General features: G+C 43.5%; 3 protein-coding genes and 1 pseudogene across 7 annotated transcripts; 3 read left to right on the forward strand and 1 right to left on the reverse strand.

The window, feature by feature from the left end:
* The first annotated feature begins 28,906 nt into the window (after nucleotides 1–28,906).
* Nucleotides 28,907–46,611, forward strand: GSG1 (germ cell associated 1). Of its 5 annotated transcripts, none has more exons than XM_066361139.1 (6): nucleotides 28,907–28,996; nucleotides 40,909–41,227; nucleotides 42,467–42,514; nucleotides 43,355–43,507; nucleotides 44,162–44,273; nucleotides 46,207–46,611. In XM_066361139.1, exons 1-6 carry the CDS (start codon nucleotides 28,949–28,951, stop codon nucleotides 46,538–46,540), a joined length of 1,014 nt encoding a protein of 337 aa, XP_066217236.1. In that variant the 5' UTR covers nucleotides 28,907–28,948; the 3' UTR covers nucleotides 46,541–46,611. The 5 variants fall into 5 exon arrangements, with proteins under 5 accessions (XP_066217236.1, XP_066217238.1, XP_066217240.1 ...); XM_066361141.1 differs by having other exon boundaries at nucleotides 43,433–43,507; XM_066361140.1 differs by lacking the exon at nucleotides 28,907–28,996 and adding an exon at nucleotides 38,311–38,334.
* Nucleotides 46,612–46,969: 358 nt separating this feature from the next.
* FAM234B (family with sequence similarity 234 member B) lies at nucleotides 46,970–81,577 on the reverse strand. The gene is made up of 13 exons (XM_066355424.1): nucleotides 81,534–81,577; nucleotides 72,047–72,445; nucleotides 68,645–68,743; nucleotides 65,169–65,357; nucleotides 63,848–63,978; nucleotides 59,274–59,421; nucleotides 58,775–58,916; nucleotides 57,257–57,400; nucleotides 57,003–57,084; nucleotides 54,419–54,571; nucleotides 51,864–51,981; nucleotides 49,985–50,205; nucleotides 46,970–49,450 (listed from the first exon to the last, which is right to left on the reverse strand). Exons 1-13 carry the CDS (start codon nucleotides 81,568–81,570, stop codon nucleotides 49,445–49,447), a joined length of 1,869 nt encoding a protein of 622 aa, XP_066211521.1. The 5' UTR covers nucleotides 81,571–81,577; the 3' UTR covers nucleotides 46,970–49,444.
* A 2,297-nt stretch (nucleotides 81,578–83,874) lies between these two features.
* On the forward strand, nucleotides 83,875–85,913 carry LOC136388348 (ATP synthase subunit alpha, mitochondrial-like; annotated as a pseudogene).
* Nucleotides 85,914–117,792: 31,879 nt separating this feature from the next.
* Nucleotides 117,793–143,015, forward strand: HEBP1 (heme binding protein 1). The gene is made up of 4 exons (XM_066361144.1): nucleotides 117,793–117,978; nucleotides 126,612–126,750; nucleotides 128,494–128,674; nucleotides 142,434–143,015. The coding sequence occupies exons 1-4, from the start codon at nucleotides 117,901–117,903 to the stop codon at nucleotides 142,603–142,605; spliced, it is 570 nt and encodes a 189-aa protein (XP_066217241.1). The 5' UTR covers nucleotides 117,793–117,900; the 3' UTR covers nucleotides 142,606–143,015.
* The last annotated feature ends 1,164 nt before the right edge of the window (nucleotides 143,016–144,179 follow it).

Raw genomic sequence — 144,179 nt, forward strand, 5'->3', positions numbered from 1 at the left:
CTCCAACACTGACCTTTTTTTAAAATTTTTATTTATTGACTTTAGAGAGAGGAGAGAGAAAGGGAGTGAGAGGAGGAGCGGGAAGTATCAACTCGTAGTGGCTGTTTCTCATATGTGTCTTGACCAGGCAAGCCCAGGGTTTTGAACTGGTGACCTCAGCATTCCAGGTCAACGCTCTATCCACTGTGCCATCACAGGTCAGGCCAACGTTGAATTTTGATATCAGATTATGTTTTTATTTTTTTGCATTCTTATTTCTGTTCTTATAATTCTTCAGTCTCCTCCATTACCACAAAGCTGCTAGCTTCTTGTCTCTGTTAGTAAAAGTTCCTCCCTGCCCCATTAGCATACCGGTTCTAATCTGCTGTAAATTACAATTAAGCTTCCGAAATAAAAGTAAATAGTCTTTAAGAGGAATAGCTCTATGAATTTTTGGTGCCCACATTGGTCACCCAAAGGCCTTTTTCACTTCCTTTGGGTTTCTCAGCTGTGTTTCAGATGGCTGTACCTGCTCTGTGAGTAATTCCCAGATAAGTCAAGGATTATCATGACAGTCACGATAGAAACTCATAATGAATGAGTCTTACATGCATAGAGTCTCTCACCATATGTCATCCAGGAAAAGATCACTTCTGATCATAGAATCTGACATCTAAATTAACTGGTTCCTCCACACTTGTGAGCCAAAGCCAACAGTGTTCACACCCTAGATGGGGGTGGGGGGCTAAATATGCTATAGTATTCCTCAAAATTTAGGAGGACCCCTCTCCCAGGATATGCCAAATCTTCCATTTGCTGGTGCTCTTGAGTTTAACAGGCTTCCCCGCCTTGGGTCCTGGAAACTCCAAATTTATTACATAAGCAATCCAGCAGGATTGAGAGTTTCCCAGAGTTTCCACAAATCGAGAGAATCTCTACTTTATGTTAAATAGCTCTCTGCAACACCGATGAAAAGCAAATGGGAGAAAATCTTGATTTTTGAGTTTACCAAGAAATTATTTAGCCTTCAATAGTATATTCTGTCATTCACAAAGACTGCAATAAAGATAGCGATGCACTGGTTCAAAATAGTGAGGATATGAGATTAGCATCGAACCCACTGGATCCCAGCCTTTGTGTACCTCTAATATCATCTTCCTTCCAGAGTAAGCTGGATAAGACATGAGTTTTCTTCCCTCGACAAAGTCTGGTTTAGGGCCAGAGAGTTCTATGCTGGCTGGAATAAGTAAGGAAAGGTCAGGAGGCAGAACTCCAGCCTTACCCCTGAGTCTGCAGCTGCCTCACCCGGTGACTCCAGGTCTGAGCTCTTTTGGATTCTGACTCTCAATTTTCCTGTCTGTAAAAGGAAAGATGATTGCATCCCTCTGCTCTCAGCATGGTCTGAGACTCTGTTAATAGGTGTTTGGAAAAGCTTGTATCTTCAGATGAAAGCATTTACAAGTGTTGAGCTTTGTTCTTAGCTGAGTCTTTGTACAGTTAAATTTTCTTGACTGTGGCAATGGGGTTTCTATAATTCCCTTTGGAGAATGAATTCTATAACCCTAAGAGTGTCGTGGTAGCCTTTATAAATCTCTTAAGTTTCTCTCTGACTCATCTTTCATCTCACAGATGATCAACATGGACTTGTACTCTAGGAAAAAGTCTTTGAAATTTTTTAATTCTAAAAATAGGTGGTATAAACTGGATTTTTCTAAGTCAAATTGTGTGTTGATGACAGAGTAAGTCTTGCTTGCTTAAAATTTAATTTTTAATTGTTTAGAAATTATTGTTTTTCAAAATAAATAGGTTCCTTCTGATATTTTTTAACAGTTGTATTGAGGTATAATTGACACAATAAAATGTACTTTTTAAATTGTACCACTTGAAAAGTTTTGACACACCTATACATTCATGGAATATCACCACAGTCAAGACAATGAACACACCCATCACTTTCATTTTGTAATCCCTTGCTATTTCCCTTCCCCCTGTAGTTTGCATTTTGTATAATTTTATATAAATAGAATCAAAATGCATGTGCTCTTTCTTAGATTCTTTCACTCAGTAAAATTATTTTGAGATTTAATCTATGTTATTGGTTATATCAGTCCATTGTTTTACATTGCTGGACGGTATTTTATTGTGTGGATATACCAATTTGTTTATCTCTTCACTTATTGATGGATATTTGGGTTGTTTCCTACTTGGGGCTCTTGCAAATAAAACTGCTAAGGACATTCATGTGTAAGTCTTTGAATGCATATATTCTGTCGTTTCTTTAGGGTAGATATCTAAGAATGGAATGGCTCTGTTGTCCAGTACAGTATTACCTTCTTAGTAGATCCTGAATAGATAGATATTGTGTTTGGAGAAAAGCATGACACATGTGAACCCCTAGCATAGTTCCCTTGGCTCCTGCAAGTGTTTATTATGGAACAAAACAAAACTTATAGTTTCTTCTCCTTTCCTTATAATGATTATAGAAAGAATTTGCTTTTAAGTTACACAATGCAATTTACAAAATGTTTTGCATAGACTACCTTAACATATCCTTACAAGTAACTTCTTCTTCTCTTTCTTTGATTGATGCCAATTAATTGTCTCCCTGCACAACAGGGGCCAAATGAAGTATTTTAGATGTGTTCTCTAAAGAACTACATATCTAACTTGCTTTTGTTCCTTGTTTCTCAAGTGGCAACAACTTAACCTAGGTAAGGCTGCATTGTCCCGCCATTCCCGATCAGGGCGCACAGAGAGGCAACCATCTGCTTCTCTCCTCTTCCCTCTCCTCCTTCTCTCTTTCTCCCCCTTCTCTCCCTCTTCCCCTCCCGCAGCCAGTGGTTCTATTGGTTGGGCATCAGCCCTGGGTACTGAGGATAGCTCAGTTGGTCTGAGCAGATCAGCCTCAGGTGCTAAAGATAACTCAGTTAATTCGAGTGTAGCCCCAAACAGGGATTGCTGGATGGATCCCAGTCAGAGCACATGTGGGAGTCTGTCTCACTATCTTCCCTCCCCTCACTTTAAAACCAAAAAATAAAAATAAATTAATTAAAAATTAAAATTTGGATCAGTAAGGTGTAGACTGGAGCCTTCATCTGCCTGCTTTTGGCTGCTATCTTCTTCCTCTATCTCTCTCTCATTTCACATGTCCACAAACTCATCAATCACTAATGCTGTAGTTTGTATCTTAAAAACTTTATATCTTGACTTCAATCTTTCACAGATGTCTCCACTAAAATTATGCAGAAACTGTTCTTTATGTAATTCCAAACCTCTGAATCATCTTTCTGGGTTAAGTTAGGAAAGAATATTATTTGTGAGATACTGTTAAAAACCAAACTTGCATTGTTTTATGCCAGAAATAACTTCATTTAATTGTTGCAGGAAATTTTTAGTGAGACCTTTGCAATTATTATTCGGAAAAACTCCCTGTCTCTCTCTTTCCCTCTGCACTGCCTTCTGTTTTCTTGCTGCCTTTCCTGTCTTTACTCTTCCAATTTCTTCTACGGTTGAGGGAAAACTGTCAGTCAAAGACTACAGAAGATAATTCTAAAAAGAATGTTTGGCTTTGAAATAACTGGTTTCCACATTGCTAAACTTAGGCTATATCCCATCGTACATAAAAATATAATTTAAAATGGATTTTAAAAATTAAATATAGAACTACTAAAACGTTAAAAATATGAAATTTTAAAAATAATATTAGAATGAGAGGTCTTCTTAAGACACAAAACCTAGAAATTATAAAGAAAAGTATTGATAGATTGACTATGTAAATTTTCCATTTCTATGTAAAAGATATCATAACAAAGTTAAAAAATAAGAGGCAGCTTGGGAAAAAAATACTTGAGATATATTTATACCTAACTACTTTTTAATTTATATATTAAAAGTTTCCTATATTAAATTGCCCCCTTAAGATTTGTGTATCTTTCTGTATATAAATTTTAGCTCAAAAAAGTAAAAGGCACTGCAAGTAAATATTAAATCTGTTATTGACAAGCATCTGAAGTATTTAGTGTATTGATATCTGCAACCTATTTTGAAATGCACAAAAATAAGGTGCATTGATATATGAATAAAAGAAGGGACAGATGGAAAGATATGTGATAAAGTAAATATAGCAAAATATTCATTATCAGTTCTAGATAGTGAAGATGCTCACTACACAATTATTTCAATTTTTCTGTATGCTTGAAGACTTTCATAATAAAATATTGGGGGAAAGCCACATAAAATGAATTTTAAAATACACCTACCTCTTAAGAACAGTAAACAAAGAAAATTAACAAGCAATTTGAAATTTAAAAAAAAAACAAGTGGACCAAAAAAGGGGGGCAGGATTTTTAATCTCACTTAGAATCAGCAAATTTTATAAAACTTGATAACATCCAAAAGAAATACATACAGGAAAAAATATACATGTTTTTCTAAAGGATTTTGTCTTTTTTTGTTTAAAATAGAAAAAAGAAAATGAAGGGGGGAAAAAATGAAGAAAAGAACCCAAACACCCCTCCCCAAGGAAATGGTTAAATAAGCGATGCATGTTATGGGGGTTCACACCGAGTCTCCCCAATGTGTGCCACCATGGCATGTAGATTACCTCGCACTGAGAACAACCAAGCCTCAGAAGGCTCCAGAAGAAACTTTGGTCTTCCCCTTTACTTCCTAAAGAATTTAAGATAAGGAGATATCATCATAAATAACTGTAGTTTAATCAGAACTAAACAGGGTAGACAGGGAGTAACTTAGCAAGGCCCATTTGATCAAAGTCCCCTCGCTTTCCACTGTTTCAAGATGGCCCAGCAAAATTTTGTTCAATAAAAATCAACTCTTTATATTCTTTTGTAAATTTGCCTTACTTCCTTCTGAAGTGCTACACACCTGCTTCCCTCTCCTTGGTCCAAAATGATATATATTCCTTATCTTATATTACTGTCTGGAATGTTGTTCATGCACATGTGAATTCCCCGTATGCATGTAGTATAACTTGATTTTCTCCTGTTATTCTGCCTTATGTCATTTTAATGATTCTACCAGCCAGAAGAACTAAGAAGGAAAAGGAGAATTTTCCCTATCCCCAATAGTGTTCATGAACAGAACTCCATGCCACAGTGAAGAAGAGCAAGGTAGTTCTGTGAATACTGACACAACAGATCTCCAGACATTGAAAAAAGTGAACAACACAAAATGAATTGTATAAAATGACCATTTGTGTAAAAAATAATACTAGAACTATAAGTGTATGCAAATACACATACAAATGTCCCAAAGCACACATTTCATTTGTGCTTTATCTTAGGAAAGAGGAAAATTGGAGGAAGCGAGCAAAGACACTAAAAGGATCTTTAAGCTTCTACTCCATAGATATCTGTATTATTTGGACTTTTTACAACAAGCATGCAATACTGTGGTAAAATTTTAAATTACTAAATTGTTCTAGAATGTTAATATTGACTATTATCTAAATATGCCTAACACCCTGTGAAAATTACAAAATGCAGTCCAGAACCCACACATTTTTCCTGCCTAACATCAAAAGCCTGAAGTCTTGGAGACAAAACATCTGGTGATCTCTTATGGGATTTCTGTACTTGTCATCTGAACGTCTTACCATTCATGTCTATTAAGCCAAATGGTCACAAGTCTATAAAATGATGTGGAAGGTCTTTCTTCTCCCAACTGCATCCCCCTAGGGCTTAGCCCAAGTCTGGATGCTGAGCCTGGTTCCAATAGAAGCCCCATTGAGAGAAAAGTGTTCTTAAACATAATGGAATGTATTCTGAGCTAAATGCCAAAGATTAGATGGGTCAGGGAGGAGAGAATTTGACAAAAACCCTGCAAGTCTAAGAAAAAAAAGGCAAAGTAAGAACTGAGAAAAAGCAGAAAGGAGATTGAGGTGGAGGAAGAAGAGAGTAAGGAAAGGGTTTTGATTTAAATGTTGGCAACATTCTCACCCGTGAAAGAATTCAGAAGGAATTTCACCACCTAGGTTCGCACATGTACATGCGTGCACAGCTCTGCTGGGGAAACCAGAAGGGACTTTCTGGAGGTAGACAGAATCTAGCTATGCAGATGTGCAGGCATGGAAAGAGGAGTGGGAAGAGTTGGGTTGGGATTCATCCTCTGAACGATTACAGGCCAGTGATGAACAAGGTCTCCCTGCCCACAGATAGCCTCAGAGCATTTCACAAACATCCTTGTCCTGACCAGGAAAGGCATTCAGCTTCTTGCCCACCTGTGGTTTCTCTGGTGGAGATTGCAGTTGGGATCTGGCAAGAATACCTGTGTTCAGGTGAAGATGTAATGTAACCAAGACCAGATTGCCATTGGCAGGCATGTTTCTCACTGCCTCTGCTGAAGGAAAGGCTGCCCTGCGCTCCTGAGAGCCAGGGATGCCCTGTTCACGTACGTCCTCATTTCACATCTCAGTTCACCCAACACACTGTGCTGCGTCCGTGATTACTGCGGGACTCTGTGCTTGCTCTGAAAATGCAAAAATGAGGCGCATGACACTCTCCCCGAGAATCTCACAGTCTGGTGGATATACAGTATATTTACAATACCATGGATGCTTGTGAACGGTACAGTGACAGCGCAAAGTCAACAGAGACCAAACGCTGGGGAAGGGAAGAGACTCACAGAAGGTGACCTCTGAGCTGCACTTTGAAACTAAGTATGAGCTCAGAAGATTGAAGAGATAAGCCAAAGCCTGGGAGAAAATGTTTGCAAGAGACATATCTGATAAAAGACTCTTACCCAAAATATACAAAACCCCCTTAAAACTCAACAATAGGCCCTGGCTGGTTGGCTCAGCAGTAGAGCATCGGCCTGGTGTGCGGGGAACCCGGGTTCGATTCCCGGCCAGGGCACATAGGAGAAGCGCCCATTTGCTTCTCCACCCCCCCCCCTTCCTCTCTGTCTTTCTCTTCCCCTCCTGCAGCCGAGGCTCCATTGGAGCAAAGATGGCCCGGGCACTGGGGATGGCTCCTTGGCCTCTGCCCCAGGCGCTAGAGTGGCTCTGGTCGCGGCAGAGCGACGCCCCAGAGGGGCAGAACATCGCCCCCTGGTGGGCAGAACATCGGCCCTGGTGGGCGTGCCGGGTGGATCCTGGTCGGGCGCATGCGGGAGTCTGTCTGACTGTCTCTCCCCGTTTCCAGCTTCAGAAAAATACCAAAAAAAAAAAAAAAAAAACCTCAACAATAAGAAAATGAACAACCTGACTTAAAAATGGGCAAAAGCCTTGATCAGATACTTTACTAAAAGTAGCTACAGCAGGTCCTCAAATAATGTCATTTTATTCAATGTCTTTTTATTATAACGTTGATGAGAATAATAAATTGCTTTCCTGCTGTGGCCACCCTCTGTGTGGAGTTTACGCCTTCTCCCCTGGCTGCGTGGGGTTTCTCCAAGACTTGAATTTCATCCCGCATTCCAAAGATGTGCCTACGAGTGTGGGGCTGGGTTTGAGTGCGTCCTGCGATGGGCTGGCGTCCTGTCCAGGGTCTGTTCCCACTTGGTACCCTGAGCTACTGGGATGGGCTCTGGCCACCCATAATCAGATTGGAAAATTATCATCTACTTTTTATTTATCTTTCTTAAATATATCTATAGCTCACATTTATTTTAATGTTTAATATTAGAAGTGCTTTGTGTCTTCATTTAAAAGTTTGGTAAGGTTTTGTGATTAAAAAAACATGCTGTAGGAATTCCATTCTTGTTTATATTAATTAGTATTAATTAGCCTATGGTAAAATTGGTTTTGTTATACATAGTTTTGTGTAAAGTCACAGTTTTCAAGAACCTATTAATGACCTTAGCTGAGGACTTACTATAAACAGATGGCAAATAAACTCAACATTGTATATTATTTAGAAATTGCAAATTAGCCTGACTGATGGTGATGCAGTGGGTAAAGCATCAACTTGGAATGCTGAGGTCCCAAGGTCACTGGCTTGAGCACAGGTTCGCTGTCTTGAGAGTGGGATCATCAACATGATCCTAAGACCACTGGCTTAAAGCCCAAAGTCATTGGCCTGAGCGAAGAGTCACCTGCTCAGATGGAGCTCCCCCCCCCTCCAGTCAAGGTATATATGAGAAGCAACAAATGAACAACTAAAGTTTTACAAGTTAATGCTTCTCATCTCTCTCCTTCCTGCCTGTCTGTCTCCCTTTCTCTCTCAAATAAGTAAATAAATAAAAATAATGAAAGTTGCAAATTAAAACAACAACAAATTATCACAATGTACCAGTTAGAATGGCCCCAATTCAGAACAGTAATAGCACCATATGGTATCAAAGATGTGGAGCAACAAGGACTCTCATTCATTGTTAGTAAGAATGCAGAAGTTCCTTGCATACTCTTACCAAATGATTGAGTAATTATGCTCCTTATTATCTACCCAGAGGAGGTAAAATTTATGTGTACACAAAAAGCTTCACACAGATGTTTATAGCAGCCTTATTCATAATTGCCAAAACTTGGAAACATCCAAAATGTCCTTCATCAAGTGAATGGATAAACAAACTCTGGTACATCCAGGCAATAAAATATAATTCACTGCTAGAGAGAAAATCAGCAGTCAAACCATGAAAAGGCATTGAGGAAACTTAAATGCATATTACTAAGTGCAAGAAGCCAATCTGAAAATGTTATATACTGTATGGTTCCAATTATATGGAAAAGGTAAAGCTATAGAACAGTAAGAAGATCAATGGTTGCCAAGAGGTGGTGGGAGAGAAGGCTGATTAGGCAGAGCCCAGAAGATTTTGAGAGAGTGAAACTACACTGCGTCATTCTACAAAGGTAGACACATGTCCCTACATATTTGTCAAAACTCATTGAATGTACAACACCAAGTATGAACCCTAATGCAGACGATGACCTCTGGGTAATAACGATGTGTCACTGTGGGTCCACCAATTGTAATAAATGTACCACTCTGGTGTGGGAGGTTGATAGTGGAAGAGGCTATAAAAGGGAGGTAGGAAGTAGGCAGGAACTCTCTGTGCTTTACGTTCAAGTTTGCTATGAACCTAAAACGGCTTTAAAAAATTAAATCTGTTTAAAAGAAGAAAACAATGAATAGCAGTTGCAGCACTGGTAACCACACATGCCAGCGTGGTGGGCTCCCCTGTGGATAAGAGACACAGACAAAGTCAAGGCCTCCAGATTACAAGTGAAACACTCATTTGAATAAATACTAAGGTATATTTTAAAAGATTGTAATTATATTTCATGAATCCACCAGGTGATCAAAGCTGGGGAAAGACAGATTATGAAGGTAAAGCACTGAGCACCAAGAATGGTGGATTGTACATTCCCAACACATGATGGCTCTTATTCTTATTATCATCCTCCTCCTCTTCATCATCATCATCATTATTGATAGCATTTCGAGAAGGGGAACAATATGTCTAACACGCCACAACTGAAATGCCATAAAGCTGTTGAAAGTTCACAGAGTGCTGTGTCTCTGGAACACAGGAATGGAAGCAGGAGCAGTGAGGAGACAAGCCAGATCTTGCAGAGCCATAATTAACTGCCAAAGAACTTCAAACTTTATTCTGTATATAAACAAAGATAGTCTTAAGCAAGAGAGTGCATGAGATCAGATTTGCTTTCCTGAAAGATTGGGGATAGGAGCCAGCCTGGAGTTTGCGGCCATAATTCCAGGGAAGAAGTATACTGTCCTGGACCACATAGCCGGGGCAGAGAGAAGGAGGTGGCGACCCAGCCAGCAGAAGAGACTTTAGTGACCACTGAGATGTTAGAGGAGATGGAGAAGAGGATGGTATTTGGGGTTTCTGGTTATAGTAAACGAGAATGGTGGAGTCATTAAGGGGAGGCAGAGGTTGGGAGAGGGCAGTGAGGTAAGGAGAAGAGAGCAAAGAGCATATGAATCATCTGTCCAAGAGGACTTCTTGGATGGCCATAGGGGTCACGGCACCACCAATGATCAACATAAGCAGCATTTATGAAGCACTAAATATGGCCCTGTCACCCTGCTGAGCTACATCATCTCAGTTAATCCTCCCCACAATCATATGAAATAAATATTGCTGTTAACCCTATTTTACAGATGAGGACACTGAGGCTTATGAGTTTACTCAAAGTCACACAATAAGTGGTGGAGCAAAAATCTAAACCCATGTCCCTCTAACTGTAAAGCCCACATCCTCTAAAACACTATGGACTCACTGACTTGCCACTATCTCCAGCCCTTCCTCCTTTGTGTGACCTGGAAACAGGTAGCCTTGAGCTCCTAGGAGAGCTAGCCCCCACTGAATGCATTGGTTGGCAAGAGAGCTGGGCACCCTTGGCAGGGCGCAGCCTGCACAGCTGTACATGGTGTCCCCTTTCCCCATTTCCTAAGCCCAGGCCCCTTGTTCCCACCCTGAGGCAGAACTGGGCCCATCTGAAGACCTGATTATTCATAAAAAGATTTTTGCTGCTATAGGAGGTCATATCCCACTCTGGTTCAATGACATTTCCCAGAGCAACGATCCTTACCTGCATGTGCTGCTACCTCCCTCATCTGGAGAGTGTGTGCAGCCCTGGGAACTAAGGAAGTCACTGTGATAAGGTGGCATTTTGATTAAAAAAAAAAAAAAAACAAAGAAAGAAAGAAAGAAAAAGAGAGATGAAGAAGAAGTAGAAGTAGGGTTACAAATTGGACCAAGAGGAAATAAAAGGCACATGTATATTTGGTACATTTGTCATGAAAACCTTTGGGACTCTGAAATTTGCTTTTCTCAGCAATGTGAAGAATTGGTACCACTGATTAATGGTTATGACTTTAAGCATAGCAGTTTCCAAATGCCAGCCCTCAGGCCGAGCGAGCCCGTGACAAACGGGCACCGCGTGACAAGATGAGGAAAATGAGAGCAAGGCCACATGCTCATGCGTATGTAAGTCGAGTACAACTCATATGTTGTACATATCAGTATAACTTTTCTGATTGCCTTTCTTGGGAAGAACTTTTTTTATTCTGAGTCTATTATCTTTGCATTCTTTAGAGTATTTTTGACATTCCAAGCTGCAACTCCAAAGTTCTGAACCAACGCTTGCCATTAGAAAACCTTGTTTAGTCATTTCAGCAGCACTCAGTCAGCACCTGCTCCAGAAAGCACCAGGTTCCAGGGAGGTCCCAGAGAACCAGGCTGACCAGCTGCTGCTCTCAGAGATTACCGGTGGGAAAGATGGTGTCGACGACGACACAGGGCACAAGGAAGACTATGAAAAGAGGCACAGGGCATTACAGGAGCATACAACCAGCAACCTCACCTGGCAGGGACATCTGGGGAGTCTTCCCTGAGAAAATGACACTCAGCAGAGTAGATGAGGAGTAGAAATGAGCTGAATGAAGTGGCCCTAAGTGGCCGCAAAGAGAGAGGCAGGTTTGAGGAATGGGAGAGAGGTGGCGAGGCACCAGGGCTGGGAGGCTGGTTCCACTGAACTGGCCGACATCTAGATGGTCAATGGCTGAAAAAGAGATTCCCCTGGCACAGGGTAAGCCTGAATTAAACCCATCGTCTGTCTCCAGAGGATGCTCCTGGCTGTTTGCAGCAAAGTCTCCTACTAATAAACGGCTGACCGTGCACTATCACATTGTTTAATAAATAACGTGTCCTGTGAGTAGGATTCTGTCACTAGCTGGCGAGGTTGGGCAAACAGATCACTTTGCTGACCACTCTGTGCCTCATGTTTTCTCATGTCCAAAATAAGAGGGTCAGATTAAATAAACCCTAAGGTCAGAAACTCCGTATGCCCAAACATTCCAGAATGATAAATGTATAGCAACTATCACTGAGAGGGCGTTTAAAATTTGAAGTCATTGCACTAGATATGGTATAGGTTCCCCCACTACCTGAAAGTAGAAGCCTTTTTTATTATTATTCATTTTAGAGAGGAGAGGGAGAGACACAGAGAGAGAGAGAGAGAGAGAGGAGAGACAGAGAGAGAGAAGGGGGGGGAGGAGCTGGAAGCATTAACTCCCATATGTGCCTTGACCAGGCAAGCCCAGGGTTTCGAACCGGCGACCTCAGCATTTCCAGGTCGACGCTTTATCCACTGCGCCACCACAGGTCAGGCCAGTAGAAGCCTTTTTAAGCCAAAATGTTATAAAGTGACAAAGCAGTTACCATAGCTTTATATGGGGAAACTTTTGAGTGTTCCCAGACCCAATAAATAACCTATCAAATTATACCAAATATCCTTAATTACACCCAGGTTTTGGCTAAGCTTAACACCCTTGTGAGCTTTTCTAGGCTTTTCTGATACCGTAGGACACATCTTGCTAACGATGCACAGAACAAATGGAGATAAAGCCCCGATGCTCCCAGACACAGGCAAAGCTCTGCAGGCTGAGAGACTGCTTGCGGCTCCTGTGGAGTCTGACAGGGCCACTCTTGCTGCTCAGGGTGCCCACTGCCTCTATGGGCTGCAGAAAAACAAATGCTACACACTATTCTCACTTTTCACCTTTTTTTTTTCTTAAAAACAAACGATCCTCTTTGGACTTCTTTCAACTACTGAAAACAGGTACTGGGGTCCTCGGGTCACAACACAGTTTTGTTCCTACAACAGTGACATAACCCAAATTTTGTAAGTCAAAACATACCCTAGTCTATCCTAACACAGTTGTAAAAATCATAATCTAGATCATAAAAACACAACTAACCCACAGAAAGAGGAAAAGGACATAAATATACAGTACTGTACATTGTACTGTATTAACAGAAAAAATGAATGTAAAAAAAATCCCTTACCTTTATTCCTGTGGTTGGCTGGCACACTGGAAGGGGCATTGCAAGGCGGGAGAGTGACCTATTGGGAGGAGGAAGCTGGAGAGGCAGGAGAACCTGCAGAAGGTGGTGGAGATACTGGGTCAGGTGAATCAGGATTGCTTAGGGAACATGCAGGAGATGCTGTGGATGATTCTACCTGTACTACAGGGGTTTCGTCTTAAGAAACACTGATGTAAAGGGTACAAGATCTGTCGCAGACGTCTCAACCTTTTTTTTTTTTTTTTTTTTTTTTTTTTTTTGACAGAGACAGAGAGAGTCAGAGAGAAGAATAGATAGGGACAGACAGACAGGAATGAAGAGAGATGAGAAGCATCAATTTTTCGTTGTGGCACTTTAGTTGTTCATTGATTGCTTTCTCATATGTGCCTTGACCGGGGGCTACAGCAGATCGAGTAACCTCTTGCTTGAGCCAGCGACCTTGGGTCCAAGCTGGTGAGCTTTGCTCAAACCAGATGAGCCTGCGCTCAAGCTGGCGACCTCAGGGTCTCAAACCTGGGTCCTCTGCATCCCAGTTTAACGCTCTATCCACTGCGCCTCCGCCTGGTCAGGCTCAACCTTCTTAAAAAATTATTCCAGGATAGTCAGGAAGGTTGATGACTTCTTTTCCAAAATCTGCCTATAGCATTGTAAGGCATCCATAACAGCTCTGTAGACCTTACTGAACCTGTCATCGCTGGGGTCCTCAGCTTGAAATTTTTCCAACCCATCCTCTACCAAAGAAAAACCTTCTGCTAAACCCTTGGCAGTAAATCTCTTGGGTTCTGGGGTTTCTATCTCTTCCTCTTTAGTCAGCTGCCTCTCCAGCTGAATGAGGTCCCCAGCAGACAGCTCCTCTCCAGGTGATGCCAGTAGCTCTGTGACATCCATCGTGATGGCTTTCCTCTTCTTCGAAGCACTACCATCTGAAGACTCTGACTTTCCCTTAGGAGCCATGATAAGAGCCAAAAATTCACCAAACAAAGCAACACAAACAAAATACCTGCACTTTGAACAATCCAAAATGGCACAGGTAAGCCTACTGGGGACGCCAACTCCCTCACTCATATGCTGCATTACTGCGTATTCTTCCGCCGCACAGAACCAAATCAGGTCGCCCACGTAGTCTATAAGTGCGATACTAATGGGATAAGCCAAAGCACTCATGTCTCAATTTTTTTAAATTTTTATGGGCATGAGCGTCATAAACTCAAAACGTCATATGTCAAGACTGTGGTAACATGATACCCCCTGTACTAATGTAGTAGGCTTTTATAAAAGCAAAGTAGCAAAACGCAAACTTTTGAAAAGTAGGGGATACATGTATCTGTATTTCAGCAAGCCTCATCACAGCCCCATGAGGTATGTATAATCACCATTCTTTTATAGGTAACAAACTGAGGCATAAGACAAAAGTTCCCCATCACGCTCTAGTATGTAACAGATCCAGGATTCAAACCCAGTTCTGTCTGGTTCCAAAATCCATGCACTCTTTGTCAGCCTGTGCCCACTACAGTGAAGTCTTATGATGTCTTGTGATTCAGACATTGTGCCCTGTTGGTATTCTTCAGCCCGGCATTCAGAGTCTCTCTATGCCACCCGTCCCATTGGCTCTAATCAGACTGGCCTCCTGGCGGCTCTGCTACCCTCTCCCGCTGCAGTGCTCTGCTAATGTTGCTCATCCTTCATCTCTCACCACCGCCTCCCTCTCCCACTGGAGTGATATCAAACAAGCAACCAGACAATGACCCAGAAACAAAATACACTGAACAGGGTCAGACAAGCACACAGCAGTGTATTTTTGAAGTCCAGATGGGTTTACGGAGCAGCCTTAAAACAGTAGAAAGAGTGAGAGGATAAAGGTGTTGGTGAACAGGTCAGCATCCAGGAGTCCTTGCAAGTATGACGAGACCAACTGTAGTGGCACAAAAATCCAGGCACGATGCTGGTCAAGAATGGCCCAGGATACAGCAGCAGAATTGCTAGGACTATGGACCATGGCAGAGGACACTGCAGCCCTGAGGAACAAGGCAAGACACACAAGAATAAAGCCCAAGATTAGAGCTTGGCCCCAAAGAACAAGGAAGGTGTTCAATCATTGATGAGGAGTGCCTCATAGAAGCCAGACCAGAAACAAAACTCCCCAAGTATTATAGAATGAGATGTGGTTCCAGATTTGGGAATAGATTTGAGCCTGATTTCTTGGACAGGGAATCAGTGAGATCATTGCCTTTATCTCAACTACTTTGGTCTCAATCCTAACCCTAACCCTAGGTTACCTAGCTGGGTAACTTTGAGCAAGTTGTTGGGAGACAGTTCTCCACAGGTCTCTCACAAGTATATACATCTTCTGAGAGAGGCATGGACTAATCTTTGTTCCACATTTTTCTTTTCACAGACATTTGTATAATAAACTGCCTTGGAAGACAAGAGTCTCCCTTGGGAACAAAAATCAAGAAGGCTTATTTCCCATTATAAAAATTTGGGTTCCCTAAATTCAAGATCCCTCTTCTGTAATGAAACCCACTCTGTGTGCAGGTATCATCTGGTTACTTTACATATTTGCTCAACAAATCCTATTCTTCCTTCCACCACCGTCTCACAGAGATGGTATAGGAGTCATAACAGGAGATTCTTCTAAACGTTAACATGCTCCACCGTAAGTGATTATCATGACAAACTCTGCACCTTCAAGACCCAGTTCATTTGTCTTCACGATGACCTTTTCAAATACTCCAGGGCAAAGGTTATTCCCATAATTTGTATGTATTATCAAGAAGTCTTATGCTCACTTCTTCAGTGTCATTTTTAGCTCCCTGACTTGGTTGTTAGTGTTTGAAGACAGAGATCATATCATCCACCTCTTCTGGGTCAGGCAGCTACACTCAGCTTCATGGTAAAGATGCCCAAGAAGCACTTGTAAAGTGATTGAGTCTCATATATTACCATTCTTCCTACCTACTACCAGGAGAAGCTTAAGAAAAGTCAACAAGAAAGGGGGCTAATTGTTTTCAGTCAGTTTTACTGTCTCTATGATACAGGTTGAATTGCCTGGGGAGGGCAGGCTGATAAAAGCAGTCTGTGGGATGCAATCCCATTGAATTTATCTGATTTAGCAATTAATGTGTTCATAGGATATTTATATCAAGGGTATTATTAAGTACATATTTAAGTATTTATACATGCAAAGTAAACAGCAATAATTCATATGAGCTCTTTTCAGCAACACATCATGTGGAAAAGACATCTGCCCACCCACACTAAACAGGGTCAAACCTCCAAAGCCACATCTTCACCTTATTGCTGAAATCTTTGAGCCACAAAGTATGTCATTCATTCCAAAAAGATGTTAATGGAATTAAGTTCTGAGCTATTATGGTCAGCAAGCAATAACCTTTATGAGCAAAAGCAGACCTAATGCAATAAGAACCAGAATTAAGCTACAAATAACATTATAATAATACACCTAACTCAACAAATAGTTATTATGCTATTGCCATCATCACACATGTTTATTCATGGTGTTCAGGCAGTTAATTTCCTCTGACTTACTTATCCTGCAAGGTGGGTAGCAGTGCCTTAGTCATGGTCTCTAGTCCACACAGCTTTACATCTCAGACACATGGTTAACTAAGAGTTGAGAATACTCTCTCCATGAGTTGAGCTAAGATACTAACTTGTTTCTACAGAGTCACCAGCACAAATTCAAAATGCTACTGTTACTGAGTATGATAGTCCACAAAGTAATAAAAATCTGTCAACCCACAAACCTGCAAATGAGGACTTGTACTCCCAAAAAGTCCCCAAATGCGGAAATCTCTCAGTGTTAGACTCAGATAACACTTCAGTATTTCCGTCTCCTGTTGGTAGACAGACTGGAGAGGAAATACTACAGGCAGAAGCTTCCTGTCTCCTTAGCGCCTATGTTCTGGTCTAAAGTACGTATCACCCACCATGTTTCTTAACTTGGATTTTCCAAAAACCAGGGGTTTCAGATTAACATTACAACCTGTGAAATCATGTATATAATGCCTCTGATTCATTAGCAGCATTCACTGAATGTTAACCAACCACTCCTCTCTTTCCTTCTCCTTAAAAAAAACCCAGAAATTAGAAATAAAAATGCGCCACCAAACCCTTAAGGGCAGTGACAGTGAGATACTATGGCCAGTTCATCAAAGGCTGCCTCCAGTCTCAGCAGTCATGTGTGGGGCAGAGGCCAAGAGGAAAACCTGGGCACCTGTTGCCGCGGGAGAGGGAATAAGTCTTCAAAAGACTGTGTCGTGAAGAAATTAAATTAATGGCCCTGGCCGGTTGGCCGGTTGGCTCAGCGGTAGAGTGTCGGCCTGGCGTGCGGGGTACCCGGGTTCGATTCCCGGCCAGGGCACATAGGAGAAGCGCCCATTTGCTTCTCCACCCCCCCCCCCTTCCTCTCTGTCTCTCTCTTCCCCTCCCACAGCCAAGGCTCTATTGGAGCAAAGATGGCCCGGGTGCTGGGGATGGCTCCTTGGCCTCTGTCCCAGGCGCTAGAGTGGCTCTGGTCGCGGCAGAGCGACACCCTGGAGGGGCAGAGCATCGCCCCCTGGTGGGCAGAGCGTCGCCCCTGGTGGGCGTGCCAGGTGGATCTCGGTCGGGCGCTTGCGGGAGTCTGTCTGACTGTCTCTCCCCGTTTCCAGCTTCAAAAAAGAAAAAAATAAAAAAAATAAAAGAAATTAAATTAATATGTCCTGATCTTACAGGTTCGGGTTTTCTCCAGGCAAATGAACACCCCATTGAGAGTACTCACATGACCTACCAGGAGAGAGAATTTTGTCATCTCTTTCACTAGGGCATGAGGAATTTGCAATGTGATTGAATGCGAGAGGACTAAACTCAGAACCAGCCTTCACCATTCACGTTGTGCCCATGACATCCTCCAAATCACCCACTATGGGGTCCCTGTGGTGCTGACAGCCAGAACGCCACCCAGAACTGAAACAAGAGCAGCCTTCAGTCACATCCTTGATAGATGAACATCGCAGAGTTAATTAAAAATCAGAAGTAATGGTATTATTGTTGTTGGTGTTTACACTTGAGGTGAAATTCTAACCTTGGGCAAGTCAAAATACTCTCTCTATAAATTAAGCACAATTATGCCCGACAGCAGATATCAGCTATGTCAAGTATAAATAGCTTTGAGATCTCAAGATGAAAGGCCCAGTTGTCTTTGCTGCTTGGGAGGTTATTGTGCAGGAATCTTTCTCTAACCATAAATCCCCACCCCACTCCATCCCCTACCTCCAACTCTCTCATCCCCCTCATCCTTGTGCGTGAGCTGGAGGGGGTGATCAGAGCCCTCGTCTCTAGTTGGCCAGAGAGGAAGGAAAGAAAGGATGGAAAGAAGACTCAGGGCTAAACTCTGAATTTAAGTCACTGAAATTTAAAGATTACTTGGAATAAACTAACCTCTTAAAAGCAAAACTTGAGATAACCAGCAATTTTATGAGGTGTTATATGCAAACAACTTGTTGTACCTGCCTTACAAATGTTAATGTTTTAATGAGTGTTTTTGCTTCTTTTATTCAAGGACCTTGGAATCCTCCAGGATGAAAGGCCCCAGGAGCCTGACAGGGATTAATGACAGGCCCCAGTGTGATTATCCGCCCACAGAGACACCCACAATCAGAAGGGCAGGAGGTGAGTTTCAGCCTGAAGCAAACAGGTGGCATGCAGTTTTTGCTGCTTCAGAAAACCTCCCCAGGAGTGACCAAGAAAAAGAAGGGCAGAGAGAGAAGTAACACTGATAAGAGGAATAGCGTGGGTGAGACTGATCATGTCGCCAGATGCCATCCTCACAACCTTTCATTTTATCCTGACTTCAGTATGATTTTACATTTTACAGATTAGGAATCTGAGGCACAGGAAGATTAACTTGTTCAAATGTAAACATCTTACGGCTGAAATTTATATAAGAACAAATGTGATTTGTCATTGAAAAATGAAATGTTAAAAGAAACTGAGCATGTTATAAGTACAAAACAGTTTTGAATCCAAGTATAGTAGTTTGATTCTGAAAACGAAATTCTTTTTTTTTTTTTTAGCAAGAGAGAGACAGACAGAAAGGCAGACAGATAAGAAGCATCAACTTTTTGTTGTGTCACCTTAGTTGTTCATTGATTATGTTCTCATATGAGCCTTGATGGGGGGGGGGGGGGACTCCAGCTGAGCCAGTGACCCCTTGCTCAAGCCAGTGACCTTGGATTCATGTTGATGATCCCACACTCAAGCCGATGACCCCACGCTCAAACTGGTGAGCCTACTACACTCAGGCCAGATGAGCCCATGCTCAAGCCGGCCACTTCGGGATTTCGAACCTAGGGCCTCAGTGTCCCAGGTCGATGCTCTATGCACTGCACCACCACCTGGTCAGGCTGGAAACTAAATTCTTGACAGAGAGACAAAGCTGTTTAATCCTGTTCATTTCATTAAAAATGTGGCCAACGCAGGTGGGACTAGAACATCATCTTTCTGCCCTTGCTCCTCCCTCTGAACCTTTGGTCTCGTCATTGATGAATGCTAATCTATCCCCTGTGCCCAAGGAAGCGTGTGGAAGAAAGCTCAAGAAAATAAGGGGGTACCTGCTGAGCATCTGCTCCTCGAGTCTAAGAAGCTACTGTGTCAGGCCAGGTGGAGACACTGAACAGCTGGAGGCTGAGGAAAGACTGCCCTTAGCTCTGGGTTTACACGGGGTCAGGTGCAAAGTGGAGCTCATTCAGAAGAGCAGCCATGATGATGAAAGGCAGGGGACTACACCAAGTCAGGAAATGCTGAAAGACCTAGAGATACTTAGGCTGGAGAAGAGAAGACTCGGACACTAGCCTTAAAATATCGGATAGGTTAGTTCTCACGGGAAGACCGCTCAGGCTCTGCCAGATGAGCCCAAGGGAGAGAGTTCACCCAAAGGCAAAGAAGCTAATTTTGTCTAATGCTCAGAGCTGTCCAAAGGCAAATGGACTGTCTCGTCTTAGTAAAGGTATTTAAGTTCAAACTCAAAGACCCCTGGTTTCCTTGTTAGTAACACATCCTTTCTCTCTCAAAAGAGTCCAGATTTGGATCATAAATTACTGGTCACCGGAAAGAGGGAACGCAGCCCCTGACCTCCTGGATAACTTGCGGAGGTTTCAAAACATTCCCAAGCATGTCATTTTTAAATTTGCATATACAATATTTGTTAAAATAATAGTCCTATTAATTGTCTTGTCACTACAAGGATTATACTTTCTATCTGCTTTTGCATCATTTCCACTGTGGTCTTGAGCCTGCCCTTCCCGGGCTTGCTCCGTGTTCCTGCCTCCGTGAGCTCTGCGCCAGCGGAGGAAACCAGCCAGGAACGAGGTGCCGATGGCAAAGGCAGAGAAGCGCGGTTTGACTTGGAATTCCAGGGCCTGTGGCCGGCAGGGCGGAGACGCGGCGGAGTTCTCTGAACGGGGTGTTCTTTGGGGCCTGGTGAACTTGGTGAAAGCATCTGAGTTCAAAACAAATGGCAAGGAAGGGCAGAAGGGACAAGAGGGACCAGGCCCGTGTCTGGCTGTCCATATAGCAGCACTGCCTGGTTTGTCTTCATGCTTTTTGTTTTTAAAGAAAATACTTCACAAAATAGTCATTTTTTAATTTTATTTTTCTTTTTGTTGCTCTAATTGGGTGTTTTCAGAGACCTTGCTCTCCAAATTGCTGATTCGATCTTCTGCTTTACCTAGATGTTGTTAAGGTGACCAATCATCCTCCTTTAGGGAGGTCAGTCCTTCTTTTGTAAGTTCCGTTCTCCCTTGAAAAGTGTCCTCCTATATGTCCTCCTTTTTGATATTGGAAGACTAATCTGTAAATGTCCATATTCGATCAATACAGAGTCGATCCATTTCATGTGATGTGACGTATTTGTATCTAAATGAGTACCTTTTTCGTACAATAATTATTAAAAATTAGTAGTCATGTAAGCAGAATTACAATATAAAATATTACAAATGTTTTTATTATGCATTTATCATATTATAGTGTATTATTATTGCAATGAATAAAATGTTTATTTACGATATTGTTTTCTTCAATTTATTTTTGTCCTCCTTTTCATTGTAAAAAAGTTGGTCACCTTAATGTTGATTGCATCTAGTATGTTCTTCATTTCGGATCCTGTGTTCTTTTTTTTTTTTTTTTTATGGTTTCTGTGTCCTTTTTGTTTGTTTGTTTATTATCTCTTTAAGTTCTCGCTGAGTTCATCATCCTTCCCCTGAGTCTCTTGAGCATTCTCATCACCATTGTTTTGAACTCTGCTCTCCTCCGTTTCATTTAGTTCTTTTTCTGGGGATTTGTCCTGTTTTTTTATTTGGGGCATGTTTCTTTGTTCCCCCATTTTGACTGCCTCCTTGTTTTTGTTTCTGTGTATTAGGTAGCTCTGCTATGCCTCCTAATCTTGGTTTGGTGGCCTTCTGTAGTAAGGTGTCTTGTGGAACTCAGTGGCAGAGTCTCCCTGGTCACCTGAGCTAGGTACTGCAGGAATGTCCCTCGTGTAGGTCATGTGAGCCGTCCAATTGTAGTTGAGTCTTGTTTGTAAAATAATAATTTTTAATTACAGTTTATGGTGAGAAGAAGAAAGTAATATAGGAAGATGAAGTGAATAGGTCCTCGGACCGTCCAGCTGACAGGTCGATGCTGCCCCAGTCAGAGGACTAGAGCAGATGCTCTCTCAAGTTTCCTTCGAGTTTGCGATAATTATTGTAAAGAAGAATTTCAGCGTTGTGTACTGTGAGAGAACAGGGAGCGCTTGGCTAGGAGTCACCTCGTCCCCTGCTTGTCTTCTGGGACCTTAAATCACCTCATCAATTTGAGCCCTAGTGTCCACATGTGTCCCCATGAAACATTTAGGAGAGATGTTTCCGAGCCACCTCCCAACTCTGAACTTCACTGACTCTGTGATTAATATCTAAAGGAGCTTATAATTGCCCTGGAACATCTTCCTCCAGGTCACCTAATGAATGAGAGCAGCAGGAAGAGAATTTGCCCATGGTGTCTTCCAGTGTTTGCAAGAAGGAATCAAGCCAATGAGACACGCAAGCAGGGGAGCTCTAGACTTTCCCAGGGGATCCAGTTCCTCTGTCCTACTCCATGTCTTCTGATTGCAATGCAAGAAGCAAAAGCAACTTCAAATGACCCCATCGCTTCTGAAAAATCTCTAAAAATGGGTGGTAATGGTGACAGTGCCCCTTCTCCTGAGGGACTTGAGGAAGCACAGATAGGAGACCTACGTGGCATAAGTAACTGATTTTGTTACTAACCAGGTTAGACCTCAAGCTTCATGGACCAGGTATACAAGTGAGTCACCCAGCACCATGAGTTAAAGCAAAGAAAAAAATGGTAAAATGTGGAATAAGAAGGTGTCAGGGTAAAAGACCCTTAACTACCAGGAAGTCAAACCAGTTGAGAACTGGTTACCTTCATACAGGAAAATTATGTTCTGGGCTCCCCAACAGTAACCCCAAATGCAGCCAGTGGCCACCTAAATGCTTGACAGTGGCCACAGGGGCTCTGGACTAAGCAGTGACTTGTTAGTGCAAATGCATCAGAGTCAGAACGGGGAGAATATGTTCAAGCTCATCCCCTTTTGCTTCTGGAGAGCCAGGTTTGGGTCTTTTGGAGCAACTAACAGCATAGTCTGTGAGCCAGAGAATGGGGGTTGCTGAGGGGCATGTCCCCTAGAGAACCCTTATGGCAATGCCTCCTGGAAGCCACTGAAATGTATGAAGCTTTGAATGTAGCTGATTGTCATCTCTGGGCCAAAAGCCACCAAAGAGACCCAGGCCCTTAGTTGGGTGACATCATAATAGTACCTGTGCAGACCAATATCTGTGTACCAGGCTTTACAGTGCACATAGCTTTTATGTATGCTGTCTCACCAGATGCTTGGGACAGCCCCACAAAGTAAATAAAACTGATATTATCGACCCCATTTTAAAAATAAAAAAACTGAGCCTCAAAGTGACCTAATGATATAGTCAAACTCCCACAGCTGGAGAGTCTCAGACCATAGACTCTTGTGTTTAAATTAATGACAAGCAGTACTTCGAAAAAAGAAAGAAAGGAGGCATAACCAACGTCTTTGCTTTGCTACAGAATCTTTCATTCATAGCACTGCGGGTGTCAGCCCCAAGAAGAGACCTGTGTGTGCTCCCCTCTGTAAGAGGCTCCAAGTCCCCAAGTCCTGGCAAATCATGAGCCTCTGTCCTGCTCGCTCCCCACTCCACACAGCTCCCCAGAATCACGCTGGGTGGGAAAATTAATAATTCCTGCTGCACTCCCGCACCAATTAGTACTTACTGTATTGATCACCCACCAGTCTTCACCAAGCTCTGCAGGGCTTTATGTCCACAAAGAAAATGCTATCTTTATTCTCAAGGAATTTACAGTCTGAAGAGGAAGTAGAAAAAGATATATATCAAGTTACTAACGAGATAAAATGTTTCACAAAACACCAGGATCAACAGGAGTACATGGAAACTCATTACATAGGTGGACAATATCTCAAGTGGCAAAAAAAATCATTAGAGTTTGGTCATACTTTTATGTCTAAAGATAATTCCTTGAACAAGAACATTTGCCATGCTCACTGTCCTTAGTAAAGAAAAACAGATTTGCATAGTTTCAAAGGCATGCTTAGATTTCGCAAGCCTTGAATTTACTATAACGACAACTAATATGCTACACAATTTAACCTTTTAATTCCTTTTTATGTCAATTATGACTTAATAATAATAGCTCCCATTAATGATCTGCTTCCTCTGTGCCCACACTATTAAATGTTTTATATTTGTTACCTCATTTAATTCCCTCTAAGACCCTATGAAGTAGTATCTTCACTGTTCACCCATGGAAAATGAGGACTTGAAAGATTTTTTTCACTTGTTTGTTTTCAATTACAGTTGACATTCAATATTATATTAGTTTCAGGTGTATAGCATAGTGGTTAGACATTTGTATAACTTACAAAGTGATCCCCCCAATAAGCCTGGTACACACCTGACACCACACATAGTTATTACAATATTATTGACTATATTCCTTATGCTGTACTTTACGAATTAATGTATATGTGGAATCTAAAGAGTAAAACAAATGAACAAACAAAACAGAAACAAGCTCACAGATACAGAGAACAAGCGGATAATTACCAGCTAGAGAGGGAGTTGGGGAACTAACTGGGAAAAAAAGGGATTAAGAAGTACAAATTGGCAGTTACAAAATAGTCATGAGGACCAGAGAGATTTTCAATAAACTTGCTCAAAGTCATACAAAACTTGTAAGTGGAAAAAGTAGATTTGACCCAAGATTTGCCTAAATCCAAAGCTCTTCAAAAAGTTTGTATTTCCTCATTTTAGCTTTATGGCATCCTCGTGAGGCACATAGGAAATGTTTTATTAACCCCATTTTAAAGATGAGGAAACGGATTTATCCAAAGTTTCAGCAACTTGCCTGAAAGTTTGGGCACTAACCATGCAACTTCAGTCTGCTTACAACCCATCCCTTCATCTTTGTACAGAACCAGAACCCACTCCTGTCCAGACAGAAAGCCAGAATGCTGTCATTCACTCGAGAATGAAGTATAAGCAGGGTGCAATCCAGGCACTTCTAAATTGCTCTTTGCTGCATCACATCCTAATATTAAAAATCAACCCTTTGCCCGAAAGAGAATGCAGATGGTTTGGAATCTTCAAAGCCAAGCTGGAAATGACCTACATTTAAGAGACTTCCTGTCCTGGACTCCCTCAAAGCCACTTCATGCCAGAGGTGGTCGGGAACCTTGAGCAAGCTCCCTTGAGCACTTCTCCACTTAAAACTAGCAATTATGTTGGAATCGCTGATGACTCTACAGACACCAAACTCCACTGAATCCCTCTCTGCAATCCCTGTCCACTCTCAAATCATCTCCTTATAGACTCACCTTCTCTGAACTTCTGCCATATTTGTCAATCACCCTAATAAATTGGGCAAAATGTGTGTCCAGGCCCTGGTACTCCTGCTTGTAGAAAACTCCGAGAAATAAGTTCTGCTCTATATTGTCAGAAAGCACATCACAAATCTGTAGAATCGCATCTTCAGGTTTCTGATGGATAAGTAATACTAATAAGCTTATTTGACGGCATGATGGGAAGTAAATACATATATGCTTGTATATATATTTATGTATACCTATGTATGCATATAGGGATGTGTGTAGAGACATACATAAAATAATGAGTTTACACTGATGCCTTAATTCTAGCCCACCCTCCCCTATAGGGTTGCTTCTTGCCCTCCCCCATTCATATGTTGATGACCCTTTCCGGTGTGAGAATTCTAGCTCCCAACAGCATGAACACATTTCCTCATTTTCCCAATGCCACGATACATCTAAAAATAGTTTCAAAATCGTCAAACACATCCACGACCAGATGAATAACCTACATATACTAAAAGGAGTTCAGGGATTGGTTTCAATTCTCCCCACTCAAACTCACCCAAGACAGAAGGGAAATACTCAAACCCTGTGTCCGTAACTTTGTTCCTTCTTTTGTTTTTTCCTCTTCAATGTGGTTGTAGTATTTATTTGAAATACAACTGGGTTCGTTTGTTTCCATTTGTTCCCAGTTTTGTTTTTCTTTCCCTTCCCATCTTGCTTTAATTTTATTTTGAAAATGTAGAACATTAGCATGTTTCCAAAAGTCAAAACGATACCAAAAAAATATTGTTTTCAAGGAAGAGTCACTCCCTCCTGAATCATTTTCATTCCCTTCCTCCAATAAGTAATTAACTTCATTATTTTCTAGTTTATCTTCCCTGTGTTTCTTTTGGTAGCCAGATAAATGTATGTTTCATTTCCCCAGCTTCCTTACATAGAAGGAATATATGGCATATCATATATTCTCTCCTGCTCTTTCCATTTTTTTAGTTAATATTTCCTGGAAATCATTCCCTATCGGTTAGAGAAATCTCCCTCATTTTTTAAAGGATTCGTTTTATTCTGGCGCACAGAACTCCATTGTATGTAAGTACCATATTTTATTCAACCAATCACCTGTGCTTGGAGATTTAGGTATTTCCCAATATTTTACAACTACAAGTAATGCTATAATGCAAAGTGTGTGCACATTTATTTTCATATTGTTGGAGGTGCATCCTCAGGGTAATTTTCCAGGAGTAGGATTTCTGTGGTCAAGAGATAAGTGCACATGTAGTTTAGTTTTGTTCAGTGATGAAATTCAAATAATTTAACAACCGGCTCTCTGCCCTAATGACCATTTTAAGTATAAAAAATTATATACCGAAGCTAGTTTATTATTTCATGCATTTAGTGTTTAAAGAACAACAAAAGAAGTACACAAAACTAGATTATGAGTTTCAAATATTAATGAAAAAATATTAAATAAAACCTGACCAAAAAATAACAACAAAACTGTTATTTAAGATATTTCCACCCTGGCCGGTTGGCTCAGTGGTAGAGCATCGGCCTGGCGTGCGGGGGACCCGGGTTTGATTCCTGGCCAGGGCACATAGGAGAAGCGCCCATTTGCTTCTCCACCCCCACCCCCTCCTTCCTCTCTATCTCTCTCTTCCCCTCCCGCAGCCAAGGCTCCATTGGAACAAAGATGGCCCGGGCTCTGGGGATGGCTCCTTGGCCTCTGCCCCAGGCACTAGAGTGGCTCTGGTCGCGGCAGAGCGGCGCCCCGAAGGGGCAGAGCATCGCCCCCTGGTGGGCAGAGCTTTGCCCCTGGTGGGCATGCCAGGTGGATCCCGGTCGGGCGCATGCGGGAGTCTGTCTGACTGTCTTTCCCCGTTTCCAGCTTCAGAAAAATACAAAAAAAAAAAAAAAGATATTTCCATATTACTTCTTGATTGTCATCCTCACTTCTAATTTTTTTCACCTATGGACAGAATGAACATTACTAAGGGTGCTTAGAATATGCTGTTGTGCAGATGAACATTAAAAAAGAGTAAGGAATGTAAACTTCTGATTTCCACATTGGGCAGCTGCCCAGGCTCCCACCTTAGAGAGAACCCTGATTACAAGTGCCATTTTAACAACCGGTTCACCGAACTCAACAAAAAATTAGGCATCCGTTCTGCTGAACTAGTGTGAACCGGCTGAATCCCACCACTGGTTTTGTTAAATATTGTCAAATTCTCCTCCAGAGAGAGTATACCATTTTGGATTCCCATCAGCAATGAATGAAAGTGCCCATTTCCACACAGCCTCATCAACAGAATACATTGTCAAGCTTTTTAATGTTGCCAATCTGACAATGACATGTGATTAGTTTAATTTGCATTAATCTTACTATCAATGATGTTGAACGTCTTTCATATATTTAAGGCCATTTATATGTCTCCTTTTTAATGACTTGCCTGTTCCTTAATTTTATAGTACACCTTAATATATATACATTAGAGCTAGCTCCCACTCAGAGCTTTCTTTTCAGTATTTTCCCAGCTGATCTTGTGCATTTGTTTTTCCAAACAAACTTTAACATAAACTTGTCTTGCTCTGTCCTCAAGCAGCTTAGAATTTCAAGGGAGAAACAGACTAACACACCTAAAGCAATGCAACCAGTTCAAGGCCCCATGTAAAGAAGCTGTCCACTGCATAGTGAGACCATACACGCTAAGCAAACTCAGAGGAAAGGGAGAGAAATGAGGGCTAGAATAACAAGGGAATTTGGCTGGATTGAGATTGGCATCACGTGCCCCAAGGTTGTGTAGGATTGGGTGGGGTGACAACAAAAAGAAAAGAATCCCAGTGACGCGCCCCTAGGTAAAAGCTCATATGTGGACTGAGCATGATGTGGCTTACAGAAGACCCCATCCATCTGAGCTGCAATAGGGGGGAAGCCACCACCCCTCTCTTCAAACCTCAGAGTTATGGCTCAGTGTCAATAGCCCCCAAATCCTCATTATGGACTTACTAAAATTAGTAAACATCTACTAGGTTTCCAGACACTAACTACTCTTTTAGAATGTCAATTCCTGTACATCATTACCTTTTGAAAGGAATAGTCTAGAGTTGTGCTATATAATAGAGTAGGTACTAGCCACATGTGGCTCTGGAGCCCTTATAATGTGGTTAGTGTCACTGAGAAACTTAATTTATTTCATTTAATTAAAAATCTTTAATGAAATTTTAAATAAAAACAGTGTAAAATTTTTCTATTGAACCCAACTTCATTGTTTTCGGGAGGACTACATTTTACTTTATGGCACTGTGTAAGATATCACTGTTGTACTGCAATGTGTATGTACATTTTACTTTTATTAATGTGGCTACTAGAAAATTTTAAATTGTATATCTAGATATCATATATAGAAGGTGGGGACGGAGAGAGAGAGAGCTCTCACATTGCATTTCTATCTGACAGCCCTGCTATAGAGCCTCATAGCTCAGTGTGGTCTGACCAGCATCATATGGGAGCTATCCTGGACCTTCAGAATCTGCTAGTTTACAAAGACACCCCTAGTGATTCTTATGCAGTCATAGAACCACTGAGCTAGATGACTCAGAAGACATCTAGACCTCAGGTAGGTACCCTAGAGCAGTGGTCCCCAATCTTTTTGGGCCACGGACCAGTTTAATGTCAGAAATATTTTCACGGACCGGCCTTTAGGGTGGGACAGATAACTGTATCATGTGACTGAGACAAGTGTCAAGAGTGAGTCTTAGACGGATGTAACAGAGGGAATCTGGTCATTTTAAAAAAATAAAACATCATTCAGACTTAAATATAAATAAAACGGAAATAATGTAAGTTATTTATTCTTTCTCTGCGGACCGGTACCAAATGGCCCACGGACCGGTACCAGTCCGCAGCCCAGGGGTTGGGGACCACTGCCCTAGAGTGGCCCCTGTCCTTCTGCGGGTTGGGGGACAGGGAGGTAGGGGAGCAGCAAGATACCTGCCTGCCACTGTGATGTCACAGAGTAAACCTTACATGTCAGCTGGCCCCGCCCTGACTGGTGTCCTAGCTGCAAGTCATCCTTTCCATCCTCTGCAGCCCACCTCACACCACCTTACCCCTCTGCAGGCAAGAGGGAGCCTGATTCATCTTCACACTACTCATTCCACGCAACCGGTTAAAACAGAGCAAAGAGAAACTGAAACACCTTCGACTCAGAACTTCAACAGTGAATGAGCAATCCCTCCCAACTGACTCAAAATGTTTGTGTCACCCAGAAGGTAGGTACTTTTATTTTTGAAATCTCATGTGTCATACCTTTAAGGCTGGCTTTCTAATACAGGTTATACAAATTCTTCAGCTGTTTCACATGCTTACGGTGAAGGAGGTTGAGAACACACTGTAGGCTTACACAAAATCGGATAAAAATATATTACTCAAGCCGTTTTTATTGATAAACCTGGCGATGTCAAACCATGGTTTCTTGCTTTTTCATCTTCTCCCATTAAAACTTCCATTTTTCTTTCTTTGCCTCTTCATCTTACTTTTCCTTTCTGCTCCTGGGGCTTCTTAAAAGCCCATAGCTTTTCTTTTTTCTCCCCTCCATCTATAATGATTCGTGGGCACTTTAACAGAAAAATAAAGCTAACAGCCAGAGAAATACACACACATAGGCACAGAGCAATGTGACATGCTGCTTACTGGCTGCAAGTTAGGGATCTCAGAAGAAAGGATAAGACAGGACTTAAGAAAGGGACACTTTTGGGGTGCAGAGCAGAGCTACTGATTCTGAAGGGGCCTCAGAGGCTGGGCTCAGACAGCTCCTGGGCCCAGAAGCAGCAGCAAGTGCAGATCACCAATAGCAGAAGCCTCCAAAGTGGATAGGAAACCGCATAGAAAAAGCCAGAGTAAATTTTTATTTACAATTAGTTGATGAGGAAAGACACAGAGGGGATCTGGGAGCATCTGCTTATCAGTCTTTAAGTGAAATATAAAGTACACTTAATCCATTGCCTCATTCCGTGTGAGCTTTCATAATCTGGCCAGCTAAATGGACAATTTTATAAGGAGACAGTGACTTCCCCCTTTCTGAGGGGCAGCTGGCAATTTTAACATCGACTGCACTGTTTACCAGCATTGTGGCCTTGGCCAAGTCAAATGCTCCCAACCCGATTCCTCACGTCTAGAATGGGAGGGGCCACCTCTCTTTCCACCCGGTTTGAGGATTAAATGAGATGCTTGGGAACGGTCCAGCAAGGTGCCCAGTACACAGTGTAATTCCCTTCCCCATATCGTTCTCCTAATTTAGCTGAGGAAACCGTCCCCTAGTGAGAAAGGAGCAACTAGAACTCAGATCCGCTTCAGGGATTTGTGGGGCAGCTGTGTTAGGATTACTCACAGGGTTACCAGCTGCAAGCACCCTGCTTGATCAGTGCTGAGCACCTGGCAGAGGCTCGTGTGCATGGCCGGCGTAAGGCTGGGGTCCTTGTGCTCAGAGGAGCTTGCTGATGGTGATTGCCTGCCCACCACTATGAGGGGCCATTTTGTTGCTTGTTTGCCTGGAGGTGGTGCCCCCGTCTGTGTACTGCCTGCCATTGTGAGACTTTATTAAACGAAATGGCCCAACACTTTTCCGCTCCGCACCCGAATCCAATGTGGACCTGCCTGGGCTCGGCCACCGGCATTAAAGGATTCGTGGTACCACAGTTTCACCTGGGAGACTGGAAGCTGAAACAAAGGCAGCCTTGTTTATAAAAAGAGAGCTAGGGGCCTGTACTTAGGGGACCGGCAGGAGCGGGGAAACGCCCGACGCTGGGCTCCAGGGCACCAGGCACCTCCAACTCGGGACCTACAGGCCCCGGCACGGGGACCGCCCCGCCTCAGGCGCCCCTCGCAGTCCGGCCCCAGCTCGGCGCCCACGTGGCGGCGCGTCAGCCACGCCCGTCCCACCCCACGGGGTCGCCCGGCCTCCCTCCAGCGGGCTCTGGCAGGTTCTTTCTCTGGAAGGGGCCTGGGGACGCGATTCTCAGCAGCCTCAGGAAGGCCGAGAGGAAGAAAGAACCCCAGCTCCCGCCCAACTCGCGGGGGAAGTCAGGCCGACGGCGGCTAGGGCGGAGCCTAGCCAAACAATTCAAAACACTCTCCCCGCGCGTCGCCGTGGCAACGCGCGCCTGTTGCCAAGCGACCGGGGCGCCATAGTAAACCTCTCGCGGGGTGTTACTCATCCAGGGAACGAGGAAAGGGGGACCGACAGAAGCCCGCTCCGCTGGGCTCCCGCTCCCCTGCTGCCAGGGAAGGAGGGGAGGACAAGCAAAGAAGGGAAGAGGGCGGTCTACAAGGAATGGAAATGGGGCGGCCCAGCCATGCCCCTGAGCACCCCTCGAGAGGCCACTTGTGTTTGGCGCCCCAGTCCTGCCCCGCCCCGTGTTCCCCAAGAGCCAGGAGCCCCAGCAGGCCCCGAGGGCTCCGTCACTGCGCGTGAGCCATCGCCCCACAGGATGTGTACATGTGGCTGACCCTCTGATTCACTCCAGCTGCTTGGGGCATTGAAGAAAGGCGGCTTCCTTTCCTGGAAATAACTGCTAAAGCTAAAGCCCTCAAACAATTGCATTAAAAAGCGGAAAGAGAGAGGCGACAGGGAGGCCCCCAAATTCTTTCTTTGGTCCTTCCCACTGAACATAAGTAGAAGTGTTTCCAGAACTTGGGACCCACGTTAGGAAGACAGGAGATGTTCTTATGCTGAGAGCATCTGAACCATATGGATACTGAACATGGTTACAGTTGAGATTAACGTGAAACTGGGAAATCCCAGAGCTAAGTGTCCAACGGTGATGTTAATATTTTGGACAAACAGCACGGGCATTTTTGTGGCATTACTCTTCCCTTCCAGTGTCAAAATGTCCAGTGTGGAAACCTCCTGTTATCTGTATCAAGGAATGAGTCAAATATGAGGCATAGCAATAAAAAAAAAAAACATATAATTAGAGCTGCAAAATCTAATGGTTCAAGATACATCATTCATAAGGGCTCTAATCCATAGGGAATCACCGAGCTTGGGAAAAGACAAAACATTTCCAATCTGTCACTGCCTTTTGAGCAATGTGTTTGTACCCTGGTCTCTGTGAACAAAAGATAATACTTTTTCATGAGATCATTGCTGTTTTCTGTGCTCTGGTCATCAAAAAGCAGGAATGTTTCCACAGGTGGGAGGAAATGTATTGGCTTAGGCTCTGTTTGATGACACTGGGTGCATCTGTGTAGAGAGGCAGACAGTGTGTCTGTGGACCTGTGGACCCTCTTAGCTCCTCACTGCTGTTATGTATGCGAATCGGGGAGATTTCAAGTCTCCTTTAACAATAAGCAGCTGTTGGGACAACTTTCTTTATACACATCTTATCTTCACCTAATAGACTCCCTAGTTGTATTCTTGACCCTTGTTTCCATTACAAACTTCATTCATTCATGAGTGTTAGGGCTAGGCGCTGAGGATCAATAGTGAATAAAAAAAAACATAGCTGCTACTATATCTAGCTACTTAAAGTCAAGTGAGCATAACAGACAAGTAAACCACATGATGAGTTACATGAGAGAGGCACACAGTAGAACATGCAGGGACAAAGGACAGGGGCGTGTAGATCAGAGCCGGTGAGAGCCCATACATTTACACTCCACTCCAGCCTTTTATCTACTGAGAAACAAAGAGGTAGTTAATGGGGCATGGGTCAGAAGTCTGGCTCCTGGGAGACAGACAGAGAACTACTGCCCAGGAGGGCAAGTGAACCTTTTCTGGAAGAGCCAATATGGATACGTGAACTCTCCCCCTCCCCTCTCCCTTAGCTCCAGGCTTTGACATGAGGGAAGTGGTGTGTTATACAATCTTCTCTGGCTCAGATTCTTACCCATAGCTTTAATCACCTCTTACCTACAGTGTATTCACAAAACAATAAATTGAATTCCTGTTTACAAAGTATGTGCGAGTGTCCCAAGACCATTGCTTCTCTTAATATATATATATGCCTATGAAATATGGTTTTGTACAGTGCGGGGAACAGTAACTGAGAACCTTAGCATACATAGGTTGGTGCCAACCCTTGACTTTGTGTGATGTTATCAATGTTGAGTTTCATATCTATCCCTGTGGGGGGATCATCCTGAGATGCTAACAGCCCAGCATACAGAAACTAAATACTGTTTTGAGATGTGGAATCTTCGTGTCTGTGCTGAGTCATGAGCTTCTGAGCTGAACCTAATTATATTTATGTTGCATTGACTAGCAATTACTTCTTCTGTTCTCAGAGAGGAAAGAGAAGAAAAAATATTAACATGCTTAAATTACAATGGAAGGAAGTGAGTGGGATGCTAGGCTCTGATTTTTGAGGCTAGGCATAAAAACTCATGTTTTGTCAAAAAGAGGAAATTAGACATTGTAATTAGACATTGTGGCTCAGGATCCTTGGGGTGGAGGATAGGAGGTGGGGGCCTACCCAGTAAACCAGCCAAGCATGCACATAAAGTGCACAGCCTCCTGAGGGGGTAAATTCAGCCTTTGGGGAGGCCTAAAATAATATAATTTTGGAAGTCCTCTTTAAGGAAAAGAATACAAAATGACAAGTACAAATTAGGTAACAGGATCTTTGAAGGGGCCCACTTAGGTCGGGGAGGAGGAAGCCGAAGCTTCATTAGTTTAATTCTAAAACCACCTCTAGGCCTCCTCATGTAAAACTGCTGCTCCCCTCTCCTTTTCCCTAGAAAAGGCACATTTCAGTCTATTAAGGCAAAGGGGTGCAGTTTATGAGCAGAGGCAATAAAAATCGAAGACACAAGACTCTACCAAACAGTGACTCAAGTGGGATATGAGAAGTGTCTGCAAGTATTTGAAGGGTGTCAGCAGAGAGAGGGGAAAAGAATCATTTCCTGTTCCGAGACAGACAGAGAATGAGGATGCGATTAAGTATATACGAATGTGCACAGGATTCACCAGGAAACATAGGCTAACTAGGTTCTGATAACTATGGTGTTGCATTTCCAACGGGAAGTACTTGAGGATTAATTGAGTCACTGAAAACTGAAAATTGGCCACAAAAATGTTCTTGCAGGAAACAATCCTACAAGGCAATCTCGAGGGAGTGGCCGGATGCCCCCTGAGTTCATTCTGAGCCCTGAATTCCAGAAGGCTGACACATGTGTTCTATAGATTCGTGTGTGGGGAGCAGGCCAAGCGAAGAAAATGGGAAAGATCTAGCAGGGAGGAGCCACCGCCTCCACCCACATTTGCTGACTGACAGAGGAACACGTGACTAAAGAGTAAACTCTGAGGAGATGGTGCCACCCAGTGTTGCGATGAATACTGTAGCCAGGAAACCAGCAGCCAACCCACCGTGAACTGTAACCACAGAATTCCTGCTCCCTCATCCCAATGGAAAGCTTGTCCTGTCACAGTAAATAAAAGGGTCATTTGGGTGATTCGGGAATTGTGTCCGGGCACAAGTATATCTGTGTCACATATGCTGTTAACATCAGCCTGAGAAGAGTAGGAATTATATTAGGGGACAGAGGTGAGATCCAGAGAAGCTCATTTGGCTAAAATGTGAACTAATTCAAACACTCTGAGGAGAGACTGCCTTTGATTCCCTAAACCAGGGGTCGAGAACCTTTTTGGCTGAGAGAGCCATGAACGCCACATAGTTTAAAATGTAATTCTGTGAGAGCCATACAATATGTTTAACACTAAATACAAGTAAATGTGTGCATTTTATGTAAGACCAACACTTTTAAAATACAATAAGTCTCTGAATTCTTTTTAATAATGTTGTTATGCTGTTGCTAACCAATGATAAATAAAGTACTTCTTACCATTAATGCGACTTCTGCTGCTGCATGGTTTTGCTGATGGCTTTGTAGTCTGGTTGATACGTGGTGAGGTTAAGCTTCATGCAGGCATTGAGACTTCCATCTGTTAAACATAATTGTAGGTTGGTCTTAATGTTCCTTAGATGTGAGAAAGACTGCTCACATGCATACATAGAGCCTAACATTGTCAGTACAGCAATACTCATACGCTGCAGTGTGTGGTATGTGAGGGGAAGCGTGTTCCAAGTTTTGACAATCAGCTGGTTTGCGGGTTGAAGTTTTTTCATTTCTCCCCACTTGTGTTTGCTCGCCAACTCTGCTTGCTGTCGTGAAAGTCTTTCCAAATCTTCATTCAGTGCCTTGAACTTATTCACCCACATATCTGAGGCCTACAGGTCAGAAGCTCAAAATTTCTGATGGAGACACCGGGGATGTAACTCAGGTAGGCGCTGTCTACTGCACACCTGTGTGGATGGGTGATGAACTTAAAAAGACCAGTGCACTCACGAAATTCTCCAAAGCACGCTTTGAATGACTGCAGGAGATTAGATGTGAAGCCCACTAGCTGCTGGAGATCAAGATGTTGAGCAGGGTCACTTGCTGTGCATGCATCTTTAAACTCCCAGTTTTTCAAAGTGTAGTAAATGACCTGTTTCAATGTCGGTGATGAAGAGTTCCAGCTTGTTTTCAAATGCAAACACTGCTTGCTGAAGGGATAAGACTGTATTTCCAATGCCTTGCATTTTCACATTTAGCTGGTTCAGATGTTTAGTCATGTCCATGAAATAAAACTTCAGGAGCCACTCAGTGTTAGCTAACTCAGGATGCTCGACATTTTTCATTTCAAGAAAAGTCCGATTTTGCTCAGACAAGCCGCGAAATGGCTGAGCACCTTCCCTCTTGACAATCAATGCACATTGCTGTGCAGAAGCAGACCAGGATAATTATTCCCAACTTCATCCAGCAGTGTTTTAAACTGGCGATCATTTAAAGCTTGGGCAACAATAAAGTTGACCACCTGAATTACCAGCGACATCACCTCACCAAGCTGCTTGCCACACATCTGAGCACAAAGCGCCTCCTGATGTAGGATGCAGTGAAAACTTAGGATGGGTCTCTTTTCATGTTCATGAAGAAGCGCTACGAATCCTCTGTTTTTCTCCACCATGCACGGAGCACTATCAGTACACACCGAAATAAGTTTACCCATTTTTTCTTTAGTGAACTCGGTGAAAGACTTGAATAAATCCTCCCCTCTTGTTGTCTCTTTCATAGGCAAAACAGCAAGACTTTCCTCACATAGTGTGTCACCGACAGCATACTTTGCAATCACGCTGAACTGGGATAAATGGTTTACGTCTGTTGACTCATCCAAAGCGAGAGAAAAGAATGGTGCCTCATTTATGTCCTTCACTTGTGTTGCCTCAATTTGATTTGCCGTGATCGTGAACAGTTCTTGCCGACAGAGGCATGTCTTTTATTCGTTTATCTTGTCTTTATCCGAAAAGACATCAAAAACTTCATTGGCAACATCAAGCATGAATGTTTTGGCATACTACCCATCTGTGAATGACTTTCTGTTTCTCACAATTGCTAAAGCACCAACAAAGCTAGCTGAATTCCAGTCACTTTGTTGGGTCCAAACACGGAGTTGCTGCTGACTAGCTTGCACTCAGCAGAGTAGCTCTTGACATGCTTTCTTCCTGCTGTCCCTTGCTGGATATTTTGATGCAAATGTAGTATGGCGTATGTTGAAGTGCTGCTTTATATTTGACCATTTCATCAATGCAATTGTATCATTGCATATTAGACACACTGCAGAACCTGCTCTCTCCACAAAGGCAAATTCCTCTGTCCATTCCTGCTGAAAAGTACGATATTCCTCATCTTTTTTTCTTTTAGCCATCTTCTTCGTCAAAAGGGTTTCTGCAATTAGCTAGCTGATTACTTGATTAAAAGGAGGGAAGTTTACTTCCTGACCTCACAACGACCCGTATACATTAGGCATTATCCAATAAAAATTTGGTGTTGTCCCGGAGGACAGCTGTGATTGGCTCTAGCCACCCGCAACCATGAACATGAATAGTAAAAAATGAATGGATAGTAATACATGAGAATGTTTTATATTTTTAATGTTATTATTTTTTTATTAAAGATTTGTCTGCAAGCCAGATGCAGCCATCAAAAGAGCCACATCTGGCCTGCGAGCCATAGGTTCCAACCCCTGCCCTAAACTAACTGCAAAAATATAGAATGGAAAAATCATGATTTGGTTGGTGGCAATCCTGGAAGAGTTGGGAGAAGGGTAGGGCAGGGAATAGAGGGTGTCATCAAGTGTAAGCCAAAATATGTAAACCCACACATTAATTCCCTGGCTAGATATTTTTTCAGTCTGTTCAGCTTTTTACTGGTTGTTAGGTCAGAGTGACAACTTGCAAGTTCCTTACGTGTGGACCCAGAAACAAGAAGTCCATCCCTGAATATATACTGAGTGTCCTAAAATGAAGGATTCCTGGGCCTCACCCAGAACTACTATGGAATCTGAGGTGTGGGGACCAGGAATCTATATCTTTTCCAAAGTTTCAATGATTGTTCCAATGCTTAGTCAGAGGGAGAACTACTACTCTTGAATAAAAGAGAGGTCTTTAAGGACTTTACAATCAAGAATATGATTATAATGGAATATAGGAAGTATTGTGAGAGGGGCTCCGTGTGACAAGGGCAGAGAGGAGAGAACTGCTTTTTTTTTTTTTTTTTTTTTTGTATTTTTCTGAAGCTGGAAACGGGGAGAGACAGTCAGACAGACTCCCACATGCGCCCACCAGGGGCGATGCTCTGCCCCTCCAGGGCGTCGCTCTGCCACGACCAGAGCCACTCTAGCGCCTGGGGCAGAGGCCAAGGAGCCATCCCCAGCGCCCCGGCCATCTTTGCTCCAATGGAGCCTTGGCTGCGGGAGGGGAAGAGAGAGACAGAGAGGAAGGGGGGGGGGGGGGTGGAGAAGCAAATGGGCGCTTCTCCTATGTGCCCTGGCCAGGAATCGAACCCGGGTCCCCCGCACGCCAGGCCGACGCTCTACCGCTGAGCCAACCGGCCAGGGCCGAGAGAACTGCTTTTAAGGAGAAAAACAAACATTTTTGAACATTGAGTTAAGCAATGGGATGATCTTAATAATCCTTAATGATCATAACCGGAGGGTGGAGACCACTCAAGACACAAGAAAGCTATTTCCTATCCACGGGTTCCATGAAGGCCCTGGCATTGCAGAAAATAGAGCCTATTAAAGGAACGGAAAACCCTACACAGGGGGATGGGAACCTTTGTATTAATGGGGACCCTATCGTATTTGTGTGTCGGCCATAAAATCAAGACCAATCCATTCATATCAGTCACCTAGGGAATGTCAGTGAAGTAAAAACTAAATCATTGTTTACTTTTTAAAGAAACGTCCGTCTGTGAATGCAGGTCCTTGCTGTTCTGTGATTAATCCCAGATCCCCATTGGCAAGCTCTCCTGTGTAATCTCCCGGAACAGCTGGGCCATGATTGTATTGTCAATTATTAAATGCCCAAGTTCTCTGCAAGGCAGTATTTAATCATGAGGCACTCCAAAAATAAAAGAGAGAGAAAGAGAGATCGAAGGGGAGGGATAGTAAGGGGTGGGGTGGGGGAGGAGGGTGGAAAGGCTAGTTTTCAATCTCTCAACATTAAACCAAAGAGATTTGGAGCCCAGACGGCTTCCTACAAGCTGCAAGACTCAGACCATGGCCAAGGTAACCAGCCTCCCTCTGTTATTGCTCAGAACATACACTGCATAGTTATTTTGTATGATTTTTTAAAGAGTTGTGCCTGTCTCATCAATTTGTTGTCTATGTAAAGCTAATGTTAAGTATGAGTTTCTCTGTTAACCCATGTTGATGGAACAATTAGTGACATTTTGGCACCTAGGCACTTCCTAATGATCTGAAACCCAAGTGTCAGGGAAGTCACTCTTTGTTCCTTTTCTAAAGAGTAGAATCACCTTGGCATAGGGCTTGTCAGTACATGTAAAGATATACTTTTTGTTATGTCTGCTAATTCTTCAGAATCACCTTAAGGAAACCACTGTAAAGTTAGATTTGTTCCTCCAATTCAGGAGGTATGTGAATCCTGGAGAGAAAAAAAACGGCATGTTTGGGGGGAGAAAAAAATATGTGATGAAGAGCACAGTACGATAGGCATTGAAGATAATTCTTGAAAAGGCTCTTGAATGGATTGCCTTTTCAAGAATGAGACTCCTTGTGTTTATCCTTGGGGGACACTCCTTCAGGAAGCAGCCTCTTTGGGCTTCTTTCCAAGTTCTTTTCATCTTTTTTTTTCTCAAATCACTTATTCCTTAAATTAGTTGTCATCTTGGTGCCACAGAGCGATTGTGCATGGTGTGGGGTTCATTTTTCTTAATATTGAATAGCCTGCAGAATTTACAAATGTGTGCAACTTGAAATGAATTGAAGGGAGAGTTAAAATCTGATGTGATGTGATAATAAATTTCCAAGCCATATAAGATTGAAAATAAAATTGTTGAAAATGCAGAATTGCTTAAATCCTCAGTTCAATCTTTAGACAAAATGATTACTGAAAATTTTTACCTAGAAGTTTATTTCCTATTCAAGCAATGGATATGAATATATTAGAAAGGATAACTGATAGAAACAGAATGGTAACTAAAACCAATTAGGATTTTTATAACTAAAACCAAAATGAAAACATTATTTTTTTTCTTTGGATGGGCCAACATACAACTCTAATAACTGGCAGAATAAGATCGTCCTTCCAGGTGAGGTAGTTATTCAGTCTTCACTAAGGTCATCCAGAATCCTTCACAGCCTGACAATTCTTGGTGGATTTAACTTATTTTGAGTGCTTAGAAAAAAGACTGAATTAGCAGACTCCATTTCAGAAACTGATTTATCATATCTTTTGTATATTCATATACAAATATGAATCTCATATATTTCTTATTGCCAGAAAATAATCTGCACTTTGTCTGTAGCCTGCACTGTTTTAGTTGACTCTGTAAATTCTAAAGTGTTATGTTTCTAAGATAAAGTTCTCAGTTAAATGTAGAAAATGTTAAGCTGGAGATGATGAGAGAGGCAGATTAATGGGCCGATCCCATTTAGCTATGGTTTTATTTACATCTCTTAAGCTAAGCAGATTTGGGTCTGATTAATTCTGCTATCAGAGAGCCCCTGGAAAGCTCAACATGGTTTGTTTTAAGAAGCATCTGTCAGCAACTAAGCGTAGGCTTCTTTTCCATTCAGTTAACACAATAGTATAAACCACACCATAACACAAAGTGCAAGACCTGTCAGGTTTATTCTTCTAATGTAAATCAAATCTGGCTCCAAGCCACCATTCCCCAACGTTGAAACATCTAATATTGGTCATTTTTCAACTAGCCCTTCTCTTCTATTAGACTCAAAATGACCTGGTCAGGGGCTCCAGCCAGGGGCACTCGGCCACAGATCTCTCTGCTTCCACACACCGTGTCCCCACTGTGAGTCAGGCACTGCTGCTGCGTCCAGCTGTGGCAATGCCCCTCCAGGGTCCTCTACCGGCCAAGGCTACCCTTTCCATGGCTCTGTGGCCACAACACCAGGTGTCCAGCCTCTATGGGCACATGCCACCACCTCCCATGGGATTTGGGCATCTCGGTGGCAGTGGATGAGATCTGGGCCCCATAACCACCATGCTCAGAACCCATAGCTCCCTCTGCTCTCCCGGGGTTTCAAGAGCCCCACATTCCAGTCGGCCCATCATTTTGTCCTATCCTCAAGGCCCCAAACCCCTCTATCTACGCCCCCACCCATCCCTGTGATCCAGTTTAACACTGGTTGATAGGACATACCCCCTTCACTCCTCTCAGACAAATCTATAAATGCAGGGAAGAGGACAGTGAAAACTCATGGTGTCACCATAAAAACTACCCTGGCAGCTCACCGCTGCATCTTTCCATGCAGACAAAACCAAACACAATTGCCAGCGAGAGAACCGAGAGTGCTCCCAGTTCTTTTTCTCGGCCATGGCTGTGTACCCGCCTCGGTGGCTGAATCGCATTCTGACAGCATCCCCCGTAAGCGTTTTAGTATAATAGGGTCCGGCCTGAACAAACACCATCGCTAGGGTGCCTGCTCCAGGCCACCCTGCCGAGCTGCTGAGCGCAGGGCCCCTGGAGGAAATGCCCGGGGGCTGGCCACACTCTCGGGTTGAGGAAAGTGGCCAGACCTTCGGGGGTGCAGGGCAGGGTGTCCAGACCTCCAAGCAGGCTCTGGAAGCAGGCTCTCCCCTGGCTTTGTCTGTTATAGATGGAGCTCCCGAAGGGCTTCTCTGGCCAACGGACATTCCTATCTGCCGTCCTCAACCTGCTATCACTCAGCCTCTCCACAGCATCCCTGCTCAGCAACTACTGGTTTGTGGGCACACAGAAGGTGCCCAAACCCCTATGCGGAAAAGGTCTGGCAGCCCAGTGCTTTGACATGCCAGTGCCCCTGGATGGGGACGGCAGCAACGCATCATCCCAGGAGGTGGTGCAGTACAGCTGGGCGACTGGGGATGACCGCTTCTCCCTCCGTACCGTCTGGAGCGGCATGTGGCTATCCTGTGAGGAAACTGTGGAAGAACCAGGTAGCCTCCTGTCCCCCCTCCACCCACTGCCTGCCCCCCCCCCCCCGCCCCCATCTCATGCAGACAAAGAGTATATAGCAGTGGGGAGTATACAGCACTGCTCCACACCCCACCGGACTCACCCCCAACTCAGCACCTCCCGTCTCTGTATGGACGGTGTCCCCTCTCCTTAGGACCCCCTTTTAATAAGGTCAAAAGTCCATCTGACTTTTCACTTCCTGCCTGTCTAGTAAGTAGACTCACTGGTTTAAAGCAGCACTACCCTGAAAGGGTCCCATTTAGACTTTCAACATTATAAGAATTTCCATTCCAGCAAACTAGAATTGCTGTTTTGAAACAAAACAAGGAGCAATGACTGTTGACAGAAAAAGCAAAAAGCCCTGCTCTGCCCAGCGTGACCTGACAGGAATAACTTCATTTCTGCATGCCTTGATTTTCTCATTAGTGAGATGGATCAGAGTAGATCACCTTTAACTCCCTTTCCTCCCCGTTTCCCCCTCAAAAAGGTTTTCTCATTCTAAGTGTTATTGTTATCATTTTAAAAGTTGGGAAACTGAAGCTCAGAGAGGGTAGCGAGGTCCTGTAAGGGTGCCTGCAAGGAGCTGAAAACAGACCCAGGGCTCCTGTGTCAGCACACATCAGTTACCCGGGGTCCTCAGGACAGGAGCCACTGAACCGAGGTCACCCTCCCTGCTTCCTGCTCAAAGCAGTCAAACATCACCTGGTAGTGAAATTTTTCTAAAGCCCCAAATCATAGACAATTTGTGATCTGGTACTTCTCCTGGTTTGGGCAAAAGGCATAAAGGAGACAGAGGAGGAATATAAATGTGTGTGTATTCACATTTTATATTGAAGTTATTACTGTGCCACTTCACACAGCTCCAACCCCAGTCCCTAAACAATTTAGAGCCATTCAGACCGGTGGTACCACAGCAGCAAATGGGATTGGTTAACACTAGGGTCATTTCCTCTTCCTGATGCGGGAACAGACCATTTCCCACTCAGGGAAATGTTGTCCTCTTTCCTATCAGGAATTGAGGAGAGAAATTAATCATGGGTGACTCCTGTCTATGCCACGCATTCATTCATGAATTTTTAACTGCTTTCCAACTGCCTGCCGACTATATGCTGGGCGGGCGCTGTGTCAGAACAAACGGAGGGGCCTGGTATGGGACTGGGGAAGGGTTCCCTCGGGGTCCAAGGAAACACCCCCAAGAAGCCGACTCTTGTTTATTTCAGGGGAGAAATGCCGAAGTTTCATTGAACTTACACCACCAACCGAGAGAGGTGAGATGGGACTGCTGGAATCTGCCACGTGGCTAGGCCCACGGCGCCCCACTCTCGATATGGAGGGAAGCGGTGAATGGAGGCTTCCCTCCTCCACTCACTTGGGGCCTGGGGCAAGTATGTGGGTTTGATAACAAACTTAGTTGCCAGGGAGTTTGGGGGCTTCTCTGGATCTAGGTTGTACTGTGACCTCCAGCTTTTCTCTGAGCCCCAGAAGGTGATACAAATTCCTTCTAGAACTGACTTTCATTCATATGCAGGAATGCAAAAAATAGGACCCACAGGGGCAAATAAAGTTCACAAACAGAAAACCACCACAGCGCTAACCTACTCTTTCTGCCAAGTAAACATGATGGAAAGCTTAGGTTTTTCCTTTTTTTCACCAATTTTTTTGATACTTTTTTTGTGGGGGTTTTTGTTTGTTTTGGGGTTTTTTTTGTAAAATAGAAGGAAAGCAGGGAGGGAGAGAAGGACAGAGGAAGAGAGAAAAGGAACAAAATTGATTATCCAAAATTAAGAAAACAGAGAAACGAAAATGTAAGTAGCAAAGCCATATCCCTGCAAGATGTGAATGGCTTCTCATATCTCTCTAGCAGCACTACAGTAAAGCACGTTTACTTGGTTATCTGTCAGGTCCTGAGCAGGGTGAGCTGCGGAGTGACAGCAGAGAGCCCCGAGTTAAGGAATGTTCCCAGAGGGTCTCGGCTGGGTCTCAGGCTCCCCTCCTCTGATGCTGCAAGGCTCTGCTCTTCTAACAGGCACCAATGTCTCCCCTACTTGTTCACCGGTCAGTTATTGAGCTGGCAGGGTGAGGGAGCTTCTTCCTCTGCTTTCCAACAGAGATCCTGTGGTTATCACTGGGAGCCCAGTTCGCCTATATTGGACTTGAACTCACCAGTTTCCTCCTGCTACTGACAGACTTGCTGCTCACTGGGAACCCCGGCTGCGGGCTCAAGCTGAGCGCGTTTGCAGCTCTCTCCTCCGTCCTGTCAGGTGAGCACCCCAAAGCTGGATGGGGGTGGGGGGTAGGGGGGCGGGGGTGTCCTCTGCTGCCTCTGAAGCACCCGCAAGCAGGCTGGCGCCTCTGTCCCATCCCTAGGGGAGGAAGGAGGAGCCCAAAGGCAGCATGAGGAAGGGAGGTATGAGCCACATTACAGGCCTCTTTCATTTGAAATGGAGATAACAGGTGAAATGTTAGACTAGACCACTATGTACTTTGTGAAAGTGATTTATCTCTCTGTGCTTTTGCAAATTTTCCCACTATGTAAATGAGTGGGGGTTACTTTTCAATTGTGACATAAGGAGACTTGGCTAAAGTAAGAGATGCATACATAAGATCAAGACTAAAGTTAGCTCACAATAAGGAATGAGACGTAAAAGGGAACAGCAGTCCTGAGCGCAGCACTGACTCCAGCTTGCTCCACAGCCCTAAGCCTCAAGTCTGGGGCAGCCGATTACCAAGACACACCTTCAGGAAGTCCCCTTGCAGATCAGCCATCCTGGAAATGTGGCAGCAGACGGGTAACAGAGTGCCTGGACACGGGCTGCACCCGGTGCAAAAGGAGGAGCTTCCTCTGAAAGCGTGTTCCCCGTGGAGGGCAATGTCAGCTTTTCTCTAAGGGTGCTGCCTTCCTGTTCCCTCTGTAGGGCTTCTGGGCATGGTGGCCCATATGATGTATTCACAAGTCTTCCAGGCAACTGCCAACTTGGGTCCAGAAGACTGGAGGCCAGATGCTTGGAATTATGGCTGGGCCTTCTAGTAAGTGCCTACCATCTCCTGAACCTATGGCCCCAGCCCCAGCCTCCCTTCATTAGGTTTGCTCCCTCAGGAACATGAAACACTTGTTTCATGTTCTTCTGCCTTTTCTTCACCCCTCATCCCAGAAGCCTGTCAGTCAAACAGAGGGCTGGACCATCAGGCCACACCCACTCTCCCCCCACCTGGAGACGGTACAGAGAGGGGTCTTCTAGCTTGTTTTGTGAGGCTGTTGTGTATCCAGTTTTTCTGCCAGTACAACTGTAGCAACCGCTTCTTTAGCTGATAAGTATGCTGCCCTTGAGAAATGAGACTGATTTTATATGGCTCTATATTTTATATATTTTATGATTCAAGGTATTGGAGGACAGAGAAGTAGAGAATTAACCTTGAGGTCTGGATGGGATTCTCTTCCCTGTGAACAGCTTACTCTTCCCCTGTAATGAAGTGTAACTTCTTCCTACCACCATTCTTATCCCACCAAACTGTGCTAGAAATAAAACTTCCCCTACAGTCATTCTCTAAGCCTCAAAAAACTAAGGAGTCAGTGATTTTACATTTCTCTTTAAAAAAGAGAAGCAGCAATCATGACAAAACAATTGTAGTCAAGGTAAACATCCCCTTTGTTTCAAAGTTCCTCACTTTCTCCCTCAAAGAACACACTCTAGTCAATGCACAGGTGCAACCTGAACTTACTTACATTAACCGTCTGGAATAGTGCTGAGTACTTCAACAGTGCTGAGAAGACACAACTCTGGGCTCGTTTCTAGGCTAACATGGGCAACATGGAAAGCTCTTCATGTCTGTTACAAAACGATCCCTTTTCTCATGGGATAATACATGCTATTGGACTCGGGTATTTGGTCTTCTCCTCCAGCTGCCATAAGTTGACTCATTTCCCAGAACCATCGTTTCTCACCTTTGCCTGTGTTCAAGCCATTCTTGGCATTGCAGCTATAGAGCTCAGACTACAAAACTCACATCAGAAGCCTCCCCAGCCTGAGTATATTTAGCCTGTCAGAGGACCACATGTGGCCTGGCCTCATGAAATCCCTCATGAACTCACACAACTTCCTGTTTCCTCGGCTACCCAGAATGACTGGGAGATTTAGGGGTCTGACTTTCCAAGTTTTCAGGACTGTGTTTGATAAAGTTCCCTGATGTCTTTTCTTCTTTGTTAAATTCATCCAGCTTCTCTTAATCTCTGAGCTTCTCTTCCATCTATTATAAACTCACATAAGATGAGAACCACATTGTTTTCATAACAGGCAAAGTCCACTAGGGCAACCTATAATACCTCCAGGTTTGTGGCCAGTGCTTCCTTGAATGGCTCTGAGACTCAATTTTGCAGGCCCTTAAAACTGCTAAGCTCAAAACAAGGGAAGATGAAGGAGGGATGACCACTGCGGTGTCTGAGGGAAGGAAAATCTCTGGCAGGGTATGTGGGGGCGGCAGGAAGAGGAGAAGGAGGCGTTACATTGGGCTGTGCCCACTGTATACAGCCAAACTACAGGGCTATGGAATGTTGGAGATTCCACAAGGGTAACTGCAGCTTGAGAAACAACAGTACAAGTTATGTGTGTGGATTTTTAGGTACGTATAGAAAATGGGCACTCCGAGTATAGAAGAGCACAGAGCTAACAAGCAATCAAATTAGTGAAAACAAAGCCATTAAATTCCTCGCCTGACTTTAGTACAACATGGGTCATTCTCTTTTAATACAAAACATCCAGAATGCAGCCTCCTCAGACAGACCCACTTTGGTCCTCTTGCCCACAGCTCTTTCTTTGCAACATCATGAAAGAGAGTAGGGCCGGGCCTCTAAATCCCTAAGAGGCATCAGCCTAGTGTACTAGTAGGAAGGGATCATGGCATTTTTCTTTCAAATCGATGAGAAGGAGTCTTAGTATAATTTTTTCTCTACGTTTGTCCCTAGCACAGCCTGGGTTTCCTTCACCTGCTGCATGGCATCAGCTGTCACCACCTTCAACACATACACCAAGCTGGTGCTGGAGTTCAAGTGCAAGCGGAATAAGAGCTTCAAAGGAAACCTGGGGTGCCTGCCACATCACCACCAGTGTTTCCTCCAGCAGCTGGCAGGGGCAGCCCAGCCAGGGGGCCCTTGGACCGGCCACCATCAGCCCATCCGCTCTGTCTCTGAAGGAGTTGACTTCTACGCACAGCTACACAACAAGGGGTTCCCACAAGACACCAGCCAGGGGCTAAAAGAAGAGCTGGCTGGGTCGTCTGTAGAGGAAGAACAGTGTTAGGAGTAAGTGGGTTTGGAGAGCAGGCTGAGCCCCAACTTCCATGTTTGTGATCAATACATGCTTAAGCCGAAGTCTGTTTCTTAAGCGTGGTTTTTAGAGGTTAAGAACAAGGGTGTGTTCAAGTACAAGTCCAAATGGGGTGGGGAAGGCCTGGTGCCGCTGCTCCCTTTCCCTTCACAGCCCCCTCTCCTTTTGCCGTCTCCCACCTCACGCATGCAGAATTCCCTGCGCTCCTGTACTGACTGCTTGTTATGTGCCGAGTGCTGGGCTGTTCAGATAGGGCTATGGTTGCCCAGGGAGAGCCACACAGGAGGCTTCCCCAGTGACCAGGGCTGTGACACATACTCCTTTCTGGATCCCTACCTCCTCACCCATCCACAGGGGAGAACAAGCCACCTTCGATGGCTAAGAATGAGAATGGCACACAAGTATGTTCCCATACATGGTATTTATTCTATAACAATTCACATTTTAAATAGTGCTTCCTGACAATATACCAGCTGGCCCTTCTTTAACATGGGTAATAAGGACAGCAGTTCACATTCAAGGGGTTGGTATCGTCATACCACACTAGAGGGGAGAGGAAAGGCCATCTAGGGGATGGGAAGGATGTGGTCTAGGGTAGAGAAGAGGATTCGTAAGGGAAGGAGAGAGAAGAGATTAGGAGGAGGAAGAGCCTGCATTTGCAGAGGTCATTACTATTTCTAGACAGCTGTCACATTGGCTTTGCTGGCAACCCCATGTTAGGAATGAAGAAAGAAATCTGGGTGGGTGGCTGCCTGCAAGGGAAAGGAAGTGTGGAGACACGCTGTAAAAACCAGCACCCACACAGGTCAGGCGAAGCGTCCTCGATCTGCCGCCATTTACACCCTCGGTACTGTCTGCCCGAGGGCGAGAACCCTTGAGCTTGTCCTGTGTGCAGCAGCAAGGTTCAGACTTATCACAGTCAAAACAACCTATGCTGAGTTAGTTTGCAAACACACCATGAAGAATTTAGGGACATTAAGCTTTTTTAGCTTCCTCTTACATGTTTCCGAAACTCACCCACCATAAATACAGTCTTCTGCCTAGAACAATCCCCCCAAACCAGGTCTTCAGAATATAACTTCAAATTTCATCCTGCTTACAGCAGCCACCTTCCTAGAAAGCCTCAACATGGAAGAGAACCAGGTGTAGGCCTGGATGGGCCCGCCCAGGCCGCTGTAAATTACTCTTCAGAATTCTCTACTAGACAAAACTAGATCCTAGGCTCTTCTACCCAGGCAGATAGTCAAACCCTAGAAGTACATCTGGAATTATTCCCATGCTCTTGGGTACCCTGTAAATGGTCCCCTAAGTTTACAGTAAGCTTAACCCTCACATGCCCTTACACATGTCTTCCAAAGTGTTAAAACCAAATTTTCTTTCACAGGCTTAAGGCAGTGGGGTGCCCAGAAACCTGGCCACGCCAATCTGCAGGCCAGACGACATGCGTGAGGGGGGCTATTGCTCCCAACCTTCTGTGATGTCATAATGCCTCACAGTGGGACAATTAATATATATCCCTTGGATTTAGGATTCCTCATTTTCTGTAACCTCTATATTTTCTGGAATTTCTTAACATAAGCTAAAAAGATACAGGCCCAAGGAAAGAGAGAACTCGAGTTGCACTCAGAGATGACCTATCAGAATTATTCAAGAAGGAAAGCAGTTCTCCAGCAAACATGGGATCTCCTGCTAAATAAACAATGACCTAGAAGTTTAGGACAGAACTTAATAGAAGTAATATATTTATTTAGAAGAAGGGGGACTCACTGGAGAAAATTCTAAAGAACTTAATTATAAAATTTATAGTATTTATAGAGGAATTTTTCTCAAAATACAACGCTTTAAAGGCTTGACAAGAATGGAGACGGGCGGGGCAAAATGGCTGTGGACAGGATTCAAGAGCAAGAATAAGGGTCCAGAAACGGCTCTGCTCTCATGCAAGCAAAGCAAAAATATCCCTGAATAACAGAGAGCAAAAGGGAAGCAGCAGGAGGATGCGCAGAAGATGCTAAGAAAGCAGGGTAGAGATGAAGCAGAGAAAGGGAGACCTGCCTCAGTTGTTCCTGACTTGTTTGCCTCTACGTTGAGGACAGCACAGACATAAGCACTTCTGAAGATACTGCAGTAAAAGGATCAGGACCGGCAAAAGCAATCAGAACCACATGGTCACATCTGGACCTCACCGTGGCTCCGCTTTGGATAGGAATATATTATTCTGTGGTCACTATAGAGGCATGGAAGGTGTGAAGAGGCACGGTACGTAACACAAGGAGGAGGTGGAAGTGCTGGGATGGCCAACGCTGTCCCCACTACCAGCCTTTCTCACTGCTGCTCCGGCTGGGAAGAAGCCAAGGAACAGGCAGGGAGGAAATAAGGAGAGAAATGAGAGTAGTCCTAAAAAACAGAGGTAGGCCATCTAGAAGGCTCAAAATGACCAAACCAGATGCATTTCAGGACAAGAAACTGGGTCCCTGAAGCTTAGGACACAGCTAGAGAATATTTCATTGCAACACTGGAGAATGAGCACATGTGCGGCACAATGCAAAACAAAATGCTCCAGTGAAGAACACTGTAATTTCTCAGAAAGAGTCTATAAATTAGACATACAAAAAATAAAACACTTATAAGATTCACATTTCCAAATTATCCACACAGAGTGCCTTATAGGAGGGAATTAATGCACAGATTGAAAAAGTAGGTAAAATACCCCAACCAAATGGTTCGTGCCGTTATCAAAGAACTCTGATATGCCTTCCAAAGTGCTTTGCATAACCATGCAGAGGTGATGAGATGAGGCTAACAATGTCTTCCTTCTCTCCAAAGAACTGAACAGTATGCGTTCTGTTTACTTCTTCATAACCTCAAGATTCCATCAGACTAGATCTAGAGGAAAGAAAAGATGCAAATAATCAGTGACTTGACTAGTAGAGAAATGGAGAAAACCTAAAGGTCAAACTATTCCTCAATTTCCCTGTCTGTGTAGTCCCAACAGCTCGTAAGTGTCCCTCGGAAAGGCCCAGAGACTTCGTTTTCCATGATAAGCTCTTGAATATTGAACTAGACCACAGTATTTGGGCAGGGGTCCTGTGCCACTAGCCCAGCACTAGTCCCTACCCAGAAAATGTTAGCAGTATCCACCCGCCTTAGTCACTAGGACAATAAAAACCATGACTCCACATCTCCAATGTCCCCTCAGGGAGAGGGTACCATTTCCAGCTGAAAACAACTGAGTTCCAGTCCTTAATAGTGATGAAGCACCCTCAGACAACAGTGCTGGTCCAGAACAACTGATCCCTCACACTCAGCTACTCAAGAAGGCTCCCACTCTCTCCCTCGTCTGAAGAGCAACGTTGAAGTTGGTAGAATTTGTCCTAAACCCTCACCAGTAACCAAGTATTTGTGTCAGAAGGTATTCACCTGCAGCGGAGAATCAACAAACTTGATCCTAGAGAGGAATCTTCGCAGCTCCCCACGGCCGATTTTGGGGGTGGTCTCCTTTAGCTGGACCATTTGGCCCTCCATCAGTGCCCACCGCAGACTAAGCTTGCTGACCACCAGGGGTGCTGGATGGCCTTCAGAGCTTGGCCCCGTTGTCCTGGTAACATAAAAGGCATCTTTCCAGAGGTCGTTAATTCCAACTGAGGAAGGACAAAAACGAGAGCAGTTAGCAAGGACCAAAGACTTCCACTACCAGTAGGGTGGTTTGGTTCAATAACTAGATTCATTCATTCATTTACACCTTCCTTCATTCAGACAACAGGTTTACTGAGCACCTAAGATGCAAGGCACTGAGCCGAGCAGTGAACATGTGGTGGTGAGGGACCACAAGCCAGCGATGCAGCACACTCTTCTGAGTCTTTGTACCATTTTTTCCCTGAAGCTGTTTCTAAGAAAACCCCAGATCAGGAAACTAGAAACTGTGCCAACTATGGTAACAATCTGGTAGAAAAGTGAGCACAACAAACTAGAAATTCTGAGAATTCCTAGATTGTCAGTAATGGTCACATGAACTATTACCTAGCCAGTGTTTATTCTGCCTCATCTTTAAAATAGGGGTTTATGCTATAGAAATGTTTACCTGAAACTTACGTACTCTTATGGATCAATGTCACCCTATTAAATTTAATTTTCTAAATAATGAATAAATAAATAAATAAATAAGATAGGAGTTTATTTAAAAATGGTCTTGATTCTTAATTACCATTACTAAATTGTTCACTGAATGATAGTGTTTTATGCTAATACTAAAAACAGCTCATTCAGATCCAATCACGGGATTCTGCACGCGGACCTCTCCCCACTCTGCCCCCCCACACAGAGCCAGTGGAGAGGTGTACTGCAGGGCCCCAGTGTATCCCAACAAACTAGAGAGCATTAGCTTCCACTCTCAGGCAAATAAGTAAGGAGAGAGCAAGTGTTTAAATGGAAAGAGAATATGGTAAGTTGGAAAGGAAGCGTGGCTGGTCTGGTCCTCCCCAACCTCCCCCAGAAGGAACGGCAGATTCCCCTGGGCCACTGGTCCAGCCTACGGTGATAAATCTCTGAGCTGGGAACCATCAGACACTTCCAGACTAGCAGGTAGCAGTGGCCGACTTTCCAGGACTTCAGTTTCCTGAATTACAGGTCCCTGATACAAGATCCCAATTTTGTGATATGATATAATTTAGATATACATATAAAGTAGAAGCATACTTCCAAAACATTACCAGTAGTGATGAGTGGTCAGAGTATGGACAATTTTTCTTTTTCCCTTTGATTTTTCTCCTGGCTTCATTTCTATACAATGGGCATATTTCCATTCACTAGTCAAAGGACAGTCTCCACTGATCCTAATACAATGCCCTGAGAACACTTCTATCTCCAGCATAGTATCTCTCACTGTTACTTCTAAGTCCTGAGCTTCTAAAGTCTCAAGAACTACTCTTGTTTGCATTCACAGCCCCTGGTGCAGTACCGTGCATACAGGTGATGCTCAGTAAATGTCACTGAGTGAGTGCATGCATGAGTCATTGCCACTTACAGCCCTGTGGAAACAGGACTGCACTTGCCCCTCAGCTTGCCGCAGAGTCAGAGGGTATGGGGTCCTCACCCAGTAAGCACGGTGCTCTTCCCAAAGGGAACATTCCAGCAATGGCCCCGGGACTCCAGGGACACTGCAGAAAACCAGAGTGGCTCAGCACAGCCCCGGCTGTCATCTGAAAGCATACATCCTTCCCTTGTAGCACAAGGGTATTCTCCCACACAGACAGCACAATCTCTCCCCTGCCTGCACATGCACACTCCCACTGGCACTGACCCTCTGAAGCCGTAACTGTGCCCGTAGCATTGGCCAGATCCAGAAGAATTGAGGGGAATGCTGGATGCAGGAGATAAAGGTGGTGAAGGCTGGGAGGCTCAGTTCCTAGGATAACATCCTGACAATGAGAAGGAAAAAGGAAAAGCAAGAATAATTCTGCATTCCCACGCTCAGATGAAAAGGGCAGAGGAGACAGTGGTAGTTACTCGTGTCTTTCAGATGCTAAGCCCTGATCCCAACTATAGGGGAGAGAAACCCCCATACACGAGACATATTCCAAAGTCCTCAAAACACTGACTCATCACTCACTTCTTCAAACCACTATGGTCAGAAAATGCTTTCTCCCTTACAAGGAAAAAAAAAGGAAGGAAGGAAATGTTCGTGTCCCGGGACAGAAATGCGAAGCAGAGACCTCGCCGTCTCCCGCCTATGGGAGCATTAGTGTGCTGGTTCATCCCCGGCAGCAGCTGGTATGGAGACAGTGTCTGCATGTGAAACATGGTGTGCAGAGATACTTCCTTTCATTGGACATTAAAGCCAATTCCAAGTGTCAGGCTAAAACAAAATCATAAAATTCTTAACATTTACATTAATAAACAGAAGGCTGACCACACATTAGCAGTCATTAATTATAAAACAAAAATTGCAAGGCCTGAGTGTCAGTCTCCAAACTTCCTATAGCAGAAGAAAGGCACGTTGGAACTTCCCTTCATGGTACAACCTCTGGGCAGGGACACAGTGTGCAGCCACGCAGCTCTTCGAGCACAGAAATACAGAGCACAGGTTAGGAAACAGCTGCTTTACTGGCTCCCCCCAAGCACCTCCCCTTTCCCGGGGCCATCTGAGGCCTCCCCTCCAGGAAGAAATGAAGCAAAAAATTACTATCTCCCCTGCCCCACGTTTCTATATTGTCAGGACGGGAGGAAGTACCCTAAATGAGGGGAAGTGTGGGTGGGAAGCTGCAGCCACCACACTCCCATCATCGCTCACAAAGCAAAAGCAGAAGAGGGCTTTTCCCACAAACCCTTAGATCCCAAGCAGTACGGGAGGGCTGTCTAGCTTAGCTAACACAAGAAAATTACCAACCTTCTTCCTCACTGCCTACAGTGTAAGCCCAAATTCCTTAGATCTTACACTATTTAACCCAAGTCTTTTGCAGCCTTCTCCTACAATTATTTACCTGCCCACCCCATGCTTCAAGAACGCCTGATGATTACCTAGACATGGGCTTCACACTGCTTTATCTACCCTTTGCCAGCCTTACTCCCCGTCAGACTAACTACACCATCCAGCTCGTTTCCTCACGTCAGCACACTTCTCATCCTTAGGTCTCCGACCTGAATACCAGCTCTTTCAGGAGAAGCTCTCTAATCTCCCCAGACAAAATTACTATCTCCTTCCTTGTGTGCTCCCATCTACCATTCTCATTTGTACTTTATATTACAACACTGGTAACATGCCTTTGTTTTGTAGTTATTTGAAGAGTCATCTGGTCCAATCCCCTCACATTTTATTAACTGAGAAAACCAGGAAGTTAAAATGTTAGGTAAACTGCCCACAAGCACATGTTAGGGAATAGCAAAATGAAGACTATTATCTACCAGGGGTCTCAAACTCGCGGCCCGCCGAACAATTTTGTGCGGCCTGCAGACTAATCCACGAAGTTCAAAATATTTTGGATAAAATTAAGTAAACCCGTGGATTAGTCTGCGGGCCGCACAAAATTGTTCGGCGGGCCGCGAGTTTGAGACCCCTGACTAGACATTAAGTCAATCTGATCCTCAATATGAGGGAATATTAGCAACTTCACTCACAGATAAAGCGCACCTGCCTTCAGGGACCATCTGCCTTCTCTAGAAGGCCAACATTGTTTCCGTCTATCCTAAGGTCCCTATAGAGAACATGGTACCAGGCACATAGTAGATATTGATAGATGTGTTGAATAAAATCAAGGTGGGTCTTCCTAAAAACTCACAAGCACCTCTTATAGTGCCTGACTCATCAACCCCATCAAAATACTGCAGCACAGCATTTAAGACTTTTTCAATTCTGCGTGCCATGTATCGGACCTTCTCTTCCATAATCTCCCCAAGTGACCCTTTAGCCTGGGCAGCGTCCCTCCCCTCTGCTTTGCTGTCCTTGCCCCCACACCTGCTTTTCACAGTCTCTTTACCCAACTCAAGCCCAGCCTCACCCTCCACAAAACCTTCCCTGCCCATTCCAGACCAGTCAATCCTTCTCTATCCCCCCAACAACTGTAGCAGCTATAAATCACCTGTAAACGTGGACCTAGGGTCTCAGAAGGACTTTCTACCCTTTATCTAGCCTCCCGCTGCTACTGTCAGCTTCCACAGTGCTCAGCTGAAAGGCAAGGGCGGGAAGCAGAGCTCAGGAGGAAGCAGGCTCCTACTTTGCCCACTCAAAGGCTGCTTGGTTCTACCCACAACCACTTGGAAGTGTGGCTGGTCTAAAAACACCTCCAGACCTAGTTGGCCGCATAGAGAAGCTGCCATCTGACAAAGTGACAAAGGGGTCCTCCTCTCAGGCTCACTCACAGAACTGGGAGATGCAGCTGACAGTCCCTCCGCCCAAAAGAGGAAGACAGACTTCTGTTCTGCAGTAACTGCTGAGGTGGTTGGTGTTTTCATGTGACATGGAACACTGTAACTCCAAGCAACAGAGCCAGAGTCCCCATCCACCACCACCATCTGCAAAAGAAAAAGCAGTGAGTCGAGCCCATCTCAGAAGGGCAGCAGGCCAAATACACACACACACACACACACACATTCAAATAACATACAGGAGCAGGTTGGGCTTATCAGATGTGAACAAATTGGGTGTTCCACTTTTCTGTGGTCCTTATTCCCACTCCAAAGAGTTTAAAGGACCACAGAATTCTCAGGTGGGAAGGGGACAGGATAAATCATCTTGTCCACCTCTCATTTTACAGAGGAGAGAAGGAAGGCTGAGACAGGAAGTGACCTAGATTGTCCGGTGCTTCCCACAGAGCAGCCTTCTGTAGTGGTGGTGCTGAAACCAGGTGCACCAGCAGCGCCTCATTCCTGCCCTCCCGCCCCCACCGCAGCCAAGCTCCTGCTTCAGGAACAATGGCTAAGGGAACGCTCTGTCCCTGGGCTGTGCTCAGAGTTTTCTGTGTTTGACTCTACTGGTGCCATGGCACATGGAGCTCAGCCCTGAGGTAGTATCAAATTTAAAAGAGCACAGTCTAAACAGGCAAAAAATAAACCAAGAGAAAATTCACTCTTTCTTTGCAACTGTCAAAGGATAATTAAAGAAATTGACTTCATAATCCCTAGTAGCATTTATATTTCCTTTTACCACAAATGCCTCACAATTCTAGAGCCTGTCAAAACCCCCAGGAACTCCCGTCTTCCTCCAGCCCAGGGTCTTCGCCCTTTCTCCTAGATGTCTCTGCTCTTCAGAGTAGTGGAAAGACCACACTCCTACAGTCACTTTCCTGTTCTCTCGGCTCTCGGCGCCTGCCCATCCTCCCATGCCCAGACTGCTCACAAAGGTCTTAGAGCCAAACTCCCCTGAGCAAGCAGAGAAAACAGGCTAGCAGTTCAAGATTCCCCTTGAGAGTCCTGGGAAGGAAAGAGGTCTAGAGACACCGCACTGAACAGTTTTATCCAGTCACATACATTACTTCCTTTAACTATTGCAATAACCCTATCAAGGTAGTAGGCAGTGTTGTTACCCGTTTTAAAGATGCAGAAACTGCAGCTCGGTGAAATTAGGCAATTTTCCAAGGTCAGCAATAAGTAGTGGAGTCAGGATTAAAACCCAGATCTTAACCCTCAGTCAGCGTCTCAGCCCTTAACCAACCTACCATATATACCCTTCTCCCTCAGAGCCACTAGAAATGCCAGTGAGCATTCCAACCTCTACCTGAAACTCCTCTGAAAGACAGCACGACACGCTTCCGTCCCGCACAGCCCTGCGGGAAGGCTCTCCCGGCAGTGACACGTGTATCATCGGCTCTGTCCTCTGCTCGTGACCGAATCCCCTCCTGCATCCACACCTCACCCAAATCCCGCAGCCTTGCTCTCGCGGCCCTCCGCCGGCTGCCCTCACTCCGACCTCTCTGGCAGGCACACCCTCAGTCCATCTCCATCTGCCCCTCGGGCAAACCTCTTCCCTGCTCCCAAGATTCCACGTCCCCAACCCCTGACCAACACACAGCGTCTCCCGACTCTGCACTCGATCTGCTCTCCACATCCCGTGGCTGTGAACCCCCATGCCCGCAATGTGGCAGAGTGGTGTGTGGACAGGCATCCTAACGGCCACGAGTTACAGACAGTGGCCTTGTCTTCATTCGTGCTGTGTCTCCGCAGACGCCATCTGTGTCCAGCACAGAACTCGGCACACGTTAGAGGTGATGATTAAGCGTGTGTGTTCATTCGCTCTCAGGGAACAGCGTGCAATATATAGATACATATTTTACAGAGAAGATAAACCAAGAAGCTAGATCAGGTATCCCAAAAAATTTTTAAAAACTCTAATTCCACTTGTAATGCTAAAGAAATACAAAATTGTCTATCCAATCATTATATCCTCACCATATGTAATCTCACATAAAAGCAGAGAGAACTCTTCAGTGTCCTTGGGACATGCCACACCATTCTATCCCTGGGTCTCTGTCTTCAGTGTTCCTCACCGGGCCTGCTTCCCTACCTCCCTCTCCTCACAGAAACACAGTCAACGTTCAACACCCTGCTCATCTTTCCCTCTGTTATAAACTCCTCCATAACAACCCACAGCACAGATAGCCTACCTTCTCGGCAATCTTTGGTGTGTAGTGTACATACTGAAGGATGACACTGCCTTATGCCTGCCTTTCCCCACCAAGACATGTCAGAAGGCTCCCGTTGCCAAACTATAAATTAGGAATCCATAGGAAGGTATGCCTGTGCAGGAAGGTTAGCTAGGAAAGCTTCCAGTGACAGATTTTAGCACTGAATTGTGAGCCTTCATTATATCCATTCAGCTAGACTTTAAGTTCTTTGAAGGAAGGGGCCATATTTTAGGTTCTTTTTCTCTCGCCCAGTGCCTGGTGCAGGGCTGCACACAAAGTATACATTTTATATGTTTTGATTGACTTGAGTCCCAAGTTTTTACCTTTTTCATCCCAACTCCATCCTGAATCTGCAGAAGGAAGTCTAGTATCTGATCGTCAGTAAAATACCCAGGGGTAGGCTGGCTAAAGAGAACAAAGGAAGCGGAGGACAGTGAATAAGAAAGAGAGGAAAACAAGGAACTCTTCCCCTCCCTTCTACTGCATCCGCCCAGAGAGCAAACAATTGCTCTGGGGAGTTTATAAACACAGGAAAGTGGATAAAAATAGCAAATATGGGAAGGAGCGCACTGCAAACCTGTGTAGGCCCTGAAGGCTTAATGTCCAGTAAGGTGTAAGATTCTGCCCCCGAAGCAGGACAAGGACCTGTCTGGTTGTAACCAGGAGGTTGCTGCAGTTGGAATCCGGCGCCTTCACCATCTGGAGCAGCTCAACACCATCACTGAATTACCAAGACACAACAATCAATCCCTGCTAGGCCGAGAGGCCTGACCCACTGATTCTGACCTGAACTCGGGTACACGTGTGCATGTACTCTTGCGTTCATCTCCCACCAGTAGGGGAAGTCTGCTGTTCCAGCTCAATCTTATCTTCCTGACCTTCAGAAATCAAGGATCCCTAGAAAATTCATGCAAGTTCATCTGGTAAAGAAAACAGAGCCGGCCCTGGCCAGTTGGCTCAGCGGTAGAGCGTCGGCCTGGCGTGCGGGGGACCCGGGTTCGATTCCCGGCCAGGGCACATAGGAGAAGCGCCCATTTGCTTCTCCACCCCCACCCCCTCCTTCCTCTCTGTCTCTCTCTTCCCCTCCCGCAGCCGAGGCTCCACTGGAGCAAAGATGGCCCGGGCGCTGGGGATGGCTCCTTGGCCTCTGCCCCAGGCACTAGAGTGGCTCTGGTCGTGGCAAAGCGACCCCCCCCCCCGAGGGGCAGAGCATCGCCCCCTGGTGGGCAGAGCGTCGCCCCTGGTGGGTGTGCCGGGTGGATCCTGGTCGGGCGCATGCGGGAGTCTGTCTGACTGTCTCTCCCGTTTCCAGCTTCAGAAAAATACAAACAAAACAAAACAAAAAAAAACAGAGCCAAAAAGAACGGCAGGGAAGCGAGATGGGGATCTGGACAGAAGTCCTGGAACTGTCGTTAAGCTTGGACAGCAACTCCTGGCATACACTTCATCAACTTATTTCTTTCTCTGTACTACAGGGACCATTTTGTTTAACATCTGTCAACTCCACTGAAACAACATGATACTGCCTCAGAAAAACGCTAAAAAAATGATTTGGAACTTCTAGTATTAAAGAATAAAGACCATTATTACCCAGGCCTGTGGTGAAATGTATAGAACACATGGCATATGAAAAACTACAGGCTCTCAGGTAAGAAATAAACAAAAATAGAAAATAAGATTTCCTGGGTGCTGTCCTGCTTCTGCCAAAATGATTATCAACTAAGAGAAAAATGCAGGAAGAGCAGGGTGGATACTTCAGTTCAGTTTTATAAATGGTTATTTTAAATAAATCTACCTTTCTACTTGAAGGTTCCCCAGCCTCACCCTGTCTCACTCTGACTCAGAACCTAAACAAATATCCTTCTTTGCAATTTATGTGCAAGGGGATCACACATCATGGTCACTAACAATACACAGATATCAACACATTATGTTATCAAGAAAATGCCTCACTCCTGGTACCCTATCAGAAGATGATATACTAAGGCTATCACCCTTTCCACCCAAACCTCTACCCACATATTCACCAGCCCACCCAAACTTGGTCTCCATGGCACATGACAGCTTAGGACCTCAATGGCAAGGTCCATTATACCTGTAAATGTCAATGAGTTCAGACAGGTTGACGGATCTTCGCTTCTCCCATTCTGGCTCTTCTATCTGCAGAGAAGGTGGTGAGCTATCTCGATTTTGAGCCTGAACAAAAATGTCCCGCAGGGCGACCGCTTGGATATTTCCTAGCACCACAGGAAGAGCCAACACTGAGAAGCTGAATTTAATAGCACTCTCCCAGGATGAGCATCTGAGAGAGACACAGAGCGTAAGGACATGGGCCAGCCCATCCAGCCTGGTCCAACACGGGGTGAACCGGGAAGGGATTATGCAGATGCTGGACAGAGAGTCTTCTCTTTGGAGAAGGCAGCAAGGGAAAGCAGTTCATAACCTGCAACAGGTGGGGGCCGTGAGCAGCCCCTACTACAGGAGGTGATAAAAGGCTGGTGGCAGCACTTTCCAAGCTCTCACCTTGTCTCACAAGAGGCCTGATCACATCCATCAGTGGGGAACAGTAGCAAAAAAACAGTCTTCTTTCTTACCAAAGCCAAACAGGATGTAGACAGCCCCAGTGGCGGTGATATAAACCTGAGGACCAATCAGATTCCCCACTCCCACGACGTTGTACTTCACAGGTCGGCCCACTGGACTCCCTGTCCGGCCAGACACCAGCAGAAAGCACAGGTCTGCCTGAAGAATTGAAAAAAGAGGGTTGAGTCTGTAGAAGCCCTATCGTTTGCTAATCAAAGAGTTTCTCACACAGTCACTGCTTCATTGTTAGCTAAGGGTTCAGAAATTTTCCAAAGCTGGAAAGCACCAAGCCAAACCCAACTGACTTTATTCCCTAGCAGTAAGAAAGAGAGGCATATGTCCCATTGCCTCATCAGATACACGCAAAGGGCAACGTACAGTAGCTCAGGCTTCTCTGAAGCACAGTTGCTACTGATGAACAGTCTCCTGCGACCAGAATACTAGCCTAGAGCCACATACAGGACAGCTGGCCTTTGGGTCTCTACTCTCATACCCAGAAATCCCCAGTGATATTTGGTCTCAATAAGAATCAATGCAGACATGGACCTCCCATCATAACATTATATATCTGGCGTGGCCACTCTCAACCTAACACTGAAGCAATTACGGGCAAACTTTTTTCTGTGAAAGCCCAGATGGTAAATATTTAGGTTTTGTGAGCCAAATGGTTTCTGTAGTAACTACTCTACCACTACAGTGTGAAAGCAGCCATAGGTAATACATAAAAGAATAGGTGTGGCTGTGTTCCAATAGAACTTTATTTACAAAAACAAACAATGGGCCAAATCTAGTCTATAGGCTCTTGTTTGCCAACTGCTGCTCTAGAGGATTTTCTTTTGGGAAAACAGTCACTGATTGAGATATAAGAGGACTATAACAATACCCTGGCTTCAGTAAAGCTTTTCACAAAGTTTATCATCCTAAGTTCTCACAGACAAGATAAAGACAGTGATTTTCAGTGTACCCAGAGAGGAGTCAATGACAATCAGAGGGAGGTTTTAGTGGAATGTCACAGCACTCTGCTTTTGTCCTGATCCTATTAATCATTCTTATAAAAAAAATAAAAAAAAACTTGAATGAATAGAATTCAAGCTTATCACAAGGTTGAGAGGAATAGCTAATATGCTGTATGATGAACTCAAAATCCAAAAATGTCTTAGGCTGGAAAAAGGGTCAAAATCTGGAAAAAGAAATCAGGCCATTAATTAATTGATTTAATTAAAAAACATGGGTGTTCTAACCAATTACCAACAAAAACTAAATCTTAGAAAGGCTACCAGAGGCCCTGGCCAGTTGGCTCAGTGGAAGAGCATCGGCCCGGCGTGTGGAAGTCCCAGGTTCAATTCTCAGGGCACACAGGAGAATCAACATCTGCTTCTCTACCCTTTCTCCTTCTCTCTTTTTCTCTCTCCATCTCCTTCCCGCAGCCATGACTCAAATGGTTTGAGCAAAGTAGGTCCTGGGCACTGAGGATGACTCCATGACCTTGCCTCAGGTGCTAAAATAGCTCAGTTGCTGAACAACTGAGCAGCAGCCCCAGATGGGCAAAGCATTGACCAGTAGGGGGCTTGCCAGGTGGATCCTGGTCCAGGCGCATGCAGGAGTCTGTCTCTGCCTCCCCTCCTCTTAATTAAAAAAAAAAAAAAAAAAAAGGCTACCACAATCACCAGCCGCATTAATGGAAATACAGAGTCTATATCAAAAGAAGTTAAAAATATCCTTATGTTGCTATGACTGGTTATATCAGAAACAGAACAGTGTTTTCAGATATGGAAACCATATTTTAAAAGAGACACAAACAAACTGGAGTATAAATAGAAGGAAACCACAAAAGAGAGGCCTGGACTTCATGCGGCATGAGGAATAGTGTGAGAAATCAGAGCTGTCTAGCCTTTAGAGTAGCAGGCTTAGCGGGATGAGGTTAACAGATAATGGGCGTTCATGCAGAAAGAGGATTAGATCCATTCAGACTAGCTTTATGGGGCTGACACTGAGCAATGAATGGAAGCCATGAGAAAGAAGATTTCTCATCAATGACAGAATTTTCTAGACCTGACCAAAAACAAAATGGTCTGCTTCACAAACAAATTAGTGATACTGCCATCAGCCTGAGTATGCAGGAAGAGGATGGGTGCCTGAGAGTCTGCAACACTGCCTCTGAGATTACAGCACGGCACAAGGGGCTTATCCACAGGCTCCTCGGGCCCTCCCCACTAACGTTCTAGCCCAGATCAGTTCCTCTGACTCCAAACCAGGCAGCTGTCCAAGCTCACCTCACTCTAAACCCAGATCTTAGAATGTAACTGCTCTAAGCCAAAGACATCAGTGCTTCATTCCTTGTGAAGGAAGAGCCTTCTGTACCTGTAGCTTAGAGTAAACAGGTTCCTAAGGTTCTTTGTTGCTGGTATGGAGGTGAAAAAAGTATAAAGTATCAAGATAAAGCTACTGCTCTCAACCCATCGCTTCTCCAAGGTTTTTCTAGTACAATCTCTCACTCTTTTGGCAGAATGGAGACTATTCCATACCTGTACACTATTGTGCAAATGAGTCAATTCTCTGAGGCAAGCTGGGCACTGTTTGTTTTTTGGTAGGCACACAGACTCAAGGCATAGAACAGGGTCGGCAAGAGGCCAGGGCCTCTATTAGAGGCTCCCCTTTACAAAGGGTCTCTAAAGGCCTGAACCGTTATCCCATCAACCACCGCTGGCAAAGGAGGTGCCAGACAGGGTATTAAGGTTTACAGTATGAACTTGTTTGATGTTTTGTGTCTGCTAACCGTCACTCCATTAAAAAGAAACTCCCCACACTTCCCACTCCAGGACCTTCGGAGAATCTCTGCCTGATACATGTGCTTGTTGATATTTTCCCTAGGCCAGTGGTCGGCAAACTCATTAGTCAACAGAGCCAAATATCAACAGTACAATTGAAATTTCTTTTGAGAGCCAAATTTTTTAAACTTAAACTATACAGGTAGGTACACTGTTATTAACTTAGTCAGGGTACTCTTAAGCTGGCCACACTCAAGGGGCCAAAAGGCCGAAGAGCTGCCTGTGGCTCGCCCGCCGCAGTCTGCCGACCACTGCCCTAGGTTCCATCTCTATTCACAGGGACTGGGATAAAAAAAAAAAAGATCATGTGAGTAAGTCCAGAATTCTCGGTTTCGTCTATTTCAAGATCAACTGGCTGGTGGAAGAAAAACTAACAGGACCCTCAAAATTGACTAGGCTTCAGAAACTTTCCTTACCCACCTTCCTTCCTCTCATCTCACAAACAAGGTTTGCCTGGTGTTAGCAGAGCTCCTCCAAACTCATGATTAGTGGAGCACTTAAAGATCATTTATGGTGCTCTTGGCAGAAAACCATGAAACAGTGATAGATTTATTAATTCTGCCCTAAATAATAATTCTTGCAACTCCATGCCATATATGTATTACAGAAATCACAACAGCAAACATGAGGTCTATTAAAATTAAAATTATCCAATGAGGCAAAATGATCTATATCCACATTTTTCTACAACTCTGCTTTCCCAATTGTTCGATTTCTTAGTCCACAGGATCTCCTGGCAGACTCACACTAGGAAGTCTTAGAGCAATGGTTCTCAACCTTTCTAATGCCGTGACCCTGCAATACAGTTCCTCATGTTGCAGTGACCCCAAACCAAAAAATAATTTTGGTGGCTACTTCATAACTGTAATTTTGCTACAGTTATGATTCGGAATGTAAATACCTGATATGCATTATGTATTTTCCGATGGCTTTAGGCGACCCCACCGGGGTCGTAACCCACAGGTTGAGAACCGCTCTCTTAGAGAAACTTTGAAATAAGCTCCAAGAAAAGCTTCAGAAATAATAACTTAAAACTGAGATAATTCTGTTCATTAATTCTGTAATTTAGGGAGAAAAAAAATACCTACAATTGTTTTTCCCTAAGCAGAGAATAATTAGTTCAGAAGCATAATTTAAGGACCACTGTGCTAGAATCAACTTCTGTATTGTCACAGCCTAAACTGCAACTCGCTTTTTCTTTGGTCATTGTTATTTCTTGCCCAACTTACCATTTTTTCTATATTTGTTTTATGAATTTTCTATCAGTCTGTCTTTTTGCTTCATAGTTAAAGTTAAATACATAAAAGAGAATAAACCTAAAAACACATACACAAGGTTAAAAAAAAAAGAGGCATTACTTTAAGTACTTTAAATAGGTTAGCTCTAACTGCCATAGGGATCCTTTCAGTAGATATAACGTTACCATTCTACATACAAAGAAACCCAGGCTTGGACAGGATCCCTGGCTTACCCAAGCCCACAAAACTACAAAGTGATAGGGCAGAATTCAAACACAGAGCTATCTGGCTGCAAAACTCCACAATATCACAGTTGATGGAGCCTTAAGGATACCACCAGGGAAATGGGTTCATAAAGGTATTAATAATTTATCCATTTAACCTCACAAAGTGAATTTATTTAAATCTTAGCCCGCATAGTAAGAGGTTTCAAGCAGCACTTATAATAACAATACTAGGAACTAAGTGAAGCTGAACTGTTCCCTCTAAGAAACAAGGACCATTTAATATAGAGCATACCTGCAATTCCCCAACAGCCAGAACCACAAGATCTTTAACACCATCTTCATCCACATCTGGCAGCACCACCCCTGGGGCAGCCAGGGTATTGTTGGATAAGTAGTTTGGGTTTACAGTCCAAATGGCTTTTCCTGGGGAAGGACAAATAGGCTAATCACAATTATGGCTTTCTGCCTTGGGAAAAGGCAGCCACGATGCCCCCAGGCCAGGAAAGAGAAACTCAGGACTGATCAAGAACAGCAACTCCTAATTCCTTCCTCCTTGCTGGGGAGGAAGGGTGCAGGGAGTGTGAGCCAGAATCCTCAAGTATCTAGCTAACAAACCCAGGGGGTTGTCACACCTAGATTTTTTAGATAAAATAGAGGTGCTTAAGTCTCTCCAGGAGAGAAGTGCCTACTTGACTGGAACCTAGGAATTGATCTGTTACCGATTATTGTAACTCTTAGAACCACCCACATCAGTCAACCAGAAGACTCTCTCCTACCATGTGCTCACATGAGTGAAGAAATTACAGATTTCCAAATGACCTCAACTCCAGAGTTAACTCATATTCCATTTTTTTTCCATCCAGAAGTACCCCACAACCTAACTACAGTATAACCTCTAAAACTGGGAAGGGTGGACCCTGGCTAGGTTACGGGTTCAATCCCCAGTAAGGGCACTCACAAGAAACAACCAATGACAGCATGAATGAGTGGAACAAGTTGAGATTTCTTTATTTTTTTCTCTGTGTCTCTCCAAAAAAATTAATACACTGAAAAAAAAATTTAACTGGGAAGGATAATATTTATCCAACTTCTAAAGACTCACGAGAATAAATGAATGGCATTTATTTCCAGGGGTTAACAGGCATACTGGCAATATACAGAAAGATGCTTCATTATAGATGATTCTTTTTCATTCCTTTCATCACATACATCTGAATGCAATAAGAAGATAAAAGGCCAAAACCACATGCCTCAGCAAAACTTCCTTTCCTTGTGGACATATTTTTCAATAGTTAATGCCCAGGTTTACAAATGGACCCCATATATATTAAATATGAAGAGACAATGTTCAACTGTCTTTTGTGCAAAGAACAGATTAGGGAGACTATTTAGAAACCAAAGGCCTCAAGGTAGTTTTTGTTCAGGTTAAGCCATGGATCTAGCACTCAATCTATTCCAACCCTTTCTGTTATCTCCCTAAATAACCACTTTCCAAAGTAGCAAATCCAATTTTCCACCTTGTGAGAGTGGAAAGGTCCCTTCCCCACCAGATTGTCCTAATCCGAGATTATGGTTCACTGGGGCAGAGACCTTTAGTGGCAAATGATCTTTACCTGATGTCGCATTGAACGCACTGAGCATCTTGTGTGTCCCTGTCACAAGGCAGATTGTCCCGGCCCCGTTTCCTGGCATCAGATCCAAACACGTGATATCTCGAGCCTCCTCAGGGAGAGCGCTAGACCAGAGTGTGCTGCCATTCATCCCCGAAAGGCACACGAGAACAGCAGCTGGCCTTGAGACACCTAAAAGCACAGAAAAGAGAGAAGAAAGGGAAGGAGGCAGAGGAAACAAAAGGTGGAGATGAGCAGGAGACCAGAAAACTAAAAGTAAATGGTGGTAAAGCAGCAACCCACCCGCGTGCACTCAGCACCCTCCCACATTTTTGGCCAACAAGGTCTAAAAACAGAGTACCTGTCGTATCTGCTCAAATGTCTCTTATCCAAGACAAGAGCCATGGACCTCCTCCAGGCTGCCTTATGCAACTTCACTCTTGCACCTCTCCCAACCCATTTGTTACGGTGTCTGTCACCTGAGCCCCACAGAACACTGATAGCCTTAGGGATCAAGACTGTCGCATTAATTCCTATACCCTCAGTGCCTTACAAAGCACCTGGTATGTAGCAACCAATTGTTTTCTGAATAAAGACAGAAGCAAAAAAACCACAAATATGAAGAAGCAGTTATTCAGAACAGCAACAAAAACTGGAAGGGAAGGTATGTTCAGACCAGTGCGCTAACCCAGAACATCTGCAGAGCAGAGAGCAGAAGATCTGATTCTAATCATCACTAGCAAATGCTCCCTGAGAGCAGAAAAAACATATTTAAAAAAATAAACCTGGAGGTTACACTTAGCAATGACCAGTAAATAGGTCTTCCTGGTCTGGAGTTCATTGGAATGAGCTGACTTGCTCCAGTCAGGAAAGAACATTTGGGAAAACTCAATGCCAAGGTCCAAAGATAGCTGGTAAAGGATTGCAGCAGCTCACCTCTTTAATACCTAATCCTTTATGTCAATAAACATAGCAGAATAATAACTTCTCTGCTGCCACTTTTACATTCACTTTCAGGATGGGATACCGACCCATCTCACACACTTTCCACCTCCAGCAACAACTAGTATTGTACATCTTCATGGTACCTGTTCCTCAGTGCTGCTAATTAAACACACAGCCTAAAAACCAGGAACAATCTGTGGCTCACTGTTGCAACCTTAGTTGCCAGAAGCAGTGACACACATGACAAACTGTGGTGATAAATGCTAACATCCAGATCTCTCTGGGATGCTATGAAGGACACACTGTGCTGTCTTTCTCCTTACGGACCCTCCTGACTTCACATCCATTTTCTGACTCATCTTCTTCCAGATAATGATGGGTTATCCCTTCCCCACCAGTCCGTGACTCCCTGAGGCAAAGACCAGACTCATTTTGTTTAGCTAAATATAATCAGCATAGCTCTATGTAAGGTACACAGCAGACATTCAATACATAGTTATCGAATGAATGGATAAACAACAGAAAAAACAAGTAAAAATGCAATCCTTCTTATGCTTAGTGGCACAGATCTTTGAATCTACTGTCTGGGGTTATGGGCACGGCAGTTTGACGTAAGTCAAAAACATGAACTTCACAGCCAGACCCCCAGGATTTGGATCATTTACCAGCTGGGAGACATGGGGCAAGTTCCTTAGCCTATGTCTGTTTCCCCATCTGCAAACAGGGGATAATAATATTAGTCTACCTCATGGGACTGAGTTGAGAGATAAATCTGTCCATAAAATGTGGCCTGACCTGTGGTGGCGCAGTGGATAAAGCGTTGACCTGGAAATGCGGAGGTCACCGGTTCAAAACCCTGGGCTTGCCTGGTCAAGGCACATATGGGAGTTGATGCTTCCTGCTCCTCCCCCCTTCTCTCTCTCCTCTCTCTCTCTCCCCCTCTCTCTCTCCTTTCTAAAAAAATTAATAAATTAAAAAAAAAATTTTTAAATAAATAAAAACTAAAAAATGTGTTATGGACTTCCATTGGTACATAGCACATAGAAAGTACCATATGTTAGCTATGTTATTATTTTTACAATCGATGGCCAAATCAGGCTGGTTTGTATTGTATTCAACCAAACCTATGACCTTGTCATTATGAGTCCTGATATGTTGCAAACCATGGAAAATACCAGGTGCACAAAATAAATCAATAAATAAATCTCTAAATCTAAAAGCGGTTGGGGGAAATTTTTACTTCAAAGGCTAACTAATGAGTCATAGGCAGGAAAAAATATAACTCAGGTTCAATCATATAAAAGTCAAATTCATGCCCAGAGGTTCTCTCTGTAACAGAGCCATGCCCAAACTGCTTCTACATAGTGCACAAGCCCCAGAGAGGGTTTCCTAATAACATCAGAGAGGCACACGGCCTAGAATTCTCTAAAATAGACCTAGATGTTTATTCCAGGGACTGGATGAGTAAAAAGTAGCTGCTACAGCATCCCCAGCCTCCAGCTTGAGCTCCTGTACAAGTTTATAGACTATAGTTCAAATCCACTTTAATGGAGGCTCCACGACAAACCAAAGCTCCCGCGTCCCTATGCTGAAAATGCAACACTTTTTTTTTTTTTTTTTTTGGCCACTGCCATGTATAACAGCTGGTCTCAGGACACAGCACACTCAATTAGGATAGGCGGTGAAAAGTTTAATAAAGAGACAAGAAAGATGTGGTCAGGGTACAGGGAAACCACCAAGAACAGTACAGTTCCTCAGAACTGTTACCACTCCCAGGGCCAGAGGGACAGGGGAGGAAGTGATTAATGGAATCCAGAAAAAGAAAGTCCTGTAAGAGGACCACCTGGACAGGAGCTGCGACCTGGGATCAAGGATGCAGCCAGACTGAGGTACCCTCGGTGGGGAGAGACAAGAGGAATACACACTCCCTCCTCACTCTCTTCCTCTCCTCCGATTTCTTGCCAGTGCTCCCCTTGGCCAACCCCAATTGGAAGTCCGCAGGCAAGGGAGACCCTTGAGGTAACTCACACCGGCTGGCCTCCCAAGCCAGAGAGCAGGATGGAGAGCAGAGACAAAGGCGTGAACAGAAGGAGGAAGAGGAAAACACCCAGCCGAGATGTAAGTTAGCACACGAACAAAAACTTTCTGCTGGGGATGGGAATAGGAGAGTCAACATTTATTGACATCTGAGAGACTATGGAACACTGTCTGGGAGAAAACTCAAGACACCTAAGAACTAAAGGCTAAACCCTGCAGGTGTGTGGGCAAGTCACTTCCTCTCTGCATCTCAGCTTCTTCACCGGACTGGTAACCACTGAAGGATCCTTCCAGCTATCGACCTCTATGGTTACTTGAAAAGAGGTCCATTTACACACAGGGACTTTCTGATAGGGTTTGTCTTGTATGACAGATCTACACTGGCCTTCAGGTCGCTGCAGACCCTTCTCCACAGCGCCCTCAGGAGGTGCCTTCTCTCCCCGCACAGCCCTCTGTCAGGGCGCTGCCCCTGCAGCACTCCAGAAGACGGCTCTTACCGGCTGCACTCCCATTCCTTGGAGTCACAAAGGAGAGAAGTACGTCTCGCAGGCCATCTCCGTTCACGTCAGCCAACTCCAATGGAGACAGGGCCCCACCTGGAAGACATGTAAAAAACCCTTAGCAAGGTACCACCAACCAGTTTAAAAAAGAAATGAATACAGAGTGCCAGTAGTTGCAAAAATAATCAGGCAAACTTTTTCAGTCCCTAGGTATGAGTAGACACCATTCTGCCTATTCCTCTCACTAAATACAGCTAAAAACCCTGGATATTATAAATAAAACACATATAAGATGACCCTGGAAGTTGGGAGAAGGCAGACCAGCTAGGGACTGTGAGTGAGACCCAAGGATTGAGAAGGTGATGACTCCTCTGGGTTTTCTTCTGGCCTCAGCCATCCCAGGCTGGGTACTGCAGAAATGCCAAGATACAGATTTTAAAAAACTGCCCCAAGAAAAGCTGGCTCCCCTAGTCCAGCAAGGCAGAACTGTTTTGGACACTAACTGCTCGAGTCCAGCCAAACAACACAGATAAATGGTGGCCCCACTCCCACAGCAAAGGCCAAATGGGAGCCTAGACTTCCACCCTTGCCCGAAGGTAACAACGCACTCCCTCCCCCCATCAGGGTCATGTCAGAGAAGGCCAAGTAGGAAGCCAGGACTTCCACCCCTGGCAGGGCTAAGGCTTCCACACACCTGGGGGCCCCTAGTTCTAGCCCATCCAGAACTGACAAGGCCGCCCCCTTTCACACCCCCTCCATGGCGATGTCCACAGAGGCCGAGTGGATGCCTGGGCTTCCATCTCCACCTGGCAGTCACAAAGTAGGCAGTATCACCAACCCCCCCCCATCCCCCCAAACAGTGTGGAGTCAGAGCATGCCTACCAAATTTGGAGAGAACTCACACATGGCTATGGAAGTACAAACTGGTACAATGACCATAAAAAACACTCTAACACAAACTACTTAGATTGAACATGCACAAACCATACAACTGAGCAGATTCACTCCTAGGTGGACGCCCTAGAGAAATTCTTATATCAGGAAATGTTACAAGAATCTTCTTAGCAGCATTAGATTTTTTAAATGGAAGCTACCTGAATAAATATTCATCAACAATAAAATGGATTAAGAAATCATGAGATATTCATACCATGGAAAATTACAGTGGTGAAAATAAACAAAGTCTAGCTATGGCACCTCAATATGAATGAACCGTAAGAGTATTTTTTAAATGTTGATCAAAACAAAAGCCATTCATCACTACATGATTACATTCATATAATATTTAAAAACAGGCAAAATTAGAGACTATATAGCTTATGGACACCTATGTGATAAAACTCTAAAGAGAAGTAAAAAAATACTCAACGCAGGAGACTGGAACCCTCTGGCTGGTAGAGGGAGGCGGAGGCAGAGGGACACGGGTATTTCAGAGGCCATTATATGCTGTCCTGCTTCGTAAACTGGGTGTCGGGCACACCAACAGTTCATTACTAGTTTTTACACTGTATTTAAATATTACAAGGGCTTACTTAGAAAAGTCAGAAAAGAAAGGACAAGAGAGTTAATGTGGTAGAAACATAACTTAAGTCACATCTAATCCAACCAGGATTAGAGAAGTGTCAGAGATGAAATACTTCTATATCAGGGTGCTACAGGCATGTGGGAAGACTGCAGAGGAAGGAAAACTAGTCCTCTACCCTCTTAGGGTTTCTACTGGAAGTCCCCACAGGAAAATGAAGACCCAATGGTGGGGAGGCCTACGTGCTTGTATCCCAGGTTCAACAACAGTGGCAACTGTAGAAAAGCAACTAAAATGTATGTGGAGACTAGAGGCAGATAAGCATTATAGCAAGGTCTGTTTGTACACACTTTCTTGGCCTCAGCTCCCTGTCTCTGGGATGAGAATATTTCCTTCCACCTTCCTGGTATAGGAAGAACATCTTTCACATGGGAGTTTCATGTCCTGATTTCAGGAAGAATTGAAGGTCAGAGAGGCCTTCTTGCACCTGCTGTTATTCAAGTGCCTTGGAGTTAAAATAATCAATATGCCAAAGTACTATATTTGGGGGTGGTGCATCCTGAACCCCTTCAGCTTAATGCAGTTTACAAAGAGACAAGACTGCTCAGCAGTGACAGTTCAGATGGCATCCCCATTCTCGACCCAGATCAGGCTATTTTAAAGAAACCTGCTCAAAATGAGACAAAACAGTCAGAATGACTTGGGCAGCAGCATCTTAATGAAGCATCAGGAAAAGAAAAGTTGCTATAAGAAAGCAACTCTCTTATTTAAAAATAAGTTATTTTAAAATTCAAATTTTAGGTTAGGCTTTTATAATCAACAAATGCCGGAGGGTCCTACAAGAGCACTGGGTTCTGATCTGGCCAGGCCTTGAGCCTTACTTTTCTCTGTACATAGCCCTTCTTAAGGCTTTGCTCTCCCCGACACAGTGTGGGCTGCACAGCAGGAGCCCAGCACACAACGCTCTGTCCTATCTACATCTAATTAACAGCAACGCCAACAGCCAGCCCCTTCCGCTCAGGCTGCCACCAGTCTGCTCTCCGTGGCTATGAGTCTGTTTCAATGCTGTTTGTTCATTTATTTTATTCTTTAGACTCCACATATAAGTGAGATTATATAGTATTTGTCTTACTCTGGCTTCTTTTCACTGAGCATAATACCCTCTAGGTCAGGGGTCCCCAAACTTTTTACACAGGGGGCCAGTTCACTGTCCCTCAGACCGTTGGAGGGCCACCACATACAGTGCTCCTCTCACTGACCACCAATGAAAGAGGTGCCCCTTTCGGAAGTGCGGCAGGGGGCCGGATAAATGGCCTCAGGGGGCCGCATGTGGCCCGCGGGCCGTAGTTTGGGGACGCCTGCTCTAGGTCCATCCATGCTGTCACAAATGGTAAGACTTCGTTCTTTTTCACGGCTGAATAATATTCCATAGTATTAAAATTGATAGGTACAGAATAGTCACGGGGATGTAAAGTACAACATAGGGAACATAGTCCATAACATTGTAATAACTACATATGGTGCTAGTTGGGTACTGGAAACATCAGGGAGAACACTTTGCAAAATATATGACTGTCTAACCACTATGCTATACACTTAAAACAAATACAAAATAATATTGAAAGTAAACTGTAATTGAAAAATCAAAATTTAAAAAAATGCCAACAGAAACAAAATAAAGCAGTGCTTTTCCCCAGTTTTTTTAGCTATATCAATCTATCTTTCTGTTTTATTTCATATCTTAACCTCCCAAAGGCACCATTTACACACAGAAGAAGAAATGCTATATGACACACATTAACTTTTAAAGACTGGGAGCAAATCTTCAATATAATCAGAAGTGTTACAGAATTAGGGCTGAAAACCCTGCAACTCACCTTCCTGGGGACCCAAGTGGCGGCTCCAAGTGCTGTGCAGATCTCTGGGGGGACAGGGGATCAGGAAAGCACATACCAGCACCAGGACCATTGAGATGACCAAAGTCAGCAGAAACACAGACGTGCGCACATAAGACACGATGGAGGAGGCTGCCTTCTGCTCCAGGCCTCCAAGGGGTTCCGAGGGGTACCCCTCTGTGGTGACCTCTGAAGGATGTGGCTTGGCCGTCCCTGCAACTTCAGCATCTGAGTCAGGCTCTGGTGCTTCTCCCAGAGGACTCTTCCCGTTTTTGACCCCTCCATTCTTCTGCTGCAAGTCAAGCACGAGATCATCTTCACTCTCGTCACTGTCAGCCTGTGTGAGGGGATCATACTCCCCTAGGTCTGGGTTCTTCTTCCCTGTGGACACAGAGAGACAGCTTCAAGGAGAACGAGGAAGGAGAAACCCTCACCAAGTACACTGGGGCTGGAAACATGTAGGAAAACACAGACTTAAACAAAATGAAACAAATCTAGATTCACAAGCTGGGACTTCTGTGGCTCTGTGAAACAGATACAGCATGAAGGAAAGACGGGGAGAAGGGAAAGGAAAATCACAGTGTTCTAGAATTACTGCTTCCACAAGTTTATGAAACTGGAAAAGAAACAGGGAAAGCAAACTGCAAACACCTTTTTAGTTTTCTTTAAAATTTTTCAATAAAAATAAAAATCTTTTTTTAATTTCCTTTAATACATTTTTTATTTCTATTTAGAAAATTAAATTTAATAGGGTGACATTGATCACTAAGAGTACATAGGTTTCAGTTAAACATCTCTAAAGCATCTGAACTGCTGATGGTATGGTGTACTCATCACCCAGTCAAATCCCGCGGTCATCGCCCACTTGTTCCTCTTTACTCCCTTCACCGTTCCTCTCCCCCGCGACCCTGCCCCCAAGTAGCCACTTCACTCATATCTACGTCCACGAGTCTCAGTTTTATATCCCACCTATGTGTGAAATCATATGGCTCTTACCTTTTTCTGATTTACTTATTTCACTCAGTATAATGTTCTCAAGGTCCGTTTTATGTTAATGTTTGAATCTCACTAATGAAAAAGACCGTGGCTCTTGTATCATCAACCTATCACATACCTAATGTGGATATTTCCTTTGATTTTCTTAGATATGTGATGTTCCAATCTTTCCTGGGAATTCCCTAAAAGTTTAGAACAATTATTCTCTGTACGCTGCTTCTCACAGTCCCTTATTAGTGGCTTCCCATGTTCGAGGTAACAACTCAGAAAGTTGAACGCTGAATGCCTCCTGGACATGTTTCACTGGAAATTCACGCCTGAGAACCTTCCTGCCATTCTGATGCCCTTTCAATACATGTTTCAGTAAACAGTATTTATCTCTAAAAACGCTATTCTGAGCATGCATTCCGGGAGGGGGGATTGAGCAGCATGCAGAGGTAGAGGACTTGTCTTGAAGCTGGTTTACACAGCATCTGTTTTTACTTAGACGTTATGTTTGTTTGAAGTGGGAAAGAGATGACATTACAGGAGGGCTTAAGTGAACCCCAAACAAGCCACCCTTGGTCCTCACTGCCAATGACTAGATGATTTTATGCCTTTATTTAGTGTTATAACCAAGTAAAAACTGAGAAAGAGTTTAAGTTCTCGTACATGCCTTGTCCAGGGATCAGACCAGCGACCTTGGGCTCAGGCCAGTAACTGGTGCTCAAGGTGGCAAACTCAGGTTTCAAACCAGCGACCTCAGGGTTCCAGGCTGACACTCTATCCACTGTGCCACCACTGGTCAGGCAAAAAAAATCCTTGATGCTAATTTCTGCCTCTGGTCACTGTGATCTTGGTGATGTCACTTGATATACTATGCCTCAGTTTGCGTTAGACATGAAATGAAGCAATAAAACACTATATGGAGACCCACATGGGAAGTAAACTCTTTAGTGTAAAGTTTAGTGTTTGGTACAGAGAATGTCAATAAATGTTTGATTAAAAAATGAACAATCCACAGAATAATTTTATAACTTCAAGTACTTTGCAGAAAATACACAGAATATACTGAGTAATCGGGCATTCTATTAACTAGAAATTTCTATGTATTTTCACCTTTAAAGCTATTCATTTTGTCTGATAAATATTGTATTTAATTTTTAAAGGTAAAAATTATTTTAAAAAGGAAACCAATTTTTAGGAATTTAATTCAAAATAATACTTCAGGATATGCCATAGAGTCACTACAGGTTCAAGCTAATCTCATATAATATATTTATCTACTCTACTCTATGATACATATTTTATAATTAAATTAATGCTTTATTTATATTATTTATTAATTAATGCCTATAACTGTACAATTTTTAGTATCAAGTGAAAAATTTATCATCAACACCTATTAAATTCAATCTTGCTAGTCAGTTTCCACTATGCCTAAGATAGCACCTTTGCCAACATGAAATCATTACTAAAATACTGGTTAATAAAACAGTTTAAAGGAATGCATTTTATGATAGCATAAACAGGGGGTTCTCGGGTTATGACACAGTTCCATTCCTACAACAGTGACGTAACCCAAATTTTGGTGTAAGTCAAAATATACCCTAGCCCAAGTCACTTACTACCCTAACACAGTTATAAAATCATAATCTAGAACATAAAAACACAACTAAGTCACAGAAAAATGAAAAGGACATAAATATACTGTACTGTAGTAACAGAAAAAAATGACAAAAAATGAGTAAGCTAAAACACTTATGTCTCAATTTTTTTTAAGTTTTTATGGGAGTGAACGTTGTAAACTCAAAACATCTTCTGTCGAGACTGTTGTAACCCTAGAACCCCTTGTAGTATCACAGACAGGAAGAAAACTTGTCGCATATGCTAGAAAAAGCTATAAAATCTTTACTAAATTTATAAAAATAATTTGCAAGCATTCATTAAAAAACAAAGCTGTTGTTGAATTGGTCCCTCTAAAAAAATTATATACTTCCAGCTTGAGATGGCCAAGGAAGGGATGGATTCCTGTAAGTCACTCAGGAAACAGCCACATTCCCAAACTACAATTTATAAAATTGTTGCCGAATGCAGTGAAACTTGTATCCAACTGAGGAAGCACAGTTAGGGTAGGCACATACATCTCCGGTCTCCAGCAGTAAGTAGCTTTTACACAATTAACGATGATGAGGACGATGAGGACTGGAAATGTCCTGAGTGCCTACTATTCTAAGCACTAGTCCAAACATTTGATCCTCAAAATAACTCTAGGTGGAAGGTATTACCATTATCCCCATTTTATCAATAAGAACACTAACATATAAAGAAGATGCCTGAGATCACAGAATTAGCAAGAAGAACCAGGATTCAAACTCAGCAGTCTGATTACAGAGTCTACAGTCCTAACCAACAAGTTAAGTTACCTCCCCAGTTCCACGGATATACAGCCAAAACAGTCATCTCTTGCTTTGAAGGACAAAATCTGGGCTCCCAGAAAGACCAATGGGCCCTATTCAACACCACACGCACAGGCTTCCATCATTACAAGAAGCAGGCCATCAGTGTGGCCGATTAGAAAAACAGCCGCGATGCAATCAATTGAGGAGAGGTGGATTTTTTTGAATCTGGATCCAATCAGGAAACAGAAACCAGACAGTAATTCAAAAAGGACAAGTTTAATATACAAAATTATTAAACAATGACAGGACAGCACATATAAAGCTGGGAAGAGCTGCCTGACCTGTGGTGGCTCAATGAATAAAGAGTTGACCTGGAATGCGGAGGTCACTGGTTCGAGGCCCTGGGCTTGCCTGGTCAAGGCACACATAGAAAGAAACTACTATGAGCCTGACCAGGCAGTGGCGCAGTGGACAAAGCGTCAGACTGGGATGCAGAGGACCGAGGTTCAGGACCCTGAGGTTGCCAGCTTGAGCACAGGCTCATCTGGCTTGAGCAAAGCTCACCAGCTTGGATCCAAGGTCACTGGCTCGAGCAAGGGGTTAGTCGGTCTGCTGAAGGCCCACGGTCAAGGCATATATGAGAAAGCATTCAATGAACTACTGAGGTGCCGCAATGAAAAACTGATGATTGATGCTTCTAATCTCTCTCCGTTCTTGTCTGTCTGTCCCTATCTATCCCTCTCTCTGACTCTCTCTCTGTCCCTGTGTAAAAAAAAGAAAAAGAAACTACTATGAGTTGATGCTTCCCGCTCCTCCTTCCTTATCGCTGTCTCTCTCTAAGATGGATAAAGTCTTAAAAAAGAAAAAAAAAGCTGGGAAGAGAGCTCTAAAAGGTGCCGTACAATTGAGAGGCAAGGTCTAAGAAAGGATAAACTTGGCATTGAAAGAGCCCAGATCCACCCACTTTCACAGATTGGGCAACAAAGGTTGTAATTCAGGGACAATAAACTGATAAATGGCAGAAGAAACAAAGAGAAGTAAATGCTAGGTCAGCATGCTAAGGCCCTGTGACAAAGTGGCAGCCCCCTGGTAGCCAAGGGAGCGGCATCCAGCCAGGAAGAGCAGTCAGGAAAAGGGGACCTGAGTTAACAGGCCTACATTACATTCTAGCTTCCGACTGCCCTAGCGCACTGCTGTGGCCCTGGCCTCTGCCAGCATGTCAGCCAGTATTCCAGCTAGCTGCAAAACAACTGCCCATATAAATATGAATGACAATCAGAAAGGAGCCATCATTAATAATCAGTCATTCTGTAAGATACTACATAGTTCTACAACTATTCGAGAAAGAAGTTACAACAAAACATCAAACAAAATCAGCTAAAGAACAAATGCTGGACAAATAATACCATAAAATGTAAGAAGTAATGAACAGGAACTTCCCTATGGAATCCAGGAAATTAAAGAAAACAGCCTTCTCTGAAATAAGAAAAAAATATAATAGTTCTAAGGAGACATCACAGCTCGATAGAAAAGATGACAAGTAAACAAGCAGGGTTCAGAAAAATGGAAGAAAATAATAAAACAATTTTAGAAAAGATATTGTTGGGATCAGCAAAAAGAACAAACACTGCTCAAAACAAAGTCAGAGACATAATGGACAGACTAGTGAAAATTTAAAAAAAAATTTAAAAATAAACAAGCTGGCAATTCTGAGCCCTTACTATGCACCGTTTCAAGCCCTTTTACTGTCTTATCTTAGTAAGTCTTCATAACAACTCTCCGAGGTAGACATATTATTATCTCCATTTTAAAGATGAAGACGCTAAGGTTTGGAAATTTAACTAACTGCCCATAGCTAAACAGCAAGAAAGTGATTATACAAGAATTCAAATCCAGGTAATCTGGCTTTGAAGTCTGTACTATTTGCCTCCATGGCTTTTAAAAGGAGTAGAGCAATGCTTTAAAAAGGACTAGAAAGAAAGGGATGAATATAGAAAACAAAGGTGATCCAACACATGCATAACCGAAGAAGAGAACAAAAAGAAAATGCAATCAAAACAGTATTTAAAAGATATTAAAAAAATAAAGTTCCTGCAAGGAAGCAAGGCTTAAAACTGCAGAATAAAGGATACAACAAGTCCTAAGAAAAACTGACACAGAATAATCAATATTTAAATATATCGCAGTAAAGGCATTAAATTTCAAGGACAGGGCCCTGGCCGGTTGGCTCAGCAGTAGAGCGTCGGCCTGACGTGCAGGAGTCCTGGGTTCGATTCCCGGCCAGGGCACACAGGAGAAGCGCCCATCTGCCTTCCTCTCTGTCTCTCTCTTCCCCCTCCCGCAGCCGAGGCTCCATTGGAGCAAAGATGGCCTGGGCGCTGGGGATGGCTCTGTGGCCTCTGCCTCAGGTGCTAGAATGGCTCTGGATGCAACAGCGACGCCCCAGAGGGGCAGAACATCGCCCCCTGGTGGGCATGCCGGGTGGATCCTGGTTGGGCGCATGCGGGAGTCTGTCTGACTGCCTCCCTGTTTCCAGCTTCGGAAAAATGAAAAAAAAAAAAATTTTTTTCAAGGACAAAGAAAGAATCCTATGAGCAGCCAGGCCAAGGGAAAAGAATCAAGTCACTAATGCTGACAACAAAAATCAGGCTGACTTCTCCACAGTTACAAACACTCCTAAAAGATCATGCCATAATATACATAAGAACTTTTCAGAGAAAAAAACATGGGGTATGAGGTACTAGAACTCTGATCCAGACATGACAGTTTTGAAGTATAAAGGCAAATGTGCAAGGACTCAGAGGTCATCTAACTCTTGTGTCTTTCTTTTAAAGATTATAAAAGATCAAGAACAATTCTTGTCCAAACTCGATAAATATTTACTTTTACACTATTAATAGTACATATTTTTCCTGATAGTGCAAAGACAACCCTCAGCTTAGTTATTACAGACTGCAATTCCAATTATAGAACTCCTCAGTAAAGATTTTTTTCTAGCTATGTTTCACAGAAAGGCAAAAAGGATGTATAAACATCAACTCTTGAGGCTGAGGAGCTACATCAAAGCCATGCTTCTAAGCCCAGGGTACTTTAGCACTCTCTTCTCGGATGATCTCAGCCACCATCCACATTTTAATCAATGAAAGGTTTTCAAAGTATAAGGGGAAAGACACTGATTTCACAATACATCAATAGAAATGAGCTTTCCATAGCTATCACTTTCCCCATAGGAAAACTGAGGATGCTGGTTACATACCATTCCCCAAATGGTGAGCAAAAACATCAATATGAAAAGCAAACTGTATCATCGGCAACTGTATCATCCCCAAAGGTTTCCAGTAAATATACTACAATATATACTATTCAACGACATGTACTATACTTTAGATTACACTACACACTCTACTTCAACTAAAGGTAAATAATTCACATCATGGATTACTTTATTCCGAGCATATAATCACTCTAAGTTACACATAATAACACAAAGCTCTGTAATAACATTATGCTCTGATGTCCCCTTTAGTATTTGACCTTCAAACTTTAAAATGAACTAAAAATACATATACTTAAGAAATAAATTGTCCCACAGGCTGCTTTATGAGTGTCACATTGTTCTTCTGTTACTAACTAACCTCACTCTAGGCATGTGAGCCAAACATCTTTCCACCCTGAGCTTAGTGGAAGGGTATGAGACAGTGAAATACATCACCAGCAACTTCACAAGGTTGAGAACATCTGTCATTACCTCACTATTACATCGGGCCTTCCTTCAAGTATCACATTCATAATGATCATGGTGCTAATGATGAAAATAATAATAGCTAACACTTATTGAATAACGTGTTGAAGTTGACCAAACTCTCAAGTATATCCACCTCTTTTACTTTGCCAAATAACCCCATGAGGTCAATATGTAGTGGAGTGTGTGGAATACAGTCAATGTTCCATAATAATATTACCATTGTACATGAAAAAACTAAAGTTTAAAGAGATTAAGTAACAAATCTGGTAATGACTGGGTTTGAATTCAAACCTGTCTCATGCTCTTAGTAGCCACTCTATCTGCTTCCTTACACATAAAACAGGAAAGACACCACTGTGATAATCATTTCACAACACATACAAATACTGAATTGTCATATTGGATACATAAAATTAATATGTTTTATGTTATTTCTGCCCCCTTTAAAAAAATAGTGATGACATTAACTAAGGTAATATGACATAGTAACTCAAATAGGACAGCAACCTCATAATCCCAATGACAATGTATCCAAAACAAGCTAAAAGAAAGCAACTTTTACCTAATTTAAAAGCTAAAAATTATATTTGGAGTGGAAGGGAGGAAAGGCAAGAGGGAGACCAGCTAAAGTACAAACCAAAAAAAAAAAAAAAAAAAAGAAAGAAAGAAAGAAAATAAAAACCTCAGGAAAGGACTCCATATTACATAACAGAATATATAGCCATTGTATCTAGGCCTAAAAAAGTATCAAACGTACTTAACTGCTCATGGCACGCAGCTGTCCAAACACAGGCCCAAGAACCAGACTGTGTTTTCTCTACCCCATCAGATGACCAAGTTACTGCAACTGAATACTTCAGGGAGTAATAATGCCACAGCCTCAGGATGTGAGAATTCACAATTCAAGAGTTTTGAAAGCAAGATTTTCTTGCATTCCCATCCTCACAGAATAGCTACTACCTTACCTGGGGGTGAGAGAGGTGTGGCGTGGGGGAGAAACTAAAAGAAAAATTATAAAGCAAATGTGTCTGATAGCTCATTACACCCCCTTGGGAGGATATCATCCTACACCAAGAACACACAAGGCTCTTCTCCTCAAAGTTAATGAATCCTGCTGGTACAGGGACATGTTCTCTTTTCATTTCAATGTCACATACACATTCCAAAATAAGTACTATCAATGTTCCTCCCAATGCTCTAATAAGCCTATGTAAAAAGCAATGTCTTAGGTCATGAAGTCTGGAGACAGAAATGCAAATTTGTTCCACATCCATACCCAATGCATCCATCCACAGCTCAGAGTAGCAGGCTGCAAGCTCCCTGAGAACAAGGACCCTGCAACCCCCTGCACCTTGTGCTGGCTATCCACCACTCAGATGCCAATGAAAGCAACTGCTTTTCCCACTAACCCCTTAAGTTAGCAAGCAAACAAATGTTTACACCTTAATGTTTACATTTTATTTAGATAGAACCACAAACATTTTAAATTTTATTTGGGCAGAATAAAATTTACATTTACTAAAGTAACAAGTTTCTAGCAGCATAGTTTCATCCTGAAGGTCAAAAACAAAACAACGAACAAAAACCTTGGAGCTGCTGCCCAAAGTACTGAATTAGCTCTAGAAGCTGTTATCACCACTAGAGCCTCTTTAAAGAATATTCTGTGTATTATCTGCAACTTGCAGGTGCCACGTCATTTCCCTTCTAAATGCTTAGCCTGGACGGCCAGAGACTGACCAAGTGGAATCAAAAGCCCAAGATCTAGCGTTAAAAGACCCCCAGCATTCAAGTCCAGGTTTCCCCAATATTGCCTTGCAACTCTGGACAAGTTAATTGGCCAAATAACTCCCATTTTCCTCTTCTGTAAACTCGGAGGGATAATACCCATCGTTAAGTGGGGAGAAGACTGCTCGAGAGGGTCATACACCGTCCTGCTCCCCGCCCTCGGCTCAGGTGCAACCCAAGAAAGAGCTGGAGGCTCAGCGGTACTCTGATCGTCCGCGACGCTCTGGAAAAGATGCTCCCCTCACCAGCCCTCCCCGAGAGGAAGGCGACGCGCGCTCTGACCTTCGCCACCGCAGCAGCGTCGGCCCGCTTCCAGCCACCTGCCCCGCGAGCCTCCCACGGTCCCTTCCCGCGAGTCTCGCAGGCTCGACCCGCGCCCGCGATCCCTGACCCACCTGGTGCCACTAACCCCAGCCCACGGGGACTGCACCGCTCGTCTCCATGCGCCTGCACCTCTGCCCAGGTTGGGGCCAGCCCTCCACCGCTTCACCCCCAGAACCTCGCCTCCCCATCCCCCCAGGCCCGACGGGGGCGGGGTGGTCGCGAGGCTGCGACTCCTTACCCGGGAGCTTGAGCGCTCTGGACAGCACTGTCGCCATGGCGGAGTCCGCGGTGCGCGTGCGCGCGCCCGAGGCCTTTCGGGTAATGTAGTTCCAAGCGGACGGTCCGCGGGTTGGGGACCTGAAAAGGTAGGGGCCGCGGGGCTAAACAGGGTCAAGAGCGGAGGTCCGCCTGCGGCTTCGGCGCACACCAGCACATTCTGCAGGCTCTTCTCCCGCCCACTCGGAGCCAGGCCTCTCACTTGGCACCTGACTTGAGTCTCCCTTTCCTCCTCAGTGAAATGGGAAGGTGATAACTACCACGTAGACTTGCAGTGAGAATGTAATGATATACCCGATGTTAACGGAGGCGCAGGTTGAGAAATGCGCCCTGGGCTTTGGAGTCAAGATAGACAGGATTTCAATCCTGCTTGCATCCCTTACTAGCTGGGCCATCTTGAGCAAGTCACTTGGTATGACTAAGTTTCAGCTTCATTTTTTTTTAATGGAGACAATACTATGTTCTTCCACAGCTTACTGTAAGAATTAAATTATATAATCTTTAAAAGCCACAGCGCACAATAGGCAACTGTCTCTGTTTCTTAGGTTAAAGATCAAAGCTTCCTGGAGCTCTAACCCTCAATTCTTATTACCAGTTTCTCTACCAGGTAGAGAAATTCTTATTACCAGTTTCTCTACCTGCAGCTCCTAGCTTGAGAAGTAGGTAGCAGAAACTGACCTGCTTTTCCTCACAGGCACCAAGAGATCGGCCTTTTAGTGCAGTAATGGTGAAGATGTTATCTAGTCCACCCTCCTTGCTTCACTGAAGAGAAAACTGAGGTCTAAAAAGGTGAAGTAACTTCTTAATGTCAAACAAAACCTCTAAGGAAACTCTCAGCTTGGAGGCTGGCCCATTCCCCTGAGAAAATGCAGATAAGACTATCCTGTGGTCATATGATATTTTTCTTTCTCTGCCTGGCTTATTTCACTTAACATAATAGTTTCCAGGTCCATCCATGTTGTTGCAAAAGGTAATTATTCCTTCTTTTTCATAGTCCCATAGTATTACATTGTATATATGTACCACAGCTTTTTAAACATTTTTTTTTTTTTACAGAGACAGAGAGTGAGTCAGAGAGAGGGATAGACAGGGAGGGACAGACAGTCAGGAACAGAGAGAGATGAGAAGCATCAATCATTAGTTTTTCATTGCACATTGCAACACCTTAGTTGTTCATTGATTGCTTTCTCATATGTGCCTTGACCGTGGGCCTTCAGCAGACTGAGTAACCCCTTGCTGGAGCCAGCGACCTTTGGTTCACGCTGGTGGGCTTTTGCTCCAACCAGATGAGCCCGCACTCAAGATGGTGACCTCAGGGTCTCGAACCTGGGTCTTCCGCATCCCAGTGCGACACTCTATCCACTGCGCCACCGCCCAGTCAGGCTGTACCACAGCTTTTTAATCCACTCATCCACTGACGGATACTTGGGCTGTTTCCAGATCTTCGCTATTGTGAACAATGCTCTATAAACATCATAAACATGGGGGTGCATTTCTTCTTTTTTTTTTTTTTTTTTTTTGAATCAGTAATATGGTGTTCTTGAGGTATATTCCTAAAAGTGGTTTGAGGAATCCAAGAAACAGTGTGAACTGAGGAACGGAATTGAGACAGAGGAGGGATCAAAGGGACCGGAGGGAAAGGGGATGATAGGATGGGATAAACCTGAAGGGAAGAGGGGAGAGTGATGTTGAGAAGGGGTCAAGGTGATGCTGAGGGGAATACAGGGGAGGGGGATGCATTCGGGGTGACACTAGAATCTATATAAACAATAAATAAAATAAATTTTTAAAAAAAACTATCCTGTGGGTGAAATCTGAGACTCTTAAGAAACATCCCAATTACCCATTTTCCCAGGGGGAAAAATGTCACTGACTTAGAGCAGACTCTGGAGCGGGGTCATGACTTCAACCCCCACTGCCCCATTTCCTAGCTGTCAGATCGAGGGCTAGTTGCTCAATCTCTCTGCCTCAATTTCCACACCTGCAAAGTGGGAATGGAATAGTTCCTATTCCACAGAGTTGTCCTGAGAATTAAATGAATACATGCAAAGCACTCAGAACAATGCTTGGGACCCGGAAAGTGTTTTATAAGTGTTAGCTCTTATTTTGTTAAGAATTTATTATTTTTTGACAATTTAACAACAATAATAAATGTAATAAGAACTTAATGGGATATTATTTTTCCAGCCTTCTACAATACCCCAAATTTCTACTTTGTCACTTCTGTGAAGGGACAATCAAAAACCATACCTGAGTCAGTCCTGAGACTGCGGCTATGGAGGAACTACCAAGAAGCTGCGAAAATGCTCTCTGTGTGTGTCACCAAGGCCATGGCCCTGTGCCCTTCCTTCTCGCTCTAGTTTGGTCTCCAAAAATGCTTTGGGGTCATCCTTCATTGCTGCAAGGAATCGCCATGCCTCTAACACCCATCTTCATTACACTGGCATTGCTGAGATATCCCCTATTCTTGAAGAGTGGATTCTTGAAGCTGACACCTCGGTTGACTTTGAAGAGACTAGGGTTTCTTAAGTATTAGTGATGGTATTGCCTGAGTACGTGGGCTAAGGAATGGTCAAGCAGAAGAAATGATAGTTTTCTTCAGGTTTAAAGGGTACGTCTCTGAACTTGGAACCCAACAATGTTGGTGTTATCCTGTTTGGAAATGATAAACTATAGTAATTAAGGAAGGATATATTATGAAGCTAACAGGACCCACTGTGGATGTTCCCATTGGGAGGAGCTATTGGAACATATAATAGGTGCCCTTGGTAATGTCATTGATAGAAAGTCTAACTGGTTCTAAGACCCATAGATGAGTTGGCCTGAAAGCCCCTGGGATCATTCCTCAAATCTCTGTGCAGGAACCAATGCCGACTGGCTTTAAAGCTGTGGATAGCTTGGTGTCCATTGGTTATGGTCAGTGCAAGCTGATTATTGGTGATCGACAGAATGGCAAAACATCAATTGCTATTGACATAATCATTAACCAGAAACGTTTCAATGATGGGTCTGATGAAAATATGTCCTGTATCTACATTGCTATTGGTCTAAAGAGACCCACTGTTGTCTAAATGGTGAGAGACTGACAGATGCACATGCCATGAAGTAAGTACACCACTGTGGTTTCAGCAACTGTTTTTGATGCTGCCCCACTTCAGCACCTGGCTTTTTTATTCTGGGTGTTCTGTGGGAGAATATTTTAGGGCAAGGTTAACATGCTTTGATCGTCCATGACAACTTATCCAAACAGCCTTATCATCAGATATCTTTGCTGCTGCATGTGTAGTAAGGTATTTGAAGAACTTCCTTGCTGTTTCAATAGGAGATAGAATTTGTATATTGCTCTCTTTCTCCCCCTCTTTGAATCCTAGGAATAGCATGCCCTGGCAATGGAGAGAGGGGAGAGACATTGGAAGAATCTGTGAAATGTATATCTTGTGAATCCCCACCTGTATGTAGTTGTAAGCTTGTGTCATGATATTATGCTTCGCCCCACCTGTATGTGGTCAAAGAGTATATAAGCAGCCTCTGACAGGTTATCAGGGCTGCATGATTTGGGTAGGAGGATTGCCCCATGTATGCTGCCAGCTTTTCATAATAAAACTCCTCAAATTTCATATTGGACTTGGTGTCTCCATGAACCCGCAGAAATGAGGTACAATACTTTATAACACATGGATCCCCTGGTAGTGAAGCCTGTCCTCACATGTGTTCTACCTGCAGTCCTGTCTGCTAACACGAGCAGTCAGAATAAATGATTTTTTGGTTGGTGGCTCCTTGACTGCTTTACCAGTCACAGAAACATAAGCTGGTGACATGTCTGCTTATGTTCCAATGAATGTTATTTCGACCACTGATGGGCAGATCTTGGAAACAGAATTATTCTACAAAGGTATCCACCCTGCCATTAACATTGGTTGTCTGTGTCCCAACTTGGATCTGCTGCCCAAACCAGGGCCGTGAAGCGGGTGGCAAGAATTGACTCAGTATCGAGAGTTTGTTGCATTGGCTCAATTTGGTTCTGATCTTGATGTTACCACTCTATAGCTCTTGAGCCATGGTGTGCGTCTGACCGAGTTGTTGAAGCAAGTACAGTATTCTCCCAAGGCTATTGAAGAACAAGTAGCTGTTATGTATGCTGGTCTAAGGGGTTATCTTGAGAAACCGGAGCCCAGCAAAATCACAAGCCCTGTTGGGCAATGTCAGGGTAGACAAAAAGATCTTAGTACAGTCAGATGCAAAGTTGAAAGAGATTGTAACAAACTTCTTGGCTGGATTTGAAGCTGAAACTCAGAAGGATTTGCAACAAACATCAGCTTGGCTTTCTCATTGTTTCTTCTAGTAGTCAGTTCTACTTGTAAAAGGATTACTCTCATACTCCAGATATACAGAAATCACCTTAAGAATAAAGATTTTAAATTGAAAAAAAAAAAAAGAGCTATCTTATCTTACATCTATGTAGGTCATCTAGGAGGAGCAACACTACGAGTCACAGTAAGTCAGTAGTGGCTTGCCTAATATCAGATTAGTGCATTGAAACACGTTCTTTAGATACGAAAACTGAGAAAAAGAACCTTTAAAGTGAGTAACATACAAAAAATGTCCATTTTAGTTGCCGAAGAACAAGCTTGCTTTTCTAAGGGAGGGTAAGGTGGACTGGATCAGCCAGGTTATACAGGAGAGAAGGAAAAAGGAAATCTACCCACCTTCTTAGTGAAATGGCATATTCTAGAAGAGTCCCTTCTCATGTGATGGAAGTAAAATAAGCTTCGCAGTTTAAAGTTTGGTTAAATTTTTGCTTTAAACAGTATAGTCACCCAAGAACCAGTGTGCATAAACAGAATTCTGTGTGTGCACAGAAATGTGGGTGCATGTATGCACACCTCATAGACGTGGTATCTCCAGCCTCTCAACTTGCCGTGCCTAATCTTTGTGGCATGTCCACTCCCACCACTCGGCTTTGCCCAAATGATTTTCAAGGGGAGCAGATGCTGAGGACTTGTTTGCTCCTGGCTCCCAGAGCTTCTCTCTGGAAATCTCTCCCATCCCCCCACATTAGCTTCCATTTTAACACAAAAGCCACAGATTAGAACAGTGTTTGTCAAATGTAGTGCACTTTTCTTCCAATTAAAGGAAAAATTCAAAGCAGCCATCAAATAAATCAGGATCTTTGCCTTTAGCATAGAGAAAACCTCTCTAAGCTTCCTAGCAGAAGGTGAGTGTCTTTCCCACCCAAACACCCAGCGAGGCCTCGCCTGGAGCTTCCTGACTACCCAACTTGGCTTACCTCCCCAACCAGTGAAACAAGGGTGGTTGGGGAAGGATGCCCAACCTTCTGGGCTACTGTACTGCTATGAAAAGAAATTCTATTTCTCAAATCACAACTGAAGCCAAAAGATCCTTCCAATATTGATCTGCAGTGGGAGTGTTCTTCCCCAATCTCCCAACCTTCCCGTACCTTGCAGAGGAAACCAATATTTATTTGCTGGTTCTCATTAGCTTTGTGATCTCCCAAGTACAGTGGTACCTTAACACACAAGCACTTTAAATCATGAGCAATTTGAGAGACGAGCAGTCACTCGCAGGATTTTTTGCTTTAAGTCATGAGCGGATATTTGAATCACGAGTTTCTGCCACCCTCCACTAGAAGGCCTGCCAAACGTTCTGAAAAAGAGGAAGAAATAAACTTCCATGGAAAGGATTTTGTTGAAATGGCCTCTAAGTGAAAGTGAGGAAAGTGTGGCAAAAGTCAAGTCAGTGAAGAAAATGATGATTGTTGGGCAAATGAGTTTGTAAAATATGTATATTCTGAGTTTGCTCACTTTTATTGTTAAAAATGGCGCTGGGCAGTTGTCTGTGAAATTGCAAATTACCTGCCTGCTTGGGAAGGGCCATTGTTATGTTAATATCTCCTCCCCCTCGGCCAGCATCTTCACCTGACCTTGAAGGTAAATAAATTTCATAAACCAGTTTATTCTTTTACATTCTCTTATTATGTGTATATATATATGTATATGTGTGTATTTGTTATTTACAAAGTACATTTTTTTTATTTAAAAGCATATAAAACAAAAAATTTGTGGGTGTTTTGGGAGCCAGAACAGATTAATTGCATTCCTATTAATTTAAATGGGGAAATTTGATTTGACACACGAGCAAATTGAGTCATGAGCTCGGCCATGAAACGAATTAAACTTTTGTGTCAAGGTACCATTGTATCACTCAAAATCTCTCAACATCCTACATAGGCTCATGATCAAATCTGGTCATCTAATACTTATCATTTCCTGGACACCACGGCCATTTCTACTGATCTTGAGCCCCCCAGTACCTTTTCCTGCTTCTTCCTGGAACCAGTATCACTATGGTCACCAGTGAGACCACCAGGCCTTGTGGCCAGTGGTGAGATTCAAATAATTTAACAACCGGTTCTCTGCCCTAAAACTGTTTTAAGTATTAAAAAATGATATACTGAGTTTATTATTTCATGGATTTAATACTTAAATAAGAACAATAAAAGAGGTACACAAAACTAGATTATAAGAAAGAGTTTTAAAATTTTAATGAAAAAATATTAAATACCTGACAAAAAAACAATAAAATTGTTATTTAACATAATTCCATATTGCTTCTTGATTGGCATCCTCGCTTGCAATTTTTTTCACCTATGGACAGAATGAACATTACCACAGGCGCTTAGAATATGCTGTTGTGCAGATGAACGTTAAAAAAGAGTGAGGGATGTAAATTTGTGATGTCCACAATCGGCAGCTGCCCAGGCACCCACCTTAGAGAGAACCCTGATTGCAGGTGCCATTTCAACAACTGGTTCACCAAACTCAACAAAAAAAATTAGGAGTCAGTTCTGCTGAACCAGTGTGAACTGGCCGAATCCCACAACTGCTTGTGGCCATTTCTACCTCTTTTCAAAATGTGTTAGCACTTGTATCTCTCACTAGTCAATACCACTTCATATTTTAGTGGTGTTAAGATGTCAAAGCTCTTTAGTGCAATGGCAACTAGGGAAGACTGCCTTTCTGGTTTTTGTTTGTTTTTGTTTTTGTTGTTATATTATACTTATTGGAAAAATACCAATGCCAGGCTGCCTGTTCTTCAAGGTAAATGCCGTATTTTCATTAAAAAGAGCTCTCCATTTTTAGTCAGGGTGAGGTAAAACAAACAACAACAATTTCAATGGTTTTAGAAAATAATTCTGCTCATGTCACAGTAAGGGTAAGCACAGGGATAGGCAGCTTTGGGGCTCTACTCCTCCTAGTCATTCAGGGGCCCAAGTTCCTTCCGGCTAGTACAGCCTCATCTGTAGGGCCCAGAGTCCTCCACTGGACATTTGTGACTTCTGTCATGCGGGAAGTTGTATGAGCCAGGCCTGAGGTGGTATATGTGGCTTCTGCCCACATTTATATAGCCAGAAGTCAGACACAGAGTACAGGCACAGATGGAAGCAGGTTTACAGTTGTGAGTACGCAAAACAGAGTTTATTCTTGTATTAGTATTTATTAATTATTGCATTATTTACCTGTATTATTTGTCTTCTTATTGTTTTCTGTCCTTATCTGACTTATCTTTTATGTAATGATGGCTGGTAATTTAACCAATAACCAATGTCTTTTTCCATAAGACCAACTGTAAACCTATTTTTGCCCACTCCTGTATGTGTGTCAGGAAGATATGAGCCTAGGAAAAAAAGGAAACAGTTTGATGACCATCTAGCCAGTCTCGAGTCGCCCCAAGTCTTTATAGGCTACAGAGCTGAGTTGTAGGTGGTGGGGAGGGGGTTGAGGCATGGTCCTACTTGGAATTGCCCTTCTCCTCTAGGGACTAAAGCTTTGTTCCCGAGTGTCGGGAGCCGATCCACTAGTGCTGGCTAACAAGGTCACAGCAGAAGAAGATCCACAACTGCTGGTTGACAAAGTCACAGCAGAAGAAGACCAATGGCTGCTGGTTAATAAAGTCACCGCAGTGAAGACTAACAGCTGCGGGTTGACAAAGTCACCGCAAAGGAAAGGCACAATGATACTTCCCCCTTTTGACCTTTTTGAATTAATCTGGCCTTATATCCCCCCTTTTCTGGGTGTGTGCTATCATTTATGGCACAGAGATAATAGTACCGTGCTTTCCCTGTAGATTCATAGTAATTTCTTTGGAAATGAGACAGAGGGTGTGAGTTCCACAGAAAAGCCTGTAAGCCCCTTGAACTGGGCTCATAGACATAAGAGGCTGGCTATGATATCCATCATAAAGGGTTAAGTTTGTAGGAGAATTTCTTCTTATTAATCATGTTAGAAAGAATAGATTGTGACTTATGAATAGGTAGGAAAGAGTAACTATACACAGAGCACCTTTCAGCCTTCACTTAATTCATCACTTTTCCTCCCTAGCCTTTTCATGTGGTAAAGAAACTTTCCATTCTTCTTGCATACCTGACCTGCAGGTGGTGGAACACTCTGAGAAAAGTAAAGTTAGACTTAGTGTATGAATATAGTAAATAAATAAAATTTGACTAGACAATAGTATCCTAGACAAGGTAGAGTTATTAATCAAGTACTGACCTTTTGGAAGTTTGTATCAATATTGTTATTGCTGTTCAAGTTATTGTATATGAATGACTTACCACCTGATTTATAGTTTATAGAAATGAATTAACTGTTACCTAGGAAATGTAAGAATAGTGATACAAAAGCAATAATTAATCAATGTATTCTGAATATCATGTGATTGTAACTTAGTGTGTGTGCATAAAAAGAAAGCTAGACCAGCATTTGGCGGAGATGCCTGGCAGTAAATGCTAACCAGAGAATAAAGAGAAAGAAAAGAATTTGGCTCTCTCACTCGATTCGTGCCGACGCCGTCTCTTCCTGTGGGACCCCTGGATTCCCCCCGGGGCTGGACCCCGGCACCCGAGCTGAGCTTGTCTTGAGTTAGGACTTTCCACTGTGTATAAGGCAGTGTTTCTCAAACTTTTTGAAGTCGGGGTGCATTTAAAATCCTACAAATAATTGTAGGTGCACTATATACAAATTTCTGAGAAATATGTTCTAATAATTAAGTCAAATATTAAAGAAAAAAAATAAAGTCCAAGCATGCTTTTATGGTAATTAAACAAAATAAATACGACAAAATTAAATTTATTCTGACATTAAAAAACATTTTTATGTTACATTTTTTGAGTTATGCTTTTTAGAATTCATAAAAAAAGAGGGACTAAAAAATTAAAAAACCGACAAAAAAGTTATCTTTTTATATATATAGATCCACTCTTAGTAAGATTTAGTAAATTTGGCAGGTCCCCGCGCAAATGTGTTGTTTTTTTCATTCTTGTGTTTATAAGAAACATGAGCCTGATGTGCCCTGGGGATCTCTTCAATGTTTGGGCATTCAAATATACCTGTATTTGAAAAGTAAACTCTCATTTCCTCATCAATACATTGAAGAATTCCTCTCTTTTTACTCTTAATTGTGTTGAGTGCAGAAAACCCCCACCATACATACCATCTTAACTTTACACCAAAGGATAGAAGAAACTTGCCTCCAGTCTTTCTGGGGAACATAAGGGGTAGTGTAAACAATCCAGCACCTCAGCTTAACAGCCTTTTGCAACCTAATCAGGCAAGTAAGGTGGAGGGTTGGGCAGACTGTCAGCTTACAGCCAATCCCCCACACCTCTGTCCCCCAAAAATCTAAACTCCAAAAACCCTGTTGGTTTTTTGGTCCCCAACAGGCACATATTTCTCTGAAATACCTACCATAGGGCACACCTGGAAACCTTCTAGGACACACCAGTGCACCCTGGCACACATACCTTTGAGAACCACTGGTATAAGGTATATCCCTCCTAAGAGGCTCCTTAATCCCTCCACAGAGAGATTTCTGGGAGCCATTCCAACATCTGTCTGCAGAGCATGGACAAGTCTGGACCCACTGGCAGACCTGTCTCAGAGTAGTACCCTCTGCTACACTAGTGTCAAAGAGATAGAATCAAGGAGAAATAATAAGAATGAGATTAAAAAGTAAAAGAAAATACTGTAACAAATAGCAAACACAGCAGGGAAATTGGGAAAAGCAAAAGAGATGCTTAGCAAAGATTATTTGGGGGTTAACTGCAACTGCCAAGGATCCTATGCAACCAGCTTTGCATTTGGATCAGGAAGTTCAAAAGAGGTGTGTACAGAAGGTATATTCACTTCTCATCAAAGAGGACATGACTATGACCAGGAATTGCCATGTCTTATTAGGAAGACAAACAGGTTTATGTTCCCAGAGCATCTTTTAAACCGTGCGCGCGAGCGCGCGCGCGCACACACACACACACACACACACACACACACACGGCTCACCCAGCTTAGATTCATACAGACTGGCAATCTATAGTATTCTAGACATTAACATGCTTTCTGGGCCCTGAGATTTAAACAAAGGCTTCTTTTTAGCAAGTTTCTGGCTGGAACATATATTTAAGAATGACAGTGTAATTAAAGCCAGATCCACCCAGGCCAAAGTAGCTCTCTTTCCTCTAGGCTGTCATCGTAGCTTGCTTATATGTCTACCGAAGCACTTGTGGTAGTAATGGAGAGGGCGATAGCTATTATATACTCAGCACTTACCACCTATAGCAGAAGGCATAGTTCTGGACCCTTGCCAATTGTAAGCTAAGACTCAGCCCTTCACCAGCTTCCTCCACCACTGCCCCCAAAAGAAATCCAGTGGACCAAGCATATTGTGACTTGTATAGTTTTCCTGAAGATTCAAGGGCATAGGAGGAAGTATCACAGAGCACACAGAACTGCAATCTCAAAAATCTGTTGGATACATCCCTTCTCCCAGGTCTCTGCTCCTGGCTCCATCATTGCATCTTCCTCCACCAGGACACTCTTGCTTCTGTCCCGCTTTCTATTCCTCCCTTTCCAGCCTCCTGCTGCAATCAGCCTCAACATGAAGCTCGAATCTCACCTCCATCCCACAGAGGGAAGAATAGTTGCATGGAAGCTGTCACTTCATACAATGGAATTCTCACACAGAGTTCTCCATACTACCCCTTCAATATATTCTTGTATTTTAACTCTCACCATAATCCTATGAAACGGGTACTACTACCCCAGTCTTACAATGAGGATGCATAAGCTGGACAGATAAAGCCACTTGCCCAAAGTCGCACATTTCCTACGTGGCTGAAGGAGGGTTTGAATGCAGGTTTGTCTAGTTTTTCAGTCACAAGCAAATACATGGCATGTGTGCTACAATTTGTCCTTTCTTCATCCATGGCACACATCGGTCACCACACTCTTTCGCAGTGAGCCTACACTCAGCTTTAGAATCCCTAACCCAGCTGTCCAGGGGGCCACTCCCTATCAATTTGATTTGGTCTAAAAATTGAAAACTATTTGTAACCCTTGCCTCACATATAGCAAAGTAACCAGACTAAAAACCCTGTTAAGACAGTACCTGATTCATGATAGGTACTCAATGCTGAATGTAGCTGACATTTGGACGTTTGTTCTAATCCATTGGGAGTCTTAGAGGATGAGTCAGTCAGACATGTTCTGATTGATTGGTCAGGACGTAGGCAGTACTGGTTTGTTCATATTTAGACTGCACTCCTGGTTGAGTCTTTTTAGTTCTGCATTTCTAGCTCACTGGTTAAGTCCCAAGTAATGTTCTAAAAGTCAATAATTAGGGTATCATGCTTGTGTCACTGACATGCTAGAACACTTCATTTTTTCTTCCCTTCTTAGAGTGTAATTATAAGAATCTGTGTGTTGTAATGATTTGAATATATGTCTACCATCTTAAACTCTCCTACTAAATGTTAGAGATTTAAACAATAAAAATGAAATCTTTGTATATATTTTAGCCCTAAACAATCCTTAGCACATTGCCCCAGATGTTTATTGGATAAAAGAGAATCCATGACTGAATATCACATTATAAGAGAAGAATAAAATTAATTTAGAAAAAAAAATTTTAAAGGAGGGAAGACATTAATTAATTATATATATATTTTTTAATTGCACATTCTTTGATTCATGTCATCCAAATGTTTTCAAATTTTGTCACTGCTCTTGGTCACACAAGTTACAAGAAAGAGGTCATGGTGGATTAAGTTACTCAGGTTTTGTCTCTCTCAGGCCCAACATAGGCACAGATTCTGACTTTTCACCTGCTTTTCTGTTCGGGCAAGAAAGAAAACATAGGTGTTGTTTATTTTTCTCTTATTATACAAAAGATTAAACCTCACAGAATTCCTGTGTCATCCCGTGAGCCTGACTGTCGATGGGACCATGACTGATACCCAACCTGAACGGCGCACCTGCCAGGCCAGCAGCAGTCTCCCTGCAGCTCTCATCCACCACAGGCTGGACCACATCCCAGACACGGAGGCTCCCAGCTCTCTCTGGCCCTGAGCGATGCCACGGGGCTATGTAAACCACTGCCTTAGAGGACAGAAAGCCCAACACACAATGTCTTTCCCTCTGTGTTGATTTGCCCTGAGGGAAAGATAAATGGCAATGACACAAGATATACTATATAAAAGTAAGTTTTCCCTAACTCACAATTATATGAAATACTATCCATTAGTCTTGTTTCTATACATTGATCATTTTCAGCTTCCCTTACTTGAAGCACATTGTTGTAATATAATTTTATGAATTACATGAAACCTAAAAATTATTTCTTAACTATTTGACCTAAAAAGTATGTCTTAAATATTCATTATAATCACAGGATCTAAAAATTATTTCTTAAATAATGTTATTACTATCTTGCATCTGAGGTAACCTAATAAATCCTGATCACTATTTAACCTGGCTGGCTTTCTGGGTTTGGAAACAAGCTTGTTCTGAGGTGGTCTTTATTTGAAGAGATGTTTTCAAATAGGTTTTCATATTTTCCTCCGTCACTTTTGGGGAGAACACTTAATTCCCAATTCTCAGATATCCGTCTGCGGGGATTTCTGCTAGAGCATCGTGGAATAAGTGACTCTTCTGATTGGTGAGTCAGGAGAAGGAAGGCGGGCCTGCTTATCTAGCTGCTTCCCTTTTGGGACACATTCATTCATTCATTTTTAAAATTATTCATTCAACATATATTTGAGTGACTCCTACTTTCTGGACCCTATTCCAAATGCTGGGGCAGTAAGATCAAGAAAAATAGACAAAAATCCTTGCCCTCATGGTATATGGAGCTAGGCAGGGGAGAAGGTAGATAAATAAATAAAATATATGTGTCAGATGTTATGGAGAAAAATAGAAAAGTGAATGGAAATGAAGTGTAGTTGCAGATGGTAAGGGTAGTGGGGTGCCCAATTTTAAGCAGACAGTTAAATAAGGCTTCAGTAACAGGGTAACATTGGAACGAAGACTTATGGAGGCCACATGAATAGCAAGTGAAAAGCCTCTGAGGCAGATGCATGCCTGGCCTGATTGAGGACCAGCAAGAATGTAGCTGAAAAGGATGGTTCTAGGGAAAGAGTAAAAATGAGGTCAGATATGGGCAAAGCAGAAACAGGTTATATAGACTTTGTAGGCATAAGCAAAGACTATGGTTGGGGTGGTGAATAGCTTTGGCTACTGCAATGATCCTGTTAAGAACTGATGGTGGCTTAGACAGGAGTGATGGCAGTGAAGGTGGGAAGAAGTGGGAAGGTTCTTAGTTTATTTTGAAGGTAGAGTCCACAAGATCTGCTAACAATTGAATGTAAGGCGTGCAAGAGAGAAGAATCAAGGAGACTTTGATGCTTTTAGCCTGAGCAGCTGGAAAACTAGAGAAGGGGGGACAGGGAGCATCAGGCTGGAAAGGGGAGTTCAGGCAGGGTTTGGTTTGTGGTGGGCTAAATTGCACATCGGAGTGGTCATGCAAGTGGAAATGGTATTTAGGCAGTTATAAAAATCTGGAGTTCAGGGATAAACCGTTGGTGGGGATGTAAATTTGGGAGTTATTAGCATATAGCATATATGTGAATGAGATTACAATTATTCAAATAGAGGGGAGAAGGAAAGGGGAGGGGAGGGGAGGGGAGGGGGTGCTGCTGCAGCATTTCAACACTCACAGTTCATGGAGAAGAGGAAGAGACAGCAGAGAAACCAGCAGGAGCAGCCAGTGAAATCGGAGGATAACCAGGAGAATATGGTATCCTGGAAGCCGAAAGAAAAAAGTGTGGGGAGGTTGGGAGTGTAATCAATTGTTTTAAATGCTGCAGAGAGATCAAGGGAGAAAAGGCGGGGCATGATCCACCTACCTTCAGAGTGCACTTGTTCTACTCTCTGCTGTGGCTTCAGGGGCCTGCAGTTGTCCTGCTGTGTCATACTGGGGAAATCTTTCATTCAAAGAAAGAATTAGCAACCCTTTTGGCCACAGATCTAAGCCATGTCACTCAGTCTAGCTTTTTTTCAGTAGTGAAGCTGATATTTTTATCTCTGACATCTCTTCAGTGTATTCTTGGTTCAGTCAGAGCTATGCAGGGAAGATGGGTATTAAATTATCATCTTGTGACCTTCCTGTATATATCTGCTTGATAGGGATGAAGTTCTATTCTCTTATATGGTAGCTTTCTCCAATGATACTATTATCTCTGTCTTAGAGAGATTCGTCCCCAAGCAACTTTCTTCTCTTGTCCTGCTTCTAACACCTGCCATAGGAGTTGCAGATACCTTGATATGGAGCCCAGAGACCCTAATCCAGTCATGTAATGGTTATTTCCCCTCATGGGAAGCAGGTGGGATTAATAGACCATTCCTAATTATTGTTCTTAAACATCATACTGCAAGATCCATAAACCTCTCCCCAGAAGCCAGGCTATACATCTGACACAAGGGAAAAGAAGGTGGATTGTCTGTACAACTTCTGTTAAAAGCCCCTTTTTATGGAGAAAGTATGCTTGTATGTTTTCATGTTTCTAAGAGGACAGGAATAAACTTGCCCCTTGGTGATGCAAATAAAACAGACACTATGGGACGGCTCTATGAGCCCACAGTATCTACTCTGAGCAAAGTAATATGTGGAGTTGTGCCGCAGACCAGCGCGGCTCCTAATAATGGTGGGGAATTAAAGAAACATACTCATCAAGAAAAAAATGGGACTGGGAGGACTCTTCAAATGCTGATGGCAATATCCCAGTGCCCCATAGCCCCAGTTTGCTTTATTATACAGCCATATGCAAATCAAGAAAGTCCTTGATACAAAGTTACACATCCAAGGCTAAAACAGGAACTCTCCCAAGGCATAAACAGGAACCCCCCACCGTGCATAAGTGAAATCAACCAACATCTGAACAAACAAAGAGTAAGAGGAAGGGCATGTAAATTGCTTCCAGCAACTTAAGGAAGCAAGTGAAGTGGGTGCAAATACTCAGCATCAAAGCCCATATGGAGGTGAAGGGGGGAGAATTTAGCCTTTCGCTAAGCCTTGAATCTACAACGGCTTTTTGCCATTTATGGTCCACAACAGAGTTGAAAACAATCTCACTTCTTGGAAGAGTCACTAGGTCATGCCTGAGTCTCAGTTGCCTCTATCACCCACATCCTGACAATCAGAGACACATGGAGTTTGGACTGAGGACCACTGGGCGCTTTAAAGAAGACACCCTCAGGCAGAGGACAGGAGCCACAAAAGTCATAAAGGTGATGAAATATCCTTTGGTAACCCCTGGCCCTTAGTGTCTAAGATTTCTATCTTGAGATCAAGGTATTATCCAGCTGAAAAGGGGCATTTGCCATAATGTTTCAAACAGTCTAAAACTAAAACCAAGGAGGATCTCTTAGATGACTTTGCACGGGGCAATCTTCCCTGAAATGAATGTAGTCATTCTTCATTTGCTCTTCTACCTTGGAATTAGATACCATCAGTATTTTGTTGTTTGCTTTGTCAATAGCTTTAGGGACTGCCTGACCAGGTGGTGGCGCAGTGGATAGAGCGTCAGACTGGGATATGGCAAGGGGTCACTCGCTCTGCTGTAGCCCCACGGTCAAGGCACATATGAGAAAGCAATTAATGAAAACTAAGGTGTCGCAACAAAAAACTAATGATTGATGTTTCTCATCTCTCTCTCTCTCTCCGGTCCTGTCTGTTTGTCCCTATCTATCTCTCTCTGTGACTCTCTGTCTTTGTAAAAAAAAAAAAAAAAAAAAAAAGCTTTAGGGACTATTAAGTAGGATTCTTAGATAGACATCAAGCTGTTTTTCTTATTATACATCACAAATATCTTATTTTCATTCTACTGCCTTCCTTCTAGGAGTAAAATTTTATTCATTTATTCAGGAGCTTGTTGTGGAAAAAGCCAATTTTTCATTCCTTTGGAAAACATTTTTTTCATGTTTATTTACATAAAACTATTTTTTCTTCATTAGTATATTAAGACAATAGTTTCTTGATAGAAGACACTTCATATAACATTAAATTGTTAAGACTACAAAGCTTTTTTCTCAGCCTTACATACTTATGATTGAGTTTTATTGATTAAATATGTGTGTATCTTTTTCACCCTGAAACTAAAACTAAAAATATTAGATACTGAAGGACCTCATTACCCTTTGGCTTTATATTACACTGCTCACAAAAATTAGGGGGTCAGGGACCGTGCAGATACTCCAGTACCTTCAGCCTTTTGTATAGTGCACTTTCACCAATGAAATAAAAGTTGGTTTTGCATCTCATTTGCATAATCAAACAACTTTCTTTGATTTGACATTTGTTTTTATGATGTTCTTGTTTAATAAAAAAAATCAAATGCGGCCCTGGCCGGTTGGCTCAGCGGTAGAGCGTCGGCCTAGCGTGCGGAGGACCCGGGTTCGATTCCCGGCCAGGGCACACAGGAGAAGCGCCCATTTGCTTCTCCACCCCTCCGACGCGCTTTCCTCTCTGTCTCTCTCTTCCCCTCCCGCAGCCAAGGCTCCATTGGAGCAAAGATGGCCCGGGCGCTGGGGATGGCTCTGTGGCCTCTGCCTCAGGCGCTAGAGTGGCTCTGGTCGCAACATGGCGACGCCCAGGATGGGCAGAGCATCGCCCCCTGGTGGGCAGAGCGTCGCCCCTGGTGGGCGTGCCGGGTGGATCCCGGTCGGGCGCATGCGGGAGTCTGTCCGACTGTCTCTCCCCGTTTCCAGCTTCAGAAAAATGAAAAAAAAAAAAAAATCAAATGCTTCTTTTTTTATTGCTTCATATTCATTTTGAAATATCCTCTAATTTTTGTGAACAGTATATATAATTCTAAAATAGAATAACACTTTAATTTTCAATCTCTCTTTCATTACATCATTTTTCAGGTTTTAAAATATTGATCCTGCCTGGCCTGTGGTGGTGTGGCTCTAGTGGCACAGTGGATAAAGTGTTGACCTGGAATGATGAGGTCGCTGGTTTAAAACCCCGGGCTCCTAGTCAAGGTACTTACAGGACGCAACTACAGGTTGATGCTTCCTGCTCCTCCCCCTCTTCTCTCAATCTTTCTCTTCTCTCTAACATCAATAAGTTAAATCTTTAAAAAATACATATATACATATATTAATCCCATTGGTGATATATATCATCTATTCCAGTTCCTGGTACATGGTAAACTTAAATGTTCTTAAGTTTTAATTTAAATGAAGAAATGAAGGAGAAAATTAGATAAAAATATAGTCAAAATGGAATAATTTTAAAAAACCTACTTTAATCATAATCACACTCAATATATTTGCCTCAGACATTGTTCACCTATCAACTTTAATTTTATGCCTTCTAAGTAAATCCAGAATGACAATTTCAGACTAAAGCTCAATACAACTTCACACCTTCGCACTGGGCTAAAAGGCTACTGTTCTGGGCCTTATGCCTCAAGCCATACCAGGCTTTGAAGTCCCATCCAATACCTGGAACTAAGTGGGGTTCAGTGCCTGGGACTAAGGGGGCAGAGCATTACCCCTGCCAGCTCCTGTTTCTCTCCTTAGGGGAGCTCTCTGACCCTGCTCCCACCCACATGCCCATGAATTTCTTTGAACATTTTAAATCAAACTGTTTAGTGTTAGATTCAGGGAGGTGTGCTGTGGCTGCCAGAGTGTAACTATTGAAGAAGCAGGAACAGGGAGTGCAGATATGCTGTGGCTGCCAGATTGTAACTATTGAAGGAGCAGGAACAGAGAGTGCTGATAGGGCCCCTGTGAGGCTGAGAACAAAGAAGTTTATATTTGAAATTCGCCACTAAGCTAAACCCGGCCCCTGTTGCTATGCTCCGGCCCCTGTTGCTATGCTGCGTACGACCTCCCTAGCGAATAGCTAACTGCCACATCTGCTTCTGTATAATGCTTGCTCACTTAGGATATATAAGGACCTAGCTGTAAGCGCCAGGTGCAACTCTTGTTTGCAGCTCCTCGTGAGCACAGTGTCTCCAGACATATTGGGAGTTCACCCCTGCACAGGTTAAACTGGCCAATAAAGTACCATCTACACTCCTGAAAGTCTCCGACGTTTGTTCTCACACCCGGTGGATGCAACATTTAGATTGATGAGACTTGCTAGAAATATTTCCTGAGCTCCCCCTCTCCCCACCAATAGTCTTCCCAACCACACAGAGCCACCCCACCTCAATGACACCTCATGTGCAATGTCGGCCCTGCTGAAGGGGATTTGAGTACATGTGGCTGTTTCTTTCAATAACAGTGGATCTCAACACTAGAAAGGATCTCAGGGGTCTGCAAATCTAATACCCACTGAGTAGGCATTGATCTTAAACTCCCCAGCCTCCAGAAGTGTGAGAGATAAATTTCTGTTGTTTGCAAGCCACCCATTCTATGGTGCTTTCGTTGTAGCAACCTGAACAGACTAAGACAGACAAGATAAATGCAAAACTGTCAAGAGTGGTTATCTCTGGGAGGTATGGCATGTTGCATCCATGAAGGGAAAGTACTGTTACAGGAGAACTTTCACTTTTGACTGCACATTCACTTGTAGTAATCAATAAAAAGCATATATTTATTGTAAAATAAAAATTTTGTGTGTGTGACAGAGACAGAGAGAATCAGAGAGAGGAACAGAAAGACAGGAAGGGAGAGAGACAAGAAGCATCAGTTCTTTGTGGCGGCACCTTAGTTGTTCAGATTGCTTTCTCATATGTGCCTTGACTGGGGGGCTACAGCAGACCGAGTGACCCCTTGCTCATGCCAGCAACTTTGGGCTCAAGCTGGCGAGCCTTGCTCAAACCAGATGACCCTGTGCTCAAGCCAGTGACCTCAGGGTCTCAAACCTGGGTTCTCCGCGTCCCAGTCTGACGCTCTGTCCGCTGCGCCACCGCCTAGTCAGGCTTATTGTAAAAAATATTTTAAGTTGTCACCAGAACAGAAATAGAAAAGAAAATATACTAGGGACATAGAGTCAATGAAAATAAATTATATTAAATGATATAAATTTTCATTGCAATACTTTCCTAATATCTATTTAAATTGTATTTACCTCAAATTATGTCATCAAGTTTAATTTTATAATCTACCTCTCCAGTTTCTTGTAATGGTGGTTGCATTTAACATTGATTATAACTTTCCTATGCAATAGTCTGTGATGAACTTTGATATTTTTTCCATCCTGTACTGCAGACTGGGGAAGTATCTCTTAATGAGACATTACACAAATTTATCGATGATAGAATTCCAGAAGTTTTATATTATAACATTTCTTTACACAGAACATTATTTTTTCTAGCAGTAGTCAATTTTTAATTTTCTAATCCAGAATGCAGTTACCAGCTTTGCTGAATCCCTGTCTTCCTCAACCTGACTGTAATCAGTTTCTATCTCTCAAGAATATTTTCTATCTCTCAAGATTTTTTTTTTTTCTTTTTTTTTCTGAAGCTGGAAACAGGGAGAGACAGTCAGACAGACTCCCGCATGCGCCCAACCAGGATCCACCCGGCACGCCCACCAGGGGCGACGCTCTGCCCACCAGGGAGCGATGCTCTGCCCCTCCAGGGCGTCGCTCTGCCGCGACCAGAGCCACTCTAGCGCCTGGGGCAGAGGCCAAGGAGCCATCCCCAGCGCCCGGGCCATCTTTGCTCCAATGGAGCCTCGGCTGTGGGAGGGGAAGAGAGAGACAGAGAGGAAGGAGGGAGGGGCGGAGAAGCAAATGGGCGCCTCTCCTATGTGCCCTGGCCGGGAATTGAACCCAGGTCCCCCGCACGCCAGGTCGACGCTCTACCGCTGAGCCAACCAGCCAGGGCCTCTCAAGATATTTTAAAACTATGATAAACCAGAGTTTCCCTATCATTTTTCTCTTTAAAAAAAAAAAAAAAAAAAAAAAATGGCCCTGGCCAGTTGGCTTAGTGGTAGAGCATCGGCCCAGAGTGCGGAAGTCCCGAGTTCAATTCCCAGTCAGGGCACACAGAAGAACCGTCCATCTGCTTCTCCACCCCTACCCTTTCTCTCTCTCTCCCTTTTCTTCTCTCTCTTCCTCTCCTGCAACCACAGCTCAATTAGTTCAAGCTCATTGGCCCCAGGTGCTGAGAATGGTTCTGTGGAGCCTCTGCCTCAGATGCTAAAAATAGCTCGGTTGGGAGCATGGCCCCAGATGGGCAGAGCATCATCCCCAGATGGGATTTGCCAGGTGGATCCTGGTCGGAGTACATGCAGGAGCCTGTCTCTCTGTCTCCCCTCCTTTTACTTGGAAAAAAAGAAAAAAAAAACCAAAACAAAACATATATATATATATGTATATGTATATATGTATATGTGTGTGTGTGTGTGTGTGTGTGTGTGTGTGTGTGTGTGTGTATATATATATATATATATATATATATATATATATATATATATCTTGTTTAATTTTAAAAATCAAACAGAATTGCTGGTTCCTGCAAAGATGGAAACCTGGCACTGAATGTTGACCCCCTTCCCTGGAATCAAAAAGTTTAAAGGGAACATGAACTCTGGAAACTAATGACATGAACAGTAAGAAACTTCTGAGGAGATGGAAATAGTGCACCTGACGGGTGGGGCAGGTGGTTGGCAGGCATGCAGAGAGAAGTAGGTTAGTGGAAACAAGTTTACTCCTGCTTCTTCCCAACTCTACTTTAAGGCAATGATTGCTTTTGTGTTCACCAGGGAAATCAGTGAAATAGGGGTCCAGGAGATAAAAATCAGGCAACCAAAACTCAGCTAGAGTCGGGAGTTAATAAAAACAGAGAACTGACTGGCCTAGAGCATTTACTCTTTCACTTCTTTACCATACACCCTGGCTATTAACTTCCAAATCGTACCTCTAGCCTGGACCTTGCCCTTGAACTCCAGACTCATACAGACTAAACTGTCTACTCATAACTCTCTGTGGAAATCTAATAAGCACCTCAAACAAAATGTGTCCTCAACCAAACTCCTTATATGCCCCCTAAAATCCGTTCCTTTGCAATAAGTGATAATCCTATCCTTCTAGTGACTGGTTCCAAATCTACTGGTACTGTCTTCGATGTATAAATTCACACAAACGGAGAAGTATGCAGATGCAGAGAGGAATAAAAAGTCTGCACCAGTATGGAGTGAATTTCATGATGTAGGGTTAGGTCAAAAAAGTAAAGTGCAGGATAAAGTGTATAGCATTCTACCTTTTACCTGAAAATGGAGGAAATATTTTAAAATGCACATATTTTCAAAAATGGAAGAATAAATTAAAATAGAAAAGAGGAAGGAAGGAGCAGGTTAGAGAGAATAAAATTAGAAGTTAACTTCTCTGGACGTACTTTGCTTTATAGCTTTTAACTTAGAAACCATGTAGTTTACATAACTATGAAAAAATTAAATCAAGATAGAAAAACATTAATCCTTAAAAATTAAAAATACAGTATCTAGCTCAGTGGTAGAGCGTCGGCCTGGCGTGCGGAAGTCCCAGGTTCGATTCCCGGCCAGGGCACACAGGAGAAGCGCCCATCTGCTTCTCCACCCCTCCCCCTTTCCTTCCTCTCTGTCTCTCTCTTCCCCTCCCGCAGCCAAGGCTCCATTGGAGCAAAGTTGGCCAGGGCGCTGAGGATGGCTCTGTGGCTTCTGCCTCAGGCGCAAGAATGGCTCTAGTTGCAGCAGAGCGATGCCCCAGATGGGCAGAGCATTGCCCCCTGGTGGGCGTGCTGGGTGGATCCTGGTCGGGCACATGAGGGAGTCTGTCTGACTGCCTCCCCGTTTCCAGCTTCAGAAAAATACCCCCCCAAAAAAATACAGTATCAAATATATTAAGTTGATAGATTAACTATATAGAGAAGAATTAATTTAATAACTTAAAATATAGCAATTTGTACTGTCCTAATGGAATATATTCTAAAGTAAAAAACAGAATCCAAAAAAATCGTAAATTGTATGTATATTGCTAATAACAATAGAATGAAACTATTACACACATGTATAGAATAGGATAAAGCAAATAAGTAAGTTGTTAATGATGTTTGAAACTACCATATATACACAGAGATTAAGCTAAACAGAATTAAGTGATTATGTTAATGAGTAAGAGTAAAAAGGTATAAATATCAAATCAAAGAAGTTATATAAATAAAACTGTAATATTGTATTTAAATTGAAAATCTGAGTATTAACTCATGAGGTATTTTTCTTCCACAGAAGAATACGTATTTTTAGCTCTGTCCAGGGAAAAGGCCTCAGAGCAGTGACCAACCCAACGAGGACCCCTAGTGTCCAAATTGTACTCTCTAACTATGTACCACTTATGAAAAAGAACCTGGGCTCCGTGGGAAAATGGACGAGTTCCTGTGTGGAGCAGGAATGGGACTGGAATACTACTCATACTAGAAAACAAGAACGTGATCCACTGGGATCACGGTGAAAGGTCACAGGAACCAGTGTGAAGAAGTTCCCAGTGGTCAAAACTGAAACAAAGTGAAGGTGCTCCCAATAGCCAAATATGGAATATCGTCAAAAAGAATAATGATTGCAATAAAATGAAACATAAAATATGGTAAAATCCATAATCTGATGATACTTTTTTTAAAAACCACCTTTAAAGAATACAAAAGAACCAAATACTTTTTTAAACACTGGAAATGTGAGAAAGTTAATATCTCATGGGGCAATCAGTGATAAATGTTCCTCTCATCCCTTTCAGGAAGACAATTCTCAGTGCATTATACATGACAAAAAGTCCCAAGAAGGAATGACCTCTAGTTCCCACAGTGGGACAGACTCAGTGAGGTGCTCATAGGTCACCTCTCCCTCCTTTCCCACTTCATTCTTCTTTCTTCTCTTCCTTCGTGAATCATTTCCCAAAATAACAGCCATCATACAAGTCCTTGTCCCAGACTGTGCATTGAAGGATTTAGGCTAAAGTAGTTGGATGTAGAAGTAACTCTAGAAAGTAGACCCTGAGAATGAGATTCTGGAACTGGTCACTTACAAGCCAGACATTGGTAAGGACACTATTACTGGTCATCAGTAAGAAAGAGGTCATTATAAAGACTGTAAAGTTAGCTAGCTTTTGTTCATGGCTTTACAAGCCTTGAAGAAAATAAAAATAAAAACTATATGCTCAGATTTACATCTCAAGACATGTGCAAGTGAGAAAGCCTCCATGGCAGTGGTCAAAGAGGTTCTTATCCTGTGTAGCCCCAGGAGGCAGACTCAGCTGAAAAGCAAGTCCAGGATATAACTGCTAGGCCAGCAAAGCTCAAAGAATACTGAACGGCCTGCACAGGTCTCATGTCAAGGTCCAGGATCTGTTGGGATGGTAGTGAGAATCATAGAACTAAGATGGGGATAGCTGGGTACATGTGCCTAACAGACTTGAGCCCTGAAACGTTTTAATCCTCCAGGTTGGCAAAAGCTGCTCCCTCTCCTTGCCAAAGAAAACATCCTCCATTCACCTGGAGACTCCCAACTGATCTCACTTATGGCAGATACTTCACAAAATGGTGTTGTCCTCCTCAAGACCTGGCCCCATCTTCCCTAACTGCCCTTAAAGCAATGACTAGGGACAAGTCACAGCACAACCCAAGTGGGGAATTCCTCTTCTGGAAGCATACTGTATACACACCCACTGGCTCTGAATACCTGGCCAACACGTATCAGCAGGAATTGGGGCATGTATGGGAATGGAGCTTAAGAATATTAGACAGGGAGGGAAGAATATAAGGCAGAATAAGGGAGCAATTATTGACATGGAACTGCTCTTTCATGACTTGGGGCTCACTGTCCTCACAAGGATGCCTGAAGTCAGTCCTCAACTGCTATTGGATTGACTCCCTGAGGTTTGGACACAATGTTGGTCTGCCATGAGATAGAAATGTTTGAACTGCCATAACAAAATGTTAAGGAAAGTATAAACATTAAAATGAGTATCATAAATATTAGAATGAGAGAACCTGCTACCTCTCAGGTAGTGCCCCAGAGGGTACTCCCAGCACAGGAGCAATAAGAGATAACACTGGTGACGGAAAATGATTTGACTTTGGATGTTGAGTATAAATGCAATGAACAGTTTCAATGCTATAGAAATGTTTACCTGAAACCTATGTACTTCTTCTATTTATCAATGTCACCCCATTAAATTTGATTTTATAAATAGAATTTTTAAAAAAGAAAATGAATCTTGAATTGCTAAGCAGGAGGAGAGGAGAATGCTATCCCTGAAGGTAACTCTGACCCTGTATTACCTTTGAATGCACAACTTCATATGCCACAAATCAATCTGGAAACTTCTCTGGTACTGATTCTACATTTATGGATGGATTGTTGCATATAAAGAGTATGATTTCAGATATAAAGCATATTAAAGTACATATAGGCAGAGGTAGGATTCTTTGTCCACAGTTCATATATGTGTGCCCTGAATTCAGAAAAGTTAAAAATAAAACGATGACAAAAGCATCAGAAAAATGCAACTGAAATGAAAGCTGGGACAATGATCTTAATATTAAAGTTGAGTTCACAGCAAAATATATGAACAAGATTTTTTAAAAGTACTTTATAAAATTAACGATGTCATTCACAGTAAAGATATAACAGTTATGAGTGTTTATGCACCAAATTACATTGCACTGGCAATCATAAAACAAACCTGTAGTGACAAAGATACAAGAAGAAGCATACTAGAAGTGGGAAGCTTAAACCTCTTTCCACCCATGGCATGGCAAGCAGACCATTTTTTTCTCCCCCCCTTTGGCCTTTAAAACTCCCCAGGTTTGCCAAATTACTACAATCTAAGGAGAGTTGCACTACACGTTAAACAGTACACTGTTACTTAAAGGTAGACTTAGATTAGTCAAAAATGTATATTTTAAACTCTAGGGTAATCATTAAAAATTTTAAAACAAGTATAATTAATAAACTAAGAGACTAGATAAAGTAAAACAACATAAAAATTCTTAAACCCAGAAAAGGCAAAAAAAGCATCTGGCAACAAATAGAAAACAACTACAAACACAGTTGGTATTCATCCAAATACATTAATAAATACACCAATTAAAAGGCAGAGACTGTCAGAGTGGAGAAGCCTATGTTGGAAAAGCAGAAAGATCTATAACCTAAGCTTCCAGCTTAGGAAACTAGAGAAAGAAGGAGATTTCATCCTAAAGCAAGAAGAACAAGAAATAATAAAAATTAGAACAAAATTCAATCAAGTTGAACACAGAAAAGCAATAGAGGGAATGAACAAAACCAAAGACTGGTTCTTTGAAAAATCAATAAAACTGATGATCTTCTAGCTAAGCTAGGAAAAAAAAGACACAAACTATCAATATCAGAAATGGAAAAAAGGGCCATCACTATGGATTCCATAGACATTAAAACGATAACAAAGGAATACTATGAACAACTCTATGCCCACAAATTTTATAGTTTAGATGAAATGAACCAATTCCTTAAAATACACAGAATACGAAAATTTACGCAAGGAGAAATAACCCAAGTAGTCCTATCTTTATTAAAGAAATTGAATCAATAATTACAATATTTCCCCATGTATACGACGCACCCGTTTTCGAAAAATTTGGGGTCTAAAACTAGGTGCGTCTTATATAATGATTGTAGTTTTTTTTTTTTACTTGCATTTCTCTCCTTTTCGTGCTTGTTTTTGGGCTCATTGTTGAAGATAAAGATTTGTCATCATACACAGATAAGGACAAGCTAATGGGTGGGAGTTTTGACAGCGATGAGGAGTTGTATAAATTTTACAATGAATAAAACTTGATTTCAATAACTATATAATACATTTTTTTTCAAATTTTGGGCTCCAAAATTAAGGTGCATCTTATACATGGGGAATATGGTAATAGCCCTCCCAAAAACTAAATCACAAGGCCCACATCAGGGGTCCCCAAACTATGGACCTTGGCCGCATGCGGCTCCCTGAGGCCATTTATCCAGCCCCCCGCTGCACTTCCAGAAGGGGCACCTCTTTCATTGGTGGTCAGTGAGAGGAGCATAGTTCCCCTTGAAATACTGGTCAGTTTGTTGATTTAAATTTACTTGTTCTTTATTTTAAATATTGTATTTGTTCCCATTTTGTTTTGTTTTTTTACTTTAAAATAAGATATGTGCAGTGTGCATAGGGATTTGTTCATAGTTTTTTTTTATAGTCTGGCCCTCCAACGGTCTGAGGGACAGTGAACTGGCCCCCTGTGTAAAAAGTTTGGGGACCCCTGGCCCACATGGTTTCACTGATAAATTTACCAACCTAGATGGAGGATAATTTAGTGTTATCAAAACTTAAAATGTACATTTGCTTCACCCGAGAAAATTTTTCTTTAGACATACTTACACACATGGGAAACAATATATGTAGGTCACTCGTTGCAGCATTTTTCTTATTACCAAAATATTGGAAACAACAGCAATGTCCATTGATTGGCTACTTGTTCAGTTAGTTATAGCACATCCATACATAGGACTCTATACAGCTGCAGAAACAAATGAGGATGTTCCTCATGTATCAGTATGGAATGATTTCTAAGATATATTAGCACATAAAAATAATGTACAGCAACTATGAGAATATTATGCTACCATTTGTGTAATAAGGGAGTGGGGAGAAAACTATATGCAAATGGTAGTCTAGTCTGTGCACAAAAAATATCTCTGGGAAATATATCTGAAACTAACATAATACATGCTTCTGAGAAAGGGAAGTAGATGGCTGGGAAACCTTGCTAGGAGGGAACTCTTACTTACTACACTTCCTTCAGTACATTTTGAATTTTAGAAATATATTTTTCACTCTAAAATATATATGACATTTTTAAAAGTTAACTATTTCCCAATTTCCCCCTCCCAAAGATTCTGATTTGGGGCCAAGGAATCTGCGCTAACAGGCTGTCCAAGTGGTGCAGGAGACGCAGGAGCACACTGGGCAACACGGGCCACATCTTAGGTCCACATGTCAAAGTAGTGTAAGAGAGTGTCACAGAGAAACGGGGGGAAGACGTGCCAGTGTTGGTCCCAATAGAATGGGAAAATTATAACGTTGTTCTAAGCAGACTAAGATGGAAGGAGAATGTCCCAAAATAAGGAACCATCCATCCATGTACATGCAAGTAGGAACTAGATCCTTCTACCATTCTAGCTGCAATTTTAATATCAACTCTGTCATCAAAAAGAAATAGCTGATGTCCCAATTGACATAATCAAGTTCCTCTCTTACAGACATAATCAAGTTCCTCTCTTTTGATTCCTCTTTTTCTCCAAAATTGCTGATTATGATCAGCCTCTAAGTTTCAAATATAAGCATATTTTACATGACCTTTTTCTTCTCCCTTCTAAAAAAAAATGGATTTGGTGTAGGATGGAACCGTAAACACTCACTAATACACAAACACACATGTGCACGCATGCACACCTGTCCAGTAAACCTGTTCATGTTGCCACCATTCCTAGAGTTCTGCCCCTTTCACACTATCCCAGCTTCATTCATTCAACAAGTATTTATTGAAAGCATATGTTTTTGGCATGATTCTAGGTACTAGGGACATATTCCCGATCAAGGTTCCTCTTCTTATGATGTGTACATTCTAGGGGAGGGGAGCATAGAAATTAACATTTTGATATGTTCTTTATAGCATTTTTTCTTCCTAGCACAGGGTCCAGTCCAAAACCACAGACAACATTTAGTTGTCACGTCTCTTTAGTCCCCTCTAGCCCATATCAATCTGTCAGCCTCTACTTGTCTTTTAAGATATTGGCATTTAAAAAAGAATACAAGCAAATACACACACACACACACACACGCCTAGTAATTTTACAGAATTTTCTTCTATTTGGGTTTTTCTGATGTCTTTATAGTTAGACTCAGTTTATCAATCTTTGACTAGAGTGCCACATGGGCAATTTTCTGTTCTCAGAGTATTATTAATCCAGGGGCATGTCATCTCTTCTTGGTGATGTTAATTTTAATCATTTGGGGAGGGTATTTTCCAGTTTCTCCACTGTATTGTTACCCTTTTGGAGAAATACTTTGAAAGCATGTAAAAATTGTGCTCTTCATCAAAGGAACTCTTTAAATGCAAACACATTCATTTGTACCCAAGAAAACTGACAATAATTCCTGGTTCAATTTTCTAGATTATTCATATTTTTTTTAGCCTTTAGTTTGTTTAAATCAGGGTCCAAAGAAGGTCCATACAATGCCTTTGGTAGGTATGGCTCTTAACCATCTTTCAATCTCTGGCAAAGGATCATAAATTCTTAATTCTTACAAGCAGAAAGTTCCACGAGTGAGGAGAAGGAGGTCGTGATTCTCTTTGCAGCGCCTGGCACATAGAGCTCATAAACTTGACCATCTCCTCCTGCTGCAGGGAGCAGCTGTGCTCTGGTCTCTCTAGACTCTAAAATCTCTCTGCTGGGCCAGGAGAAGCTTGGACCGGGCTCCAGTACATTAGCGTAGCCAAAGTCCCAGTAAGGCCTGGGCCGGGACTGCTCGTGGCATGGAAATATCTGAGCTGCCAACTCAGGAGGCAAAGGTATACGATGGGGGAACCAGCCCTTCTCCGACATTACCTCGGGGATGAGCTATGCAAGCCCATGTCCTCCTTGCTGTGACAGGTGAGGAGGAGGGGTGCTGCAATCCTGGCCTGCACCTGACTACAAAATATTTCAACACCATTACTGGGAATGGCAGAAGCTGGAAAAACTCATTTCTAATACTGCAAACTTGAGTGTGGGATGATGGGTATGCTGTGTGTTTGTGTGTGCGTGTGTGTGTGTGTGTGCGCGCGCGCACGTGTTGCAACAGAGGCTTGAATTCCTTTAAGTGCAGACTGTTATGTTTGGGGAAACTGCTCAAATAGGTCCCTCAGTGTGGTGAAGGTGAAGCAGAAGCCACGTGGGCAATGGCGATGTTTGGAAGCCCTGGCTCTCTGAGCACTGGCAATGCGGGTCATCAGGTGGGAGCTGCGGTCGGCCCTGCAGATCACCTCCTTTGGAGAAAAGGTTCATTTTTAAGTATGAACTTAAATTGGGCTGTAGCTAAAAATGAATGGTTATGGAGGGATGTATTTGTCCTTTTCTGTGCAATTGCAACCAGGGAGGTGCATGTCTGAGGTGGAGAAGGGAGCAGGCAAGGCCAACCAACATCATCTGCACTGCACTCCTAAGGAAGGGCCACAGAGGACCCACTGCCGCTGGCCTACAGGCTGTATTTTTAAGGTTTGTCATTCCTCCAAGCACTCAGGCCAAACACCCCATTTCACCAGCTAAATTCTATTAGTTGTGGCTTCAAGTTCATCCAGAGCCCAACCCTGTCTCACCGTCTCTACTACCCCCACCCTCATCGGAGCCATCAACATCTCTCACCTGCGTCACCTCAAGGGACTGACGACTGGTTTCCCTGCTTCCGCCCTTGGCTCTACTGTCTGTGAGCAACAACAGCAGCAAGAGAAGTCCTTTAAAACTTTCCAATGGCTTTCCATCTTGTTCAGAATCAACCCAAAGTCTTTACAATGAATGACCTACAAGGTTCTACATGATCTGTCTTGTGCCCAGCAGTGTTAGGGTTCTCCACAGAAATAGAACCGATATGAGATAAACTGCATATTATGTTATTATATACTATATAAAAAAGATATTATATATTATATATCTCCACTATTACATATACTCTATCTAATTTTATATATAATATTATATATAAAGTGGTTTAGTATAAGATATTGGTTCATGTGACCGTGGAAGCTGAAGTCCCATGAGCTGCCGTCTACCAGCTGGAGAGCCAGGAAAGGCAGTGGTGAAAGTTCCAGTCTGAGTGAAGAAGATCAATGTTTTAGCTCCATGCCTGGCAGAGATCTTGAATTCTCCCATATCCCGCTTTTTGTTCTCTCCAGTTCTCCACCAGATTGAATGAGGCCACCCACGTTGGGGAGAGCAATCTGGTTTACTGGTCTACCGATCCAAATGGTAATCTCATCCAGAAACATGCGCACAGACACACCCAAAATAATGGTTAACCAAATTTATGGGTATCCTGTGACCCAGTCAAGTTGAAACATGAATTAACCCTTTGAGTAGTACAAATGTTCATGTACGTCCTCGTGCCTCCTGGCCATCCAGAGTATGATCAATTTATTTTAGAAATGTGTAAGGCAACATTAAAAAAAGGCAAATGTATGTTCTTCTTGTTTCCATAAATTGGTTATCAAACAAACATGATTTTAAGTTAATAAAACTGTAACTGGAATTAATTTCATTTTTTGAAAAAAAAAAAAACTCACTCCCAGGGATCAGCAAGCATAAAAAAAAAAAAACCCTCACTACTCAAAAGGGTTAACCATCACACCATCCCATTCTCCTTAGTGCAATTGTGCCCCACAGCCTATACCCTTGAATGTTGGGGTTCCTCAGTGTCCTGTCCTAAGTTCTCTTGTCTTTACATACTCTTTCTGGGCAACTCCATCACTTTCCAGGTGCTGTGACTAGCCAAAGATGCAGATGATTTTCATAGCTATTTTTCCATCCTACATCTCTCCCCCGAGACACTAGGGTCCTGGGCCTAATCTCAGCCTCAGCTTTCAAAGCTCAGAAACTTGGTTCCCCAGCACTTTCAGAGTGACTCTTCCTCTCAGGGAGAGGATTATAACTAAGGTGTAATTGTCACATAGTAAAGACACCAAAGATGTTAGTTAGAGGTTATTTTCATTGCATTGCTATTGTGGGTGGTATTGTTAAAATATTCATCATAAATATTTAAGTAAACTGTCAATTTTTTAAATGTGTGAGTCATTTTTAAAACAATAAAGCCTGTTCTAAAAGGGGAGAAGACCCAAAGCAAAATGGCTCATTATGTGTTTTTTTAATTTTAGTTTTCTTTTTTCTTTCTTTTTTTTTTAAAGATTTTATTTATTCATTATAGAGAGGGGAGAGAAAGAGAGACAGAGAGAGAGAGAGAAGGGGGGAGGAGCAGAAAGTATCAACTCCCATATGTGCCTTGACCAGGCAAGCCCAGGGTTTTGAACCAGCAACCTCAGTGTTTCCAGGTTGACACTTTATCCACTGCGCCACCACAGGTCAGGCAACTCATTATGTTTTATTGCAGGAATATTCAACAATGGAACAAGATTCTATGACTTATTGGGGGGCAGCAAAGATTGTATATAATGGTATGCCATCAGGGTATATAGGTTTTTGAGCTTTGACTCAAAGTTAGAATAAAGGTAAAAATCAAAGTCAACCAAATGTAACTTCCAAAGTCATTGAAACGTCTTTATTCATCTTATCTCCTCTTACGATTGGTCTCAACTTTGACTTCCCTTATAATCCACTAACTTGAGAATGTAGGCTGTTCTCATGAACATTTCTGCAAGGATGAAGGAGGCAATCATCTCATGGATCAGAAAGAAACACTTCTCTTTAAAGTCTCTTTCCTCAAACTCTTCCTCTCTGCTCAGCCCTGACTTCCCTCTCTCTTCAACACTCTCCTCATCAGCCTCTCTTCCTATATCCCCTGGTCTTGCATCCTCGCCCTTTTATATTTTTAGAAGACAACTTAACATGCATACAACTTGGTTTATAGCATTCAGTTCTGTCCTGCTTTGCCTATAAATACTACCGGCCCTGGCCGGTTGGCTCAGCGGTAGAGCGTCGGCCTGGCGTGGGGGGGGACCCGGGTTCGATTCCCGGCCAGGGCACATAGGAGAAGCGCCCATTTGCTTCTCTACCCCCTCCCTTCCTCTCTGTCTCTCTCTTCCCCTCCCGCAGCCAAGGCTCCATTGGAGCAAAGATGGCCCGGGCGCTGGGGATGGCTCCTTGGCCTCTGCCCCAGGCGCTAGAGTGGCTCTGGTAGCAGCAGAGCGACGCCCCGGAGGGGCAGAGCATCGCCCCCTGGTGGGCAGAGCGTCGCCCCTGGTGGGCGTGCCGGGTGGATCCCGGTCGGGCGCATGCGGAAGTCTGTCTGACTGTCTCTCCCCGTTTCCAGCTTCAGAAAAATACAAAAAAAAAAAAAAAAGAAAGAAAAAAAATACTACCACCTCCCTGACGTGATTCTCAGGCTATGTAAACTCTGCTTCTTAGTGCTCCTTTCATCAAGCTCCATATTCTGAGTGGGTCCTTCTGCCACAGATATCAGCCCCTACCTCCCACCTCCGATCTGTTCACCAAATTTCTCTTCCTGGGTATCATTTCCTAGGAAACAACTACAAGCAGCTGCAGCAACTGCTCTGACTAACCAGGAAGTCCATTAGTGTCTTCTTTCCCACCCTCTTCAGCGCTTAGTGACTTGGAAGTTTGGGTTCATAGTCCTGCCCCACTGCCCTAGGTGCTGAGAGAAGCATTAAGAACAGCACAGCTCTGGCCCCACAACACCTGCCTTTTAATCCTGCCCTCACTATTACTAGCTACCAGCTCTTAGGTCGATTACCAAGCCTCTTTCTGCTGCAATTTCTTTTCTTTTTTTTTTTTTTTTTTTTTTCATTTTTCCGAAGCTGGAAATGGGGAGGCAGTCAGACAGACTCCTGCATGCGCCCGACCGGGATCCACCCGGCATGCCCACCAGGGGGCGATGCTCTGCCCCTCTGGGGCGTCGCTCTGTTGCGTCCAGAGTCACTCTAGCGCCTGAGGCAGAGGCCACAGAGCCATCCCCAGTGCCCGGGCCATCTTTGTTCCAATGGAGCCTGGGCTGCGGGAGGGGAAGAGAGAGACAGAGAGGAAGGAGAGGGGGAGAGGTGGAGAAGCAAATGGGCGCCTCTCCTGTGTGCCCTGGCCGGGAATCGAACCCAGGACTCCTGCACGCCAGGCCGACGCTCTACCGCTGAGCCAACCGGCCAGGGCTCTGCTGCAATTTCTTAATCTGCAATGTTAGGGAAATAATAGTACATAGCTGCCGAGGTTACTATCAAGGTGAAATGAGATAAACCAAATAGAGCACTTACGATGCTTACTGGCTCATATCCAGCCCTTAATGAGTGTAGTTTTTATTATCTCTTTCCTACCAAATTCCGATTCTTCATAAAATTTTCTTAAAACCATTGCATAAACAACGCATACAATTTCTTTTGTCCATAGTACACACACACTCAACACTATTCAATCATAATACCTAATAAATTGCAAAAGAAAGTACACAGCATATCAATGTCTTTAGAAAAAGAAAACATCAAATAATCTGTGCTTTAAAATGATGCATCCATGCAATGCTTTTGAAGCAGGTGGGTTCAGTTCTTGGTAGCAGAACCAACTCAATCGTGGGTCTGGAGTGAGTCCAGTCCCTAACACTGTACACAGTGCTCTTACGTGCCTAAGCTCCATTAATCCTCCCAACAGCACTATGAGGTAATCTTATTACTCCAACATTGCAGATGTATAAACTGAGACCTGCAGAGGTTAGGAAATCTGCAGAAGGGACATTAGTCACACTAGTAGGACAGAGTCAGACTGGAACCGAAATCTTCCAACCCAGTATCTTCTTGTTCCCAAGGCTTTTGCTTCTTGACTATGTTGAGTAATAGATTCATTTCATTGTACCTAGTTCAGTAACTAAAATAGGTAATTAAGTCTAACATAAAGAACAGTTTTGTTAATCATTCAGCCATTATTAAGCAACTCCTAGGTGTGGCAAGTGAGAAAAAAGTTAAAGAAAAATGCATCTTTGCCCTTTAAGAGATTAGTTTGAAAAGGGGACGTGGCTGTGAGAGGAAAAATAGGAATGCTTACAATGTAGCAACATATAATCTCTTATGAATTGTGAGCTGCATGCCATTTCACACTTTAAGGTTTCTTGATGCTTTCAAATCAATTGAATGTCATAGTTTACTTGGTAGCATTTGTTTTCTTTTTTGGTTACACATAAAAATAACAGTGCCTCTTACAATCAATGGCATCATAGAGTCAAGAAAATATAAAATAAATAACTATTTATTTTATAGCAATCAAGAAATATTTGTCAAAAAGTAAATCTTTTAATGCATAGTTAATAAAGTTTATGTATATTACCACAAAACTGGAGGTCATCAGAATCATCATTATTGGTTCCTTCCGCCCCACTCAGGTTCAATGTCCCCTCTCTCCAGCTGCAAGCACAGCAGGAAGTCCCTCAGCATTGGTTCAAGGATGGTTGCGCCAAGAATAAACAAAGTAGCACAATTTCAGGCAGAAGGACCACACAGAGTTCCTGGAGATACAATGAAAGTTGTACTTTCAGAGAAGTCAGATTCTGAGGGTGACTTAGACTGGGAAGATGTCCTGATGGAGGCGTCAGTGTGGCACAGGGTCAGGAACATGTAGAGGGTATACGCAGATCTGCAAAAGGTCAGGGTGACAGAGTACAAGAAAAGCTTGATGGACGTTGACACCACAGTCATGGATTCAAACCCTGTCCAAGCCACACAATGGGTTTTGGCCTTGGGAAAAAGCACTTAATTATTTTGAGCCTCAAGTTCCTCCCTAGTAAAATATTTATGTTTAGTTGTATGGAAGTAGAGATATTTGCAAAACCCTTGGCAGGGAAAGCAGGAACTCAGTAAATGGTAACAAAATGGGTAGAAGGGTTTTTTTTTGGGGGGGGGAGGGGGGAGGGATTTTAGATTTTATTTATTCATTTTAGAGAGAAGAGGCATTGAGAGAGAAAGGGGGAGGAGCAGAAAGCATCAACTCCCATATGTGCCTTGACTAGGCAAACCCAGGGTTTTGAACCAGCGACCTGAGCATTCCAGGTCGACGCTTTAGCCATTGTGCCACTACAGATCAATCAAGGGTAGAAGGTTTTAATAAAAGCAGTGAATAAAGCCATGCTTTGGAAAATTAATGTGGAATCTGTGATTAAAACAGATTGGAGGAAAGAAACTGTTAAGTAGAAAGCTAGTTAAGATGCTTTTTCTATGTCTAGAAGGGAGGTGGGGGGCGGCAAACCAAAGGTATCTGTGGTATCTGTGGGTGGAGATTCAGTAGTCAGATGTGGGGGAAGGGGGGGCTAAGAAGACTGTGAACTTGGACCGCGCAGTACTTGCAGGGAACAGATCCTTAGGGTGGAGATCCAGAAAAGCACACGAGGAATCAGGGGGCTCCAAGTTTGGCGCCCGTGTACATGCGAGGTCACGGCGAGGGACAGAAACGGGGGGAGGGGTAGAAAGTTCTCCACCACAGAAACGGGGGGAGGGGTAGAAAGTTCTCCACCACAGAAACAGGAGGAGGGGTAGAAAGTTCTCCACCGCAGCTGCCTAAAATTTTTTTTTTTTTTTTGTATTTTTCTGAAGCTGGAAACGGGGAGGCAGTCAGACTCCTGCATGCACCCAACCGGGATCCACCCGGCACGCCCACCAGGGGGCGATGCTCTGCCCCTCCGGGGCGTCACTCTGTCGCGACCAGAGCTACTCTAGCGCCTGGGGCAGAGGCCAAGGAGCCATCCCCAGCGCCCGGGCCAACTTTTGCTCCAATGGAGCCTCGGCTGCGGGAGGGGAAGATAGAGACAGAGAGGAAGGAAAGGGGGAGGGGTGGAGAAGCAGATGGGCGCTTCTCCTGTGTGCCCTGGCCGGGAATCGAACCCGGGACTTCTGCACGCCAGGCGGACGCTCTACCACTGAGCCAACCGGCCAGGGACTGCCTAAATTTTTTACAGGGGACAATTAACTTGCAGACACCAGTACAGCGGGAAGGGCAGGCGGAGGGTGACCCGCGGCCTCGGGTCGCAGAGCAGCTCCTCCTCCGGCATCCCGGAGGGCAGCCCGCTGGAGGATAGGCGGAGCGCGGCTCTCCCTGCCAGTTTCCAGTCTTCCCCGCCCGGCCGGCCCCAGGCCGTCCCACCGAGCAGTTCCGCGGGGCGGAGCCCGAGGCGCCCCGCCCGCCCGCCCCGCTCGCGCCGCCAGGGCTAGTTGGCTGGGGTAGCCCCCGGTTGCCCCAGCTGCCCTTGCCACCTCGTGTTCGCTAGTGTGTCCGGAGCGCCGCGGCGACACCATGTTGGGCATGATCAGGAACTCGCTGTTCGGGAGCGTAGAGACGTGGCCTTGGCAGGTCCTGAGCAAAGGGGGCAAGGTAGGCCCGCAGGCTGCCCAGGACCCGAAGGGGGGCAGCGCCCCCACCGCACCCGGAATGGGGCTGGAGCGGGTTCCGGGAGACAGATCGGACAGGAATGTGCCCAGATTGTGCGTTATGGCTACTGCTGTGGGCACAGCCCCTCTTCACCCAGCACTTGGGCTGGGGAAAAGGGAAAGAAGTCCCGTGCAGCGCGGCAAAGAGCTGTTCTGGGAGGAGGGGACACAAACAGGCAGGTTGACTGGTGGGAAAAATCGCAGCCGAGAGGGATGGACGGCGCCTGTTGGATGCTTTCTCTCACTTAAACATTCTGAACATTTGTTTGCTGAGAAACCCTCAGTTGCAGAAAGGACTGCAAAAAAATAACTCCCAATTGCTGGTGAACTGACTATAAAAGAACAAGATACAGGTAAATGTGCAAAGCAGGAGCACGGGGAGGAGGAGCCAATTCGGCCATGGGGTGAGGGCGAGTCTTCGCAGCGGAATTGTCTCCAGTCGGGCCTCAGGGACGAGCAGGAGTGCACGGAAAGGAAAAGCCTGTGCCGAGTCCCAGTAAGATGGCTGTTGGCCAATGAAACTCCCAGAATTGGGTGCCTGGAATACAGGATGAGTGATAGGACATAATTGCTGTGTTCCCGAGATCGACATCACTGCTAACACACGCAAATGGGATAGCCCCCTCAAATCAAGGATCCTGCCACTAGATTATAATCTCCTTGCCACAGGTACTGTGTGCACTTAGTGACTGTAAAGGAACCTCTTTCTGTAGCTACAGGATAGGGATAAAAATATCCTTCCCATCTAATGCCAGAGTTACTATAAATATTAAAAGTTTTTAAAACAAAATGTTTTGTAAACTAATACGCCAAAGGTAGTAAAATCATAATGTCAGAACTCATCTCAGCTCCACTTTCACTAGCTGTGCAGTCACAGATAACTTTCTTAACCTCTCTGAAGCTAATCATGAAAAGAAATAATTCATATTTTATAAGATTTTTTAAATTTAAATGAGATAACCAATTATAGCTTGTTCAATAGAATAGCTACCACTTGGTGCGGGGTGATAACTGTTAGCTTCCTCTTAGTTTTACAGGTAACTTTGCAGGTATGTTACTTAACCAATTAACCTAAAACCTGGAATTCCTCAACTATGAGAATGAAAATGCCTATGTAATAATTAAATATTCAGATACTTGTAAAGCTTTCGTGTGTGTGTGTGTGTGTGTGTGTGTATGAAAATTCAGGGTGCTATTATTTTGAAGAGAGCCTCTCCCTGTAATTATCTCTTACCCTAGAATGAGTCTGAATGAGAAACTTGTCTGCTCTCCTGGGCACATGGATGGCACAGTGTGCCCTGTGTAACTCGGGTTTGGGCTCACCAGATGTTCAAGGCTGATTCCAGGCACCTAGGAGGAGGCCCAGGCTGCTGTAAACCTTATCGTGTGCCTTCTGCATTGCTTGGGGCGGGAGGAGGACACATATTCTCTGTGTTGGGTTGGGTGGGTCTTGTGGATGCTCCGAGCACAGCTGATATATTAATAACTGACATCTTTATGGGATGTCCAGCCTGTGCACACTGTTTGGGACCTAACTGCCTAGATTTGAATCCTGGCTCCACCTCTTGCCGTCTGTAACTTGGGCACATGACTTAACCTCTTGCGCTCCTTCCTATTCTATCTGAAAATAAAGGTAAAAACACTAACTTCTTCACAGGGTTGCTGGAGGGATTGAATGAATGAATCCATATAAAATGTTTAAAGTAATACCTGACACATTGAGAGTACTCAGGTTGATGGTGATGATTAGTAGTAGTAGTAGAAGTATTTTCTTTTTTCTTTTTTTTTTAGCGAGAGACAGAGAGAGGGACAGACAGACAGGAAGGGAGAGACGAGAAGCATCTTTGTTGCAGCACCTTCATTTTTTTGTTCATTGATTGCTTTCTCATATGTGCCTTGACCAGGGTGAGGGGGTGGGAAGGGCTCCAGCCAAGCCAGTGACCATAGGCTCAAGCCAGCAACCTTGGGCTTCAAGCCAGCAACCTTGGAGCTCAAGCCAGTGACCATGGGGTCATGTCTATGATCCCATGCTGAAGCTGGGGAGACCACACTCAAGCCAGATGAGCCTGCACTCAAGCCAGAGATCTCGGGGTTTCAAACCTGGGTCCTCTGCGTCTCAGGCCGATGCTCTTCCACTGTACCACTGCCTGGTCAGGCTTAAGTATTTTCTTTCTTCTTTCTTTCTTTCTTTCTTTCTTTCTTTCTTTCTTTCTTTCTTTCTTTCTTTTTTTTTTTCAGAAACACCATTTCATTTTATTTCTTTATTAAGTGAGAGGCGGGGAGGCCGGGAGGCAGAGAGACAGACTCCCACATGCACCCTGACCTGGAACCACCTGGCAAGCCCCCTACAGGGCGATGTTCTGCCCATCTGGAGCTGTTGTTCCATTGCTCGGCAACCGAGCTATTTCAGAGCCTGAGGCAGAGGTCATGGAGCCATCCTTAGAGCCCGGGGCCAATTGTTTGAGCAAGTTGAGTAACTTGCTCAAACAATTTGAGTCATGGCTGCAGGAGAGGAAGGGGGTGGGAGGGGTAGGAAGAGATGGTCGCTCCTCCTGTGAGCCCTGACTGGGAATCGACCCCAAGATATCCAAAGGCTGGGCCGTCGCTCTACCGCTGAGCCAACTGGCCAGGGCCAGAAACACCATTTTAAAAAAAATTGATTTTTAGAGAGGGAGGAAGGGAGAGAGAGACAGAGAGAGAAATATTGATTTGTATTCCCACCCATTCACGCCATCATTGGTTGGTTCTTGTATGTGCCCTGACCGGGACTGGAACTCACAACCTCGGCATGTTGGGACAACACTCTAACCCACTGAGCTCCCTGGCCAAGGCCCAGAAACACATTTGTCTTTTAAGAAGGGAAGTAACTAAAAACCCGTCCAGCAAGAAGTTTAAGCAAAGCAGTTTTAGTATAAGGACAAACAGTTCAGTGGAGGGCAGCGTCCCCTCAGGGCACCAGGTGTCACAGCGTTGTCATCAGTTGGAGACCTTGTGGTGAGCCCTGTGACATGCTGGTGGGTGACCTCGGTCATGGTTTCTTCACCTCCCTGAGGCTCAGGGACCCTGTCCTGCGGAGAGCTCCGGGCGCGGGGCCGGGCGCGCGGGGTCTCAGCTGGCAGTGCGGCCTGGCTGCAGGAAATGCCAGAAGACTCTCTTTCTTTTTAAAGTGTTTTCTTATAATGAGAAAATTGGCTTCCAAAATCAGCATCTATACCCACCCAAGTGGCAAGGGGAAAAAAACTGACCTTGCAGAGAACCTTGTAAATCCCATACCATGAAGCGTTCTTGTAAGATCTCTGTCCTGGACTTGAACTTGACCAGGGTTCCCACTGAATGTTGAAAATTGGTATTTGTGGCCATGGGCCAAAATCCTCATCTAGTAACTGATTGGGAGCATGAACCAGCTGAATATAGGTGGAGAAGGACTATTACTATGTTCCAAGGGACAAGGAAATGCACTTAAAAACATTAGACTTGAAAAACCAAATGTGTTGTGTTAACTATATTAACTTAGCTGCTTTGTTTTCTGCAGAAATAGAACCCTATTTAAATTCAACTCCCTGAAGAACTAGAATAGTTTTACAATATCCATTTCTCAAACCTAAATTTTCTCAGAGATCTAGTGATTCTAATGAGAGGTTATGGACACAGATGCTGTGAAAACAGGCGACAGCTGAACCACCTTAAGACATTGTGGCCAGCTTTTCTCCCCGATAAATCTAGCTAGATGAGGTTCTCATCTCTCCATCCAGCTATGGCTATTGTATTCCTTGTCATTAGAGTAAAAACCACGTTTTACTCCATGACCTCCTTTCCCACAAATAGAGTGCCTACTATATGCAAGAAGTAGTACTAGATGTTACAAGATAACAGTGGTAAACCATACAGACACTGCCTGACCCCAAGGGGCTAATAGTTTGGAGGTAGGTAGGGAACATTAGCATTCAGTTATAATTACAATAAGTATTGTGTTGTGAAAGTACAAGAACCTATAAAAATGTCACTGGGAATCTGTTTTTAATTAGGATCCTCTCTAAGGAAGTGACTTTTAGGTTGGGATCTGTTGGATGAGTAGAGGTTCAGCAGGCAGAGACAGGAGAGGAATACCGTATTTCCCCATGTGTAAGACACACCCTTTTTGGCCCTGGCCGGTTGGCTCAGCGGTAGAGCGTCGGCCTGGCATGTGGGGGACCCGGGTTCGATTCCCGGCCAGGGCACATAGGAGAAGCGCCCATTTGCTTCTCCACCCCCACCCCCTCCTTCCTCTCTGTCTCTCTCTTCCCCTCCCGCAGCCAAGGCTCCATTGGAGCAAAGATGGCCCAGGCGCTGGGGATGGCTCCTTGGCCTCTGCCCCAGGCACTAGAGTGGCTCTGGTCGCAGCAGAGCGACCCCCCGGAGGGACAGAGCATCGCCCCCTGGTGGGCAGAGCCTCGCCCCTGGTGGGCGTGCCGGGTGGATCCCGGTCGGGCGCATGCGGGAGTCTGTCTGACTGTCTCTCCCTGTTTCCAGCTTCAGAAAAATACAAAAAAAAAAAAAAAAGACACACCCTTTTTGAAAATTTGGGGTCTAAAAACTGGATGTGTTTTATACAGTGCTTATGAAGTCATTTAAGAAGTGTGGCATTTCAAATGCCATAGATGGCACTGAGGACGAGGCAATATATGAAGACAGTGACTCATCATCAGACACAGACGAGGACAAGCTAATGGATGGGAGTTTTGACAGTGATGAGTTGTATGAATATACTGATGAATAAAACTTAGTTCAATAACTTTATGTAATACATTTTTTTTCAAATTTCGGGTCCCAAAATTAAGGTGCATCTTATAAATGGGAGCATCTTATACATGGGGAAATACGGTACTCCAAGCAGCAGAGGAAGCAGCAGAGGCAGAGTACCAGAGGCAGGAATGACCTTGGCACTTAAGAAAATAGCTGAAGGCCAGTGAAGAGGTCATCTGGGTGTGGCTGGCAAGGTAGGTAGAAGCTAGGTGGTCCCTGGACCATCTGGGATAGGTTAAGAACTTGGTAACTAAAGGCTTTTAGGCAGGGGATTAATTATCATTAGATTTATACAGAATGCTCAGAAAATGTTTTCTGGGCAATCTCAACCTCATTTACAGCTTTAGTTACCCTTTCTGCAGATGACGGCCAAATTTATATCACTATGCTTGTCCCCTGCTGAGCTCCCAACCTGTGTGTCCAGCTGTACAGTGGCCAGTTTGCTCATCTACAGCAGGAGGCAGGTGAACTGACAGATATGTAAGGGCCCTTCCACATCCAGAGTTATCTGCTTTAGGGTTTCATAGGAAGGAAGGACTACTGAGGAAGAGGAAGTAGACTTGAGTTAAGCCTTAAAGGATGGTAGATCATGGAGCCTTGGCTCTCTGCACCAAACTGGATTGCTTTCTTGGAGTCCTTTCTGAGGAACAGGCTGAGAACACAGATCATCTCTACCATTCCCCAGAACTCAAAATCCTATATAAGATTTCAAAAGAAAAAGTCAATTGAACTATTTTGTAGTAGATGAAACTGACTTGCTGTCAGATCACCATATTGGACTAATGGTTGCAAACCCAACTTCCTGGGACAGCTTACGAGTTCTTCAGGATCTGACCCTGCCAGAACCTCTGGCCTCCTCTCTTGCCCTGCCCTGGTTGATAGTCATGGCTCCAGCCACAATGAACCACTTGTATTTGTCACCATCATCACCTCCTTTAACTCTTCTCCTCCACCCCTATAGTGCCCACTATCTGGAATCACCCTCCATAAACTAGCCGAGCATTTACAACATTGTATAATAATTATGTAACACTGTCCAACTAGGCTGCCTATATCATATTGAACTCTAAATCTGTAGCACCTGGTGGAGGTTTTCAGTAAATGTTTATTCAATGAATCAATGCATCAGTGACTGAATGTCCAGTTGGATGACCTATAAGCCCCTCAAAGTCAACATAACCTGCTCAAACACAAAAACACACACACACTTGTTTCCCAAACTAACCCAGGTAACTCTCTTCTGTTTTCCCACACTCCCCTTATGCTCCTCTCTTAAACACATCTATTATAACCTGTTTCTTGGCTACTTCTATTAGACCATGCCTCTCATGAAGTCAGAGACTATATCACAGTGCTCATGGTATTTGTTCAGCGCATAGTATTTATTCCATAGTTGTTGGTTGAATTAATAAAAGAAGGAAATGTCTAGCTAGCTCTTTCTGCAGTGAGAGCTTGTTGTTGGTTTCTTCATTTATAGCTGAAGGAGCTATATTTAATGATATTGATGCCTCTCTTCTGAGTTTGACATGGGCATATAAAAGTCTCTCAAAAATAACAAAGCTAAAGAAAGGTTAAAAAATGCTCATTGCATTCCCCCAAAGCAGCAGGAAGTTTTGTGACAGCATCAGACTAAAATTTGGGGACTTAAGTTCTGGCTCCAGTTTCACCATTTAGTGGCTTGTGCTCTTGGGCAACTCAGTCTGTCTGCTTCTTCATTGCCTCTTTGGTAAAATTAGTGTGATGAGGGGAACTTTAAAACCTCTTTTATGCTGAAATTCTGTGATTCAAGAGAGGCATTTCTGGAATTTAAGACATTATAAGTGGTAAGACTAAGTGCGACCTCAGATGAAGGGTGAGTCTAGTCTCTGCCAGAAAGAGCAAAACACTTCAAGTTTACATAACACAACTTGCTACTGAAGCTCCTTGCAAATGTCAGACTCGCCAAAGGGAGGGCCTCACAGCGATCCACAGAGTTACAGGCCTGATGTCCCAAAGTCAAGGCTAATTTGTGGCCTCTTGATGCTTAGTCTGGTTTAATTTCCCCTCTCCTGGGTGAAGGGAAGTTTATGAAATTGGCACTCAGGGTTTGCTTTCAGATCTCTCTAGCCCCTTTTTCACTACTCTCTTAATTTTGCATTACAAAAATAAGTATTTTTACATATACACACCCCTTATAGCCCCACAATCTGCCCTTCTGCAGAGAGTCATTATTTGCTCTTGGGAGCTGAGAATCTTCAGTCTAGGATATCATAGGAAGGCCTGTTTGACCGGCCTGGGGCAGCCAGGCCTTCTATCATGTCTGTTTTATCAGAATCATTAGTAAGAGGGAGCTCCTTAATCAATAGATAAATATCTACTGAGCATCTCACATGTCAAGTTCTGTGGTACAGTTCGTATCCACAGAGACTTCACAGCAGGTTTTCCTGGTGTTACTACCAGACAGTAAAATCAAGATAGAGCAAGTTTTTCTTCTCTTAGTGAATAATAAAATTCACTCAAGTAGAGTAGAATAGAAATAAACAGAATTTAAAAAAAAGAAAAGAAAAAGCAAGTATATCAGAATGTATCCCCTCCATAAGGTTAAAGTATATATTATTTTGTGAAACTTTGTTTTAATCGTGTGTATGCTCATGATAGGGCATGATGTAAAAATGTATTTCTTATTATGGATTGTACTTTTTTAAAAGTTCAAAATCACTGCCTTACAGTGTATTCAGAAATACAAAATTATATATCATTGAGATATCAAATGGCAAGGAGGAGGAAGAGGAGCTGAAGGAGAGTTGCATAGGTCTATATGGGAAAGAATAATGACCTTCGGCCGGAGAACGCAGAGAGTTGTGATGAGGAGAAGGGAGCACTGTAAGGAGGTAGGAGTGCGGGGCAGGGGCAGACTAGCGGAGCATTCAGGGGACTGGTGGGTCCAATTCTGCAAGATGAGTTGGGTACAGGAATCGCATCTAGGAGTTCAGTGTGAACAGAACTACTCTGGTTCTTCTTGAATTGCAGCCCTGCTGCTGGAATGAGGCTAATCTTGGGGCCTTGGGGTTTTGAGGATTGTTGTTGTATTTCTCTGTTTTCTTCTTTCTAACTTTTTCTTCTCTTTTTCTGAATCTTCTGTCATTCACATATTGGATCTCCTGGTTTGATACTCTGATTTTCTTCTCTATTTTCTACTTCTTTGACTTTTTTACTTCACTCTCTGGAAGATTTCCTTCAACTTAATCGTCCAACCTTTCTACTGAATTTTTTATTTCTGTTGTATTTTTTATTTCCAAGAGCTCTTTGATCCCTGGATGTTCTATTTTTATAGCATTCTGGAGATGTTATGGGTGGTTATAGAGGCAATAGCTCCTCTTACCTCTCTGAGAATGTTGGTTGCGTAAAGTTTTTCCTGGTATCTCTACATTTGTAAATCTCTCTAGCCCCTTTTTCACTACTCTCTTTTAATTTTGCATTACAAAAATAAGTATTTTTACATATACACACCCCTCACAGCCCCACAGTTCTGCCCTTCTGCAGAGTCGTTATTTGCTCTTGGGAGTTGAGAATCTTCAGTCTAGGATATCATAGGAAGGCCTGTTTGACCGGCCTGGGGCAGCCAGAATCTACAATATTATACTTCTCATGGTCCTGTGTACTCCAGGATGTTTCTTCTACCTTGTAACCACACCTAAGCTCATCATGGGAAGTTCCTCAGCAGTTTGTGCCTCCTGTGACTGGATCATCACTGCTTCCAGAGTCACCCCAGGTTGCCACTGTGTGTCTCTTAAGCAGTGTGCATTCTTTCTCTAGGAAGAAGTGTCCTATGAGGAGAGGACCTGTGAAGGTGGGAGGTTTGCCACAGTGGAAGTTGCAGACAAGCCCATGGACGAGGCTCTACGGGAAGCAATGCCCAAAGTCATGAAGTATGTGGGGGGCACCAATGACAAGGGTGAGTATCCCTGAAGGACTGGCTCTGGTCTCAGAGGTCAGGCTTTGATGGTCTCACTTCTTCGGTGGAAAACACAGTGGAGGGGGCACAAGACACCTGTCATTACCTGTTCCCATGACACTTGAACTTGCTGTGCTGTGTGAACAAGGAAGCTTGGGAGACAGCACTGACTTCAGCCCGGCCGACCTCGCACTCTGTAGAAGCCCTGCGGGGTATCGCTGAGTTCCTGCTTTTCCCTTGGGTATGGAGATGTGTGCTTTGTTTTGTCGTTGTTGTTGTTTTAACCATACAGTGCTTAGCATGTTTTTGGATGGGTGGACTGGGTGAAGTGTGCCCATGGTAAGCCAAGCCACAAAGAGAGGGCCAGCCTCTGACTGGAGACCTCCGCCCACAAGCTGGGAATCCCCTGGGAGCTCAGACTCTGCGGGGTACAGAGGGCTGAGGGTCAGAGAGGGATGAGTATGGCAGGCCCCTGGCTCTGTTCTGGCAAAGGGCGGGTCTGAGAATTCTAAAGCTGTCCCACTGGCTGTCGGTGCTGGCCGCCTCCCTGTTTGAAAATGATGGGCCTGAGGTTTCTATGTACCTGTTAGCATGTATGAATGTAACTCATAAACTCTCTGATTTGGATGATACTTTGGAATCACTATTAACCCAAAATGGGTCAGAAAGCAAGGTTAAAAAAAAAAAGAGAGATGACATATTTAATTTTTTGGATAGTTCTCAAACTGATAATGTAGAAGGTTAGAAACTGTTATTAACCTTAGTAACATTTACTAGGACCACCGTAATCAGGCTTTGGACAATAAGTTGACCCGTAGGAGGTCAAGAGGAAATATTTTTCTTAACACTGTCATAACATTTTTATAAGAAAATATGTATAAAAATTATGATACTCATTAAAGAAAATCTTGAAAATAATAAAACAGCACCCTTCATCCATCTTTTCTAGTACAATCATTGTCGTCTCTTGAATGTATTTCTATAGGGCTCTTTAATAAGCTTTAAAAAATATAACCATAGGCCTAACCTGTGGTGGCGCAGTGAATAAAGTGTCAACCTGGAAATGCTGAGGTCACCGGTTCGAAACCCTGGGCTTCCCTGGTCAAAGCACATATGGGAGTTGATGCTTCCAGCTCCTCCCACTTCTCTCTCTGTCTCTCTTTCCCTCTCTGTCTCTCTCTCTCCCTCTCTCTCTCCTAAAAATGAATAAATGAAATTAAATATAAAATATATATATATATATATATATATATATATATATATATATATATATGGCCATAGTGTTTGCGCAATTGTAGATCCTGCTTCTGTTACTTATTTCATCAGCATTTTCCACGGTTGTGAAATAGTCTTCTTCGGCATAATTATTACTAACTGCATTATATTATATCGTGTGCCTATAATTTACTTAAACACATTCCTATTTTGAACCTATTTATAGGGCTCTCAGATTCTTACAATTATACATTCTGCTGCAGTGATTATCCAATTACCTACAGCCTCTTCTGTATTTTGGATATTTCCTTAAAATTATTGTATTATTTAGGTAGGAAGTAATTAAATACTAATACATTTACAGTCTTGTGTGTGTCCAGCTATATACTATTAATGCCTCAAGTGTTTATTTATCATTTCATGGACAGAAAATACCGTCATGGAAGGAGAAGAAGACGAGATCACCCACATCCTGAGCAGACTCTCTCCCTCGTCCCCACCTCACTTCGCGGGTTTCTCTGGTTTCAGGAATTGGGATGGGGATGACTGTTCCCATCTCCTTTGCCGTGTTCCCCAGTGAAGATGGCTCCCTGCAGAAGAAAATCAAAGTCTGGTTCCGGATTCCAAACCAGTTTCAGAGCAGCCCACCTGTCCCCAGTGACGACAGCGTCAGGATCGAGGAGAGGGAGAGCATCACCGTCTATTCCAGGTAAGGGGCTGATTCTTTTTTTTATTTTTTTTTATTCATTTTTTAGAAAGGAGAGAGAGAGGAGAGACAGAGAGAGAGAAGGGTGGGGAGCTGGAAGCATCAACTCCCATATGTGCCTTGACCAGCCAAGCCCAGGGTTTCAAACTGGCGACCTCAGAGTTCCAGGTCGACGCTTTATCCACTGCGCCACCACAGGTCAGGCAAGGGGCTGATACTTTAGCACTCAGGGGTGCACGTGAATCATCTGCAGTGTGCATTTGCATTATACTTCTGTTTTTTCCAGCTCCACTGAGATATAATTGACATATAACATTGTATTACTTTAAGGTATGCACCATAATGCTTTGGTAAATGATTACCACAAGTTTAGGGAACATCCATCACCTGACATAGTTAGGATTTTTTTTCATGAAATGAAAACTTATAAGGTCCACTCTCTTAGTAACTTTCAAATATACAATACAGTATTATCAACTGTAGTCACCTTACTATACATTATATCCCCAGAACTAATTAATTAATCTTATAGCTAGAAGTTGGTACCTGTGGCCACTTTTACCCATTTCTCCCACCCCCAACTCTGACAACTACCAATATGTTCCTGCATCTCTGAGTTCATTTTTTTAATTCCACATATAAATGAGACCGTATACTATTTGCCTTGCTCTGTCTGACATTCACTTAGCATCATGCCCTCAGGGTCCATCCATGTTGTCACATATGGCAAGATTTTCTTTTTTTCAGCTGAATAATACTCCATTATATACGTAAGTACATATATTAGATGAACACTTAGGTTGTTTCCATGTCTTGATTATTTTAAATAATGCTTCATTGAACATGGAGATTCAGATATCTCTTCAAGAGAGTGAATTTTTTACCTTTGGATATATACTTAAAAGTGGAATTGCTGGATCATGTAGAAGTTCTGTCTAATTTTTTTAGGACTCGCCATACCGTTTTCCATCGCGGCCGCACCAACAGTGCACAAGGTTTCCCTTGTGTTCCGTCTGCATCAGCACTTGTTATTCCTTGTCTTCTTGATAATGGCCATTCTGATGGGTATGAGGTAATATCTCATTGTGGCTTTGATCTGCTTTTCCCTGATGATTAGTGATGTTGATACTTTTTTTTTTTTTGATGTTGATACTTTTTTATGTACCTTTGGCCTTTTGCACATTTTTTCTGGAAAAATGTCTATTCAGAACCTCTGTTCATTTTTTATAAGATTGTTTGGCTTTTTGCTGTTGAGTTACATGAGTTTTTTTTATTATTTGGATATAAACTCCTTATCAGATTAGCAAATAATACGCCTGATCAGATTTAACTGATTATTAGATTTGCCCTCTCCTCAGATTTGCTCCTTATCAGATTAATCCTTTATCAGATTTGCAAATACTTCCTCCCCTTTGGTAAATGCCTTTTCATTTTGTTGACAGTTTTTTTTTTTTGCTGTGCAGAAGCTATTTAGTCTGATGTAGTCCCACCTGTTTCTTTTTGCTTTTATCTCCTTTGTTTTTTGTGTCCAATACGAACACCCATTGCCACAACTTATGTCAAGAAGCTTACCACCTATGTCTCCTCCTAGGAATTTTATGGTTTCAGGTCCGTGATTCATTTTAAGTTGATTTTTGTGTATGCTGTAAGATAGGGGTCCAGTTTCAATCTTCTGCATGTGGCTGTCCAGTTTTCCCAACACATCTTATTGAAGAAACTATCCTATTCCCATTGTATATTTTTGGATTCTTTGTTTTAAATGGACCATATATGCATGGGTTCATTTCTGGCCTCTCTATTGTTTTTTAATTGATCTATGTGTCTATTATTACACCAATACCATATTGTTTTGATTACAACAGGTTTGTAATATCATTTAAAATCAGAAAATGTGTGATACCTCCAGCTTTGTTCTTTTTAAGATTTCTCTGGCTATTCAAGGTCTTTAATGATTCCATGCAAATTTTAAGATTGTTTTTCAATTTCTGTGAAAACTTAAATTGGAACTTTGAAAGAAATGACATTAATCCGTAGATTGCTTGGGGTAGTGCAGATATTTTGACAATAGTCTTACAATCTATGAGCATAATTATCTTTCCATTTATTTATTTCTCCTTTAATTTATTTCATTTATGTCTTATAGTTTTCAGTGTACAGATATTTTTACCTCCTTGCATAAATTCATTTCTAGGTATTTTATTCTTTTTGATACAATTGTAAATGGGGTTGTTTTCTTAGTGTCACTTTCTAAATTTATATGATTGATTAATTAAGAAATACTGAATCCTGACAATGCCTCACTTCCATTTCTTCAGCCTACAGCACACAAACATTTGCACTGTATCTGATTAAGTGCCTTTGTCAGTAGACAGATTGACTTGGATATAGAGAATATCCCTTCAGTGTAGCTGAACACTTACATTAGCCGCAGCAGGGTTCTGGGAAACAGGAGAAAGCTAAGTCAAGCGTAGTTTGGGATCAGAAAGCATAAAGGGCCGGCAGGCAGTAGCCCGTTTTTACCTCACACTTGCCTTAAACACCAGGAGGGCAGGGAGTATTTGCCAGAGCTGGCCTGCCACCCCCTTAGTTGTCTATGATCTGTGGCCCCTCGAGCAGGGCACACAGACATCCTGTTATCATTCTAGTCCTCTTTCCAGGTCTCATTCCTGGTCATGTTCCTGTGACTAGTGAATAAGAGGTGCAGATGGTGGTATGTTTTTATTCTTTGGGCTCCAACCTCCCCTTAGAAACCAGGTCTTTTCTAGATAGTCAGTGACTCCCCATTTGTTAAAAGCCCTACTGTGCGATGGGCCTCGGACCCTGCGTAGGCAGGCAGCAGGAGCTTCACCACGAGTCACCAGAGGCAGGGGTTGCTTCTGCTCTAGAACAACCTCATGAAAAATAAATATGTAATTCATCTTGCACTGGACAGTTTTGATCCAGTCCGGGGGTGGGGGGAGGGGCTTCAAACTTAGTTATTTGCCTGCCTTGCTCCAACTCTATAATTTTCTGTGGGTGCAGTTTTCTCTGGAGCTAATGCATGCTGGTAAGGTGAGCTTGGCAAAAATGGGCAGCTAGGCCAGGAGACCCAGGGCCCCCAGAGGACAGTGACTATGCCACAGCTGGGCAGTGAGCAACGAGGACCTCAGCTGTTCACTCCAGTCTTCATTCAGACTCTCCAGCCTCCACTGCAGAGGCTACAGAGAAAGTGAACTCTAGTCAAAGGATATCTTTCCCAGCGCAGGGACTAGAGTGGAGAAGTGAGGCATCTGTGGTGCAAGAAAGGGGGCACTCACTCTCAGCGCCAGTCCTGCTCTTGGGAAACGGTAAGAGTGCATGCCTCCTTAAATCTTGCACCCTACGTGCCTCAGCTATCTCACCCTTGTCCCTGCTCCTTTCTTGTGTCTTGAGAGGTAACCTAGTATAATAGGATAAACAATTATACACTACTGTATTTTAATTTGAATCCCAGAATGATGCTTGGGAAGTTATTCAGCCTCTTTAAGACTTAGTTTTGCACCCTAACCAGTTGCACACTGATAGAGCGTCGTCCTGGAGCATCAGGGTCGCTGACTTCATCCCAAGGTTACCGGCTGGATCCCAAGGTCAGGGCACATATGAGAAGCAATCATTGGATGCACAACTAAGTGGAACAATGAGTTGATGCTTCTCTTATTCTTTCTCTCTTTCCCTTTCTCTCTCTCAAATCAATGGGGGGGGGGGCAAAATAAGATTTAGTTTTCCATCTGTTAAGTGCTGATAATATAATCTTTCTCATAGGATTATCATTAAAGAGTATCTTCCAGGATTTACTGGTACTATTTATAAATTATTTAATGTTTATGACCTGCAGTAGGCTTCAGTAATTATTCTTTCCCTCTGTCCTCTCCTATTTCATAAGGAATGAGGTTGACATGATTAAATTAGTTCACATAAGACTTCAAGGAGATAGAGCTGGTTTCTAATCATTTGTATTACCAGACCCAGGATAATGAACTGGTACAAGTTTTTTTCTCTTGTCTTAAACTTTTTAGTAGGGAAACTTTCCAACCTCTTATAGCAGGAGTAAGATCATGAAACCCTGTGTACCCACCTCTCACCTTCAATGATAATTAACTCAAGGCCAATGGTGTGTCATGTATATCCTCACACCTCTACCCAGTCCCTACCCTGGATTAGTTTTTAGGTGAATTCAGATATTGTATTATTTCATTCAGAAATATTTCAGCGTGACTACTGAAGACTTTTAAATATATAATCATAATATCTTATTACTCCTAACATTTTAGCAGTTATTCATTAATGTTATAACAATATAAAACATTCGGTGTTTGGATTTCTTCCATTATCTCATAATTTTTTTTACAGTTTGTTTGAATCTGGATCTAAATAAGATCTATCCTTTGCAGTTGGTTGGTATATCCTTTATGTTTGTATTAATTTGAAGCTTTTTTCACTACCATGCCTTTTCATTTTTTCTTGCTGTTTATGGATCACTTGTCCTATTGTTTGTCATATTCTGAATTCTACTGGTTGCCTTTCTTTGGCTTTTTTTTTCTTTTTTGGAGGCACCGCTGGGATTTCTGTGGCTTTTTAACACATTTCTCTGCCCCTGTGTTGCCTGTACAATAGTAGTTGGCCCTAGAGGCACGATTAGATTCAGGTTTGAGATTTTTTTGCCGGGATATTTCATGGGTGGTATTGTATTCCTCCATCAGAATCTCATAACATCTGCTTGCCTCTGTTTCTGTGATGTTAATGATCATAGGTCACCCTCACTTGGTGCCTTGTTTCATTAGAGGTTGTAAAATTATAATATCCTTTATTTTTCCTTCTTCATTTATTATCTGGAATCCTTCAATAAAGAAAAACTTCCCCTTATCTACTATAATTTATATTCAATTCCCTTGAGGAAGAGTCAGAGAGAAAAAGCAAGATGCCTTCTCTTTAGCTTGATACCTTTGCTTTGTTAATCAGTTTTTAGAATAATGATTTTATTCCTTAACACCCTCCAAAGGGGAGGTAGTGTTCATCTCTATTTTGTGAGTATTGACATAAACATCAGAATTTAAGCAAATTTGGTACATTTCAGTTCTTTGTCATTATTATTATTATTATTATTATTGAGATCAAATTGTTCCATCTTTGGCCAAAAGGAGCCTTTTCAAGTTGGTTTCTCAGCCCTTTTTATATTTTAGAAAATTAAATATAATAGGGTGACATTGATCAGTAAGAATACAAAGGTTTCAGGTAAACATTTCTATAGCATTTGAACTGTTGATTATGTTGTACACCCATCACCCAAAGTCAAATCAGTCCTTTTGACATGACTGTTATAGTTAGGGTCGTTTCCTTGCTTTCTGGTATGCTTCAAGCACACCTTGACATTTCTCATTCTACAGCTGGAATTAGCCATTTCTCTAAGGAACCCTGGTTCCTTATGGTGGGAAAGGGTATCTATTTAGAAGGTACTATTAAATCCATGTCTGTGGAAGTTTTCTTTCAATTTTCTGACATCCAAACAGATGAAAATAACAAATATGGTGCGCAGCCTGGGCCAATAAAATTTTTTAACCTCGTCTATGGTTCTGTTAGCATACAGTCATTCCTCAACTAGCCACTTGGTGTCGCTGCACAGTCAAATGTTCATTTAAATGTACCTTACAGTGCAAGGCAGAGTGAATGAGGTAGCAGAACGGGAAAGCTCTATTTCAAATATTGCCATGAGTGCATTAGATGACAAAATTATTTCTAGAAGGAAAGCCTTGAATCCTGAATTCAGTCCTGCTTTTCTCTGACCTGTGGAGGATGCTTGCGAAGGGATTACACGTTTATTCACAGTATTAATTACAAGTGCTTTTAAAATGAATGGAAGGCTATAAAAAAACAATACTACCAGATTTTTCATTTTCACAACAGGCAGTAGGACTGTCCTTACACTTAGATGCGTGGCCGCATTCCACTGCACTGCCCTCCCTCTACTGTCTGTAAAGACCCTTTAGGTCAGAGCTTGGTCTCCTCTGTGCATTTCAGCACTGGGTTCTCAATAAAGACCAACAGCAGCAGAGGTTTGATGGTTTTAATGAAATGTCTGGGTGTGAAGGAAGGGCTGGAAAAATGGAGTTCATTGTCAGGGCGACCTGTGCTCCAGTCCAGCTCCGCCGCTTTGTGGCTAGGACCTTTGGCTTGTTATAGAGCCTGTCTGTGTGTCAGTTTCTTGTTGGTAAAATAAAAATGAGCGTACATAGCCCATCAGGTTGTTGTGAGGATGGAAATGCCTACACAGTGCTAGAGGTGAGGGAATCTTGTCTACTTCTTGACTTCACCTCCCTCTGAGAATTAAAGTTTTCTCAGAATTAACAACGAAAAGGTCAAGTTACTAAAGCTACACTTGAGTTCAAAGCTCAACTCTAATAATTGAGTTTTATAACTTTGGGCTTTGTAAGCTTCAGTTTTCTCATCTATAAAAGGGAACGTGTGGTGCATTGTTGTGAGGGTACAAGGTCTTGGTTCTTGCCTTCCCTGCATGTCTCCATTTTCCTTCTTCCCTAAAAACCTTAGTCCCCTCCCATAGCGTCACTTGTCACCCTGTCATCAGGAACTTCCCAACCTAACCTCGTCCAACTCCCTTGAATGTCTTCTCATCCATCAGAATCATTGTGAAAAGGAAAGCGAGGGTTATTTACACATTCATTCAAAAAAAAAAATCACATATTCATTTTTCACTTACTCTGTACCAGGAAGTGTTTTAGGTCCCCAAAATATAGCATGGACCAAGCAAAGTGACTGCTCCTTATAGAGGGAGAAACATTTGAGTGGAAAAAACACACACAAAAAAACAAATGTCTCAAGATTTCTGGACTCTGTTACTTCAGAGATAAGAACTGGTATCTGTGAATTAAAATTAGAGGGAAGCCTATTTCTACTTAAAAATAAAAACATTCTGGGCCCTGGCCGGTTGGCTCAGTGATAGAGCGTCGGCCTGACATGCAGGAGTCCCGGGGTCTATTCCTGGCCAGGGCACACAGGAGAGGCGCCCATCTGCTTCTCCACCCCTCCCCCTCTCCTTCCTCTCTGTCTCTCTCTTCCCCTCCCGCAGCCAAGGCTCCATTGGAGCAAAGTTGGCCCGGGCCTGAGGATGGCTCTATGGCCTCTGCCTCAGGCACTAGAATGGCTCTGGTTGCAACAGAGCAACGCCCCAGATGGGCAGAGCATCGCCCCCTGGTGGTCATGCTGGGTGGATCCCGGTCAGGCACATGCGGGAGTCTGTCTGACTGCCTCCCCATTTCCAACTTCAGAAAAATACAAAAAAAAAACAAAAACAAAAAACATTATGGCCTGACCAGGCTGTGGCGCAGTGGATAAGAGTGTTGGACTGGGATGCAAAGGACCCAGGTTCAAGACCCCGAGGTTGCCAGCTTGAGCGTGGGCTCATCTGATTTGACCAAAGCTCACCAGCTTGGACCCAAGGTCACTGACTTGAGCAAGGGGTTACTCGATCTGCTGAGGGCCCACGGTCAAGGCACATGTGAGAAAGCAATCAATGAACAACTAAGGTGTCGCAACAAAGAATTGATGTTTCTCATCTCTCTCCATTCCTGTCTATCTATCTCTATCTGTCCTTCTCTCTGACTCTCTCTGTCTCTGTAAAAAAAAACAAAAAAATAAAAATAAAAACATTCTGGCATAAAATGTGTAAGAGTAAAACGGACAGATGACAAGGTAATGAAGTAAGTCCTTTCCCTGGAGGAATTCAGGCACCACCTGAGCAAACATACAACAATCATGCTACACAATGTTTGTACTAAGGGGGCCGTTTGGTTCAATTTGACAAATGTGTACTGAGTACCTCTGCTACACAAGCCGCCTCACCTCAGAGAGCCCTGCCAGTGCTAAGGTTCTGTCTCTAAAACCTAGTCACCTAAGATCTAAATTAATCACTGCTCATTTCCCCACAGCTGATCATTTGTCCCACCAGTCCTTTACAACCTGGTCTTTTGAAGGGACTTCAGTCACTCTTCCTGGGCCAGTGAGCCCAAGTCAACAAGGCTAGTGCTGTCTTTCCCCCAAGCACCTGCTCAGCAGGACGTACCCCACATAAACCTCAGCTGTCTTCCAGATCAGCATGCCTGAGCTGGAGCTCAGCTCTCCTCCCCAGATCGGACCCTGTGTTCTCTCTCTTATTGCAGGTTCCCTCCATCCTCCTACTCACCCTGACCCCTTCACCTTCCACATCTAATCACTGGCCAACTTCTGGTCACCTCCTCCCTGCCTCTTCCCTTCCATCAACACTGCCATGGGTCTTCATAACCTCTTGCCTAAACTATTGCTGTGGCCTCATGATTATTTCTAGTTCTTCTACCTCTGCTCCTTCTAAGTTGTCCTTTGATCACAGCCAGCTCAAAAGCACAGCTTCCCCCAACTGCTCAGCTCTGAGTGTGGGCCTCAGCCTGCCTCTGACCTCAGCACACATTAGGGCTGGGACCAAAGCCCAAGCTAGTAATAAAATGCTAGTAATAAAATGAGTAGGGGGATGGGTGAACTTTGGGCTGGCTCTCCGAATACTTAACCAGGCAGGGCAGCCTAGTAAAAATGCCTTGACGTGGCATTTGCTGCCCTCCACACATAGCCCCACTCCACTGTCCACCTGATCTCAGGGTGTCTCACCCCTCACCTCCCAATGGCCCCTCAAACACACACACAATATCTACCTCTACACCTCCACTCACACTCACCCGGCTCCTCTCATAGGTTGTCCCCAGTCTCCGCTTATTGGGAGCTCTGGGAGGACAGGAATTTGTGTCGTATTTTTTATTGCTAACATTAAGAAGAGATACTCAATATGTAGTTGCTTCATATCACGTCTTCTATAATATTGTCCCTTCATGTTCTAAGTCAGATCATTCCGTGTCCTACCCCCAGATCATTCTGTTTGTCCCTTCCATCTCCATTCTAGCACCTTCTGCCCCGTGTCATCTTCATGTCCTTCTGTCCCTACCGCTACAGCAAGACCTCACAAGGGCATGAAGACGTCTTTATCCTCTTGACAGCTCCGTGTCTGGCTCATGTTGTGTGCTCAGTGATCCTCAGCTCGCTAAGCTTGGTTCAGCCTGATAGAGGGAAATGCCTTCTGGGGTTAAGCCTCTTTCCAGTTGACATGAGATTGTGAGCTGCTAGTCTTACACATCTTTGGCCTGGCACAGAGCTGCATACATAGCAGACACTCCACAAATCTGTATTGACTTGTTGATTGTTAAAGTTTCATACCAAGCTGGTCAGGCTCAGAGTCCTTCCATTTCTCTTTCTTCCTCACTGCCTGCCTGCACCAGACACTCCCCAAAAGATCACGCGCGTTAGGATTTTTTTTGCATCCTTGGACCAAAGCCTCCCTCTGCTAGCCCACTTCATGGGCGCCTGCATCAGCTCTCCCCCCACCCCAGCCCCGCCCCACCTCCCACTCTTCCAGCCCTTTTTAGTCACTGCCTTTTGTGTTTCTGGAATCCAAGACGTATGTTAGCTCCCTGATCCCCATGGAAACCAAACATCTTTGTTAGGAATGCTGAGCTCTGATGTTGGGTAAGATAAAATACAGTGCCCCCAGGAGAGCATCTTTGAAGATGGAGACTTAGAGACTTGTTAACAGGCTTACAAAAATAATGTGTAGACTTCATGTTTGTTTCCTGTGAGGAGCTCAGGGCCCTTTACGAGCATGCCTGAACTCATACTCACACATGCCCGTCAACAGGGAGAGCCGTGGGCACCGTGTTGTTAGTCTCCGAGTACAGCTGGGAAGCTGAGGTAGAAGGGATGAGGCAACTTGTCCCAGAACACAAGCCAGGCAGCCGGAGCTGGGACCCTTCCTTGTCAGGGTTATGTGCCTGGTCACATTTGTTCTCCTGGCTTGTTCATGCAGTTGTGACTGGGTTAGGGCGAGCCGGTGAGATCGGCAGCCAGGAGAACACATGTATCTGTTCCATCGCCCACTCAGCTTTGCTCATTTCTAGTCAAAGGCTTCCAGGATGAAGGAACAGGGAAATTTTTATGCTCATGACCAGCATCTCAGTCCACCTGGGGATAAATATAAACCTTTGGGTTGTTTGTTTTTTCCAATAATACACTTAGAAATTCCCAGATGACGACATTCTCCGTATTACTCTCACCCAGTCTCCTTGTGCTTCTCAGACAACTTCTTCGCAGCGTCCTTGGCCGAGTCCTCATCCTTCCCACTGCTTGGAGACTCGGAGCCCAGAAGCAGTGTACAAATTCTCTGTTTACTCACCGTTTATGCCTGGTCTCCCTCCTTACCACAGTTATACCCAGTGCCTACTAATTGGTGACTCCCATGTTTCTCTCCGCCCTTAGACTCATCTACCTCTCAGTGGGTAGCTCTGATCCAGGCCTTTCCCAAGTCTATGGCGATTTTCACAGTGCCTACCACACACTTAGTTAGCTACACAATAATTGTTGTTTGGAGTAGTTTCCCAGAGGCAACTTCACATCAGCATGCCCCAAACCAAAGTATTAACCCTTCCCAACCTCCTTCCAAAGCGACTCTTCACCTTAGGACCCCTAATCTGGCTTGGGGCATCAATCCAGCCAGAGGCGGAACTTGAAAGCCCTAGAGAATCCCCTCCTCCCTTCTTGCAGTCTCCTCTCCACATCCAGGCACCTCTCAAGTTGGTGGCCTTTGTCCTGACCTTTGTTACCTTACATTGCACTCCTCCTGACCTCCAGTGACTCCATTTCTCCTGTCCCCACTGCCACCAGAGGTATCTCTCCAAAATACACTCTGATCATATCGGTCTCTTACTCTAAAATCCCTTCACAAATCTACCTTTGCATCTAGGACCAGGTTCAGAGTTCTCAGCATGGCACTCCAGACCGTCCACAGTGTGCTTCCAGTCCACTTCTCCTGTTTGGATTCCCATTACTATCCCCTTAGTGTGCCCCTCGGGTGTTTTTGTTTTTAATTTTTTTCTTTTGTTTTCTTTTTTTTTTTTTTTTTACAGAGACAGAGAAAGAGTCAGAGGGAGGGATAGACAGGGATAGACAGACAGGAACGGAGAGATGAGAAGCATCAATCATTAGTTTTTCGTTGCGCATTGTGACACCTTAGTTGTTCATTGATTGCTTTCTCATATGTGCCTTGACCGCGGGCCTTCAGCAGACCAAGTGACCCCTTGCTTGAGCCAGCGATCTTGGTTCCAAGCTGGTGAGCTTTTGCTCAAACCAGATGAGCCCACGCTCAAGCTGGTGACCTCAGGGTCTCGAACCTGGGTCCTCTGCATCCCAGTCCGATGCTCTGTCCATTGCGCCACCACCTGGTCAGGCCCTTGGGTGTTTATTACATGAGTATGTGAACGTGGAAGCAAGCTGACCTGACCTACATGCTAGGTCATGTCTTTAGGTTTACCAACCTGAAGATGGTAATTTTTGTTGCCTATCCCAGAATTGTTCCTTTAGCCAAGGAGTCTCATATGTGTCAGGCTCTGTGTTAGGTGCTCAGGACTCACCAGGGGGCCAAAAATTGACAAAGATCCTTGCTTTTGTAGAGCCTGTATTCTACCAGGGAACTCAGACCATAAGCAATGAACACAATGAGAAAAAAATAAAAAGATCAAAGGAAGGGGAAGGAGTGAGGATTTATCAGATTGAACAGAACTTTGGTTTAGACCTAACTGAGAAGATGAGGTTGCTGATAGAGCCAAGCCTTTATTACGAGGCCCTCTCCTCACATTCACATACTACTTTAGATGACCACCATGCCCCTAACCTGGAGCCAGGGAAGCAAGCGGCTGTTATGAGCGAACTGTGAAGCAACAATAATAGCTACAGTTTCTTGTGAGCTTGCTATATGCCAGGCACTGGGCTGAGCAGTTAGCACAGTCTTTTCTCCTCCAAGCTTTACAACAGCTCTCTGAACTTGATGCTGTCATCCCTACTTAACAGATGAAGGACCCAAAGACTAGAGAAATTAAAGCATCTGCCCAAGCCTCTGAGCTAGAAAGTGGCAGAGGAAGCAAAGTTGGCCCGGGCGCTGAGGATGGCTCTGTGGCCTCTGCCTCAGGCCCTAGAATGGCTCTGGTTGCAGCAGAGCGATGCCCCAAATGGGCAGAGTATCGCCCCCTGGTGAGCATGCCGGGTGGATCCCGATCAGGCACATGCGGGAGTCTGACTGCCTCCCCATTTCCAACTTCAGAAAAATACAAAAAGAAAAAGAAAAAAAGAAAGTGGCAGAGGAAGGAGTTGAACACACAACTAGCCATTGTGCCTCCAGCTAATGAACGTAGAGAGGCAAGAACCCCTCCTTTGGATGTAGCTTAAAGAGCCAACATCATCCATTTTCACAAGAGAACAATTTAGTATCACAGCGTGAAAGGGGCTACAGAAAGCACTCAACGCCTGTGCCTACATTCAGCATCTGGTTATTTGCAGACAGGTGGTTCTCAAACTGTGGACACTCTTTGGAAATAACTCCAGTGTCTGGTAAGCTTTAATTGCCAGAAAACAATACTTCCTTAATGTTCATCCTCTATCTACTAATCCAGTTTCCTTTCATTTTGAGCATCAGTGAAGCTAGCACTCAACTCTCTCCTTCTGCCTTATCATTTTTCCTTCAATATATGTGAAGTACCAAGGCTCCTCTATTCCAAATTGGTCTTAGCTCTGTCCATGTTCTGTAGCTGTTGTCTAGACATGATAATAACCAACCTCTCAGAGATGAAGTCCTGGGTGTTTTCACGTCAATAACCCTGTAATCATCGTGCTGAGTGCCTGTCAAGTGTGACTAACCACTTATAAAAGAGCAAAGCTTGAGTCAGAGAACCCCACCAAAAATAATGCATTTGGCCTAATCTTGGCCTGATGCAGATTGAGATTTTTGAGTCATAAAGCTCATTAGGAATGGGAATGTATTTGACTCTAATAAAGATTTTTAGGGCAACACAGATTTGGAGTGGTATATTTAGGGGAGGCCACAGAATGAGTTCTGGAGTGCAGGCAGATGATGTAGAGAGAGAATAATAATCTTGGAGAGTCTTCACCGCCTTCCTGTTCCCACCTTCTGCCATCAGGAGGAAAGCCTGATTTAGGAAAAGTCTCTGTATTTACTAAAGAAAGAAGGTTTTTGTGATTTGAGCAGGGGAAGGATTTATTAGAAGTCATTTCTTTATCTGGGGCATGTTTAAAGCTTGCCAGGGGCCCAAAGCTTCCTTGTGTCCCTGCCTTTGGTAGCTCTGGTTTTGAATCAAGCTGCTCACTGCTGGTGTGCTCACTCATGAGGACACTGCTCTGCTGTGAGTCCCCTTATCCTTCCTCCTTCCCCAGAGGAGACTGAGACTGAGACTGGGAGAGGGGGGCAGAGAAGAGGAGTGCCTGGGGCTGTAGAGGCAGCCGGAGGAAGGTGAGGGGTGAAGGTCCCTGGGGGGAGAAGGTCAGCCTGCCAATTCTGGGAAGTTTCAGAGACAGGGAGGTTCAGTGTGGAACTACTGTTTCAGGCTCTGTATTAGAGTTTACACATCCATTATTGTACTTAACACTAGTAACAACCTTGAAGGGGAAAGAAAACATATCCCAGTTTTACAAGTGAGATTCTGAGGCTCAGAATGGTCAAATCTACCCACCTAGGAAGTGGCAGGTTCACAATCTTACCACGATAGCCTGATGTCATAATAAGCATGGTGAGTGACCTTTTTTGAAAGATCCTCCCCCCCTCCCCAGACCCTGTCCTCTCTTAAGCAGCCCCTTGCTCTTATATCCTCAGGCAGTTTGGGGGCTATGCCAAGGAAGCTGACTATATAGCCCAAGCCGCCCAGCTGCGCACCGCCCTGGAGGGCACAGCCACCTGCCGGAGTGACATCTACTTCTGCACTGGCTATGACCCTCCTATGAAGCCCTACGGACGTCGCAATGAGGTGTGGCTGGTGAAGACATGAGTCATCCCTGCACCTGCACTCCCGGGATGTGTGCTTGTGTCCACTCACTGGGCGGGCAGGAGGGGCTTCCAGCTGCAACTTCAGCTCAGCCAACTTTCCTTCAAGGCCATTACTGCCAGTTTTCTGAAATAGGCATGTGCAGTGTACGAGGGCTCTGTTTCTCCTGGTGGGAACCACGGTCGAGATGGGCCACCTCCCTCCAATGGACTTAGAACGCTTTGTGGTAGCCTGGGAAACCCCAGCAGCACATTCCCAGCCATCTGGGTCTCAAAAAAATGATATCTTTAAATGATTGAATCTGTATTTTTGTAATTGAGGGGGAAACGTAATTTGTGTGTGGTCTTTTTATCTGTGATTCTCATAGGAGCTTTGTCTAAACAGAAGCCGAAAATAAAGTTCTTTGACTTAAACAGCTGAGACAAATCCTAAGTATAATTATTTCAACATTCTACCATCCCTGAGTGCCAGAGGGGCGGGGATGGGAGGGCTGGGTGAAAAAGGAAGGGGCTGAGTACAGACTGGCAGATACAAAATAGTCCTGGGAATGCAAAGTGCAGCATAGGGAATATAGCCGAGAATACTGCAATAACTATGTATGGTGCCAGGTAGGGACTGGAAATGCCGGGGGGACACTTTGTACAGTATATGACTGTCTAACCACTGTGCTGTACACCTGAAACTAACACAAATAATACTGAAAGTAATCCATGATTAAAATATAAAAAAATATGCTACCGTCTTACAGATAATATAGTTTTGAGTATTACCGATGGTGTTTACTGTGGCAGGAATCCTATATTTAGAGTTTCAAAGTCCTTCAGAACATAAACCCAGTAATCCCAGGATAAGAGGATGTGCTCCGCACGTTTGAACATCTCTAAGTCATAGGTACTGACTGTGACGTTGTAGTGATCCCACGGTCATCAGTGGAGTATCCTGTTTGCAGCCGTGGGCCACAAAGGGTTCTAGGAGCCAGAGAAGTAGCCATAGGAGAAAAACTGTCACACTCAGACACACAACCCTAGAGGCTGCTTTGTTGTTCACTGTATCCCCAGCACCCAGGTCAAGGTCATGTATCAGTTTGGATAGAAGTCAGCTGTAACAAAAAATTGAACCAAGGGTAGCTTAACTAGTAAGGTTCCACTTCCTTATCTAGGAATGGGTTCAGTGGCTCAAGGGTTACATCTCCCCACTTGCCTTACCCCTTCCCTTATGGCTGCAAGATGGCTGGTGCAGCTCCTGCCATTGCAACCATGTTTCAAGGCAGGAAAGAGGGGAGAGGAGGAAAAGCTGTATTGGTTGCATCTGTCTCATTTTTTTTTTTTTTTTTGTATTTTTTGTATTTTTCTGAAGCTGGAAACGGGGAGAGACAGACAGACTCCCGCATGCGCCCGACCAGGATCCACCCGGCACGCCCACCAGGGGCGACGCTCTGCCCACCAGGGGGAGATGCTCTGCCCCTCCGGGGCATCGCTCTGCCATGACCAGAGCCACTCTAGCGCCTGGGGCAGAGGCCAAGGAGCCATCCCCAGCACCCGGGCCATCTTTGCTCCAATGAAGCCTTGGCTGCAGGA

This window comes from Saccopteryx leptura, chromosome 1 (assembly GCF_036850995.1).
Source record: "Saccopteryx leptura isolate mSacLep1 chromosome 1, mSacLep1_pri_phased_curated, whole genome shotgun sequence".
Classification (NCBI taxonomy): domain Eukaryota; kingdom Metazoa; phylum Chordata; class Mammalia; order Chiroptera; family Emballonuridae; genus Saccopteryx; species Saccopteryx leptura.

Excerpts from the sequence above, each read along its gene's own strand:
- GSG1 (XM_066361139.1), top strand. The coding sequence starts at position 28,949 with ATGAGCAATCCCTCCCAACTGACTCAAAATGTTTGTGTCACCCAGAAG. Across the intron at positions 41,228-42,466 it reads GGAAACTGTGGAAGAACCAG|GGGAGAAATGCCGAAGTTTC; the intron begins GTAGCCTCCTGT and ends TGTTTATTTCAG. Across the intron at positions 44,274-46,206 it reads AATTATGGCTGGGCCTTCTA|CACAGCCTGGGTTTCCTTCA; the intron begins GTAAGTGCCTAC and ends GTTTGTCCCTAG.
- FAM234B (XM_066355424.1), bottom strand. The coding sequence starts at position 81,570 with ATGGCGACAGTGCTGTCCAGAGCGCTCAAGCTCCCGG. Across the intron at positions 68,744-72,046 it reads CCACTTGGGTCCCCAGGAAG|GTGGGGCCCTGTCTCCATTG; the intron begins GTGAGTTGCAGG and ends CATGTCTTCCAG. Across the intron at positions 50,206-51,863 it reads CACAGTTACGGCTTCAGAGG|TTGGAATTAACGACCTCTGG; the intron begins GTCAGTGCCAGT and ends GTCCTTCCTCAG.
- HEBP1 (XM_066361144.1), top strand. The coding sequence starts at position 117,901 with ATGTTGGGCATGATCAGGAACTCGCTGTTCGGGAGCGTAGAGACGTGG. Across the intron at positions 117,979-126,611 it reads TCCTGAGCAAAGGGGGCAAG|GAAGAAGTGTCCTATGAGGA; the intron begins GTAGGCCCGCAG and ends TTCTTTCTCTAG. Across the intron at positions 126,751-128,493 it reads GGGGGGCACCAATGACAAGG|GAATTGGGATGGGGATGACT; the intron begins GTGAGTATCCCT and ends CTCTGGTTTCAG.